General features: G+C 43.7%; 1 protein-coding gene across 1 annotated transcript; it reads right to left on the reverse strand.

Annotated features, from left to right (window-relative positions):
- Positions 1-618: 618 nt before the first annotated feature.
- On the reverse strand, positions 619-111,424 carry SNAPC3 (small nuclear RNA activating complex polypeptide 3). Its single transcript, XM_056521154.1, has 9 exons — positions 111,044-111,424; positions 49,441-49,524; positions 30,984-31,065; positions 26,019-26,123; positions 9,425-9,574; positions 7,787-7,869; positions 5,172-5,336; positions 4,402-4,509; positions 619-1,486 (listed from the first exon to the last, which is right to left on the reverse strand). The coding sequence occupies exons 1-9, from the start codon at positions 111,262-111,264 to the stop codon at positions 1,339-1,341; spliced, it is 1,146 nt and encodes a 381-aa protein (XP_056377129.1). The 5' UTR covers positions 111,265-111,424; the 3' UTR covers positions 619-1,338.
- Positions 111,425-144,179: the final 32,755 nt, after the last annotated feature.

A 144,179-nucleotide genomic window follows, 5' to 3' on the forward strand; every position in this document is an offset into this window, starting at 1 on the left:
AGAAGTATTTCTTGTAGAACGTTAATACCAGATAATTACTGTGGGCAATGTAGCAATACTCGTTACATCAAGAAGCATCATCAATCTAACTTATGTATTAGCTGTTTAGAACCACTGCCTAATTGCAGTCCAGGAGAATTCTCTCAGTTTACGCAAGAGACAAAAATTGTTTCGCCTGGTTTAGTGACAACATGCGCAGTGCAAATATCTTATAGACCCTTTAGGTCCTCAGACTCCGATTTTGTATCAGAAGATTTCTATTTGTTCAAGAGAGGCTACAGACAAATTGGTGAAGAAGTGTGTGAAAGGACAGGGAATTTAAGAAACCAGATAAGCACCTGGACTTTGTAAACTGCTTCAAATATTGTCAAAGAGTATGTATATGTCAAAGTGGATCCTGCTGTGACTGAAGAGTGGGATTAGTCAGCCAAAATCGATCCAGTGTTGCAAAACTATCAAAAGATCTTTTTTTTTCCCAGTGGATGATACAACGCTTCTCAAAAATGTATGGATTGCAAAGAAGCTATTTCCTTAAATTAACACACACCAGCAAAGAATATGAGATAGGTTATTCAACGCGAAGAGCCATTAAGTTAAGACCTTGGTCTGTAGATTTATTTTTAAAATCCAACTTTTGCTCCCTACCATTGGAACCAGGGAAATGAATTGGATTATAATGAATTATTAAAATTCATAAATAAGAGAAAGTTTTGAAACTTTCACAGAACTTCAGAGCAAACAGTTCTAAGTCGTAGGTGCCAGACTAAAGACAGAGGGGATAGAAAAACAGCAAGACTACACTGCATTTCTGATGCCAGCATGACAGCCCGTCGGTGGAATATTGAGCACATTTTTGAGAGCCTGGGAAAACATCACCTCACCGTTATCTCATGCATAGCAATTCAAATAAGATATGGGAGTATAGTAGCAGAGCCCAATTGACCTCACTTATAGCCTCATTAAAGAAAAAAAGACAAAAGAAATGGAAAGGAGCTCTTTGGACCAACTTTAGGGCAGAAAGTGGGAGGGTTCTGAAGGCTTATATCAATCATGAAAGGATTTTCATTTTAACATAAGCTATCCTTTCCAACAAGGGGTACAGTAATAGAAATAACATTACAAGGCCTTATGACAAAATGTAAGGAAATGTTTAATAAAGGGCATATCTATGTGCAATAGTTTAACAGAAACCTCCAGTTCCTTGTTTAACACTAGACTGCAGATTCCATGTCATTAATGAATAAATAACAGATGAATGCCATGTACAGGGAATGAACAATAACTCCGCTGTAGAGTGGCCTCTGATAGCTGGTAAACTTGTCTTGAAAATTATGAATTTTAGTTAAATGTTCCCGGGTCAACATAAGCATATGCAACAAAGTCTCCAAGTTTATTGCCTTCTGTATCATAATGAAGCATCCTGAAGCAAACATCACAGAAAAAGCAAGGGTCATCTGGAGCAAGGTTGTCTTTGTTTGTTACCCACCTAAACAGAGAAAAGAATAAAAAATATTTCCTTACTATCGAAGATACTGCCTTACATTCAGCAGAAATACATTGAAGCACATTAAATACATATAATTTCAGGCATTATAGGTATAAGGCAGCTTTCATTCTTTCCTTAAAATACAGCTTAAGGGGGGGGGGGGGGAGAGAACAGCAGGGGGCACACTAAGGGTCAGGTCACCTGCAGATTGGTGTCGTGTGACCCTACCCTTAGGAGGTACTACGGAGGGAACAAAAAAAAACATTTCAAAGAAAGGTAAACAGATTTGTAAAATTACTTATTCAAAAATCCAGTACTCTGAAGAAAAAAAATGTTTTTAAATCATTTGGTGCCAAAAAGTTAAACAGATTTGTAAATTTATTTTATTAAAAAATATTAAGCCTTCCAGTACTTATCAGCTGCTGTATGTCCCAGAAAGTTGTGTAGTTCTTTACAATGTGACCACAGTGCTCTTTGCTGACACCTCTGTCTGTACCAGGAACTGTTCAGAGCTAGAGCAGATTCACATAGCAAACCGCTTCAGCTCCAGACATGGACCAAGGTGTCAGAAGTGCACTATGATCAGACTGGAAAGAACTACACAACTTCCTCCAAAGCAAACAGCAACTGATAAGTACTGGAAGGCTTAATATTTTTTAATAAAATAAATTTACAAATCGGTTTAACTTTTTGGCACCAAATAATTTAAAAATTTTTTTTTCTTCAGAGTACCATTTAACAGTCACAAACTAGAAAAATAAAACCCTCCCAGCAGCAGCTATCGGCCCACTGAAGCTGCTGCCCGACTTGGGCCAAACTTTATGGTCCTTTCTTAGGAGCCCGAGAACAGGTCGGGATAAACTGATAGAGAGTGTACTGTACACACCAGCTTGTAAGTCAATGCCTCACAGATATTAGCAACCCAAATATGTATCTAAAGCAGGATTTAGCAATGTCCAAGTCCCCTGGTTTTCAGTATACATATTGTATAGGCAGGAGTATTCCTGGGACAGCACATGTCCCCCAAGCACGAGGGCTGGGGAAGGTGCTGGTCTGGCCAACAGGGAAGCTACATTCAAACAGTTGATTGCTGCTCCAGCCTCCTTGTACATAGAGCACCTCTGTCAGGTAAACGGCCATGAGGCTGCTGCAGAAATTATCTGAAGCAACTGAGGAGGATCACTCACCATCATCTGCTTCCATTGGTCTGATGCACAGTAAGGAGCAAAGCTTTTGAGGAAGGGGCAGGGCTTCCTGGATTACAGTAGTGGCACCAGAACTACAAACAAGATGCTGAAGTACAAGCAGTCGGATTGTAAGGGAGACTAAAGGGAGAGACGTTATATACGTGGGAATGTATCTTGGATGGCCTAAGTGCAGGGGAGTGATGTTATCTACACAGGACTGTATGTTGGAGAAGGCTAAAAGGAAGCAAAGCGATTTGTGGGCTATTACTCTGAGCCTTGAAGTCCTCCAGACTAAATAGAGTACACATGTTACAGCCATGGGCTAGTAGAGTGCTGTGCGGGCAAGAACTGCGATTTGTCTTATTCTCACTACCACCTAGCTACCTATTTGTAGCTTTAACAACATTTCTTCTGTGTTATTAGTTTGGATGTCATTTATTTTCAGCACAGCCTCTTTGACACTAACTGATTTTCTTCAAACTGGTTATCGGGGGTTCTGTTTTTGGGCTTTGTGTTTAAAATAGCTGCCACTAGGTGTCACCCTACTTGTCCAGAGCACATTGCCCCCTCTCTCTTTCACAGACTTTGGACTCCTGCTGGCCTGGCAGAAGTACAAAATCTGGAAATGCAGTGTGGAGTGCTAAGGGGAGGGGGGTGCAAACTTAGCCCATCATAGCTCATCTCACACACTGAACTGCTCTGGGTTGTGTATAGAAGAGTGAGGGAAGTTCTCCCCTGTATGGCTTCAGATGATGTCACGCCTGCTGGGTAACGCCCCTTCCCAGCCTGTGAATCTGACTGAGACTGAGCAGATAATAGAGATCAATATCAAGGTTGAAAACTAACAAAATTATAAAAATAAGGGCAGGGGGTGGTTTATCATGATGGGGGCAGTGAACTGGGCTGATTATAAAATTTAAGAAGATTATGAGAGGTACTATTTAAAGTTTAAGTCCAGAGTTAGTCTCCCATCTATTCTGCTAAAATTGGTGCAGAGAGACTCGACAACTGTACCACCCCGCCTTTGCTAAGGCAACTGTACAACGCCCAGTGAGTTCCATGCATGAGACGCTTTCTGATGAATGGGACTCCTGCACAGAACTTCCAGGTTATCATACAGTTGTCTCAGCAACTGTATTGCCCAGTGTGAGCTGCATCCCTCTCTCCATACTGATCTTTGCATAACAGGCAGGAGACAGGAAATGGCCTTACATTTTAAGAACAAAAGATTTAAAAGATTTAAAGGTCCTGTGTAAACAGGCAGTGTGCGTATGACAAAAACAAAATTAAACAGCCACATAAACAATCCAAGACTCCTTGCCCTGGAAATAAGAGCTTGAAGTCTCACTACCCTGCAAAGTGTCCACTGAATATTTGCTCTTGGTACAGGAAAACCTACCTACACTTTTATGTGTAGCTTCATCAAAGGTTTTTTTCTTTTATGTTGATAATTTAGTATTGTCATTTATTTTCACTCCCAGTTTTCCTGTTTCTTTGTTTACTGGTTTCATATAAATTTGGGTTGAAGGCTAAGTGCCTGGAACTGTATTTTAGCATGCCCACTTTTTGTGTCTTGTATTAGTTTCTGGCTTAGTAACACATTGAAAATTATGACATTGTGACACTCTGAAATTAGGAGTTGATTTAATTTAACGTATACACATATTGATACTTCTATCCAATATAAAGTACATTTTGGAGAAATCCACATTCCTAGAAAACACTTACTTTGCAACATACAGGTTACACACACTGCACTTTCTTGTACAAAACCAATGTTTTCGGATGTGCAGCGGATAAAGTCTTCTATCTAAACAGTCTTCATGATGTATCAACCTTTTGAAAGAAAAATAGAATGGTCATATTTGCAAGTTAAGGGACATGCTGCAAGTATACAGCATTTACTCTGCAGCACTGTTCTCACTCACATTGGTTCTTATGCCCTGTGGGCCTCACAAATCTAAATTTCATATTAAAGGAGTTCATATTAAAGGAGTGGAAAACTTTTTTTTTTTAAATCAACTGGTGCCAGAAAGTTAAACAGATTTGTAAATTACTTCTATTAAATAATCTTAATCCTTCCAGTACTTAGCTGCTGAATACTACAGAGGAAATTATTTTCTTTTTGGAACACAGTGCCCTCTGCTGACATCACAAGCACAGTGCTCTCTGCTGACATCTCTGTCCATTTTAGGAACTGTCCTGAGCAGCATATGTTTGCTATGGGGATTTTCTCCTCCTCTGGACAGTTCTTAAAATGGACAGAGGTGTCAGCAGAGAGCACTGTGCTTGTGATGTCAGCAGAGAGCTCTGTGTTCCAAAAAGAAAATAATTTCTTCTGTTGTATTCAGCAGCTAATAAGTACTGGAAGGATTAAGATATTTTTTTAATAGAAATCATTTACAAATCTGTTTAACTTTCTGAAACCAGTTGATTAAAAAAAAAAAAATCCCCTATTTTGACTTCTAAACTAGCCTTGTAAAAATGTATTGACATACCTTATATCTGTGAATGTAACAATGTGCTCACAATCTCCTTGATGGCAGTACAAGTAAGGAAAGCCAATTTTTATATGAAGGTCATTAAAGGTAAAGTCTTCCATCTTGGCCGACTGGAATTTCCCATAGCCTCTATCACGGGATTCAGACCATTCGATTGTGGTTCTGGAAAACAAGCAAATACAAAGAGGAGTGCATTTATATCAAAACCAGAACCTTTAGTACCATCATATAACTGACAGATCACTTCAAGATACAGCAATTAAAAGTGATGGCTCAGCATAAAATAGGGAACTGTACACTTTAAAGAAATACCTAGACAATTTGGGAATATTCAGCATAGTTAATGCCTCTAGGAAAATATGGAAAAATATTTGTACTTTTTCTTTCATATTCAAAACATTCTGTAAAATCGTGTTAATGTTTGATTTTTCGGTGTAGTTGAGTGGTTTTCTATATATTTTCCTTTTTTATTCTGATTTTGTATATTTTTGAAAACTAAAATCTTTACAAATAAAAAACTAATATACATTGATCAGCCAGAACAATAAACCACCTGCCTAATATTGTGTGGGCCACCCCTCATGCCTCAAAAGCATCTCAGACTCCACAAGAAGTATGTGATATCTGGCACCATTACCTTAGTTCTGATTCCCTGATTCTCCGTTCTAGGACCCTTTTGGCAGGTGTGAATAACAGTATAACACAAAGACCTGCTGTTTTGGAGATGCTCTGACCCAGGTATCTAACCATCACAATTTAACTGGTTTTAAAGTCACTCAGATCTTTATCGTTGCCTATTTTTACTACTTTTACTATATCAACTTCAAGAATTCACTGATAATTTGCTGGCTAATATATTCTATCCCCTTATCCGTGCCACTGTAATGAGTTTCCCAGTGTTACTGGTATTAATCTAAAATACAGTGTACTCTTGGTTTATACAACGTTTGTGACAATGGAGCAGAGATAAAAGGTATAAAAATAACAGTCATGAAGAACCATTTCTCATATTTTCACTGATTTTATAACCTCTTTTCTATAATAATCTAAACCCATCTCCTTAAATGGGTATTCCAGGAATATTTTTTTTTTTTTGACTATGCTACAGGGGCTGTAAAGTTAGTGTAGTTCATACATAATACAGTGTCTGTACCTGTGTGTGACAGTTTTCTCACAATTCTTTTGTAATTTTCACCCCAATATTTATATTTAACAGCATAAAAAATGACTGTTGTCTCAGATTTTTCCCAGGTTGCAATGAGGCCGAGACCTGGCATATCTTGTATTTATTTGATCGGTTTTTATAGCTGTTGAGGCAGCTAAAAATCTATTAAATATTAAACCCCTTGCCGCAGAACGGCGCTGCGGCACAGGAGGGTTATGAAGCGAGCTCATGAGTTGAGCTCGCATCATACCCGCACGATCCGGGCTGCTATCAGCAGCCAGGACCCGTGGCTAATGCCGGACATCGCCGTTCTGGCAGATGTCCGGCATTAACTCTTTAGACGCAGCGATCAAAGTTGATCGCCGCGTCTAAAAGTGAAAGTAAAAGCATCTCGGCAGCACAGTCGCGATGTCCCGATCAGCTAGGAGGGTGCCTTACCTGCCTCCTGCGCGTCCGAATGGTGATTGATTGCTGCAAGCCTGAAATTAAGGCTTGAGCAATCAACCGCCGATAACACTGATCAATGCAAAGCTATGGCTTTGCAGTGATCCGTGTAAAAGATCAGTGTGTGCAGTGTTATAGCCCCCTATGGGAGCTATAACACTGCAAAAAAAAAAAAAAGTGAACAAAAAAAGTGAATATAATAAAGATCATTTAACCTCACCCCTAATAAAAGTTTGAATCACCCTCCAATAAAAACAAAAAAACAAAACTCTGTAAATAAAAATAAATATATTTGGCATCGCCGCGTGCGTAAATGTCCGAACTTTAAAAATATATCGTTAATTAAACTGCACGGTCAATGGCGTACACGTAAATAAATTCCAAGTCCAAAATAGCGTATTTTTGGTCACTTTATATAACATAACATTTTTTATAAAAAGCGATCAAAAAGTCAGATCAAAACAAAAATGGCCCCAATAAAAACTTCAGATCACGGTGCAAAGAAATTAGCCCTTATACTACCCTGTACATGGAGCAATAAAAAAGTTATAGGGGTCAGAAGATGACAATTTTAAACGTATACATTTTCCTGCATGTGGTTATGATTTTTTCCCGAAGTAATAAAAATCAAACTTATATACGGTAAGTAGGGTATCATTTTAATAGTATGGACCTACAGAATAAAGAAAAGGTGTCATTTTTTATGAAAAATTTACTGCATAGAAACAGAAGCCCCCAAAATTTACAAAATGGCGTTTTTTCTTCCATTTTGTCGTACAGGGATTTTTTTTTTCCATTTCGCTGTAGATTTTCGGCTAAAATGACTAATGTCATTACTAAGTAGTTTCTTATGGTGCAAAAAATAAGCCATAATATGATATGATTTTTAAAAGGTAAGGAGGAAAAAATGAAAGTGGAAAAACGCTATGTCCTTAAGGGGTTAAATGAACAGATGACCAAATAAAAAACAACTGTTTCTGAATGGGTATAAGAAGTAATTTACCTGCTTATATCTCTACATTCTGGATATCTCATATCATTGTAAAAAGTTCCTTCAAAATAGAAGAAAGCTGATTTGAAGAGATCCTGAAATATAAAAGAAACTAGTTAAAAACATAGAAATAGAATGGTGATCTGGAATAAACTTTAAAAAGATAAAGGGCAGGTACTTGGGTGATGAGTGTTTAAAATGTCTATAATAATAAAGAATCATTCTCATTATTTAAAGGGAACTAAGCATCAGATTTTACCTCATAACGCGTGGCAATGCGTTATATGTGGTAAAATCTTCCTCCTCACCATCTCCTGGAGACATTCCTGCCACCAGGGATGGTGAGGATAGGAAGTTTGTAAGTCTCCCCTGCAAGTAGTCCCCTGGGCGGAGAGCTGTACTTACCTAGTCCCGTCAACTGCGCTGTAATCATGCCCTCTCCGTGTGATTGACAGCCAGTGTCACTGCTCTGTCTGCCTAGGGGGCAAAGCTGTCAATCGTGCTGAGGGGGCGTGATTACAGCAAAGCAGGCGGGACTAGGTAACCAAAAGGTTTTGCAATTGCTTTCATAACAGAATTTTCAGTATTTCATACTGAAAAAGCCAGTCAAACAACTGCCCTCCCCCCCCCCCCCCTGCCTGCTTGGACACATACTAGTCCTGTTGTGTCCATGCATCATCACCTATGTCATGGACACATTTCCTTGATTGACAGCTGTGAGCGCAGGGCTTTTTCGTTTCATCTGACCACATGATATTCTCCCAATACTCTTCTGGATCATCCAAATGTTCTCTAGCAAACTTCAGACGGGCCCGGATATATACTGGCAGGGGGACACATCTGGCACTGCATGATTTCAGTCGGAGGTGTAGTGCGTTACTGATGGTAGCCTTTGTTACTTTGGTCCCAGCTCTCTGCATGTCATTCACTAGATCCCCCCTTGTGGTTCTGGGATATTTGCTCACCACTCTTGTGATCATTTTGACACCATGGGGTGAGATCTTGCGTGGAGCCCCAGATCGAGGGAGATTATCAGTGGTCTTATATGTCTTCCATTTTCTAATAATTTCTCCCACAGTTGATTTCTTCACACTAAGTTGCTTGCCTATTGCAAATTCAGTCTTCCCAGCTTGGTGCAAGTCTACAATTTTGTTTCTGGTGTCCTTCGACAGCTCTTTGGTCTTGGCCATAGTGGAGTTTGGAGTGTGACTGTTTGAAGTTGTGGACAGGTGTCTTTTATACTGATAAGTTCAAACAGGTGCCATTATTACAGGTAACAGGTGCAGGACAGAGGAGACAAAGAAGAAGTTACAGGTCTGTGAGAGCGAGAAATCTTGCTTGTTTGTAGGTGACAAAATACTTATTTTCCACCATAGTTTGCAAATAAATTCTTTAAAAATCAGACAATGTGATTTTATGATTTTTTTTTCTCATTAGGTCTCTCATAGTTGAGGTATACCTATGATAAAAATTAAAGGCCTCATCTTTTTAAGTGGGAGAACTTGCACAATTGGTGGCTGACTAAATACTTTTTTGTCCCACTGTATATAGGATAATGGTTGATATCTTGAAAAAGAGCAAATCATCTTACACATATAAAATGACAAAGAAAGTTTATTAATGCAAAAAAAAATATGCCAGTTCTTTTACCTTACAAACATTTTCAGGCGCCAGGTCTGGATTGTTGCTGAATTCTCCTCCAATCTGTAAGTCACTGACACACTTAATGGCATCTCGAAGCTCTGTCAGCCTCTGGCTACCTAGCACCAGAACTGTCTCATAGGGCTTGTACATTTTGTGCTAAAAAGTAAAATATTAAACATATAGGTTTACAGTTTTTGATATCCGTTATACAGCTGTTATAAAAAAAATGTACAATTTACGTACAATGTAACAGCTTCACATCCCTGCAGTTATTAGAGACTATAGCACTATGAATTATCTCTTTAAATGTATCCCTTTTATTAAAAGACCCCAAAGTAAACTAGCACCTTACCAAGCATAAGCTAGTGGAATATACAACAAGCTAGAAATTTGCCGCTTTTATAGAAACAGTGAGGGAGATTTATCATTGTGTGGCTGTGAAAAGGCCTTTTTTATTTTTTTTTCCCTTTTGCTGCGATTTTGAATGTCTTGAACAAAATTTATAATGAAGGTGAAATTTCTTTGATAAATCTGGCAAAAAAATAAAAATCACCTTAACTGAGAGTAACCATATCTCAAATCATTCACAGACAACTCAGACTAAATTACTAGGTGAAAAGCCAATTGTGGTGTTCTTTAAAAAAGAAAAAAAAAAAGTGGGTGAAGGACAGGGCTATTTTTGTCAGGCACTTCAAAATGCCATATCTACTTGGCAACTTTCTGTTTGGATTTTTTCTTTGCGCTTGTGTTTTTCTTCATTTTTGGGCACATTGGACGATTTTTAAAATCACCAGCATGTTAAGACTATGGAGTTTTTTCCCCCATAGAAGTCTATAAGACAAAAATAAAAAAAATGAATGAATGATGACTGAATGATTGTGTTTGATTTATGTTCTTCATCTTTAAAGGGGTACTCCGCCCCTAGACATCTTATCCCCTATCCAAAGGAGAGGGGATAAGATGTCAGATCGCCACCGTGCCGCTGCTGGGGACCCCCGGGATCGCCGCTGGAGCACCGCGCTATCATTACTGCACAGAGCGAGTTCGCTCTGTGCGTAATGACGGGCGATACATGGGACGGAGCAGCGTGATGTCATGGCTCCGCCCCTCGTGACATCACGCCCCGCCCCCTTAATGCAAGTCTATGGAAGGGGCGTGACGACCCCCACGCCCCCTCCCATAGACTTGCATTGAGGGGGCGGGCCGTGACATAACGATGCTCCGGCCCTTGTATTGCCTGTCATTACGTGCAGAGCGGATCTGACATCTTATCCCCTATTCTTTGGATAGAGGATAAGATGTCTAGGGGCGGAGTACCTCTTTAACCCCTTAACGACCAAGGACGTAAACTTACGTCCTTGGCCAGCTCCCGCGATATAAGGCGGGGTCACGCGGTGACTGATGCCGGGACCCGGGGCAAATAGCGAGCTATTAACCCTTTAGACTCGGCGTTCAAAGTTGAACGCTGCGTCTAAAACGAAAGTGAAAGCTGCCCGGCTGCTGAGCTGGGCTGATCGGGACTACTGCAATGAAAATGCGGTGTCCCTATCAGCTGGGACACCAGCGGAGGTCCTCTTACCTGCCTCCGGCGTGTCCCCTTGGCGATTGATTGCTCCAAGCCTGAGATGCAGGCTTGAGCAATCGACCGCCGATAACGCTGATCATTGCAAAGCTATGGCTTTGCAGTGAACAGTGCTGGTAATCAGTGTGTGCAGTGTTATAGCCCCCTATGGGAGCTATAACGCTGCAAAAAAAAAGTGTAAAAAAAAGTCAATAAATGTGATTTAACCCTTTCCTTAATAAAAGTTCAAATCACCCCCCTTTTCCCATAAAAAAAAAACATCATGTAAATAAAAATAAATATAAACATATGTGGTATCGCCGTGTGCGTAAATGTCCGAACTATAAAAATATATAATTAATTAAACCGCACGGTCAATGGCGTAAGCGCAAAAAAATTCCAAAGTCCAAAATAACATATTTTTGGTCGCTTTTTATATCATGAAAAAATTAATAAAAAGCGATCAAAAAGTCTGATCAATACAAAAATTGTACCTCTAAAAACTTCAGATCACGCTGCAAAAAATGAGCCCTCATACCGCCCCATATGCGGAAAAATAAAAAAGTTATAGGAGTCAGAAGATGACAATTTTAAACGTACAAATTTTTCTGCATGTAGTTATGATTTTTTACAGAAGTACGACAAAATCAAACCTATATAAGTAGGATATCATTTTAATCGTATGGACCTACAGAATAAAGGTAAGGTGTCATTTTTACAGAAAAATGTACTGCCTAGAAACGGAAGCCCCCAAAAGTTACAAAATGGTGTTTTTTTCTTCAATTTCATCACACAATGATTTTTTTTTCCGTTTCGCCGTAGATTTTTGGGTAAAATGACTGATATCACTGCAAAGTAGAATTGGTGGCGCAAAAAAATAAGCCATCATATGGATTTTTAGGTGCAAACTTAAAAGGGTTATGATTTTTAAAAGGTAAGGAGGAAAAAACGAAAGTGCAAAAATGGAAAAACCTGTGGTCCTTAAGGGGTTAAAGGGGTACTCCGGTGGAAATTATTATATATATTTTTTTATAATCAACTGGAGCCAGAAAGATAAACAGATTTGTAAATTAGAGCAGTAGAAGAAAACCGCACTCACCCCTCATTGGTGCACAGATACTTTATGCCAAAAGAACCGTGGACATGAACACAAGACAGCAGGACACCGGCAGGAACGCCAGGGCACACACACGTGTAGTTACAGCTGTTTCACGGGACTCAGCGCGCTTCGTCAGACTCCGCCCTCTGAAGGCGGCTCGCAGGTTAAATACCAACCTACGTTGCCGTCATCAGATGGGCGGTTACACACAGGTAAGAGACATCTAAAATCAAAAGATAAAATTAAAAACAACACTCTATGCAACAAGATATATTCATATGGTAAATAGCGAAACATGTCAGCACTATCTCATGGAAAAACGCTAAAGTCAAGCTTATCATTGAGCCCTAGCTGTTCTTGGGCATCCTTCCGTAGGATTATCTCTGCCCGCAGCAACATTTTCTTTCTGTCAAAACCCTCTCTGGGTAGGATTCTCTTTATCCCAGAAAACCTGAGGGCTGCGGGATCATTGTTGTAGGCAGTTTCTAGATGGTCTAGCACTCTAGGGCAACCTTTTCCGGAACGAACGGAATAAAGGTGTTCTCTAAATCTAATATGTAGTGCCCTAGTGGTGCTGCCTATATAAAAACGCCCACAATCACAAAACATACAGTAGACGATAAAATTAATTTTACAATTGATGAACTCTTTAACTCTAATTTGTTCACCACCTATGCTAAAGGTTTTTCCTGTTTTCATTTGGGGACGCCACTTGCAATTACCGCATCGGAAATTGCCATTAACTGTAGAATTGCTGAGCCAGCCTGTATTTTCTTTTGCAGAATATCTACTGCTGGTCAGAAAGTCTCCCAAATTAGGGACCCTCTTATAAGCAATTAGGGGTTTACTATTAAAGTGTTGGGATAACACAGGGTCATCCTGAATCAAATGCCAGTTTTTGTGGATACTTTGTTTAATCTTTTCCACCATAGGACTATGGGTAAAAGTGAAACAGAATCTCTGACTTTCACCTTTGCCCCTTTGTCTATTTCTTTTTTTAGATGTACCGCTGTTCTGTAACAGGAAACTTCTCTCTTGTCTATTTGCCCTATCGTAAGCTGTCTTCAAGACCGAGGGTGGATACCCCCTCTCCAGAAGGCGCAAGGTAAGTTCATGTGCCTGTTTATCAAAACTGTCCTGTGTGTCGTTAATTCTTCGCAAGCGAAGAAACTGACCATAAGGTATGGCGGTTTTCACATGATGTGGATTATAGCTACTGTAGTGTAACAGAGAGTTACCCGCAGTAGGTTTGCGGTAACCCTCTGTACTCAATCTTCCGTTGTTAATTTTTACCATAACATCCAAGAACTCTATTTTTTCATTACTAATTTTGCTGGTAAAATGTAACCCCATGTTGTCATGTGTATTCAGCCAGGATATGAAATTCGTAAACTCCGCGCTGGATCCTTTCCAGGTTACCAGCACGTCGTCCACGAATCTAACATAGCTAATAAGGGACTTTCTGAAAGGGTTAACCTCTGAAAAGATAAATCTTTTTTCAAGAAAGGACACATAAATATTGGCCAGGGTGCACGCGACCGGCGTGCCCATGGCTACGCCACTCTTTTGTGTACCATACGTTGTTAAACTGGAACACGTTGTTAGTGAGGATTTGATTTAGCGCATCACACACAACGGAAATAAATTGTTCACTTTTTTCCGAGGACACCAACAATTCCCTGACACACTGGACTGCTATATTCTGGTCAATATTAGTATATAGAAATATAATGTGTACCAATTGATAATAATGCCTGGTACTGGCCCACTAGGTGGTACTCCCCGCAATATAAATAAGGGTATAACACTATGTGAGAAGAAAAATAGTGGTAGGGGAGGTGCTAAATAAAACTTAACATTTATTAATGTCCTGATAAAATTTAAAATCACGTGATAGTGATGAGTAGTTTGATCAGCTGGGTACAGTGCCACCAATGCGACACTGTTTGGTAGAAAGACACTGTTAATATCATAGGTTATCTCCTAGATTTACCCAGGAGAGTAGAACCCCTATTGAACCCACACTATTCCCAACGCGTTTCTGGCGCCCCTATTGGTGTAGCGCCTTCCTCAGGGGAATTTTTAAAGGGGGTATCACATGCCCAAACACCTTCTATTTTGCAGCCAAACAGAGTCTTTAGTAATATCTAGTTTGCTACATGTGTGTTGGGCTCCAAATATTTCACAAGATCCAGCCAGCGCCTTCAGAATTACTGCTGTGTACCTGAAATAGAAGCACACCAAGAACCCATGTCACTCACATATTGTTAATATACAACCTGATACATGGGGTGTGCTAAGAATGTAGCTCTCCGTACTCACTCAGCCCTGAAGTGCTGTACCTGTAAAGACATGTATATACATTTGCTAAGAGTGAGTATATAGGAGAGACGGTACCTGCAAAGAAAAAAGTCCCAGTAACACTTACGATTAGGCTGATCTTCTCCTGGTTACATTCCGGGAGCGCAGCGTCCTGCAGTAGCAGAAATGCCAGCTTGTTTCAGCTCGGCGCGCGCTCTGCCGGAACGAGGCGGCGTCTGACCTCATATCCGATCTCTGCCAAGCGTCACCGTGATGCGCTTCACAAAACCCCGCCCAGGATCGGAGCGCAACATCTCGTTACGGTCAGAAGACCGCGCGAGATCACGGAACTTAGTGCACTGGCTCTAAAGACCTATGGATATGGAAAGGACAGTTGCTATATCTCACTAAGCGGTATTTTAGAACTCGTTTTCGGGTAAGTATACAATGTGGTGTAGTATTCTGAAAGGGTAACATACTGCAAAACATAGCAATATACAAAAAATAATAAATTGTTAAAAAAAATGGAGATAAATCAAACGTCATTTGATGTTAACTCATAAAGGTGAAGTCGGGAAGAGGCAACTCAAGACAGAGGGCATATCCAGAACCACAATTAAGGACCAAAGTGGTAAATATATCCGTCCTGAGATATAGAAAAGGGGGGGGGGGGGGGGGCTTCCCCAATGATCTAAGACGAATCCTCTAGACAGTACTATGGGTTGGTCCAATTGTGATTGGTATTTTTACAAATTAGGTTGGATGTACTGGCTAGGGTAGTACTATAACAAGGAGCCTATTATGGTGGAGAGGATGCCCTAGGGGAGGGGGGGGGGGGGAGTGAAGGTTATATAGGAGGGGGCTAAGGACCTAATTAACCCTACACTGCCCTGGCAAAAATTCCCTGCCCTAGGCGGCTTCACCATTTAAGGTGGCCCCGCTCAGGAACCTCCTACTCTAGAACTACCAAACCCTATCATCAGTTGAATTTGTGGAGGACTAACTCAGAGAGTCCTCTAAGACCCTCACTAACTACCTAAACATAGCCTCCATAGGATGAAAGGGCTGACTCCTTGTTATAGAAAACATGAAAAATTTATACATTCATTAAGGCCACCCGGAGTGCAGGAATTCAGTTTATGGATCCAATAACATTCCCTTTGGAGGAGTAACCTATCCAGGTCACCTCCTCTAGGGGACATTGTCACATGTTCAATGTCCCTGAACATCAGGTCATTAGTGTGTCCCCCATGATAACGGTTCATATGCTCAGCCACGGGGGTACTTCTATTGTTGCGTACGTCCCCTAGATGTTCAAGCACTCGCCTACGCATCTCTCTAATCGTCTTGCCCACATATAGCCGAGGGCAGGGACATCTCGCAACATAAATGACCCCCGTGGTCGAGCAATTAATGAATTGATTAATTGACATATCTCTGGACCTGGTGTGATCTATGACCCATGCTGTTTTCTCAACATTATTGCATGCCTTGCAATGACCACATTTGAAACATCCCTTCGGGCGTGGCAGGGCCCACAACCAATTTCTATTGGTCAGACTATTAGGGTTAAGATGACTACGTATAAGTCTATCCCCTATGCTTCTGCCTTTTTTGAACGTGATCTCCGGTCTGGGTCCCACTACCTCCTCCAGGTCTTTATCCAATTTAAGGATCTCCCAGTGTCTCATAAGGATTTCTCTTACCTCGTTTGCTGCCCTGTCATAGGTACCAATAATTCTCGTGGGGCCCTTAGATTCCTCTATCCTAGGTTTAGGATGTAGTAATTGGTCTCTCAGGGTAGCTTTGTCATGATGATACACCTGTATTATTGTATGTTCCGGGTATCCCCTCTGTCTAAATCTCTGCCTCATGTCTTTCGCCTGATGGAAAAACTCTGATTCATCCGAGCAATTCCTCCTGAGGCGGAGATACTGCCCCTTCGGGATCCCCCTTTTGAGGGGTCCCGGGTGGCAGCTCTCCCACCTCAGGAGACTATTAGTTGCTGTTGCCTCTCTAAAAATGGTGGTCTGTAGATTATGTTCACTGTCTCTCTTGACAGTGACATCAAGGAATGCCAACTCACTATGATTCACCTCAAACGTGAACCGGAGGCCAATGGGATTATCATTCAGGGATCTCACAAAACACTTGAAGTCCTCATCCCCTCCTTTCCACAAAACAAAAATATCATCAATATATCGTGCCCATAAAAGGGCACGATCACTAAGTTCTTCTCTTTCATTGATGAAAACTAAGGTGGCCTCCCACCAACCCAGGAGCAAATTGGCATATGTGGGGGCACAAGGGCTCCCCATGGCCGTGCCCCTGAGTTGGTGGTAAATCTTGCCATTAAATAAAAAATAATTCCTATTAAGGACGAACTGCAAAAGGTCAAGGACAAATTTATTGTGTTTATCATACGTAGAGCCCCTAAAGGACAAGTAGTACGCCACTGCCTTTAAGCCCTGATTATGGGGAATCGACGAATACAGGGCCTCTACATCAATACTTCCTAGAGTGGTCTCGCTGTCTAACGTGATCCCCTCAATCTTTTTCAATAGGTCCATCGTGTCTCTGGTATACGACGGTAGTGCCAACACAAATTGCCTTAACACCTGATCCAGGTATATCCCCACATTCTGGCTCAAACTGCCAATACCCGATACTATGGGTCGCCCCTTTAAGGGGTTAATACCTTTATGTATCTTTGGCAGTGAGTTGAATGTGGGGGTAACTGAAATTTTGGGCACAAGAAAATTAAATTCCTCCTGATCAACCAATTTGTCCTCAAAACCTTGCTTCAAAATACATAGCAGTTCTTGTTTGTACTGGGGAGTTGGGTTCTGTGCAAGGACTTCATATGTTAACCTATCGCTGAGCAGTCTATTACACATATTTATGTAGTCCAATTTGTCCATAATAACGACATTACCCCCCTTATCAGAAGTTTTAACAATTATCTCCTGGTTGCGTTCTAGTTGTCTGAGGGCTTCTCTCTCGTTATAGCTAAGATTGCAATAGGAGGGGGATAAATTCTCTTTAAGTGTTCCCATATCCCTCAGAACAGCATCCATGAATACGTCTACACATGACGTGTCTGACACTGGGGGAAATGACCTGCTTTTATTTTTACATTTGGAAAAGGGTGCCATATCAGTCTGTTGTTCACCTTCAGTCAGTAACCCTTCAAGGTCTCTGACTGTGGCTAGATCCTGTGGTGTGATGCCAAGTTCTTGGCACATCTTTTTATCCCTTAGTTTGTAAAATTTATGCCACTTAAGTTTTCTGGCATACAGGTGCAGATCCTTGGTCCACTCAAAAAGATTAAAATTCGTGGTGGGCACAAATGACATCCCTCGCCCAAAAACCCGCACCTGTATTTCCGTAAGTGGAAATCTGGACAGATTGACCACCTGGAGTGAGGTATCTGAGACTAAACCTTGTAATTTTGCGTTTTTTTCAGCCTGAGATGGTATGGAATTTCCTGACCATCTCCCACTAAAAAAGGAGAGGCTGACGAGAAATGAGAAGAGGACTGCGGGACAGTACATCTTTTGGGCGATTGTTGGGGCGGATTGTTGGGTGGGGGGTTATGATGGTTGGGACCGTAGTTATGTGACCTCCCCCTATGTCCCCTACCCCTATTACCTCTGTTACGGCCTCTGCCCTTGCCGCCCTTATATCCTCTCTCTGATCCAGACGCCTCAGCCTCAGAGGATGATATATCCGTTTCAGTATCTTTCTGGTTAGTACCTTTCTCCAATACAGTATAGACTCGGTTTTCTTTGAAATCCTGAATATCCCTTATAAACTGTATATGTTTCCTCTCTTTCAGCTGGTAATTGAAATGTTCTATGGTGTTCTGAAGCTGTGTTTCTTTATTGATGAATTCCCCCTCACTCAAAATACCGCTTAGTGAGATATAGCAACTGTCCTTTCCATATCCATAGGTCTTTAGAGCCAGTGCACTAAGTTCCGTGATCTTGCGCGGTCTTCTGACCGTAACGAGATGTTGCGTTCCGATCCTGGGCGGGGTTTTGTGAAGCGCATCACGGTGACTCTTGGCAGAGATCGGATATGAGGTCAGACGCCGCCTCGTTCCGGCAGAGCGCGCGCCGAGCTGAAACAAGCTGGCATTTCTGCTACTGCAGGACGCTGCGCTCCCGGAATGTAACCAGGAGAAGATCAGCCTAATCGTAAGTGTTACTGGGACTTTTTTCTTTGCAGGTACCGTCTCTCCTATATACTCACTCTTAGCAAATGTATATACATGTCTTTACAGGTACAGCACTTCAGGGCTGAGTGAGTACGGAGAGCTACATTCTTAGCACACCCCATGTATCAGGTTGTATATTAACAATATGTGAGTGACATGGGTTCTTGGTGTGCTTCTATTTCAGGTACACAGCAGTAATTCTGAAGGCGCTGGCTGGATCTTGTGAAATATTTGGAGCCCAACACACATGTAGCAAACTAGATATTACTAAAGACTCTGTTTGGCTGCAAAATAGAAGGTGTTTGGGCATGTGATACCCCCTTTAAAAATTCCCCTGAGGAAGGCGCTACACCAATAGGGGCGCCAGAAACGCGTTGGGAATAGTGTGGGTTCAATAGGGGTTCTACTCTCCTGGGTAAATCTAGGAGATAACCTATGATATTAACAGTGTCTTTCTACCAAACAGTGTCGCATTGGTGGCACTGTACCCAGCTGATCAAACTACTCATCACTATCACGTGATTTTAAATTATATCAGGACATTAATAAATGTTAAGTTTTATTTAGCACCTCCCCTACCACTATTTTTCTTCTCACACAGTGTTATACCCTTATCAATATTAGTATATAGACTTTCGATGTCAATGGCACCCAGTAACAATTCTGGTTGCCATTGAACATCCTTAATAGTTTCCAGGAAATGGTTGGTGTCCTTAACCATGTGTGAGATTTCTTTAAGAATGGGGTGTAGCACCCAATCGATATATTTCCAAAGGGGTTCCATTAGAGACCCCACACCGGAGACAATAGGTCATCCGGGTGGGGTCTCCAATGTTTTGTGGACTTTTGGGAGGAAGTACCAGCATGGAAGGGCTGGTGTGGGCGGAAACAGTTTTGTGGCGGTCGTGTTCAAGATGGTCCCCACCTCCACAGACCTACATAGAAAGGTCTGCAGATGTGCCGACAACCTCGAGATGGGGTTGGTTGGTACAATGTCATAATTTTTAGTGTTCGACAATTGCCTGTGGGCTTCAGACAAATAGTAACTTTCTTTCATTAAAACGATGTTGCCCCCTTTATCAGATTTTTTGATAATTAATCCCTTCTGCGATCTTAACCATTTTATTGCCTCCTTCTTTTTAAAAGGTACCTCTCATCAAATAAACTTTTGATATATTTTAGATTAATGAATGTTGAATAACTTTCCAATAGCATGTTAATGAAAAATATGCTTCTTTCTATTGTATTTTTCCCGATCAGTCCTGTCAGCAAGCATTTCTGACTCATGCTGGAGTCCTAAACACTCAGAGCTGCCAGCCTGACAGGCTGTGAACAAAGCAGGCTGGCAGCTCTGAGTGTTCTCCTTTGTGAACAAAGCAGACTGGCAGTTCGTAGTGTTTAGGACTCCAGCATGAGTCTGAAATGCTTGCTGCCAGGACTGGTAGGGAGACCCCTAGTGGTCATTTCTTCAAAGTGGAAAATTAAATAGAAAGAAGCATTTTTTTTTAAATAACATGCAATTGTAAAGTTATTCTGCATACATTAATCGATAATATATCAAAAGTTTTTTTGATGAGAGGTACCCTTTAACTGTGAGATTTTGGCTCTTGGGGGGTATATTAGGGCTTTTACATCCTCTAATACCTTACGTTGAAATATATCCAGGTTCCCCCCAGGGGCCAACGGGGGATTGAAGGTAGATTTAACACCGCCTGTAAAAAAATCAATTTCACCTACATGATTGTACAAAAGATCACTATCAGAGGGGGTATGACCTGTGGCTTCATTCTCTCCCAGCAATTCAGTCAATGCCAGCTGATCTGAAGTGCTGGGTTCAATCAAAGGACTGAAGCCCAGGGGACCAATACGTACTGGGATTTCTCCCTCTCTTTTAGAAGTACCATTGCCTTTATTAACAAACATTTTTTTAAATTTAACTTGCGAACACTTTTAAAAAGATCTGTCTCAAACATCACTGAATCAAAGTCATGGGTAGGACAATAATTCAAGCCCTTCTGTAAAAGAGAAATGACATCCTCTCTTAGTACCAAATCTGTAAGATTAATGATGGTAGCCGGAGCAACGGAAGGTAAATTCCAATTTCCATTGTCTACGACAGAAGGTCCTGCACCACTAAATGGAGTGGGGTCACTTAAGACCTTCATGAAACTTTTTTATGCTCCACCTTTTCCTATTCTTTTTTCCTCCTCTCCTAGTCCTGCCCCTAAAGGGTGCCCCCTAGAAGCTGAGTCTGCTGTAATACTGGGATTTTGTCCCTCCGGTTCACTAGAATCCGAGACTGTTGTCAGAAAATCAGTTGTGGTGCGTTCATTTTTCTTTTGTTGTTTTTTATTTCCCCTGTTGCGGTAGCCTTGTCCTTTCTTTCCTTTAAAGGTGTTACCCTTTTTCACAAATACCTTTCGAAATCTTGCTTGTCTCTAAAATATTTGTCCCTCTTTTCTTCTTTCAGAGTGCTTTGCAAATTAAGAAGTTTAGTGTCCAGCTTTTTCAAAAAGGCTTGTCTTTGAATTTCTGACAAGCGAGTTCTCAGCTCAACTTAAGATTTGTCCAGAGCTTCCGCCACGTTAAGGTATTCCTTTTCATTGCGTTCAAGTATCATGGTTAGCATGTTCATAGAATATTCAAGATGCACCTGCTCCCATTTGTGCATGAATTCAACGTCATCTGTGTATTGGGAGGGCTCCTTGTAGTTTCTAAGACCTCTAGGAACTCTTTTGCAATCTCTATAGGACTTCAAGGAGTTGATCGTCCAGAAAAGTTTCATTTCCTTTTCTGCTAGTTGACTTATTTTGTATTCTAAGTTCTTAGTGCTGACGGATTGTCCATATCGTTGCATAGAGTGAAGTATGTGCCCGCGTCTTGCCGGCCTGCTTTAATGGCTTGGTCAGTGTTCAGACCAATCTCTGCAGTCTCCGTTGCGGTATCCGTATCCATTTTTCTAAAGCGGATCAGCAGCAAAACGAGTTCACCAAAACCCAAACCGGCGTGCTCAGGACTTAATGAAAAGCAAAGTCAGAGATTTAAAATATGTAGGTACCACAACGGAGACTGCAGAGATTGGTCTGAACACTGACCAAGCCATTAAAGCAGTTGTAATGTACCTTCCGTTGTTCCGGCTAACATCATTAATCTTACAGATTTGGTACTAAGTGAGGATGTAATTTCTCTTTTACAGAAGGGCTTGAATTATTGTCCTACCCATGACTTTGATTCAGTGATGTTCGAGACAGATCTTTTTAAAAGTGTTCGCAAGTTAAATAAAAAAAAAAATGTTTGTTAATAATTATGGCAATGGTACTTCTAAAAGAGAGGGAGAAATCCCAGTACGTATTGGTCCCCTGGGCTTCAGTCCTTTGATTGAATCCAGCACTTCAGAAATGAGAGAATGAAGCCACAGGTCATACCCCCTCTGATAGTGATCTTTTGTACAATTATGTAGGTGAAATTGTTTTTTTTTACAGGCGGTGTTAAATCTACCTTCAATCCCCCGTTGGCCCCTGGGGGGAACCTGGATATATTTCAACATAAGGTATTAGAGGATGTAAAAGCCCTAATATACCCCCAAGATAGCCAAAATCTCACAGTTAAGGAGAAGGAGGCAATAAAATGGTTAAGAACGAAGAAGGGATTAATTATCAAAAATCAGATAAAGGGGGCAACATCGTTTTAAAGAAAGAAAGTTACTATTTGTCTGAGGCCCACAGGCAATTGTCGAACACTAAAAATTATGACATTGTACCAACCAACCCCATCTCGAGGTTGTCGGCACGTCTGCAGACCTTTCTATGTAGGTCTGTGGAGGTGGGGACCATCTCGAACACGACCGCCACCAAACTGTTTCCGCCCACACCAGCCCTTCCATGCTGGTACTTCCTCCCAAAAGTCCACAAAACATTGGAGACCCCACCCGGACTACCTATTATATCCGGTGTGGGGTCTCTAATGGAACCCCTTTGGAAATATATCGATTGGGTGCTACACCCCATTCTTAAAGAAATCTCACACATGGTTAAGGACACCAACCATTTCCTGGAAACTATTAAGGATGTTCAATGGCACCCAGAATTTTTACTGGGCGCCATTCACATCGAAAGTCTATATACTTATATTGACCAGAATATAGCAGTCCTGTGTGTCAGGGAATTGTTGGTGTCCTCGGAAAAGAGTGAACAATTTATTTCCTTTGTGTGTGATGTGCTAAATCTAATCCTCACTAACAACATGTTCCAGTTTAACAACGTATGGTACACACAAAAGAGTGGCGTAGCCATGGGCACGCCGGTCGCGTGCACCCTGGCCAATATTTATGTTGCCTTTGTTGAAAAAAGATTTATCTTTTCAGAGGTTAACCCTTTCAGAAAGTCCCTTATTAGCTACGTTAGATTCGTGGACGACGTGCTGGTAACCTGGAAAGGATCCAGCGCGGAGTTCACGAATTTCATATTCTGGCTGAATACACATAACAACATGGGGTTACAATTTACCAGCAAAATTAGTGATGGTAATTTTGGATGTTATGGTAAAAATTAACAACGGAAGATTGAGTACAGAGGGTTACCGCAAACCTACTGCGGGTAACTCTCTGTTACACTACAGTAGCTATCATCCACATCATGTGAAAACCGCCATACCTTATGGTCAGTTTCTTCGCTTGCGAAGAATTAACGACACACAGGACAGTTTTGATAAACAGGCACATGAACTTACCTTGCGCCTTCTGGAGAGGGGGTATCCACCCTCGGTCTTGAAGACAGCCTCCGATAGGGCAAATAGACAAGAGAGAAGTTTCCTGTTACAGAACAGCGGTACATCTAAAAAAAGAAATAGACAAAGGGGCAAAGGTGAAAGTCAGAGATTCTGTTTCACTTTTACCCATAGTCCTATGGTGGAAAAGATTAAACAAAGTATCCACAAAAACTGGCATTTGATTCAGGATGACCCTGTGTTATCCCAACACTTTAATAGTAAACCCCTAATTGCTTATAAGAGGGTCCCTAATTTGGGAGACTTTCTGACCAGCAGTAGATATTCTGCAAAAGAAAATACAGGCTGGCTCAGCAATTCTACAGTTAATGGCAATTTCCGATGCGGTAATTGCAAGTGGCGTCCCCAAATGAAAACAGGAAAAACCTTTAGCATAGGTGGTGAACAAATTAGAGTTAAAGAGTTCATCAATTGTAAAATTAATTTTATCGTCTACTGTATGTTTTGTGATTGTGGGCGTTTTTATATAGGCAGCACCACTAGGGCACTACATATTAGATTTAGAGAACACCTTTATTCCGTTCGTTCCGGAAAAGGTTGCCCTAGAGTGCTAGACCATCTAGAAACTGCCTACAACAATGATCCCGCAGCCCTCAGGTTTTCTGGGATAAAGAGAATCCTACCCAGAGAGGGTTTTGACAGAAAGAAAATGTTGCTGCGGGCAGAGATAATCCTACGGAAGGATGCCCAAGAACAGCTAGGGCTCAATGATAAGCTTGACTTTAGCGTTTTTCCATGAGATAGTGCTGACATGTTTCGCTATTTACCATATGAATATATCTTGTTGCATAGAGTGTTGTTTTTAATTTTATCTTTTGATTTTAGATGTCTCTTACCTGTGTGTAACCGCCCATCTGATGACGGCAACGTAGGTTGGTATTTAACCTGCGAGCCGCCTTCAGAGGGCGGAGTCTGACGAAGCGCGCTGAGTCCCGTGAAACAGCTGTAACTACACGTGTGTGTGCCCTGGCATTCCTGTCGGTGTCCTGCTGTCTTGTGTTCATGTCCACGGTTCTTTTGGCATAAAGTATCGGTGCACCAATGACGGGTGAGTGCGGTTTTCTTCTACTGCTCTGATGCCATAGCGACTTGTGCCTTTCTTTACCTGCACCCCGGGATCTCATTGCACTCCTGACACAAGGATCCAATCATACCACAATACACCTTTTGCTTGCCAGTGCTGTGCCGGACATTCATTCATGTACCTACATATTTCGAAGATTTGTAAATTACTTCTATTAAAAATCTTCCAGTACTTTTTAGCAGCTCTACGCTACAGAGGAAATTCTTTTGTTTTTGAATTTATTTGTCCACAGTGCTCTCTGTTGACACCTGATGCCCGTATCAGGAACTGTCAAGAGCAGGAGAAAATCCCCATAGCAAAGCTATGCTGCTCTGAACAGTTCCTGACGTGAACAGATGTGTCAGGAGAAAGCACTGTGGACAAGACAAAAGAGAAATTCAAAAAGAAAATAATTTACTCTGCTTAAAAGTACTGGAAGGGTAAAGATTTTTTTAAATAGAAGTAATTTACAAATCTGTTTACATGTGGTAAAAGGAGAGAAATCTTCCTAAAATGTGTAACCCAATTTCTCTCGAGTAAGTAAATACCTCATATATGTATGTCAAGTGCTCTGTGGGTGAGTGAGTTTTTCTGAAATGTTTTTTTGGGGGCATGTCACATTTAAGAAGCCCCTATGGTGCCAGAATAGTAAAACCCTGCCCACACTGCATACTATTTTGGAAACTACACCCCTCAAGGAACGTAACAAGGGGTACAGTGAGCCTTAAAACCCCACAGGTGTTTGAAGATTTTTCGTTAAATTTGGATGTGTAAATTATTTATTTATTTTTCACTAAAATGCTAGTTTTCCCCCAAATTTAATTTTTGTAACCCCATCTCTTCTGAGTATGGAAATACTCCATGTGTGGAGCTCAAGTGCTCTGCTGGTGCACTACAATGCTCAGAAGAGAAGGAGTCACATTCGGCTTTTGGAAAGCAAATTTTGCTGAAGGTTTCTGGGTGTATATCACATTTAGGAAGCCCCTATGGTGCAAGAACAGCAAAAAAAAAACACATGGCATACTATTTTGGAAACTACACCCCTCAAGGAACATAACAATCGGTACAGTGAGCCTTAACACCCCACAGGTGTTTGACAAATTTCCGCTAAAGTTGGACGTGAAAATGAAAAATGCTGGTGTTACCCCAAATTTTTCATTTTCACAAGGGGTAATAGGAGAAAAAAAAACTCCCAAAATTTGTAACCCCATTTCTTCTGAGTATGGAAATACCTCATATGTGGATGTAAAGTGCTCTGCGGGCGAACTACAATGCTCAGAAGAGAAGGAGCGCCATTGAACTTTTGGAGAGAGAATTTGATTGGAATAGAAGTCGGGGGCCATGTGCGTTTACAAAGCCCCCCCCCGTGGTGCCAGAACAGTGGACCCTCCCAACATGTGACCCCATTTTGGAAACTGCGTCATACCCGGTTAACGGCACATGGCCGAGTATACATGTCCATGGTCGTTAACCAGTTAACTTTCTGGAGCCAGTTGATATATAAAAAAAAAAGTTTTTTTCCTGGAGAACCCCTTTAAGTATTGTAGTTTATAACAGGTGGAAAATACATACCTTATGAAAAATTATAGGATATAAAATGTTCAGCGTTAGCACCAGATCCCCCTCATCAACCATGAAGGAAGGATCTTCTGGTCTTGTCCCTATTCCACGAGACTCCTAGAAATAAAGAAACATTTTGAACACCTCAAATTATATTGTTGCTATTGAACTTGCGGTCCCCAGCACACACTCCTCTCAGAGAGCCAGGGACCGTGCAGGAAATCGTTGGGGTCCCAGTGGTCAGACACTTATACTGTGGATAAGTTACTTTTCACTGCTCAACCCCTTTAAAGGGTTTAAAATTATAACATACCGATAATTCAGTTTTCATGAGTCCATCATGACAGCACCCTTTAAAGGGGTACTCCTTATCCAAAGGATAGGAGATAAGATGCCGGACCGCGGGAGTCCCGCCGCTGGGGACCCCCGGGATCTTGCACGCGGCACCCCGTTTGTAATCAGTCCCCGGAGCGTGTTCACTCCGGGTCTGATTACGGGCGACCACAGGGCGGGCGGCGTGTGACGTCACGCCTGCGCCCCCGTGACACGTTACGCTCCGCCCCTCAATGCATGCCTACAGGAGGGGGCGTGACAGCTATCACGCCCCCTCCCATAGGCTTGCATTGAGGGGCGGAGCGTGACGTCACACGCCGCCCGCCCTGTGGTCGCTCGTAATCAGACCTGGAGCGAACACGCTCCAGGGACTGATTACAAACAGGGTGCCACGTGCAAGATCACGGGGGTCCCCAGCGGTGGGACTCCCGCGGTCAGGCATCTTATCCCCTATCCTTTGTATAGGGGATAAGATGTCTAAGCACCGGAGTACCCCTTTAACCCCTTAACGACCACCAGCCTAAATTTACGCTCATAGCCGGCACCCGTTATCTGAAGCACGCTCAGGAGCTTAGGGTGCTTCATACCCGGCAGGTCCCGTTGCCATCAGCAGCCAGGACCCGCAGCTAATACAGGACATCGCCGATCGGGCTGATGTCTGGTATTAACCCTTTTGCCGCCACAATCAATGACTGTGGCATCTAAAACGGGAGAACATCGTTGCCGGTTAGCTCACTGGGCTGTTCGGGACCGCGGTGGTGAAATCGCAGTGTCCCAAACAGCTGAGAGGACAGCGGGAGGGTGCTTACCTTGTCTCCCGCCGTCCAATCATCACTCTGCTGCTCCATGCCTGAGATCCGGGATAAGTCCCCCCTGTGCCCGGGCTGCAAAAACATAAAAAACTAACCTTAACTCGCCTTCCTACGTTCCCCCATTGCGGAGATGTCGGCGTCCCGTTCCTCCGCCGGTAATAGGCTGAGCGCACTGTCATGTAAGAAGCCCAGCAGCAGAGAGAAGGCAGTGCCCGAGCTCCTTACATGACAGTGGGCTAAGCCTATCACTGGCCAAGGCGGGACATTGCTGCGGCTGGCAATACGCTGCCTGCACTTTGACGTTTCAAGCTTAACAAGCCAGAAGCACCGGAGGAACAGGATGTTGACATCTCAGCAATGGGGGAACGTAGGAAGGGGAGTTAAAGTTTGTTTTTTATGTTTTTGCAGCCCGGGCACAGTGACAGGTAAAAACTTTACATCGCCGTTCTCCTTTAATAAATCAGCATAAGCTTAGACCCAGCAAGCTAGTAACACACGATTCAGATGAATGTTCGTTTCACAATTTCTTTTCATTTATTTCAAGACTTGTTTTTCAATATGAAGAAAAGTGGAGCTTGCTCGCAGGAAGGTGTCCAAGGTGTTGAGCAGGAAGGACATCTCAGCTCGCACATGTCTGTATCTGCGATCAAGCTCCATTTTGCTTCATATTGAAAAACAAGTCTTGAAATAAATGAAAAGAAATTGTGAAACGAACATTCATCTGAATCGTGAGTTACTGCCCTGCTGGGTCTAAGCTTATGCTGATTTATTAATACTGTTGCCTTGCCCAATACTATGAACGATTAGTAAAGTAAAATTTTTCCTGCATCTTCAACTTTGTAGCATATTGCAATCCTATTTTTCTAATGTTGGAGGGGACATCTCCATTTCTTTCTTTCCTCTGATAGAAATCTTTTTTTCCAGGGCCCCAGGGGGTTAGTCTCCATCTTGTACCATCTATCACCATCTAGGCACATCCACTGCCAGTTCATGCAAAGTGGTCATCAGTTATCCCTGAGCTGCAGGATGAGGAGTGGAAGGAGATCATGCAGTCACACCTCCATGTTTCACCGGTGACTAAGAATAAGCATCATTCATCAGTCCAATATGACCCCCAGTACAACTGTTTCGTGTGGATTGTTTGTCTTCTTCTGAAGGTCTTCGGTGTGGAACTCCGAAAGCAGATTTTGTCCATCTTATCTGGGCGTATTCTCTTATCCAATCCTTTTGGAGTGATGCGCTATCCTTCCTCTATACATGAAAGAAGAGGAGTGGCTTGGCACTATTAGCTGTATATTGCAAAGACTCGTCGTATATAGTTGGCCTTTTGAACTCAATAAGCTGGGTTACCTCACAAGTGCTCAGTTGATCACAGGTGTAGACCTAATAGCACAGTCTGCTGTGAAAGATATGAAGTCACAACAGTACTTACTTGTAGGATGCAAATAAAATCGAACCTTCTTTGTTGCACACATCAGGATAACAGACCGTCCACAGAGGAGGCAGACAGATAGGACAAGGTCAGTTTTGCAGTGATGTAAGGCTTCAACAGGTCCACATTGAAGAAGTATATTACCGTGAAACAAGCTGTCCTATCTGTCCGCCTCGTCTGTGAACAGTCTGTCATCCTGATGCATGCAATAAAGAAGGTTTGATGTTATTTGCCTCCTACAAGGGAGTGCTGTTGTGACTTCATATCTTTCACTGCAGACTGTGCTATTCTTCCTCTCCTCCTTGCTGGGAATTCCCGTACTATGGACCATAGAGGTCTGTATCTTTGGTTCTTTGGATGAGGAGCTCTGGCAGCATCATACACGCATTTTCCTGTGGGAAACATTCTTTCTTGCATTAAAATCCATTCTATTGAGATTGATGGCAGATAAACTCCCCTCACTATGTGGCAGGGGCTTGTTAATTCAGTCATATCATATGAGAAGATGGTGCACCACAGTCGTTGCTCACAAACATTTTCCAAGATCTTATGTATGCAATGATTCTAAGAATACCGTTGGAGCAGAACCCCCCACCCCGTAGTTCATGTTAGCTGTGAATGTTGACCTTTCCCCTACTGTACCTGCCCAATGGGACTAGTTGTGTAGTGACGTAGATATGACTGTGGTGGGGTGTCATGTGGAAGCACTTGTCTATTGAGGTTAAATTATTGTTTCTATTGACACTGCACTGTCTTATGATTAATGTCTCGTACATGTATCTTTTTCTAATGGTTGGACTTTTCAATATGTGCCTGTCTGGAATGACAAGATGTTTTTTTTCTCTGTACTTGTACTCTCTTCATTTTCCTGATAAACTGTAATTACTCTATGCATTTCAGTGTCAATAAAACGAGTTTAAAAAAAAATGTCAGACATAGCTGCTAGAATTCATAAATCACTTTCTAAAAAGATGGCAGGTGTTTCTTTAGGATCATTCACAGTACGCACAGTGTAACAGAGATACAATATGGAGCCATCTTCTTTTGGTGTCCAAAAGAGAAGCTAGTCTTAGCACAGGTAAAGAGCATTACAGTACCTCACTATAATGTAGGGGGCGCTTCTAGACAGCAAATTACTGCATGAGCTTTAATAATACAGTTTTATCAGTGAAATGTTCAGTCTGATTGGCCAGATCTTCCAGCCATTTACACGAGCCACAGATCTGGACTCTCTGTAGCATTCTATGTTGAGTATCGTTTCAACTTACAATTTCCAGTAAAGACTATGGTATATTAAAAATAAGGCCATTGTAAGTTGAGGAATCACTGTATATAGTTATTTCAAGTTCAAACAACTTCACCTATTTTGTTTGTTTGTAGCTACAAATCAGAAGTTTTCAAGTTTTTAAAGGGTAGCTCCCACCATCCGTTTTTTTTTCCTGTCCCTGCCTATTGCCCATCTATCCCTAACCCTCTCCCTGCCTTTACATTTTTTTTTATACTATATTAAAAGGTCTTTTTGTCTGCCTGGTATTGTGCTCACTACCAGGCAGACTTCCCCAGCAGGCACTACGTCACTGATGCCTGCTGGGGCCGACACTTCTGCCCTTAGTTCACTATATAGGGTGCCTCCAGCTGTTTCACCACTACAACTCCCAGCTTGCCCTGACATCTACTGGCTGCCAGGGCATGCTGGGAGTTGTAGTGGTGAAACAGCTGGAGGCACCCTGTGGTGAAAACATTAACTTTGTGCAGAGCAGCAGCAGCGCGGCGCTCCCCCCCCAATACCTCTAGTGCAGAGCGGCTGCGGGTAGATGCTGGGAGGCGGGGCCGGCATGTCAAGCCAGGGAGCCAATGCTGATTGACAGGCAGGGAGCAAGCACAGGCAGAATGAATTAGGAATGATGCCCGGCCAGCATCAGTCCGAATTCAGGCGTGACGTCACACCAGCCTGCAGCCGGAGGGAGACCCCCTAGTGTCCGGTTTTCAACAGTTAAATAAACTATTTTAATGGAAAAAATTTTTTTATAGGTTTATATTAAAGATATGTTGTAGTACATAAGTACTACAACATATAAAAAAAAAGTTTGGTGACAGTGCCCATTTAAGGTCCAGTTCACATATCCAGTTTCAACACTAGAACAAGATGTGTTAAAGGTATTAACAGGTGCATGCATTTTGGCTTGTTCACACACCATTGGAATGAAATCTATGTCAGCTATGAACTGGCAAATAGTATGTAAAAATATAGTAAAAATGCCAGACAGCGAGAGGCTATGCCAGCTCCTTCTAAGTGCCACCAATTTTAAAGAAAAGTGGCGAACGGGGTGCAGAAAGGTTAAAAGTTACAAATACTGCAACTACTTTATACCAGTTATCTCTGCCGTGCACAATTCTCACCATTTCATATCGAAATGTCTCCTGTCGGAATGCCCGGTCAATTAGCAAGTGCTTACGTCTCTCAATGATTTTCTTCCGAATACTAAAGAGGACAAAAAAGAAAAGTAGTAGTAAGTGGTAGTTTTTGCCAACATTTATAATTTTTTGTTAGCTTAGATAATCTATTTTAGAGTACATTAAACCAAAACAAAGCAATGGTGGAAAGTGTACAAAGCTTATATGGATGGCATGTTTTCAGAAACAGGGCAAAGAAAAGGGGTTTGTCCACAAAGGCAACCCTGGTAAGATCATCTATTGTGCTATATGTACACAGCACCTACAATATTAAATGCATGAAATGTCAACCACTTCACAGTATTGAACCACACAGGTGTTGTAAGCATTGCCGTAGAATAGTTGCTCTTAAGTAGATCAGCTTGTCTGTGGTATGTTTTCTTTTTGAATTTCTTTTCTGTCTGACCACATTGCTCTCTGCTGGCACCTCTGTCCATGTCAGGAACTGTCCAGAGCAAGAGCAAATCCACATAGCAAACCTCTCCTGCTCTGGACAGTTCCTGACATGGACAGAGGTGTCAGCAGAGAGCACTGTGGTCAGACAGAAAGGAAATCCAAAAAGAAATAAACTTCCTGTGGAGCATACAACAATTGATAAGTACTGGAAGGATTAACATTTTTATATAGAAAAAATTTACAAATCTGTTTAAACTTCCTGGCACCAGTTGATTTGGGAAACAAATGTTTTCCACCGGAGTACTCCTTTAATTAGGATTCAGTCAGTTCTAGACTCCTCTAGAGATGCTGGGTTTACTGTCAACCCAGAAAAAGTGTGCCATAGGAATGGAACAAGCTAAATACAGTCATGGCCGTAAATGTTGGCACCCCTGAAATTTTTCCGGAAAATGAAGTATATCTCACAGAAAAGGATTGCAGTAACACATGTTTTGACATGTTTATTCCCTTTGTGTGTATTGGAACTAAACAAAAAAAGGGAGCAAAAAAAGCAAATTGGACATAATGTCACCAAACTACAAAAATGGTCTGGACAAAATTATTGGCACCCTAAACTTAATATTTGGTTGCACACCCTTTGGAAAAAATAACTGAAATCAGTCGCTTCCTATAACCATCAATAAGCTTCTTACACCTCTCGGCCGGAATGTTGGACCACTCTTCCTTTGCAAACTGCTCCAGGTCTCTCTTATTGGAAGAGCGCCTTTTCCGAACAGCAATTTTAAGATCTCTCCACAGGTGTTCAGTGGGATTTAGATCTGGACTCATTGCTGGACACTTCAGAACTGTCCAGCGCTTTGTTGGCATCCATTTCTGGGTGCTTTTTCATGTATGTTTGGGGTCTTTGTCCTGCTGGAAGACCCAAGATCTCAAAAACCCAACTTTCTGACACTGGGCTGTACAGTCCGACAGAAAATCCGTTGGTAATCCTCAGATTTCATGATGCCTTGCACACATTCAAGGCACCCAGTGCCAGAGGCAGAAAAACAACCCCAAAACTTAATCGAACCTCCACCATATTTCACTGTAGGTACTATGCTCTTTTCTTTGTAGGCCTCATTCCATTTTCATAAACAGTAGAATGATGTGCTTTACCAAAAAGCTCTATCTTGGTCTCATCTGTCCACAAGACGTTTTCCCAGAAGGATTTTGGCTTACTCAAGTTCATTTTGGCAAAATGTAGTCTTGCTTTTTCATGTCTCTATGTCAGCAGTGGGGTCCTCCTGGGTCTCCTGCCATAGAGTTTCATTTCATTTAAATGTTGATGAATAGTTCGCTCTGACACTGATGCTCCCTGAGCCTGCAGCTTGAATATCTTTGGAACTTGTTTGGGGTGGCTTATCCGGACTATCCTTCATTGACACCTTTCATAAATTTTTCTCTTCCATCCACGCCCAGGGAGATTAGCTACAGTACCATGGGTTGCAAAACTTCTTGATAATGTTGGGCACTGCAGACAAAGGCAAATCTAGATCTCTGGAGATGGACTTGTAACCTGGAGATTGTTGACATTTTTTCCACAATTTTGGTTCTCAAGTCCTCAGACAGTCCTCTTCTCCTCTTTCTGTTGTCCGTGCTTAGTGTGGCACACACAGACACACAATGCAAAGACTACGTGAACTTCTCTCCTTTTTATCTGCTTTCAGGTGTGATTTTTATATTGCCCACACCTGCTACTTGCCCCAGGTGAGTTTAACCCCTTAACGACAATGAACCTAAATGTACTTCCTGGTGCGGCGGTACTTAGAGCACCAGGACGTACATTTACGTCCTGTGTATGACCGCGAGCATCGGAGCGGAGCTCGCGTCATACACGGCAGGTTCCGGTTGCTAGCAGCAGCCAGGGACGCGCCGTTGATGGCCGACATCCGCGATCGCGTGGATGTCTGCCATTAACCCCTCAGATGCAGTGATCAGTACAGATCAGGCAGTGCGCGTGTTAAAATAGATGATCGGATCGCCCGCAGCGCTGCTGTGGGGATCCGATCATCTGTAATGGCGGACGGAGAAAAAAAAAAAAAACGCTGAAAAATAAAAAGTCCCCTCCCCCAATAAAAATTGTCAGTTTTTCCCATTTTACCCCCAAAAAGCGTAATTTTTTTTTTTAAATAAACATATTTGGTATCGCCACATGCGTAAATGTCCAAACTATAAAAATGTAATGTTAATAAGCCGTCGGGGCAGGGCCACTGCCGCAGCGAACGGAGCTGGTAAGTGTAAGTCCCAGGGGACTACTTGCCGGGCGACCTGTGGGGGACTTTATAATGTAATATCTTCACCATCCCTAGGGGCACAAACATCCCCCGGGGATGGTGAGGATAATGATTTTAGCATATATAACGCATTGCCAAGCGTTCTATATGCTAAAATATGCTGTTTGGTTCCCTTTAAGGCAGCACGCGTTGTGGGAGAAAGCACCAGCCTATAGCTTCTCGACCAAGCAACGCTGTTAAAAAGTTGTGCTCTCGGTTGTGACGTCACTTCGGGAACCTGCGCGGGTCATTATTACTCTGACGCTTTTCAGAAACAAATGGTTTCCTTCATCAGGGAGGTAGCAGTCCAATTCAGGCTGTCCATTTATTCTAGAGACTTAGGCTGGGTTCCCACTACGTTTTCCCCCATACGGGAGCGCATACGGCAGGGGAGAGCTAAAAACTTGCTCTCCCATATGCCTTTCTATGCGCTCCCGTATGGAATTCATTTCAATGAGCCGACGGCAGTGAAACGTTCGGTCCGGTCGGCTCATTTTTGCCCGTATGCGCTTTTACCCAGCACCTAAAACCGTGGTCGACCACGGTTTTAGGTCCGGTTGTAAAAGCGCATACCGGGCAAAAATGAGCCGACCGTAAAGAATTTCCTCTGTAACATACAGCTGCTAAAAAGTACAGGAATGGTAAAGATTTTTTAACAGAAGTCATTTACAAATCTGTTTAACTTTCTGGCACCAGTTGATTTAAAGAAAAAAAAAACAAACATGTTTTCCACTGAAGTACCCCTTTAAGTATGTCCCATAGTTTTTGGACTATATTGGCTTTATATATGTGGCTTTGTTTGGTAAATGTTGATATTAGGATATGGAGGGTTTCCTGATTTTTCCATATTAGACTGGGTTCACATCACGTTTTTACCATTTTTATGGCTGGGGGGAGCTAAAACCTTGCGCTCCCATATCCCTGCCGTATGCCGCCCTTATGTAATTCATTTCAATGAGCCGGCCGGAATGAGATGCTGACTCCGGTCGGCACATTTTTGCCCCGTATGCGGTTTTCCCACCGCACCTAAAATCATAGTCGACCACGGTTTGAGGTTTTGGTGGGAAAACCGCATATGGGGCAAAAATGAGCCAACCGGAGTCAGCGTCTCTCTCCGGCCGGCTCATTGAAATGAATTACATACGGGCGGCATACGGCAGGGATACAGGAGCACAAGATTTTAGCTCCCTCCAGCCGTATGCGGTCCCGTATTGGTAAAAACGTGATGTGAACCCAGTCTTACTTCTTTCTTATCTCCTCCTCAATAATCCCTTCATTTCTTGCCTATAAGTAGAGTTTCCCTTTCTATTTCTCCAATTTCATTCTTTGTCTTCTCTAGTAGTTGGCTGTGGTATCCTTTTGTTTCAAACTTTTCTTGGAACAAAATCGCCTTCCGTATGCATTCTGTTTTGGTTTCCATAACCAGAGAAATTGGCCTTTAGATATGTTTGTAAGCCAGATCCAGAGATAGTAGCTGGTTTGTGAATTAAACTATTGCTATTAATGGAGTTACCCAAAGTTTTGGTTATTGGTTGATTCCTCTCTATATAGTTGGTAAGGTCTAAAAAGTGAACCTGCTACGTGCTGTGAGTCGGGGTAAAAAACTCATTTTTATTAATTTCAATTAAAAAAACTAAAACGATAAAATTGGATTGACTTCCCTCCCACACAAGGTGTGCTGCCTTATCAGCGGACTAAGAACTGCGATATTGGATCCCATTTCTAAATCTGATGACTCATGGATAGCAGGTACTATTTCCTCCATCTGGGAACACTATTTACATTCAAAATAGCTACTTTTTACACCTACCAATGACCTTCCATGTTAACAACTCCTAGACATGATTGTTTTAACCTTTACATACCACACGGTTTATACTCTCATTCGGACTTTTTCAGAATACCTGGCCTTTCCATTTATTACATGGACAACTAAATCATTACAACAGGAACTGTATAAATGTTTTATTTTCCCCGATATGGAGCGGCAGGGAAATTGACCACACTATTCCCAACATATGACAGCTGTGGGGTACCTTTTAATAAAAAGGCATAGTCCACATTGCTTTTACCTATGCAGTTGCATACAATCTCTAGCACTATTACCATGCAAGCATCATTACTGTATTTCCTGGAAAAAATCTGATTATTAGTCACAAGCAAGAACTTCAATTCAGAAGAAAATTATTCTCTGGACATATGCCTTATACGCTTATAACAGCTGAACCCTTATCTCTTAAGAAATTTTATACGCCTTCAATGTTCTCTTCAATGAAGCCATGAAAAATATGTTGGCTACCAAAACAATATGTCTTTCATAAAAATGATCAGAGGAACATGGGACCCTTTGAGTATTTGTGCAAAGACGTTAAAAGTTACTATAAAGCAATTTATGAATAAAAATCTATTTAGTGATACAGTAGAATAATTGTATAAACTGACGTAAATGACTCAACCGGGAGAACACTAAGTAATTCCCCTTCAAGATAACTGCACTTGTCACTATTCGGCTAGCTCGATGTGGATCCTCTGTGTCAGCGAGGGATTGGCGTGGACCGTGTCGGTGGACCGGTTCTAAGATGCTACTGGTATTCACCAGAGCCCGCCGCAAAGCGGGATGGTCTTGCTGCGGCGGTAGCAACCAGGTCGTATCCACCGGCAACGGCTCAACCTCGCTGACTGCTGAGAAGGCGTGGGACAGAAGGACTAGGCAGAGGCAAGGTCAGACGTAGCAGAAGGTCGGGGCAGGCGGCAAGGTTCGTAGTCAATGTGGATAGCAGAAGATCTGGAAACACAGGCTTTGGACAACACTAAACGCTTTCACTGGCACAAGGCAACAAGATCCGGCAAGGAAGTGCAGGGGAAGTGAGGTAATATAGCCAGGGAGCAGGTGGAAGCTAATTAGGCTAATTGGGCCAGGCACCAATCATTGGTGCACTGGCCCTTTAAATCTTAGAGAGCTGGCGCGCGCGCGCCCTAAGGAGCGGAGCCGCGCGCGCCAGGACATGACAGCCGGGGGCCGGGACAGGTAAGTGACTTGGGATGCGATTCGCGAGCGGGCGCGTCCCGCTATGCGAATCGCATCCCCGCCGGCAATGTCAGTGCAGCGTTCCCGGTCAGCGGGTCTGACCGGGGCGCTGCAGAGAGAGGAACGCCACGAGCACTTCGGGGAGGAGCAGGGACCCGGAGCGCTCGGCGTAACAGCACTTTACAAATTTTACAACCAGAAATAGCACTGGTCACCTCCATACGTAAAAAAAAAACATTCTAAGGCCATGTTCAGACGGTCGAATTTCCACAACTCTGCATAATTTCCGTTCTGCAAAGGTTGCACAATAAAATTGCGGAATTCCAGTTGAATTCTGTGTTCTCAAAACACAGAATTCTGCTGAAATTCAAAGCCCCATTGACTTAAATGGGATTCTGCCTCTGAATTTCGCAAAATTAAATACTGTCGTCGTGGAAGTTTTGCTGGGTGAATGGGACAGTAGATTCCCATTAAAAAGTATACAGGCAGTAAATTTTGGCGGCATTCCTAATGGAAGTTCCACCGCCTGGCCTTAATTGTGACAGTTTACTTAGTCCTGAAGTCACTGCTCCCTCAATACAAGCACTTACAGCTACCTTTTCCAACACCCCTTTAAACTCATATACTTTGTTAAGGTCAATGTTCATGTTTGTTTTTTTGTCATAAGAGCACATTTAAAGGGGTACTCCGCCCCTAGACATCTTATCCCCTATCCAAAGGATAGGGGATAAGATGTCAGATCGCCGCGGTCCCGCTGCTGGGGAGCCCTGGGATCCCCGCTGCGGCACCCCGCTCTCATTACAGCACAGAGCGAGTTCGCTCTGTGCGTAATGACGGGCGATATGGGGGACGGAGCAGCGTGAAGTCGTGGCTCCGCCCCTCGTGACATCAAGGCCCGTCCCCTTAATGCAAGTCCCCAGCAGCGGGACCACGGTGATCTGACATCTTTTCCCCTATCCTTTGGATAGGGGATAAGATGTCTAGGGGCGGAGTACCCCTTTAAAGGGGTACTATTTTTTTTTTATTAACTGGTGCCAGAAAGTTAAACAGATTTGTAAATTACTTCAATTAAAAAATCTTAATCCTTCCAGTACTTATTAGCTGCTGAAGACTACAGAAGAAATTATTTTCTTTTTGGAACACAGAGCTCTCTGCTGACATTATGACCACAGGGCTCTCTGATGACACCTCTGTCCATTATAAGAACTGTGCAGAGTAGGAGAAAATCCCCATAGAAAACATATGCTGCTCAGGACAGTTCCTAAAATGGACAGAGATGTCAGCAGAGAGCACTGTGGTCATGATGTCAGCAGAGAGCTCTGTGTTCCAAAAAGAAAATAATTTCCTCTGTAGTATTCAGCAGCTACTAAGTACTGGAAGGATTAAGATTTTTTTATAGAAGTTATTTACAAATCTGTTTAACTTTCTGGCACCAGTTGATTTAACCCCTTAACGACCACGGATGTAAATGTACGTCCTGGTTTGGCGGGACTTCCCGCACCAGGACGTACATTTACATCCTGTGTATGACCGCAAGCATCGGAAGGGTGATCGCGTCATACACGGCAGGTTCCAGCTGCTAGCAGCAGCCAGTGACCCGCCCGTAATTAACCCCTACGATGCCATGATCAATACAGATCACGGCATCTGCGGCATTGCGGCACTTTGATTGGATGATCGGATCGCCCGCAGCGCTGCCGCGGCGATCCGATCATCCAGCATGACAGCCGGAGGTCCTCTCACCTGGCTCCGGCCATCTCCCGGGGTCTTCTGCTCTGGTCTGCGATCAAGCAGACCAGAGCAGAAGATCACCGATAATACTGAGCAGTGCTGTGTCCTATGCATAGCACTGCACAGTATTAGCAATCAAACGATTGCTATAGATAGTCCCCTATGGGGACATAAAAAGTGGGGGAAAAAAGTGGAAAAATGTAAAAAAAAAAAAGTGAAAAATCCCCTCCCCCAATAAAAATGAAAAGACTTCCGCTTCTGGCGCCATGCGGTGAGGACGCTCCGGACCTGAGCTCCGCGCCTGAACCCGCTACACCTTCCTTGTACCGGTCATAGTGCCCGTTATCGGGACCCTGGACTTTCCTGAAGCTGTGGGAACCCCAATGGATAAGTACCTTCTAAGGATGGGGCACAGAAATCGCCATAGAGGCCTCTCCAAGACTTCTAAATGCAGTGAGGGGGAGGATACCATGGCTGACTCCCCGTGCTCTAGCCGTGCTACTTCCCCGGCACGCTCGGAGAATGCACACTCTGACGGAGGTGAGGAGCGGGACCCTTTGGCTATTGATTATGCCCGCCTAGCGGTGGAAGTAGCTAAATACCTGTCCACTAACCTGCAGGGCACGGTGGCCTCTTCGGTGCAAGCGTCCCTCAAATCGCTACAGGAGGAGGTGAGCTCTCAGGCCGGCCGCATAGCTGAGGCTGAGGGGTGATTGGTGCAGGTGGATTACACTACTGAGCATATAGCGGCACGCACTGGTGTCCTGGAGGCTGACCATAAGAAACTATGGGACAAAATAGAGGACCTGGAAAACAGGTCCCGCAGGAACACCCTGAGGATAGTGGGCATTCCGGAGTCGGTCCCTGCTAAGGACCTTTGGCATATTTGTGAGGCTGTGATTCCCCAACTGCTTAACCTGCCGCATCGCTGTAGAATTGAGCGCGCCCACCGCTTGGGGCCTGACCTACGGGCACCGCCGGATCCTGGAGTGCCCCCTGCTTTGCAGCACAGACCTAGACCCAGGCAAGTTATTGTTTGCTACCTGGATTTCACTGATAAATCGGACATTTTGAGTGCATTCCGACGCAGACGAGATGGAGTGTTGTTACATGGACATAAATTGCTGCTGTTTGGGGACTACTCGGCCGATGTGGCCAGAAGGCGGAAGCTTTTTGCACCGGTCTGTTCTGCCTTATTCAGGAGTAATGTGCGGTTCGCGCTCACTTATCCAGCTACCTTGATAGTGTACCGTAGTGATGGGGGGACTGATACATACCTGACAGTGGAGGAGGCCCAAGCGGGCATTTGGGGGAGGGGGGAGGTTAAAGGGGTTTTGGGGGTACTTTTATCCAGTTTATAGTGAGCTGCAAAAAAAAAAAAAATTATTCTATTATACTGCTCATTGTACCTGAACCTTGAGACACCTTGACCCTGTGTTTATTATGTCCAGAGATACTTGGGGTGGGGTTTTTTCATTTGGAGAGGGACGGTCTGGAACTTCTTTTAGCGGGGATGGGGGAGGGGCGCCGCAATGGGTACGACCTTCTAGGATGGGGTAGGATACTTTGATTACATGGGGTTTCCTGTGCTTATGGGGAATATGATCAATGCTGATTTCTTATCTTGGTTGGCTGTGGTGGGGGGAGGTGGCGGAGCCTGGTCATGTGGGATTTTCTGACGGTATGCAAAAAGGTGAAGTCGAGGGAGCGATTGGAATTCCTGGGGTAGTGGAAATTTCCAGCTCGAGGGAGAGGGTTGAGGGAAGTTTGGTTGCTTTAGGGGTTGGGGGGTTGGGCTTCAGGGGAGGGAGGAGTCTTATCCTTTCAATGTTTTGTTCTTCTGTTATGCAGTACATCCATGTCGCAAGCTTACACAGTTTTCTTATTTATACTTTTATGGTCATGTATGCCTGTTTTTATTGGGTATTATTAATATGCTTTTGATATCGTGGAATGTTAAAGGCTTAAGGTCACCCCATAAGCGGAATATGATTCTGCGGCACCTAAAACGCTTCTCTCCGGATGTTGTAATGCTGCAGGAGACACATTTAACCTCTTAAGGACGCCGGGCGTATGGATACGCCCTGCATCCCGAGTCCTTAAGGACGCAGGGCGTATCCATACGCCCGTGGGAATTCCGGTCCCCACCGCTAGCCGGTTGGGGACCGGAGCCGGATGCCTGCTGAAATCGTTCAGCAGGCATCCCGGCATATCGCCCAGGGGGGTCATTATGCCCCCCCATGTCGGCGATCGCCGCAGATCACTGAACAATTCAGTCCAGCGATCTGCGGCGATTCCGGGTCAATCGGGTCTCCAGTGACTTGGTGACCCGGAATTACTGGCTGTTCGGGGCCGTCTCTGACGGCCCCGAACAGCCAGAGCCTGCAGGGGTGAGGTGGCACTGGTGCCACCTCACGATCGCCCTGATTCGTCGGCCGGATTACCGGCCGACCAATCAGGGCGCCTGCTGCGGGTGTCACTCCCGCACCTGCTCCGCCCCTCTTCCGGAGGGCGTGAGCGGGTGCGGGAAGACGACCACGGGTGCTGGGGACCCCGATCCCCGGCGTCAATATTGGGATCGGGGCCCCAGGAGCGACGGCGGCGGCGGCGAGGGACAGTCCTGTGATGAAGCAGCAGCAGGAGGTGAGTTACAGCCTCCTGCTGTTGCTTAGCAACAGCTCCCAGCATGCAAAAAGGGCATGCTGGGAGCTGTAGTTATGCAACAGCAGGAGGCAGACCACCACAACTCCCAGCATTCCCTTATGGGCATGCTGGGACTTATGGTTTTGCAACAGCTGGAGGCACATTTTTTCTATGGAAAAGTGTACCTTCAGCTGTTGTATAACTACAACTCCCAGCTTGCACAAACAGCTAAAGTGCATGCTGGGAGTTGTAGTGGTACATCTGCTTGTTGCATAACTACAACTCCCAGCATGCCCGTTGGCTGTCGGTGACTGCTGAGAGTTGTAGTTTTGCAACAGCTGAAGGCACACTGGTTGTGAAACTTAGAGTTTTTTTTTTACCTAACTCAGTGTTTCACGACCGGTGTGCCTCCAGCTGTTGCAAACTACAACTCCCAGCAGTCACCTTACACCATGCACCGTCCATGCTGGGAGTTGTAGTTTTGCAACAGCTGGAGGCACACTGGTTTTGAAACACTGAGTAAGGTCACAAATTCCGTGATACATAACCAGTGTGCCTACAGCTGTTGCAAAACTAAAACTCTCAGCATGTACAGTCTGTCAGCGCATGCTGGGAGTTGTAGTTTTGCAACAGCTGGATGTCCCCCCCAATGTGAATGTACAGGGTACACTCACATGGGCGGAGGCTTACAGTAAGTATCGGGCTGCAAGTTTGAACTGCAGCAAATTTTCTGCAACAGCTCAAACTGCCAGCGAGAAACTACTGTGAACCCCCGGCCATGTGACTGTACCCTAAAAACACTACACTACACTACCACAAAAAATAAAATAAAAAGTAAAAAAACACTACATATACACATACCCCTACACAGCCCCCCTCCCCTCCCCAATAAAAATGAAAAATGTCTGGTACGCCACGGTTTCCAAAACGGAGCCTCCAGCTGTTGCAAAACAACAACTCCCAGTATTGTCGGACAGCCGTTAACTGTCCAGGCATGCTGGGAGTTTTGCAACAGCTGGAGGCACCCTGTTTGGGAATCACTGGCGTAGAATACCCCTATGTCCACCCCTATGCAATCCCTAATTTAGGCCTCAAATGCGCATGGCGCTCTCACTTTGGAGCCCTGTCGTATTTCAAGGCAACAGTTAAGGGTCACATATGGGGTATCGCCGTACTCGGGAGAAATTGGGCTTCAAATTTTGGGGGGTATTTTCTGCTTTTACCCTTTTTAAAAATGTAAAGTTTTTGGGAAAAGAAGCATTTTAGGTAAATTTTTTTTATTTTTTTTTACATATGCAATAGTCGTGAAACGCCTGTGGGGTATTAAGGTTCACTTAACCCCTTGTTACATTCCCCGAGGGATCTAGTTTCCAAAATGGTATGCCATGTGGGCTTTTTTTGCGGTCCTGGCACCATAGGGGCTTCCTAAATGCGGCATGCCCCCAGAGCAAAATTTCCTTCAAAAAAGCCAAATGTGACTCCTTCTCTTCTGAGACCTGTAGTGCGCCAGCAGAGCACTTTTCACCCCCATATGGGGTGTTTTCTGAATCGGGAGAAATTGGGCTTCAAATTTTGGGGGGTATTTTCTGCTATTACCCTTTTTAAAAATGTAAAACTTTAGGGAAACCAAGCATTTTAGGTAAAAATTTTTTTTTTTTTTTTACATATGCAAAAGTCGTGAATCACCTGTGGGGTATTAAGGTTCACATTACCCCTTGTTACGTTCCCCGAGGGGTCTAGTTTCCAAAATGGTATGCCATGTGGGGTTTTTGCTGTTCTGGCACCATAGGGGCTTCCTAAAGGTGACATGCCCCCCAAAAACCATTTGACGCTCCTTCCCTTCTGAGCCCTCTACTGCGCCCGCTGAACCCTTTACATAGACATATGAGGTATGTCCTTACTCGAGAGAAATTGGGTTTCAAATACAAGTAAAAATTTTCTCCTTTTTACCCCTTGCAAAAATTCAAAAATTGGGTCTACAAGAACATGCGAGTGTAAAAAATGAAGATTGTGAATTTTCTCCTTCACTTTGCTGCTATTCCTGTGAAACCCGTAAAGGGTTAAAACGCTTACTGAATGTCATTTTGAATACTTTCGGGGGTGCAGTATTTATAATGGGGTCATTTATGGGGTATTTCTAATATGAAGACCCTTCAAATCCACTTCAAACCTGAACTGGTCTCTGAAAAAAAGAGAGTTTCAAAATGTTGTGAAAAATTGGAAAATTGCTGCGGAACTTTGAAGCCCTCTGGTGTCTTCCAAAAGTAAAAACTCATCAATTTTATGATGCAAATATAAAGTAGACATATTGTATATGTGAATTAAAAAATTTTTTTTGGGGAATATCCATTTTCCTTACAAGCAGAGAGCTTTAAAGTTAGAAAAATGCAAAATTTTCAAATTTTTCATCAAATTTTGGGATTTTTTCACCAAGAAAGGATGCAAGTTACCAAAAAATTTTACCACTACGTTAAAGTAGAATATGTCATGAAAAAACAATCTCGGAATCAGAATGATAACTAAAAGCATTCCAGAGTTATTAATGTTTAAAGTGACAGTGGTCAGATTTGCAAAAAATGGCCGAGTCCTTAAGGTGAAAAAGGGCTCAGTCCTTAAGGGGTTAAAGGGCGAAGATTTTGTTCGGTTGAGGAGGAGTTGGGTGGGGGAGGTTTACGGTTTTTCAGCTGTGGGGGGCAAGGCAGGCGTTATTATACTGTTTAACAAAAAGTTCACTTACCACATTGTCTCACAGTTCGGGGATGATGAGGGACAGAAACCTCCCGTGGAGCTCCACGGGAGGTTTCTGTCCTCCCTGAGCTCGCCAGATTCATATCCGAACGCCCTCTGGGGAATATGACCTCTTTAATGTTTATGGCCCGAACGAATGATCGGTTTCCTTTTTCCGAGTCGTGAAGGACCATATACAGCAAAGCTCTGTGCCGGATAAGATTGTAGCCGGGGACTTCAATGCGGTGATGCAGCTGCTTGAGGATAGGAAGTGGGCGAGCCCTCTTCCCGTGCCTCAGACATCTAGGGTGCCCTTTACATTAACCCCTTGGACTGATCACTTAGGTCTCCTGGATTCTTGGAGACTGCTTCACCCTGATTCTAGGGAATTTTCACATTATTCTCATGCACAGAACTCGTGGTCACGGATCGATTATGTTTTTACTACCTCGTCCTTGACCTCGAGGATCTCTAAACATACGATAAAGGATCTAGTGATTTCGGACCATGCCCCTTTGCTTATGGTATGTGAGGACAGGGTCCCTAGAGGAACGGACTATATCTGGCGGTTCCCGAGGGGGCTTGCTAGGGATGAGCGATTTCTTGACAGGTTGCGTGGGTGGTGGCAAGATTATGTGACTGACCATGACTCTACTGACGTGAGTCCACAAACTTACTGGGAGGCGGCCAAGGCAGTTATACGTGGCAAAGTGATAGCATATGTGGCGTCACATAAGAAGAAATGGGCGGCACAGATGGGGGAGGTGGGTGACAGACTACGACAAGCGTACTCCCGATTCTTACTTGACCCCACGGACTCTCACAGAATACAATGGGGGGTGGCTAGGACAGAATATGAGGACCTTGTAGATCAGCGGGAAAGGGTTAATAGGTCTTACTTAGATGCCACCCTATTTAGATATGGCAATAAACCGGGTAAATTGTTGGCGCGGTTTGCAAAAGGCCCCTATAAACAATCCAATATTGTGTCTCTTAAGGATAGCGGGGGACATTCTCATTCTGATCCCCGACAGGTGGTCAAGATTTTGGCTGCCTATTACCAGGATCTCTATAGCTCTTCTTCTCCACCTACGTCACCAACAAGGGATTGGATAGGGGGAAGCTCGCCTTCCCTCACTCACTGCAGATGAGCTAGAAAAGCTCAACTCCCCGATTACTGGAGAGGAATTGTCACTATGCATTAAGAATCTTCCGGTAGGTAAAGCCCCTGGCCCGGATGGCTATTCTGGCGATTTTTATAAAGCTCTTTAAGCGGAGATTTCTCCCTCTCTGTTGGATCTTTTTAATGCATACCTGGCAGGACTGCCTATCTCACAGGCCATGAACACGGCTCATATTAAGGTTTTACCGAAACCTGGCAAAGATGCTCACTCCCCAGAGGGCTACCGTCCCATATCACTGATAAATACTGACTTGAAAATACTTTAGAAGATTATGGCAGACCGGTTAGCGCTCATCCTGCCGAGGTTGATTGGGCCTGCTCAGGTGGGGCTTGTGAGGGGTAGAGCGGCGGCATCTAATATTAGGAAAATGATAGCAGTACTCGATGACGCTCATATTCACCCGGAATTGCACCCATCGTCGGCCATATTATCTCTTGATGCCTCCAAGGCTTTTGATAGTGTCCGATGGGAGTGGTTGTTTTCGGGAACTTTTCTTAATTATCTTTTGTCCCTTTACAACAGCCCATATGCAAGGGTATCGATTCCTGGCTTTTTGTCACCGACCTTTTTATTGCAAAGGGGTACCAGGCAGGGTTGCCCATTGTCGCCCCTGTTATTCAATATCGCGCTGGAACCTTTGGCGCGGGTACTGGACTCTGTGTCGGTGGCGGCAGGAATTAAGGTTGGTACTACTATTCTTCACACGGCACTATTTGCTGATGACATCCTGTTGTTCCTGTCGAGGCCGATGCGGGATCTGGACGGGCTCCTCACAGCGATAGCAGATTTTGGGACAGGGTCTGGGTTTGCAATTAATAGATCTAAGAGTCACTTGCTGGATATTAGGAGGGTGACAAAGCATCACCAGGGCTTTAGACAGAGAGCCACGGTGAACATCACTTATCGACAGATTACTTACTTAGGCATACATATAGGTTGTACTCCCAGTACTCTTTATACACTTAATTATCCCCCGCTGATTCTTAAGATTTTGACAGAATTGAATAGGTGGCAGACGCTCCCTCTTCCCTTTCTGGCAAGGTGTCACCAACTGAAAATGATGAGCTTCTCAAAATTACTGTACCCGATGCAGACAATTCCGGGACTGCTTAAGCATGCGGACGTTACTAAATTGAATTCCGCATTCACTAAATTTCTATGGTCCGGGAAAAGGACAAGGATCCCTCTTAGGAAATTGATGTTGCCCAGGGAACAGGGAGGTCTGAATTTTCCGGACATCAGACACTACAATGTAGCCTGTTTGCTCCAGCATGGCATAGATTGGATGAAGGGCACCTCCCTGTATTCGGTACTACCCCTGGAGGAGGGTATGGTGGCTCCGTGGTCGCTGGCCTCGCTTCTCCACACCCGATTCTCTGCTCTCCCTCGAACTGTAAAGCTGAGCCTGCTATTGCGAGATACTATTGCTGCATGGAGGGCGGGTAGGAGTGTAATGAACCTACCCTTTTTGATGAGCAAGGATATGCCCTTGTGGTCGCATCCAGAATTTCCGATGGGGCGACAAAATGTTCTATTTCAGGGGTGGAGGGTGGCGGGTGTGGAGAGGGTGAGGCATTTGCTACACTCTTCTGAACCCAGATATTTGAGACTGTCGGAACTGGAGGCTGCTTATCCAATAGGTAATCTACAATTTTTGCAGTATAGTCAGTTGATGGCCTTTCTGACGGCTATATTGCGTGACGTAAGAGTGATCCAGGGCCCTAACACTTTTGACGCTCTCATTACCTCTTCGGACAACGTTCACTCGATATCTTATTTATACTGGAGGCTCAGGAGAAAGGGAAGTGAAGCTATCGCCACATCTCTATTCAGGTACTGGGAAACCAAGTTAGGGGTCCCAGATTTATGTAAACATATCTTGGAGGGATGGGGTAAGATTAGGGCGGCGGTGATTGGAGAGACCTGGAGAGAGACCCAGTTTAAAGTGCTGAATCATGTCTTGTATGGGTTTATGCTGCCTAAAACTCCAGAGAGACCGGATAGGATTGAGGCTTGTCCGAATTGTGCCAGTCCTCGGACGGATCTTCTGCATGGCCTGGTGACATGCGGTCGATCTAAGATCTTTTGGGAGCGACTTTTTAGTGAGATAGACAGGGTTTTGAAGTTCAAACTGGTGTTCGATCCCTTATTGATTCTATTCCATATTCCTAAAGATGGTGCCAGTCTTCCATCTTTATTGCATATTTTTTTATTGGTTGGGAAGAGATGTCTTCTGGCCAGATGGCTGGTGCCTGCTATGCCCACCTTTTCTGATGTCCTAGCTCAAATATCTAAGTACTTACATTGGGATCTGTTGGAGTATGGGAAGGTGGCTAATAAATCGGCTAAGCGCTTTTTTAGAAAATGGACAATGTATATTGTTCACTTCCTTTCTGAGGAAGAGATAGTAAGGGTGATGACCCCCTTTAAGGATACGGAGTGGTACTTGAGGAAGGCGGTGGCAGGCACTTTGGGGAGGCTTAGACTGCCAAACTAACGGTGTTGTGGCCTCGGATTGTCTTCGGCTGTGGGGTGACCTTGTGACCTATCTTTGTTTACTTACTGTTTTGCCTGATGTCGATGCCTATAAGCTCGTAAGTGACATGATGTAAACTCTCTTTGGGTGGGTGGGGAGGGTGGGGTTTCAATGGCTAATTTTCTACGTTCATCGTTGCACCATTGTTTATTATTATTATTATGGTTTCCATGACTGTTTCATTTATGCATCAGGAGCTTGTATCCTGTCGAAATTTGTAAAATGGTTGAAAAAGCAAATAAAGATATACTTAAAAAAAAAAAAAAATGAAAATTGTCCGTTTTATCCCCAAAAAGCGTGCATTTAAAAAAAAAAATAAACATATTTGGTATCGCCACGTGCGTAAATGTCCGAACTATCAAAATATAATGTTAATGATCCTGTACGGTGAATGGCGTAAACGTAAAAAATGATCTAAAAGTTTTATATATGCAAATGTGGTATCTAAAAAAAGTACAGATGACGGCGCAAAAAATGAGCCCTCATACCGCCCTATACATGGAAAAATGAAAAAGTTATAGGTGGTCAAAATAGGGCGATTTTAGATTCCTGATTTTGTACAAAAAGTTTTAGATTTTTTTTAAGCAGTACAAAAATATAAAAGTATCTAGCCATGGGTATCATTTTAAATGTATTGACCCACAGAATAAAGAACACATGTCACTTTTACCGTAAAGTGTACAGTGTGAAAACAAAACCCTCCAAAATGTGTAAAATTTTGGTTTTCATTTAAATTTCCTCCCTAAAAAATTTTTTGGGGGGGTTTGACGTACATTTTATGGTAAAATGAGAAGTTTCATTACAAAGTACAATTGGTCATGCAAAAAACAAGCCCTTATATGGGTCTGTACATGGAAATATAAAGGAGTTATGGATTTTAGAAGGCGAGGAGGAAAGAACGAAAACGCAAAAATAAAATTGGCCTGGCCCTTGAGGTGAAAATGGGCTTGGTCATTAAGGGGTTAAAAAAAAAAACCATATTCCACCGGAGTACACCTTTAATGTAAGGGCTCATTCACACCAGGTTATGGGGATACACCAACCAGAGAAGTTAAAAACCAGCTACTGCCATATCCCCGCCGCACCCAGTTCCTTTAAATGAGCTGAACAGAGTCAGACTGGCCAGCTCATTTTTGGGCTGTATTCAGTTTTGTTTTGACAAGCGGTCTGCCACTTTTTAGTCCGGCAATAAAACTGATAAGGCTCAAAAATGAGCCAACCAGAGTAACTTTCTGACTCTGTCCGGCTCATTCAAATGAATAGGTTGTGGCACAGTATACCGGTGGGTATACGGCAGCGGCAGATTATTACATTTTCCTGACAGATCCTGCTGTCTTATCCCCAAAACATGGTGTGAATGCACCCTAACTCTTATCTTGAAACCTGTGGCTAGATCCTCATTTCCTGATCCTTAATATACATTTTTAAATAAAACTCTCAGGAGTTTTATGCTGCACAAACTAAGGCAGCATGATACAGGGACAGGCTCTTTTATTACAAGTATATTTTACACTGAAACACCGCAGTATTTCAGAGTATAGTTTTAAAATCAGCTGGGAACGGGGCTTCAATTTACCGATGCAACCCTAGCACGCTTCAACTCACTCTACCAGGTTTGATTCATTGTTCTATTGCTAACTGTGTATAGGGAGAGACCTGTCAATCAATCACAACAGCAGGTAAGCTATCTGGGACTCAAAGCCATGTTCCCCGCTGTCCAATGTGATAAGAAAGTATGTTGTTTTTTCATACTTGCCATGGTTTGAGCAGCATGAAACTCCTGACAGCATCCCTTTAGGAACAGTAAAAGAGTCATATTCAGTATTTTTCATTGATCAAAGCATACCTTAACGTCACTAGGCAGCTATCTTCAGGAATTATCTCTGGATCAGCTTCCTCTCCATCCTCATTACTTTTTAGTGAATCCACGCTAAAAGACAAAGATGAAAAAGAAACCAATCAATTAGCACGTTTGTTACCTAAGCAAAGAAATGGTTTCAACATGCAAGTAAAATAGTATATGATCAGTGCAGAAAATTATACAACTTTGATAAAAAGCACACTTATGTCACTGAACTTCTGGTACTTATCTAAAAGAAAAAGTCATGTGCTTGGATGCATCAAACATTTTCATTGCATAAAAAAATAGATGCAACATGTTCACACAGTGAATACATGTGCTGCCTGTGTATGCATGCTGTACTACTTTCAAATGGAGGATGATTTTTTTTCTGTTCTCAGTATCAGTGGGGGTCCCAGCAGTCAGACCCCCACTGTCCAGCTTATCTCCTATCCTGTGAATAGGGAATAACTTTTGGAGTCAGGAATACCCCTGTAACTAGTCCAGTGGCATGATTATGTATGGTCTTTCAACAATCTTTGGACTGTATTTTGCATAAAAAGGACTGAAAATGCAAGTAATATATACATTAACCCCTTACATGGGCACTCATTAAAACAAATTTTTGCTATTGCACTCCTTATTGTAAATAAAAAATCTTTCTAATGTACTTTGTTAAAAAAAAAAAAAGAGGTTTTCTATGTTTTGTGTTTAAAAAGCTGCCACTAGGTGTCTCTCTACTTGTCCAGAGCACATTTCTCCTCATCTCTTACACACTTTGGACTCCTGTTAGCATGGCAGAAGTCCAAAATCAGGAAATGCAGTCTGGAGGGCTGAGGGGTGTGTGCAGCCTTAGCCAATCATAGCTCATCTCACACAATGAACTGCTCTGGGTTGTGTGTAGCAGAGTGAGGTAGGAAGTTCTTCCCTGTATGGCTTCAGATGAGGTCACACCTGCTGGTGAATCTGACTGAGCAAAAAATACAGAGAAATATAAAGATAGAAAACAAACAAATAATAAAAATAAAGGCAGGGGGTGGCTTATCATGATGGGGCAGTGAACTGGGAGAATTATAAAATTTAACAAGATCATGACAGGTACTCTTTAACCCCTTAAGGACTCAGGGTTTTTCCGTTTTTGCACTTTCGTTTTTTCCTCCTAACCTTTTAAAAATCATAACCCTTTCAATTTTCAACCTAAAAATCCATATTATGGCTTATTTTTTGCGTCGCCAATTCTACTTTGCAGTGACATTAGTCATTTTACCCAAAAATGCACGGCGAAACGGAAAAAAAAATCATTGTGCGACAAAATCGAAAAAAAACCGCCATTTTGTAATTTTGGGGGGCTTTCGTTTCTACGCAGTGCATATTTCGGTAAAAATTACACCTTATCATTATTCTGTAGGTCCATACGGTTAAAATGATACCCTACTTATATAGGTTTGATTTTGTCGCACTTCTGGAAAAAATCATAACTACATGCAGGAAAATTTATACGTTTAAAAATGTCATCTTCTGACCCCTATAACTTTTTTATTTTTGCACGTATGGGGTGGTATGAGGACTCCTTTTTTGCGCCGTGATCTGAAGTTTTTATCGGTATGATTTTTGTTTTGATCGGACTTTTTGATCACTTTTTATTCATTTTTTAATGGTATAAAAAGTGACCAAAATACGCTTTTTTGGACTTTGGAATTTTTTTCCGCGTACGCCATTGACCGTACGGCTTCATTAATGATATATTTTTATAGTTCGGACATTTACGCACGCGGCGATACCACATATGTTTATTTTTTATTTTTTTTACACTGTTTTATTTTTTTTATGGGAAAAGGGGGGTGATTCAAACTTTTATTAGGGAAGGGGTTAAATGACCTTTATTAACACTTTTTTTTAACATTTTTTTTGCAGTGTTATAGGTCCCATAGGGACCTATAACACTGCACACACTGATCTCCTATGCTGATCACTGGCGTGCATTAACACGCCTGTGATCAGCATTATCGGCGCTTGACTGCTCCTGCCTGGATCTCAGGCACGGAGCAGTCATTCGTCGATCGGACACCGCAGAGGCAGGTAAGAGCCCTCCCGGTGTCCGATCAGCTGTTCGGGACGCCGCGATTTCACCGCGGCGGTCCCGAACAGCCCGACTGAGCAGCCGGGTCACTTTCACTTTCACTTTAGGAGCAGCGGTCAGCTTTGACCGCTGCTTCTAAAGGGTTAATACCGCACATCGCCGCGATCGGCGATGTGTGGTATTAGCCGCGGGTCCCGGCCGTTGATTAGCGCGGGGACCGACGCGATATGATGCGGGATCGCGGCGCGATCCCGCTTCATATCGCGGGAGCCGGCGCAGGACGTAAATATACGTCCTGCGTCGTTAAGGAGTTAAGGACAAAGACAATTTTATTTTTGCATTTTTGTTTTTTTTACTCCTCGTCTTCTAAAAATCACAACTCTTTTATATTTCCATCCACAGACCCATATGAGGGCTTGTTTTTAGTGTGACCAATTGTACTTTGTAATGACATCACCTATTTTACCATAAAATGTATGGCAAAACCAAAAAAATATCATTTGTGTGATGAGATTGAAAAGAAAATGTGCAAATTTGGAAGGTTTCGTTTTTACGCTGTACACTTTACAGTAAAAATTACATAATTTCTTTATTCTGTGGGTCAAAAAGGAATAAAATGATACCCAGGGTTACATACTTTTCTATTATTGTACTGCTTTTATAAAAATTCGAATTGTTATTTTTACATAATAAGTATGTTTACAATTGCCCTATTTTAACCACCTATAACTTTCGAATTTTTCCGTATATTAGGGCTAATTTTTGGTACCGTGGTCTGTTTTTTTTTTTGTTTTTTTGATCGCATTTGAATGCCGTTTATCATACGGAATCATTATATTGCTAATGTCCACCATTAGCAGCGGGTCCCTGACTGCTGATAGCAGCCAGGAACTGCTCCGGTGCTCGTGTCATGTACAGGACTTAAATCTACGTCCTGAAGCGCTAAGTCCAAGCCCATCAGGACATACATTGTCCTATGTCATTAATTGGAATTGGAAATGTCAAACTAAAACGTGCACGTGTAAAATTCACACAAATTTTCCCAAGTGAATGGACCTGCTGCTATGCTATGTATATATCTCTGTATACCTCTTCAACCAGTTATTCAGACCAGTATATGGAGGGTCAACCCATAAGCTTTATTGAAAATACACTCCCCGCTTGAGTCCCCCCATATAACATAACTGATAAACAACTGTATCAGACCACGACAGAGCAATATGTCTCACTTCAATGCGTGTGCCTGCAGGAACACATGCTACATGATAGAGGACACAGCACTGTATTAAAATTGTTTAACTCAGCACCCCTCCCCCCCAACATGTTTCGCCATGAACCAGTGGCTTTGTCAAGAGGCAGCAGGCACCCTGTTCTTACAGGCACACACATCCAAGTGAGACATATTGATCTGGCGTGCTCGGATGACCACCGAAACAGTTTTTATCAGTTATATTATTGAGGGGGACTCGATCACCCAATTTTTAAATATGAGTATATTTTTAATAACACTTACAGGTTTTTAGTATATGGGAAACCAAGGGTTCTTTTAGATGCCTCCTAGGAGTGATCTATAGGTGTTTTCTCATATATACGTTGCATCAGTTTTTTTTAAGGTGATGCCAATGTATATCAGCTGAGTTACACTGGTATCTAGATGGTGGACAAGGAGACTGTCGAAGGTGCTTGTGCATGTCAGTGAAACAGATGATCTTCTGGGCGATCCACAGCCTGCTGTGTATGTGTGCATGCCCTCACATAACCACTGTTCACAACATTTCCTAACAGCTTTGTCAGAACGGACTAGATGGTGGGCACTTTGTCAAAAAGACCATCCTGCTTCTCTCACTCCAATAATGCACACTCTCTGAAACTCTTCAATAGGACAAAACATCCACGATCTCTTATCAAAAGGTACACTGACCAAAAAAAGCCTCTGAGCACCTTTTCACAGGACATCGAAGGAAGCACTTTTACCCCCCCCCCCCCCTCTTGTGGCAAGACCCAGTTTCTAATCAGACCTCACCTGTAGTCATTTACATAGCTGCCTGAGGTTTATTGGATTTTGTCATTGAGTGTACATCATATTACCTTATTATGGACTGCAACACATTTTCCCTTGGCAGTCCCAGTGAAACTACAAATAAGGCTTGTTTCTTTCCCACCATCGTGCAGTTATTTAGGTGGCAAAATACAAAGATTAATACTGTACTTTATAACAGATTTGGGAACAACAATTATGTTTCTGTTACAACATTAAGAACAAGCACGAGTTCGGATTTAGAAAGAAAATAAAACAGAATTAAAGCTTAAAAAAAAAATAGAGAAAAAAAGAACCTGTTGTAGATGACACAGGGAAGGCATATGTATATACTAAAGTCAATATATAATTTCTGTAGCCACTAAAACCCTCTTAGCTATGATACATAGTGATTCAACAGGAGATCAAAGGCAGTGGAGGACTCCAAAAAAGGGGTTTCCAGGATTTTATTTTCCTTCGGCCTTTGAGTCCATGATGCCAAGTTATTTTACTGTGTAATATGCTTCTATTACCTCTGTGAGCCACTTAGTCACATTTTCATGCATAGGAACCATAACTGAAAGTGCTATCGGGTAAGTCTCTTTAACCCCTTAAGGACCAGGCCATTTTACACCTTAGGACCAGAGCGTTTTTTGCACATCTGACCACTGTCACTTTAAACATTAATAACTCTGGAATGCTTTTAGTTATCAATCTGATTCCGAGACAGTTTTTTCGTGACATATTCTACTTTAACATAGTGGTAACATTTTGAGGTAACTTGCATCCTTTCTTGGTGAAAAATCCCAAAATTGATGAAAAATTTGAAAATTTTGCATTTTTCTAACTTTGAAGCTTTCTGCTTGTAAGGAAAATGGATATTCAAAATATATTTTTTTTTAATTCACATATACAATATGTCTACTTTATGTTTGCATCATAAAATTGACGTGTTTTTACTTTTGGAAGACATCAGAGGGCTTCAAAGTTCAGCAGCACTTTTCCAATTTTTCACAAAATTTTGAACCTCGCTTTTTTTCAGAGACCAGTTCAGGTTTGAAGTGGATTTGAAGGGTCTTTCCATTAGAAATACCCCACAAATGACCCCATTATAAAAACTACACCCCCCAAAGTATTCAAAATGACAATCAGTAAGTGTTTTAACCCTTTAGGTGTTTCACAGGAATAGCAGCAAAGTGAAGGAGAAAATTCACAATCTTTATTTTTTACACTCGCATGTTCTTGTAAACCCAATTTTTGAATTTTTACAAGGGGTAAAAGGAGAAAATGTATACTTATGTTTGTAGCCCAATTTCTCTCGAGTAAGCACATACCTCATATGTCTATGTAAAGACGGCGGGCGCAGTAGAGGGCTCAGAAGCGAAGGAGCGACAAGGGGATTTTGGAGAGTACGTTTTTCAGAAATGGTTTTTGGGGGGGCATGTTGCATTTAGGAAGCCCCTATGGTGCCAGAACAGCAAAAATAACCCACATGGCATACCATTTTGGAAACTAGACCTCTTGGGGAACGTAACAAGGAATAAAGTGAGCCTTAATACCCCACAGGTGTTTCACGACTTTTGCATATGTAAAAAAAATGTATATTTTTGTAACCCCATCTCTTCTGAGTATGGAGGTACCCCATAAGTTGGCATGAAGTGCATTACGGGCGAACTACAATGCTCCGAAGAGAAGGAGTGATATTTGACTTTTTGAGAGCAAATTTTGCTCGGGGGGCATGTCGCATTTAGGAAGCCCCTATGGTGCCAGAACAGCAAAAAAAAAACACATGGCATACCATTTTGGAAACTAGACCCCTTGAGGAATGTAACAAGGAATAAAGTGAGCCTTAATACCCCACACGGGTTTCACGACTTTTGCATATGTAAAAAAAATGTATATTTTTTTCACTAAAATGTGTGTTTCCCCCCAAATTTCACATTTTTGCAAGGGTTAATAGCAGAAAATACCCCCCCAAATTTGTAACCCCATCTCTTCTGAGTATGGAGGTACCCCATAAGTGGACCTGAAGTGCACTACGGGCGAACTACAATGCTCAGAAGAGGAGGAGCACCATTGAGCTTTTGGAAAGAGAATTCGTTTGGAATGGTAGTCAGGGGCCATGTGCATTTACAAAGCCCCCCGTGGTGCCAGAACAGTGGACCCCCCCCCCCCACATGTGACCCCCCCTTTTGGAAACTACACCCCTCACAGAATTTAATAAGTGGTGCAGTGAGCATTTACACCCCACTGGCGTTTGACAGATCTTTGGAACAGTGGGCTGTGCAAATGGAAAATTACATTTTTAATTTTCACGGATCACTGTTCCAAAAATCTGTCAGACACCTGTGGGGCGTAAATGCTCACTGTACCCCTTATTACATTACATGAGGGGTGTAGTTTCCTAAATGGGGTCACATATGGGGGGGGTCCATTGTTCTGGTACCATGGGGGCTTTGTAAACACAAGTGGCCTTCAATTCCGGACAAATTTTCTCTTCAAAATCCCAATGGCGCTCCTTCTCTTCTGAGCATTGTAGTGCACCCATAGAGCACTTTACATCCACATATGGGGTATGCTCTTACTCAGAAGAAATTGGGTTACAAATTTTGGGGGGCTTTTTTTTATTTTACCTTGTGAAAATGAAAAATTTAGGGTGACACCAGCATTTTAGTGAAATTTTTTTTTTTTTCATTTTCCCATCCAACTTTAATGAAAATGTGTCAAACACCTGTGGGGTGTTCAGGCTCACTATACCCCTTGTTATGTTCAGTGAGGGGTGTCGTTTCCAAAATGGGGTCACATGTGGGTATTTATTGTTTTGTGTTTATGTCAGAACCGCTGTAAAATCAGCCACCCCTGTGCAAATCACCAATTTAGGCCTCAAATGTACATGGTGCGCTCTCACTCCTGAGCCTTGTTGTGCGTCCGCAGAGCATTTTACGCCCACATATGGGGTATTTCCGTACTCAGGAGAAATTGCGTTACAAATTTTGGGAAACTTTTTTTCCTTTTACCTCCCGTGAAAATAAAAAGTAAAGGACAACACCAGCATGTTAGTGTAAAAAAAAATTTTTTTTTACACTAACAGGCTGGTGTAGACCCCAATTTTTCTTTTTCATAAGGGGTAAAAGGAAAAAAAGCCCCCAAAATTAGTAGTGCAATTTCTCCTGAGTACGGTGATACCCCATATGTGGCCCTAAACTGTTTCCTTGAAATACGACAGGGCTCTGAAGTGAGAGAGCGCCATGCGCATTTGAGGACTAAATTAGGGATTGCACAGGGGTGGACATAGGGGTATTCTACGCCAGTGATTCCCAAACAGGGTGCCTCCAGCTGTTGCTAAACTCCCAGCATGCCTGGACAGTTAGTGGCTGTCCGGAAATGCTGGGAGTTGTTGTTTTGCAACAGCTGAAGGCTCTGTTTAGGAAACACTGACGTACAATACGTTTTTTATTTTATATTAGGGGGACAGTGTAAGGGGGTGTATATGTAGTGTTTTACTCTTTATTATGTGTAAGTGTAGTGTAGTGTTTTTAGGGTACATTCACACTGGCAGGTTTACAGTGAATTTACCGCTAGGAGTTTGCGCTGCGGTGAAAAATTTGCCACAGCCCAAACTTGAAGCAGAAAACTTACTGTAAACCCGCCCGTGTGAATGTACCCTGTACGTTCACATGGGGGGGCAAACCTCCAGCTGTTTCAAAACTACAACTCCCAGCATGTACTGACAGACCGTGCATGCTGGGAGTTGTACTTTTGCAACAGCTGGAGGCACACTGGTTGGAAAACCTTCAGTTAGGTTCTGTTACCTAACTCAGTATTTTCCAACCAGTGTGCCTCCAGCTGTTGCAAAACTTCAACTCCCAGCATGTACTGATCACCGAAAGGCATGCTGGGAGATGTAGTTATGCAACAGCTGGAGGGATGAAAATACAACTCCCAGCATGCAGAGACAGCTGTTTGCTGTTTAGGCTTGCTGGGAGTTGCAGTTTTGCAACATCTGGAGAGCTATAGTTTAGAGACCACTGCACAGTGGTCTCCAAACTGTGGACCTCCAGATGTTGCAAAACTACAACTCCCAGCATGCCCAGACAGCAAACTGCTGTCTGGGCATGCTGGGAGTTGTAGTTTTGCAAGATCTGGAGGTGCACAGTATAGAGATCACTTTGCAGTGGTCTCAAACTGTAGACCTCCAGCTGTTGCAAAACTGCAACTCCCAGCAAGCCTAAACAGCTCTCTGGGCATGCTGGGAGTTGTAGTTTTGCAACATCTGGAGGGTTACAGTTTAGAGACCACTATAGTGGTCTCAGACTGTAGCCCTCCAGATGTTGCTAAGTAACTCACCGGCTTCCGTCGGATCCAGGGAGCTGCGTCGCGGTCCTCTTCTTACGCCGATCATCGCCCGCTGCCGCCGCCCGCTGCCGTCGCTGATGGGTAAGTGGATCTTCGGCGCCGGTCCCTGTCGGTTTCCCCGTCCTGCCCCGCCTATTGTGGGTGGGCAGGACGGGGAAACCGAAAGTAAACCCCTCCGCCCCCGATCTGCTATTGGTGGTCGCGTCTAGACCACCAATAGCAGAGATAGGAGGGGTGGCAACCCTGCCACCTCACTCCTATCGCTACAGGGGGATCGTGGGTGTCTAGGACACCCGCGATCCCCCTTCTATTCCGGGTCACCGGGTCACCTTAGACCCGTATGACCCGGAATTGGCGCAAATCGCAAGTGTGAATTCACTATTTGCGCCGATCGCCGACATGGGGGGGGTCTAATGACCCCCCTGGGCATTTGCGCGGGGTGCCTGCTGATAGATATCAGCAGTCACCCCGGCGCGATCCCCGCCCGGCGCGCGGCGGGGACCGAAATTCCCATGGGCGTACAGGTACGCCCTTGGTCCTTAAGTACCAGGGAGCAAAGGCGTACCTGTACGCCCTTGGTCCTTAAGGGGTTAATTGTGTTGTTGTCCCTGACCTCTCCCAGCAGTCCATGCGACCAGAGACAATGGCCCCTCAAATCCACTTCAAACTTAACTGGTCCCTGAAAAATTCAGATTTTGAATTTTTCGTGAAAATTTTGAAAATTGCTGCTATATTTTGAAGCCTCCTAATGTCTTCAAAAAGGAAAAACATGTCAACTTTATGATGCCAACATAAAGTAGAATATTGTATTTGTGAATCAATATATCATTTATTTGGAATGTCCATTTTCCTTACAAGCAGAAAGTTTCTAAGTTAGAAAATGCTAAATTTTCTTAATTTTCATAAAATTTTGTGATTTTTCACAAAGAAAGGATGCAAGTAATGACAAAAATTTACCAGTAAATGTTAAAGTTGAATACGTCAAAAAAACATAAATAAAAAAAATCTCGGAATCAGAATAAAAGGTCCTTAAAGTGTACCCGTCAGATCCCCAAAAAAAAAAAATATATATATATATATATTTTTTAATTTATCACTCAGTACCTAATCCTGGTCAAGTACATATGTGTCTAGTACCTTTGTTTATTTTTTATTAAACCTTTAATTTAGCTCACTGGTCTGAATTCCTCTCAAAGGGAGGGAGTGTGGCTTCACTGTGCAGGTCTCCGCCCCCTCCTTCAGTATGCTGTCTGCTCACATCTCCCCTAACATTAGCAAAACTACAACTCCCAGCTTGTCCTCACTGATAGTAGCGGGACACAAGCTGACAGTAGCGGGACACAAGCTGACAGTGGGAGGATTTTTCCTCCAGCTGTGATGCATAGACACAGCAGGATTAGTATGTGTCTAAACAGGCAAAGGGACAGTTCTTCGACTGGCTTTTTCAGTATGAAATACTGAAAATTTTCTAATAAAAGCTATTGGTTTTGCATGATTTACAACATATCAAAAGTTTTTGTATCTGACAGTGCCCATTTAAGGTGAAAATGGGCTGAGTCCCTAAGGGTTTAACCCCTTAAGGACTCAGCATTTTTCCGTTTTTGCATTTTCATTTTTTCCTCATGACCTTCTAAAAATCATAACGCTTTCAATTTTGCGCCAAAAAATCCATATCATGGCTTATTTTTTGCGCCATCTATTCCACTTTGCAGTGACAGTCATTTTACCAAAAAATCCACAGCGAAACGGGAAAAAAAAAATCATTGTGCAACAAAATTGAACAAAAAATTTCATTTTCTAAGTTTTGGGGGCTTCCGTTTCTACGCAGTGCATTTTTTGGTCAAAATGACACCTTATCTTTATTCTGTAGGTCCATACGGTTAAAATAATACCATACTTATATAGGTTGGATTTTGTTGCACTTCTGAAAAAAATCATAACTACATGCAGGAAAATTTATACGTTTAAAATTGTCATCTTCTGACCCCTGTAACTTTTTTATTTTCCGCGTATGGGCTGGTATCAGGGCTCATTTTTTGCGCTGTTCTGAAGTTTTTATCGTTACCAATTTTGTGTTTATCGGACTTTTTGATCGCTTTTTATGATATAAAAAGTGACCAAAAATACAATACGCTATTTTGGACTTTGGAATTTTTTTGCGCGTACGCCATTGACCGTGCGGTTTAATTAATGATATATAACAAATATAAGATATATATATACAAAACATATATGTGGCGATACCACATGTTAATTTTTATTTTTATTTACACAATTTTTTTTTAAATGGGAAAAGGGGGTGATTCAAACTTTTATTAGGGAAGGGGTTAAATTACCTTTGTTAACTTTTTTTTCCCACTTTTTTTTTGCAGTGCTATAGCTTCCATAGGGAGCTATAGCACTGCACACACTGATCTTCTATGCTGATCCCTGCAAAGCCATAGCTTTGCATGGATCAGTCAGATAGGGGCTTGATTGCTCAAGCCTGTAGCTCAGGCTTGGAGCAATCAATCGACGATCGGACGCCGCGGAGTTAGGTAAGGAGACCTCCGCCTGCGTCCCAGCTAATCGGAACATCGCAATGTCCCGATCAGCCCGACTGAGCTGCCGGGAAGCGTTTACTTTTGTTTTCAGACGTGGCGGTCAACTTTGATCGCCGCGTCTGAAGGGTTAACAGCGCGCGGCACAACGATCGGTGCTGCACGCTGTTAGCCCAGGGTCCCAGCTATCGTTAGCAGCCGGGACCGACCCGGTGTGAGGCGGGGTCACGGCGTGACCCCATTTTTCACACCGGGACCTGGCTTAGGGTTTACAGGTACGCCCTAAGTCCTTAACCCCTTAAGGACCAAGGACGTACAGGTACATCCTTGGTCCTGCTCCCGTGATATAACGCGGGTAACCCCGCATCATATCACGGCGGGCCCGGCGTCATAGTGAAGCCGGGACCCGCCGCTAATAGCGCGCTGCGCCGATCGCGGTGCCGCCCGCTATTAACCCTTTAGCCGCGCGCTCAGCGGCTAAAAGCGAAAGTGAAACCATGCCGGTTAACTCAGTGGGCTGTTCGGGATAGCCGCGGACTACCTGCCTCCTCGCTGTCCGATCGCCGAATGACTGCTCAGTGCCTGAGATCCAGGCATGAGCAGTCATGCGGCAGAATCATCGATCACTGGTTTCCTATGAGAAACCAGTGATCAATGATGAAGATCAGTGTGTGCAGTGTTATAGGTCCCTATAAAAAAAAAAGTGAAAAAAAAAAGTGAATGAATATCATTTAACCCCTCCCCTATTAAAAGTTTGAATTACCCCCCTTTTCCCATAAAAAAAAAAAACAGTGTAAATAAAAATAAACATATATGGTATCACCGCGTGCGGAAATGTCCGAATTATAAAAATATATCATTAATTAGACCGCTCGGTCAATGGCGTGCGCGCAAAAAAATTCCAAAGTCCAAAATAGTGCATTTTTGGTCACTTTTTATATAATTTAAAAATGAATAAAAAGCGATCAATAAGTCCTATCAATGCAAAAATGGTACCGTTAAAAACTTCAGATCACGGCGCAAAAAATGAGCCCTCATACACGGAAAAATAAAAAAGTTATAGGGGTCAGAAGATGACAATTTTAAAAGTATTAATTTTCCTGCATGTAGTTATGATTTTTTCCAGAAGTACGACAAAATCAAACCTATATAAGTAGGGTATCATTTTAATCGTATGGACCTACAGAATAAAGATAAGGTGTCATTTTTAACGAAAAATGTACTACGTAGAAACGGAGCCCCCAAAAGTTACAAAACGGCGGGGTTTTTTTCAATTTTGTCGCACAATGATTTTTTTTTCCGTTTCACCATAGATTTTTGGGCAAAATGACTGATGTCATTACAAAGTAGAATTGGTGGCGCAAAAAATAAGCAATCGTATGGATTTTTAGGTGCAAAATTGAAAGAGTTATGATTTTTTAAAGGCAAGGAGCAAAAAACGAAAATGCAAAAACGGAAAACCCCCCGGTCCTTAAGGGGTTAAGAGGTTAAACTCACCTGGGGCAAGTAACAGGTGTGGGCAATATAAAAATCACACCTGAAAGCAGATAAAAAGGAGATAAGTTCACGTAGTCTTTGCATTGTGTGTCTGTGTGTGCCACACTAAGCATGGCCAACAGAAAGAGGAGAAGAGAACTGTCTGAGGACTTGAGAACCAACATTGTGGAAAAATATCAACAATCTCAAGGTTACAAGTTCATCTCCAGAGATCTAGATTTGCTTTTGTCCACAGTGGGCAACATTATCAAGAAGTTTGCAACCCATGGCACTGTAGCTGATCTCCCTGGGCATGGATGGAAGAGGAAAAATTAATGAAAGGTATCAACGCAGGATAGTCCGGATGGTGGATAACCAGCCCCAAACAAATTCCAAAGATATTCAAGCTGACCTGCAGGTCAACATTTAAATTAAATGAAACACTATGGCAGGAGACCCCACTGCTGACACAAAGAATTAAAAAAGCAAGACTACATTTTGCCAAAATGAACTTGAATAAGCCAAAATCCTTCTGGGATAACATCTTGTGGACAGATGAGACCAAGATCATTCTACTGTTTACCGAAAACAGAATGAGGCCTACAAAGAAAAGAACACAGTACCTACAGTGAAATATGGTGGAGGTTCAATTATGTTTTGGGGTTGTTTTGCTGCCTCTGGCACTGGGTGCCTTCAATGTGTGCAAGGCATCATGAAATCTGAGGATAACCAACAGATTTTGGGTCACACTGTACAGCCAGGTGTCAGAAAGATGGGTTTGCATCCGAGATCTTAGGCCTTCCAGCAGGACAATGACCCCAAACATACGCAAAAAGCACCCAGAAATGGGATGGCAACAAAGCTCTGGAGAGTTCTGAAGTGGCCAGCAATGAGTCCAGAGGGCTTCCGTTTCTACGTAGTAAATTTTCGGTAAAAATGACACCTTATCATTATTCTGTAAGTCCATACGATTAAAATGATACCCTACTTATATAGGTTTGATTTTGTCATACTTCTGAAAAAATCATAACTACATGCAGGAAAATTTATACGTTTAAAACGGTCATCTTCTGACCCCTATAATTTTTTTATTTTTCCGCATACGGGGCGGTATGCAGGGTAATTTTTGCGCCGTCATCTGAAGTTTTTAGCGGTACCATTTTTGTATTGATCGGACTTATTCATTGCTTTTTATTCATTTTCTCATAATATAAAAAGTGACAAAATACACTATTTTGGAATTTGGAATTTTTTTGCGCGCACGCCATTGACCGTGCGGTTTAATTAATGATCTATTTTTATAACTCCGACATTTCCGCACGCAGCGATACCACATATGTTTATTTTTATTTACACAGTTTTTTTTTTATTGGGAAAGGTGATTTTTATTAGGGGAGGGCTTAAATGATCTTTATTTACTTTTTTTTCCACTTTTTTTTTGCAATGTTATAGCTCCCATAGGGGGCTATAACACCGCACACACTGATCTCTTACATTGTTCAATGGTTTCTTATAGGAAACCATTGATCAATGATTCTGCCGCTTGACTGCAAATGCCTGGATCTAAGGCACTGAGCAGTCATTCGGCGATCGGACACCATGAGGCAAGGTAGAAGACCCTCCTCGTGTCCCAGAGCTATTCAGGATGCCGTGATTTCGCCGAACATCACGAACAGCCCCCTGAGCTAACCGGCAGTGATTTACTTTCACTTTAGACGCAGCGTTCAAAGTTGAATGCTAAAGGGTTAATGGCGCACTGCACCGCGATCAGTGCTGCGCGCTATTAGCCCCGAGACCCGGCCGTTGTTATAGAAAGGGAAAGGACTCAGGACGTACCGGTACGTCCTTGGTCCTTAAGAGGTTAAAATTGCTGTTGGAAAAAGGCGCCCTTCATAAGAGAGACCTGGAGCAGTTTGCAAAGGAAGAATGGTCCAACATTCCGGCTGAGAGGTGTAAGAAGCTTATTGATGGTTATAGGAAACGACCGATTCAGTGTTTTTTCCAAAGGGTGTGCAACCAAATATTAAGTTAAGGTACCAATAACTTTCTCCAGACCATTTTTGGAGTTTGGGATGATATTATGTTCAATTTGCATTTTTTTCTCCCTTTTTTGGTTTAGTTCCAATAAACAAAAAGGTAAATAAACATGTTAATAGCAAAACATGTGTTACTGCAATCCTTTTATGTGAGAAATACCGTATTTATCGGCGTATAACACGCACTTTTTAGGCTAAAATTTTTAGCCTAAAGTCTGTGTGCGTGTTATACGCCGATACACCCCAGGAAAGGCAGGGGGAGAGAGCCCGTCGCTGCCCGCTTCTCTCCCCCTGCCTTTCCTGGGGTCTAGAGTGCTGCTGTCGGCCCTTCTCACCCCCTGGTTATCGGCGCCGCTGCCTGTTCTGTCCCCCTGACTATCGGTGCCGGCGCCGATAGCCAGGGAGAGAGAAGCGGCGCCGACAGCCAGGGGGAGAGAAGGGGCAGCGGCACCCATTGCCGGCGCCACTGCCCCGTTGCCTCCCCCCATCCCCGGTGGCATAATTACCTGAGTCCGGTCCGCGCTGCTCCGCTGCTCCAGGCCTCCGTTGTGCGTCCCCGGCGTCATTGCTATGCACGGCGCGGCGCATGACGTCAGAGCGCCGCGCCGTTCAGCGCATAGCAATGATGCCGGGGACGCACGACGGAGGCCTGGAGCAGCGGAGCAGCGCGGACCGGACTCAGGTAATTATGCCACCGGGGATGGGGGGAGGCAACGGGGCAGTGGCGCCGGCAATGGGTGCCGTTGCCCCTTCTCTCCCCCTGGCTGTCGGCGCCGCTTCTCTCTCCCTGGCTATCGGCGCCGGCACCGATAGTCAGGGGGACAGAACGGGCAGCGGCGCCGATAACCAGGGGGTGAGAAGGGCCGACAGCAGGGCTCTAGACCCCAGGAAAGGCAGGGGGAGAGAAGCGGGCAGCGACGGCCTCTCTCCCCCTGCCTTTCCAGGGGGTATATCGGGGTATACACGCGCACACACACACCCTAATTTTTTCATGGATATTTGGGTAAAAAACTTTTTTTACCCAAATATCCGTGGTAAAATGAGGGTGCGTGTTATAGGCCGGTGCGTGGTATACCCCGATAAATACGGTACTTCATTTTCTAGAAAAACTTCAGGGGTGCCAACATTTATGGCCATGACTGCATATGTATATACATACTCTAAGACATACTTCACAGCATAGGCAACCAAGTATGTTTGAAAGAAAAAGACACCTATTAAATTAAGAAATCTGCATGCTGCCCTATAAGACTGGGGTTACATGCAGCATTAGTGTATTACCAGCATTACCACAAATGGTCATGGTTTTGCAGTGTGGTTATTTGAACAATAGTTAAAAAGTAAAATCACAGGAAGCCCCTGGATAGTGCGAGAAAGGGTGAAAATTTCACATATTCCTATGCCAGCTGGTCACTGGAGGAAATTTGCGCAAGTAATAAATTCAGCGCATCTGCTAACCATGGCTGCTGGAAGCGCAGAAGAAAATTGATAAAGCCAGTGCAGACAATATAAAAATAGTTAATTTCGGCACAAGTGAATGTGCAAAATTTAAACACACTGGCCCTGATTTACTGAGAGTGGAGTGGAGTTTTCTTTGTGGGTTTTGATTCCCCACAGGTATTTGTCCACAGTATTTACTAATGTTTCGCTTACGTGTTTTTTTGTTTTTGTTTAACAACTGCTTTGATCTGTGGGGTTTTCTAGAGCTCAAATCCACCACATTTTCTGTGGATACCTTAGGTAATATGTTAGGAATTTTCGAAAATGTCTGGGCCATTTTTAGGGGTTGGAGAGTTGGGTCGGGTTTTTGAATTTTTGGCGCAGACACAATTTGTGGCTCAGTACGCCAAATTCTGGTGCACAACCCCACAAAACAGGTCTGGTGTACAATGCATTAACTCATGCATGTTAATAAATTTCCTACAATGGCCCCGATTTACTAAGAGTGTAGTTTTCTTTGTGGGTTTTAATTCCCTACAAGTATTTTTACACGGTATTTACTAATGTTTCCCTACATTTTGCAGTTTTTCCTACATGCCCCCTTTTCTACGGCCACACCCCTTTCCCCTTACTAAGTAAAATGGAGAGTTGGTTGGGTTTTTTGAAATTTTTGTTGCAAATTCTGGCACACAACCCGACAATAGTAAATCAGGGTCAATGTGTTTCATATGTAAAAATCACATGGCAACAACTGCACTGCAAAGCTGCAGCCATTGGAGTGCGGCACACTAGGTTTAGCCTTAAAGTTTCCATACACATTTCCATAAGATTTTGATTAGTCAGAATGTACCTGATCAATCCCCTGTGGGATCTTTCATATGAAGGATCATATCTCTTCTGGATCGCTGAAGACAGGTTAATATGCAGTCTATAAGCCAGTCCTCAGCAAAAAATGAGAGATAGCTTTTGGTGGGGATCCCCCCCGATCAGCCAACTGACCTGCCTAAACTGTAGCCAATGATTCTGTGCAGAGAATGAGGTGGTTGGTTTACTTCATTGAATTCTATAGGACTTCAGACAAGCAATCCCTGTTCACAAGACAAGGACCCCTGCACTTCTTAAGATCAGCGTTATGATAGAAATGGAGGATGAACGAATATCAGGTACAGGGAAACATTAACATCTGCTGTTCCTCTCATAAACATATGTAAATAGGTTTACAAGTAGGCAGCAGTATGCCCATAGGAAAAGCTCATCTTATTTAGGTCATAATGTTTCCTCCAATGAACCATCATTTATACTACAGGCAGAAAGCAGTGAAGTAAAAGCATTGCAAACAAAAACTGACAAGATGTCATAAAAATATAGAGTGAAAGACAGCCAAATCCTGAAAATAGTTAAAGGGGCTATTCAGTACAAGGAAAACCACATTTGACAGTAGACGGCATACAGTGCCCTATTGCCCAATAAAATCTGGGCTAGTATGTTAGTTCATGAAGCATATAAACCACTGACTTTAACCACTTAGGGACCAAGGGCATACAGGTACGCCTTCGCTCCCTGGTACTTAAGGACCAAGGGCATACCTGTACGCCCATGGGAATTTCAGTCGCCACCGCGCGCCGGGCAGGGACCGGGGTGACTGCTGATATTGATCAGCAGGCACCCCCCCCCCAAATGCCCCCCCATGTCGGTGATCGCCGCAAATCGACGGTGAATTCAATCACCAGTGATTTGCGGCGATTCCGGTGATGCAGGTCAAGTGTGACCCGCTGACCCGGAGATACATGGTGATCAGGGGTGTAGGATACACGCCCAATCACCTACTGTATCTATGGGGAGGTGGCGATTTCGTCTCCTCCCAGGATCGCTGCTATTGGCCGTCCGGCCAATAGCAGCCGGTAGGGGAGGGGTTAGCGTCCCCTTCTCGCCGCTCTGCCAGCTTACTGAGTTCAGTCAGCAGGCAGAGCTGCAAGAAGGAGCCAGGGACCCCCCTTCTGCGTTATCGGTGCCCCCTCACAGAAGAAGCCGCCTCCATTATTCAGGGAAAGAATACAGCAAAGGGAGAGGTAGGAGTTAAAAGTAAAAAAAAGTATAGGTCCTAAAAGGTCCTCAAAGGTCCACCGCAGTTTGCTCAGCATGACCCGGGCCCTATTCCTCCCCCCCCCCCCATATAACGGTGTGTGAGTCACACAGAGGAGATCAAAAGTTTGGGCACCCCAGGTAAAAATTTGTATTAATGTGCATAAAGAAGCCAAGGGAAGATGGAAAAATCTCCAAAAGGCATCAAATTACAGATTAGACATTCTTCTGTCAACAAAAGTTAGATTTTATTTCCATCATTTACACTTTCAAAATAACAGATAAAAGTTTGGGCACCCTGCAGAGTTAATATCTTGTACTGCCCCCTTTGGCAAGTATCACAGCTTGTAAACGCTTTTTGTAGCCAGCCAAGAGTCTTTCAATTCTTGTTTGAGGTATCTTTGCCCATTCTTCCTTTACAAAAGTCTTCCAGTTCTTTGAGATTTCTGGGCTGTCTGTCACGCACTGCTCTTTTAAGGTCTTTCCATAGAATTTCAATTTTGTTGAGGTCAGGAGATTGTGAAGGCCATGGCAAAACCTTCAGTTTACACCTCTTGATGTAATCCCCCGTGGATTTCGAGGTGTGTTTGGGATCATTGGGGGAGATTTATCAAAACCTGTCCAGAGGAAAAGCTGCCCAGTTACCCATAGCAACCAATCAGCTTACTTCTTTCATTTTTAACAAGGCCTCTGCAAAATGAAAGAAGCGATCTGATTGGTTGCTATGGGCAACTGGTCAACTTTTCCTTTGCACAGGTTTTGATAAATCTCCCCCATTATCCATTTGTAGAAGCCATCCTCTCTTTAACTTCAGCTTTTTCACAGATGGCATCAAGTTAGCATCCAAAAATTGCTGAAATGTTATTGAATCAATTTTTCCTTCTACTCGTGAAATGTTCCCTGTGCCACAGGCTGCAATACAACCCCAAAGCATGATTGATCCATGCCCATGCTTAACAGTTGGACAGAGGTTCTTTTCATTAAATTCTGTTCCCCCTTCCTCTCCAAACGTACCTTTGCTCATTCCGGCCAAAAAGTTAAATTTTAACCTCACCGGTCCACAGAACTTGTTTCCAAAATGCATCAGGCTTGTCTATATGTTCATTTGCAAAGTTCAAACGCTGATTTTTGTGGTGAGGATGTAGAAGAGGTTTTCTTCTGATGACTCTTCCATGAAGACCATATTTGTACAAGTATCTCTTTATAGTGGAATAGTGTACCTCAACTCCAGTGTCTGCCAGATCTTTCTGGAGGGATTGTGCAGTCAAACGTGGGTTATGAATTGTTTTTCTCACAATCCTGCGAGCTGTTCTGTCTGATATTTTCTTGGTCTTCCAGATCTTGCTTTAACTTAAACTGTTCCTGATGACTGCCATTTCTTAATTACATTCCGAACAGAGGATATTGACACCTGAAAACATTTTGCTATCTTCTTATAGCCTTCTCCAGCTTTGTGAGCGTCAACTATTATCAGTTTCAGATTTCTAGACAACTGCTTAGAAGAACATATGGTGCTGATTGTTGGGGCAAGGTCAGATGAGTCTGGGCATTTAAAACATTTGAGATTGACATCACCTGGTCTTCCCGGATGATGATTGAGAACAATCCATGACACTGGCAGGTCTCAGCTTTGCAAAGGGGGCAGTGCATGCTATAAATTTTGTAGGGTGCCCAAACTTTTGCAGATGCCATTTTTTTGTTTTCTGTTATTTTGAAAGTGTAAATGATGGAAATAAAATCTAACTTTTGTTGACATATTATAAGAATGTCTAATCTGTAATTTGATGCTTTTTTAAGATTTTTCCACCTTGCCTTGGCTTCTTTATGCACATTAATACAAATTTTTACCTGGGGTGCCCAAACTCTTGATCTCCACTGTAATCACACACTGTTATAGATAAAGTCACACCAAGCACACACACACTACATACTCTCCCCCACCACCACCACCACCACACACTGATAATGCGGCATGTCCACCCCGAAGTGATCCCGCCTATGACCGGCTTACAAAGTGAGGCCGGTCATCGATAATTTTGGGGCCAAATTTTTGGAGGCCTACGTACCCCTCAGGGAGCTCTCAGTGCTGACCACTATTCATGGTAACGGCAGCTCACCTGTCCCTGTGCGAGGTACTACAACACCGATCCTCAAGCCCGATTGTATTCTGGACTACAATCGGTATATGGGGGGAGTTGATCTTCCTGATCAAGTCCTCAAGCTATATAACGCCAAGCGGAAAACAATGGTATGGTACAAAAAAGTTGTGGTCTACTTGGTACAGGTTGCCATGTACAACTCTTTTCTACTGTCACAGTATGCTGGCAACACAGGGACATACCTCCAGTTCCAAGAATAAGTCCTAAAGGTCCTGATCTTTGGCGACTGGGAAAGAGCAGGCCGGACTTCCCAAGAAACTGGAAATATAGGTGCCAGGATCATGCCAGGCCAACACTTTCCAGGAGAGGTTTCCCACACTGGAAAGAAAGGACGATCCCAGAAAAAATGCAGAGTGTGTCACAAGAGGGGGATACCACCACTCAGTGTGACACTTGCCCCGATCATCCGGCCTCTGCATTAAAAACTGCTTCAGGGAGTATCACACTTCTAAGGAGTACCAGTTTTCCGTTTTCATTTTAATTTCTCATAATTTGCCCCAATGTACCAAGTCCAGAGTACATTCCAAATTTTAACCCCATAAAACCACAAAATTACCCCCAAAAAACTCTTTTATAAAAAATAAAAAAAAAAATTTAAAATTTTTTGCCTCAAATGCGCAGTGCTCTTTCTCCACCTGAGTGGGGTGCGCATTTGAGGCAACAGGTTAGGGACACTCATCATATTCCCAGAATGAGGATTCAGAGGACAGGGTTTGGGGTGGGCATATTCTTTAATTTTGGCTATGCTCTGGGTCATCATTCTGGGAACATAACCTTTTTTATGATTTTACATCTCACTGTACCCCATTTTAGTAACTTAGTGTACCCCATTTTAGTAAGTATCCCATGTAATGTTTAGTAATTACCCCATGTAACGCTCCTTGAGGGGGGGGGGGTCCCGCTGTTCTGGCTCCATAGGCAGCTATGTAAAAGCTCAAGGCCCCTGACTGCGCTCCTACTCCAAGACCTGGTGTGCACCAGCAGAACTGCTAACGTCCAGTATGAGGCATGTCCTTACTCCAAAGAAATTTATCTACAAATTTTCGGTGACATTTTCTCCTGTTACCACTTGTGAAAATGAAAAATTTGGGGTAACCCCAGCATTTCAGTGTAAAAAAAAATCAAATTTTTCCTTTTCACATACCACTTTAATGAACATCTATCAAACACCTGTGGGGTGTTAAGGCTCACTGTACTGCTTGTTACATTTCTTGAGGGGTGTACTTTCCAAAATAGTATGCCATGTGTTTTTTTCCCCCCGCTGTTCTGGCACCATAGGGGCCTCCTAAATGCGACGTGCCCCCCCCCCCCTTTTAAGCAAAATTAGCAAATGTGATTCCTTCTCTTCTGAGCATTGTAGTGCGCCAGCAGTGCACCTGACGTCCACACATGGGGTATTACCATACTCAGAAGCGATGGGGTTACAAATTTTGAGGGCATTTTCTCCTATTACACCTTGTAAAAATGTAAAATTTTGCGGAAAACCAGCATTTTAGTGAAAAAATAATAATTCATTTACACATCCATCTTTAACCCCTTAACCCCTTAAGGACAATGGACGTACTCCTACGCCCCCGTTTCCGAGTCCTTAAGGACCGAGGACGTAGGAGTACGTCCTGTCCATTCCCAGCCCCCCACCGCTAGCCGGAGGGGAGCCGGTGCCCGATGCCTGCTGAAATCGTTCAGCAGGCATCGCGGCATAACGCGAGGGGGGTCATTATGCCCCCCCATGTCGGCGATCGCAGCGCATCGCTCGTCAATTCAGACGAGCGATGCGCTGCGATTCCGTTCCCCGCCGCTCGCCGGGCGGGGATCGGAGCCGGATGTCTGCTGATTTCCCGGCAGTGTGCGATCGCTGCAGGACGCCGGTAACTACTTACCGGCGTTCTGCAGCGGTTCCGGGTCATCAGGGTCACGTGTGACCCTGTGACCCGGATATAGATGGTGACTGGTGGTGTAGTATACACCACCAATCACCATCCATGCTGTACTGGGGGCTGGCATTGTGGCCACCCCCTCAGTACAGTTGTGATTGGGTGGCCAAAGTGGCCACACCAATCACATAGTAATGGGAGGGGATGGTGGGGGCTCCGTTCTGCCCACCATTCCACATAGATCTGGTGTGCAGGACGGAGCCCCGTGCTGCCCACCATCCCCTGAGTCCAAAAAAAGTGCCCCTTGCCCCCTTTCTGTGGCCCCTTGGCACAGAAATCGCCAGGGATAGCTTTAGATTAGGTAGGGACAGGTTAGGGTAAAAAAAAAAAAGTTTTTTTTTGTCTTTTTTTCAGCGTACCTCAGTGGGTGTCCGTGGGTCCGTAGCACCTTTAGCTGCGTGACCCCGGCCCTGCTGGGTCGCTGCGGTCTGCCGCCAGCCTTTTTTTTTTGGTGCAGATCTTTTTTTTTTTTTTTTTTCACTAAGCGTGTGTGCGGACCCTCTTAGTTATGAAAGAGTGGTCCGCCACCGTTTGTTAAAGCCCACCCGCCGCTGATCAGTCCCGTAGTACTGATGAGCGTTTTTTTTTGTGGTGCCGGCGCTTTTTTTCGGGTTTTCTAGCGTGTTTTTGCACCCATAGGCGGTCCGTGCCACCAGTAGCAGGCGTGTACTGTGTGGCCGGACCTTACCTGTGTGTGTGCGGCGTGCCTCACCGCTGTAGGTGATTTATCACTGATCAGCGTTTTTTTTTGTGGTACAGGCACTTTTTTCGGTTAATGCGGTTTATTTTTTGCACCCATAGGCGGTCCGTGCCACCAGTAGCAGGCGTGTACTGTGTGGACAGACCGTACCTGTGTGTGCAGCCAGTCCCGCCGCTGTCTGTGATTTATCACTGATCAGCGTTTTTTTGGGGGTTCAGGTGGGTGCATTTTTTTTGGGGTAAAGCGTTTTTTTTTTTTTCCAGTTTTTTTTTGTGTGGGGGTCAGTGGCCAAACCCCCCACTGACTTCTGCACCCCCGGCCGCCACAAGCGCTAATCAGTGCGCACACCACTGATTAGATAAACGCTTTTTTTTTGGCGCAGGGCTTTTTTGCGCTAGAAGTCCCCCCTTTTTTTTAAAAAAAGGCTCCTTTTTATTTTATATTTTTTTCTGTTAGGGCGGGTTAGTTTAGTTAGGTTAGGTTAGGGAGGGTTAGGGCGGGTTAGGGAGGTAATATCGCACCACACCACACGCAGCACACACACCAATAAAGTTTTCCCCCCACACACACACACACACCCCCCGTATCCACATTAGAGTAGGGAAATGGCCCGCAGAGTGTTTTCGGCGGAGGAGGCATATGACCTAATTGCCTCCGACACCGAGAGCATCTCAGAGGACGATGAAGACCCCACCTTCCTTATTTCATCGTCCTCCTCATCATCTAGTTCTGATGATGAGCCACCAAGGCGGCGGAGACGCCGCCGTGCGGTGCCGCAAACCTCCTCTGCCCTTGACCCTGTGCCCCATGCTAGTATGAGTCCCCCTGGCGCTCATACTAGTGAAGCCCCCCTGCCAAGATCACTGGTACATCGTACCGGAGAACTTGACTGGGCTGAGCCAGCGGACCACGAGCCCGTGATTCCTGAGTTTGTTGGCGACTCAGGAATCAAAATTAACATCGCCGGGTTCACTGAAAAGGACTTTTTCGGTCATTTTTTCAGTGACGACTTTGTTAATTTGATGGTTACACAGACGAATCTGTACGCCCAACAGTTCGTCGCCGCTAACCCGGGCTCACTTTTAGCTAGACCCGGCGGCTGGACTCCAGTCGATGCAGCCGAAATGAGGACCTTTTGGGGCCTCGCGCTGCATATGGGTATAGTTAAAAAACCCAGTGTCAGGCAATATTGGAGTGGGGACGTCTTTTACCAGACACCCCTCTACAGTATGGCCATGGCACGCTCCCGGTTCGAGGCCATTCGGAGATGTTTGCATTATGCTGATAATGCGGCATGTCCCCCCCGAACTGATCCCGCGTATGACCGCCTGTATAAAATCAGGCCGGTCATCAATCACTTCGGGGCCAGATTTTGGGAGGCCTATGTCCCGGGGCGGGAGGTCTCTATTGATGAGTCTCTCATCAGCTTCAAAGGGAGACTCAGCTTCCGGCAATACATCCCGACCAAGCGGGCGCGGTATGGCGTGAAGATGTATAAACTTTGCGAGAGTACCTCCGGGTACACTTGCAAGTTTATTGTGTATGAGGGACGAGATTCCCGTTTTGAACCCCCAGAATGTCCCCCCACTCTGGGTGTTAGCGGGAAAATCGTTTGGGGCCTTTTGCACCCATTGCTAGATAAAGGTTACCACCTTTACGTGGATAACTTTTATACTAGTATCCCTCTCTTCACGTCCCTCGCCGCCAGATCCACGGTCGCTTGTGGGAAAGTCCGGAAGAATCAAAGAGGCCTTCCGCCCCATCCCCTACATGCTCCTATCCCCCGGGGTGAGTCCCGTGCCTTTTCCCATGAGAACCTGTTGTTGGTCCGGTATAAGGACAAGAGGGATGTCCTTATGCTCACCACAATTCATGGGAATGGCAGCACCCCTGTCCCTGTGCGAGGTACCGTGGGACCGGTCCTCAAGCCCGATTGTATTCTGGACTACAATCGGTATATGGGGGGAGTTGATCTTTCTGATCAAGTCCTCAAGCCATATAACGCCATGCGGAAAACACGCGTATGGTATAAAAAGGTTGCGGTCTACATGGTACAGGTTGCCATGTACAACTCTTTTATACTGTACCAGAACACTGGCAACACAGGGACATACCTGGAGTTCCAAGAGGTAGTTCTAAAGGCCCTCATCTATGGTGACCGCCAAAGAGCGGGTCAGAGCACCTCTGGAACTTTAGGTCCCCGGATCGTCCCCGGCCAACACTTTCCAGGTGTGATCCCCAACACTGGAAGGACGGGACGAACCCAGAAGAAATGCAGAGTGTGTCACAAGAAGGGGAGACGGAGGGACACCACCACTCAATGTGACACTTGCCCCGATCATCCGGGCCTCTGCATAGGCTGCTTCAGGGAGTATCACACTTCCATGGAGTACTAAATTTTCCATCCTTTGCCCTAATTTTCATTCCCCAGAATTCGGCTCCAATGTACCAGTCCAGGGTACATTGACTTCCAAATTTTAAACCAAAACACACCCCCAAAAAACAAAACCTTTTTCCCAATAGCCCAATATTTTTTTTTTCTTCCCCCTAAAAAATGGGTCATGGGACACAGAGTCAACAGCATTGGAGGTTTGCAGTTGCCTCAAATGCGCAACGCTCTCTCTCCCCACCTGAGCGGGTTGCGCATTTGAGGTAACAGAATAGGGACGGCCCCACACATCCCCTTCCCAGAATGATGATTCAGAGTATAGGGTTTGGGGCGGGCATCATTTTTACTTTTGGCTGTACTCTGGGTCATCATTCTGGGAAAATAATTGGCATATCAGTACTAAAATTGCAATTTTCTTCCCCCCATAGTACACTTCATCCATTCCTGGAAAATAAATGAAGGGAACACCCGTCTGTTCCAAATCTCCACTTCACCCTATACACCTTCCCTAGGGGGTGTACTGTTTGTAATAGGTTCACATGTGGGTGTTCCTTTCTTGTATTTTCCTCTGAATGTATGTAACTGTTAGGTCCGTAACAAACATCCGCCTCAAATGCGAAGAGTTCTCACTGAGCTCTGTCGTATTTTCAGGCGACAATTCGGAGTCACATGTTAGTTGTTCCCAGAAAGATGAAGCAGAACATAGGTTGAAAATTGCAATTTTCAAAAGCTACCCTTCATCCATTCCTGGAAAATGAATTTAGGAAACACCTGTGCATTAAAAATTACCCCTATACCCATTCCTCAGGGTGGGTACTATCTGTAATGGTGTCACATGTGGGTGTTTCATTTTTGTATTTTCCTCGGAATGTATGTAACCGTCAGCTACTGATATGCCAAAGGCCACAAATACAAAGTGACCTCTATGACTTCTGAGCCTTGTTGTGCGCCCGCCCAGCATGTTACCCCATATGTGGATGTATTTTTATAGTCAGGGGGAAAAGCCCTCCAAAATTTGTAACCCAATTTCTCATATTATGTTAATAATTGGGTAACCCCAGCATTTTACTGTAAAAAAATAAAATTTTTCAATTTATCGCCCACTTTTCAAAAAAAACCTGTGAGGTGTTATTTCCCGCTGTACCCCTTTCCCGCTGTACCCCGTTCATTGAGGGGTGAAGTTTCTAAAATGGTGTCACATGTGTTTTTTTTTTTTCCTGTTGGGGGCTTTATAAATGCACATGACCCCCGACTTCAATTACAACAAAATTTTCACTCCTTCTATTCTGAGCATTGTAGTGCGTCCACAGAGCAATTTACATCCACATATGGGGTATTTTTTTTCTCAGACAAAATTGTTCTACAAATTTTGGGGGCCTTTTGCCCTATTACCCAATGTGAAATTGAAACATTTGGGGTAACACTGTCAATATAGTGCAAAAAAATCAAATTTTTCACTTTTACGGCCCACTGTTCAAAAAACCTGTGAGGTGTAACACTGTTACGTTCCCCAAGGGGTCTAGTTTCCAAAATGGTATGCCATGTGTTTTTTTTTTTTACTGTCCTGGCCCCATAGGGGCTTCCTAAATGTGGCATGCCCCCAGAGCAAAATTTGTAACTCCTTCTCTTCTGAGACCAGTAGTGCGCCAGCAGAGCACTTTTCACCCCCATATGGGGTGTTTTCTGAATCGGGAGAAATTGGGCTTCAAATTTTGGGGGGTATTTTCTGCTTTAACCCTTTGTAAAAATGTAAAATTTTTGGGAAACCAAGCATTTTAGGTAAAATGTATTATTTTTTTTTTTACATATGCCAAAGTCGTGAAACCCCTGTGGGGTATTAAGGTTCACTTTACCCCTTGTTACATTCCCCGAGGGGTCTAGTTTACAAAATGGTATGCCATGTGGGGTTTTTTAGCTGTCCTGGCACCATAGGGGCTTCCTAAATGCGGCATGCCCCCAGAGAAAAATTTGCTTCAAAAAAGCCAAATGTGACTCCTTCTCTTATGAGACCTGTAGTGCGCCAGCAGAGCACTTTTCACCCCCATATGGGGTGTTTTCTGAATCGGGAGAAATTGGGCTTCAAATTTTGGGGGGTATTTTCTGCTTTAACCCTTTGTAAAATTGTAAAATTTTTGGGAAACCAAGCATTTTAGGTAAAATTTAATATTTTTTTTTTACATATGCCAAAGTCGTGAAACCCCTGTGGGGTATTAAGGTTCACTTTACCCCTTGTTACGTTCCCCGAGGGGTCTAGTTTCCAAAATGGTATGCCATGTGTTTTTTTTTAGCTGTCCTGGCACCATAGGGGCTTCCTAAATGCAGCATGCCCCCAGAGCAAAATTTGCTTCAAAAAAGCCAAATGTGACTCCTTCTCTTCTGAGACCTGTAGTGCGCCAGCAGAGCACTTTTCACCCCCATATGGGGTGTTTTCTGAATCGGGAGAAATTGGGCTTCAAATTTTGGGGGGTATTTTCTGCTTTAACCCTTTGTAAAAATGTAAAATTTTTGGGAAACCAAGCATTTTAGGTAAAATTTATTATTTTTTTTTTACATATGCCAAAGTCGTGAAACTCCTGTGGGGTATTAAGGTTCACTTTACCCCTTGTTACATTCCCCGAGGGGTCTAGTTTCCAAAATGGTATGCCATGTGGGGTTTTTTAGCTGTCCTGGCACCATAGGGGCTTCCTAAATGCAGCATGCCCCCAGAGCAAAATTTGCTTCAAAAAAGCCAAATGTGACTCCTTCTCTTCTGAGACCTGTAGTGCGCCAGCAGAGCACTTTTCACCCCCATATGGGGTGTTTTCTGAATCGGGAGAAATTGGGCTTCAAATTTTGGGGGGTATTTTCTGCTTTAACCCTTTGTAAAAATGTAAAATATTTGGGAAACCAAGCATTTTAGGTAAAAATTTTTTATTTTTTTTTACATATGCCAAAGTCGTGAAACCCCTGTGGGGTATTAAGGTTCACTTTACCCCTTGTTACGTTCCCCGAGGGGTCTAGTTTCCAAAATGGTATGCCATGTGGGGTTTTTTAGCTGTCCTGGCACCATAGGGGCTTCCTAAATGCAGCATGCCCCCAGAGCAAAATTTGCTTCAAAAAAGCCAAATGTGATTCCTTCTCTTCTGAGACCCGTAGTGCGCCAGCAGAGCACTTTTCACCCCCATATGGGGAGTTTTCAGAATCGGGAGAAATTGGGCTTCAAATTTTGGGGGGTATTTTCTGCTTTAACCCTTTGTAAAAATTTTAAATTTTGGGGAAACCAAGCACTTTAGATAATTATTTTTTTTTTTTTTACATTTGCAAAAGTCGTGAAACCCCTGTGAGGTATTGAGGCTCACTTAATTCCTTGTTACGTTCCTCAAGGGGTCTAGTTTCCAAAATGGTATGGCATGTGGGGGGTTTTAGCTGTTCTGGCACCATAGGGGCTTCCTAAATGCAACATGCCCCCCAAAAACCATTTCAGAAAAACGTACTCTCTAAAATCCCCTTGTCGCTCCTTCGCTTCTGAGCCCTCTACTGCGCCCGCCGAACACTTTACATAGACATATGAGGTATGTGCTTACTCGAGAGGAATTGGGCTACAAACACAAGTAAAATTTTTCTCCTTTTACCCCTTGCAAACATTCAAAAATTGGGTCTACAAGAACATGCAAGTGAAAAAAATGAAGATTTTGATTTTTCTCCTTCACTTTGCTGCTATTCCTGTGAAACATCTAAAGGGTTAAAACGCTTACTGAATGTAATTTTGAATACTTTGGGGGGTGTAGTTTTTATAATGGGGTCATTTATGGGGTATTTCTAATATGAAGACTCTTCAAATCCACTCCAAACCTGAACTGGTCCCTGAAAAATATTGAGTTTGAAAATTTTGTGAAAATTTGGAAAATTGCTGCTGAACTTTGAAGCCCTCTGGTGTCTTCCAAAAGTAAAAACACGTAAATTTTATGATGCAATCATAAAGTAGACTTATTGTATATGTGAATCAATTTTTTTTTTATTTTGAATATCCATTTTCCTTACAAGCAGAGAGCTTCAAAGTTAGAAAAATGCAAAATTTTCAATTTTTTCGTCAAATTTTGGGATTTTTCACCAAGAAAGGATGCAAGTTACCATAAAATTTTACCACTATGTTAAAGTAGAATATGTCACGAAAAAACAATCTCGGAATCAGAATAATAACTAAAAGCATTCCAGAGTTATTAATGTTTAAAGTGACAGTGGTCAGAATTGCAAAAAACGCTCCGGTCCTTAAGGTATAAAATGGCCTGGTCCTTAAGGGGTTAAAGGCCATTTTACACCTTAGGTTTTTTGCACATCTGACCACTGTCATTTTAAACATTAATAACTCTGGAATGCTTTTAGTTATCATTCTGATTCCGAGATTGTTTTTTCGTGAAATATTCTACTTTAACATACTGGTAAAATTTTGTGGTAACTTGCATCCTTTCTTGGTGAAAAATCCCCAAATTTGATTAAAAATTAGAAAATTTTGCATTTTTCTAACTTTGAAGCTCTCAGCTTGTAAGGAAAATGGATATTCCAAAAATGTTTTTTTTTATTCACATATACAATATGTCTACTTTATGTTTGCATCATAAAATTGATGCGTTTTTACTTTTGGAAGATACCAGAGGGCTTCAAAATTCAGCAGCAATTTTCCAATTTTTCCTTCAGGTGCTCCGGTGGGCTGGAAAAGGTGGATACAGTCCTAGGAGACTCTTTCCTAGTCATTTATCCACCTTTTCCAGCCCACCGGAGCACCTGAAGGCTGAATAAGGATAAGTAGGATAAGTAATCAACTGCCGAGCCGAGAAGTTTGTGACGAATCAAATTTACTGTAAGTTCGCTCATCTCTAGTCTTCATCTTAGAAATACCCCACAAATGACCCCATTATAAAAACTGCACCCCCCAAAGTATTCAAAATGACATTCAGTCAGCATTTTAACCCTTTAGGTGTTTCACAATAATAGTAGCAAAGTGAAGGAGAAAATTCACAATCTTCATTTTTTACACTCGCATGTTCTTGTAGGCCCATTTTTTGAATTTTTACAAGGGGTAAAAGGAGAAAATGTATACTTATATTTGTAGCCCAATTTCTCTCGAGTAAGCACATACCTCATATGTCTATGTAAAGTGTTCGGCGGGCGCAGTAGAGGGCTCAGAAGCGAAGGAGCGACAAGGGGATTTTGGAGAGTACATTTTTCTGAAATGGTTTTTGGGGGACATGTCGCATTTAGGAAGCCCCTATGGTGCCAAAACAGCAAAAAAAAAAAAAAAAAACACATGCCATACTATTTTGGAAACTAGACCCCTCGGGGAATGTAACAAGGAATTAAGTGAGCCTTAATACCCCACAGGGGTTTCACGACTTTTGCATATGTAAAAATAAAAAATTGCAGAAAAGTAGTTAATAGCAGAAAAGACCCCCCAAAATTTGTAACCCCATCTCTTCTGAGGATGGAGGTACCCCATAAGTGGACATCAAGTGCACTACGGGCGAACTACAATGCTCAGAAGAGAAGGAGTCACATTTGCAAACTTTGCTGAAATGGGGGTGGGGACATGTCGCATTTAGGAAGCCCCTATGGTGCCAGGACAGAAAAAAAAAAAAACACATGGCATACCATTTTGGAAACTAGACCCCTTGAGGAACGTAACAAGGGGTAAAGTAAGCCTTAATACCCCACAGGAGTTTCACGACTTTTGCATATGTAAAAAAAAAAAAAATTTTTTCACTAAAATGTGGGTTTTCCCCAAAATTTTACATTTTTACAAGGGTTAATAGCAGAAAAGACCCCCCAAAATTTGTAAATACATTTCTTTGGAATAAGGACATACCTTAATTTTTGATGAATTTCGCTCCGCGGGTGCACACCAGGTCTTGGAGTGGGAGGTCAGTCAGGGGCCTTGAGCTTATTATAGCAGCCAGGATGTGGGACCCACCCTCAAGGAGCGTTAATGGGGGGAGCACTGAGCCCTAAGCCCTGAAATAGGGGAACACTATGGGGGACAAAACTATAAATCATAAAATAATAAAACAGGATATGTTCCCAGAATGATGACCCAGAGCATAGCCAAAACTAAAAAAAAAATATGCCCGCCCCAAACCCTATGCTCTGAATCATCATTCTGGGATTGTGATGTGTGTGGCCGTCCCTAACCTGTTGCCTCAAATGTGCACCCGCTCAGGTGGAGAGAGAGCGCTGCGCATTTGAGGCAACATAAAAAAGTCCCTGTTGATAGTGACTCAGTGACCTAGGACCCATTTTTGAAAAAACAACCCCAGAGGTCTTATCAGGTATTTTTTTTTTCCAGATTTTTTTGGGCAATTTTGTGATTTATGGGGGTTATATTTTGGAATGTACTCTGGACTTGGTACATTGGTCAAATTATGGAAAATTCTAATGAAAAAGGGAAAATTTAGTGCTCCATGGAAGTGTGATACTCCCTGAAGCAGCCTATGCAGAGGCCCGGATTATCTGGGCAAGTGTCCTTCCGCATCCCCTTCCTGTAACACCCTCTGCATTTTTTCTGGGATCGCCCCTTCCTTCCAGTGGGGGGGGAATGTCACCTGAAAAGTGTTGGCCTGGGACGATCCTGGCGCCTATAACTCCAGACCCTTGGGAAGTCTGGCCTGATCTTTCTCGGTCAGCAAAGATCAGGAACCTTAGGACTTCTTCTTGGTACTGGAGGAATGTCCCTGTGTTGCCAGCGTACTGGGATAGTACCAAAGCGTTGTACATGGCAACCTGTACCAAGTTGACAGCAACTTTTTTGTACCATGCCAGTGTTTTCCGCATGGCGTTATATGGCTTGAGGACTTGATCTAAGAGATCAAGTCCCTCCATATACCGATTGTAGTCCAGAATACAATAGGGCTTGAGGACCGATCCCACGGTACCTCGCAAAGGGACAGGGGTGGTGCCGTTCCCATGAATAGTGGTGAGCATAAGGACATCCCTCTTATCCTTATACTTCACCAACAACAGGTTATCATGGGTCAGGGCACGGGACTCACCCTTGGGGATAGGCGTCTTGACCAAATTTAGAGGGAGGTCTCTCTGGTTCTTCTGCACGGTCCCACAAGCGGACGTGGATTTGGCGGAAAGGGATCTGAACAGAGGGATGCTGGTATAAAAGTTATCCACGTACACGTGGAAACCCTTATCCAGCAAAGGGTGCACAAGGTCCCAAACGAGTTTCCCGCTAAAACCCAGAGTGGGGGGACATTCTGGGGGTTCAATACGGGAATCTCGTCCCTCATATACTATAAGCCTGCAAGTGTACCCGGAGGTACAGAGTTTGTAGAGTTTCACACCATACCACGCCCGCTTCGAGGGAATATACTGGCGGAGGATGAGTCTACCCTTAAAACTGATGAGAGACTCATCTACCGAGAGGTCCCTGAGCGGTACGTAGGCCTCCAAAAATTTGGCCCCAAAGTGATCGATGACCGGCCTCACTTTGTAAAGCCGGTCATGGGCGGGATCACCTCGGGGCGGACATGCCGCATTATCTGCATAATGCAGGCATTTCCGAATCGCCTCGAACCGGTTCTGTGTCATCGCCATACTGTAAAGCGGGGTCTGGTAGAGGACGTCCCCGCTCCAGTAATGACGAGCACTTGGTTTTTTGACCAGGCCCATATGCAGCATGAGGCCCCAAAATGTCCTCATTTCCGCTGCATCAATGGCGCGCCATTCATTGGGCCTGGCCAAAAAGGAATCGGGGTGGTGGGCAATGAACTGCTGGGCATACAAGTTCGTTTGCTCCACCATGTGATTGACCAGGCTGTCACTGAAAAAAAACTTTAAAAAGTCCAGATCAGTGAAGCCAGCATGGTCAATCCGGATTCCTGAGTCACCAACAAACTCAGGAATCCGTGGCTAATAACCCTCTGGGGGGCTCCAGACAGGGTCACCGGAAGGGGGCTCCGGTGCACTTGTCTGGGGGGCCGGACTCCTATTATGAGCGGCATTGCCACTCGTACTAGTGTCGGCCACTCTCATGGGGGGTGCGTGGCCTCGCCTGGTGGCGTCCCCGCCGCCGTACAGGGGACTCATCATCACTGCTAGATGATGAGGAGGGCGAGGAAGAATACAAAAAAGTTGGATCTTCCTCGTCCTCACTGGCAGATTCTGAGTCGGAGGCTAAAAAAGCGTAATCCTCCACTGCCGAAAATGCCCAGTGGGCCATCGCCTTTTTTCTACGGTGGCCGGGGGGGGAGACTGGTGAAGAATGTACCGTGTGGTGCTTGGTGTAAAAAGTGTAAAAAAAAAAAAAGAGGGGGATGGCGCACGCAGCTCCTTAATAGGACCCGGGGTCAGGGATCAGACCCTAATAGGACCCTGTGGACCTATTAGGGGGTGGGGGGTAATTTTTTTAAGACTTTTTTTTCACTTTTATTTTACTTTTTTAACCTATTAAACTCCTACCTGTCCCTGCAATCCGCTGTCCCTATTCTAAGGCTCCTGAGGGGGCTTCGGAGCTCCGAGGGGGGATCCACGGCTTCTTCTCACTGCTGCACCCGCTGACTGAACGAAGAGAGCGGGTGCAGCAGCGGGAAGGGACCGTTAACCCCTCCTCTGCCGGGCTACTATTGGCTGGAGGATCGCCGGCCAATAGCAGCGTTGCTGAGGCGGTGACAGTATTGTCACCGCTCCCCGGCAGCGGCAGGTGATTAGCGGTGTACTGTACACCGCCGATCACCATTTATTTCCAGGTCATCGGGTCACAAGTGACCTGAATTGCCGAAGATCGCTTGCGTGATTTCGCAAGCGATCTCCGGCGATCGTCGACATGCGGGGGACCCGGGACCCCCCTCGGCATTTGCACGGCATGCCTGCTGAAGGATTTCAGCAGGAATGCAGTTCTGATCTCTGCCAGGCGCGCGGCAGAGACCGGAGAAACACCAGGACGTCCGGGGACGTCCTTGGTCCTTAAAGCCCAGGGTGCGGGGACATCCCCGGACGTCCTGTGTCCTTAAGGGGTTAACGAAAAGTCGTCAAACACCTGTGGGGGGTTAAGGCTCACTGTCCCCTTGTTACGTTCCTTTAGGGGTGTAGTTACCAAAACAGAATGCCATGTGGGGGGTTATTTGCTGTCCTGGCACAATGGGGGCTTCCTATATGCAATATGCCCCCCAAAAACTATTTCAGCAAAATTTGCTTTCCAAAAGCCAAATGTGACTCCTTCTCTTCTGACCATTGTAGTTCACCCGCAGAGCACTTGATGTCCACACATGGGGTGTTTCCATACTCAGTTAAAGTTTGATGTGTAAATTAATTTTTTTCTCACTTAAATGCTGTTTTTTCCCCAAATTTTACATTTTTACAAGGGGTAATAGGAGAAAATGCCCCCCAAAATGTGTAACCCCATTTTGGGGGGCATTTTCTCCTATTACCCCTTGTAAAAATGTAAAATCTGGGGAAAAACCAGCATTTAAGTGAAAAAAAAATTAATTTACACATCAAACTTTAACGAAAAGTCGTCAAACACCTGTGGGGTGTTAAGGCTCACTGTCCCCTTGTTACGTTCCTTGAGGGGTGTAGTTTCTTTTTCTTTTTGCTGTTCTGGCACCATAGTGGCTTCCTAAATGTGACATGCCCCCCAAAAACCATTTCAGAAGAACTAACTCTCCAAAATCCCATTATCGCTCCTTCCCTTCTGAGCCCTCTACTGCGCCTGCCAAACACTTTACATACACATATGAGGTATTTCCTTACTCGAGAGAAATTGAGTTACAAATTTTAGGAAGATTTCTCTCCTCTTATCCCTTGCAAAAATTCAAAAGCTGGGTCTACAAGAACATGCCAGTGTAAAAAATGAAGTTTTGAATTTACTCCTTCACTTTGCTGCTATTCCTGTGAAACACCTAAAGGGTTAACAAACTTACTGAATGTCATTTTGAATACTTTGAGGGGTGCAGTTTTTATAATGGGGTCATTTATGGAGTATTTATAATATGAAGGCCCTTCAAATCTACTTAAAAAATTAACTGGTCCCTGAAAAAAGCTGATTTTGAAAATGTTGTGAAAAATTGCTGCTAAATTTTGAAGCCCTCTGATGTCTTCCAAAAGTAAAAACATGTTAACTTTATGATGCAATCATAAAGTAAACATGTTGTATATGTGAATCAATATATAATTTATTTGGAATATCCATTTTCCTTATAAGCAGAGAGCTTCAAAGTAAAAAAAATAAAAAATGCTACATTTTCAATTTTTTCATCAAATTTTGGAATTTTTCACCAAGAAATGATGCAAGTATCGATGACATTTTACCACTACCATAAAGTAGAATATGTCACGAAAAAATCTCAGAATCAGAATGAAAGGTAAAAGCATCCCAGAGTTATTAAAGGGGTACTACCGTGCTGACAACTTATCCCCTATCTAAAGAATAGGAGATAAGTTGCGTGATCGCGCGGGGTCCCGCCGCTGGGGACCCCCGCGATCTCGCAAGCAGCACCCCACTCTCATCAGGCCCCGGAGCGGAGTCTGATGACTGGGCCGGTGATCGTGACGACACGCTCCGCGAACGGCAGTCATCAGACCTGGAGCGATGTTCGCTCCGGGGCCTGATGAGAGTGGGGTGCTGCGTGCGAGATTGTGGGGGACCCCAGCCACGGGACCCCACGCGATCAAGCAACTTATCCCCTATCCTTTAGATAGGGGATAAGTTGTCAGCACGGTATAACCATTATATATGGTTTTATATAAAGTTTGTTTAAAAAAAAAAAAAAAACATAATAGAGAAGTGGTTGTGGATTCAATAGTCGTGTTATGTTGGTAGGGGGGTTCATAGGTTCATGGCTGCAGATACAAGCACATTTTCGCGGTTAAGGTTGGTGTTAAAAAAAAACAAAAAAACAATATAGTTAAGAGTATAATAAATTGAAAAATTCATAAGGGTTATGAGGTCATAGGGAAATATGTTAATGCGTATACATATAAAAAAAAAGTGTCTTATACAGTTCATATACTCGTAATATCATATATAGTGCATATAGTTATGGTGTTTTCACAGTACATTCTTTTCCGTGTTAAGTGCGGTACGTACAGTCATGGCTTGTGTACGGAACATATAATCGTAACTATTTGTACAGTGGGTACGGTGGCAGCAGGGTATACAGTTCATACTATCACTGTGTTTGCAGGTATAATGTTGTATACAGTACAGAAAGGTTGCCCAGGTGCCCATAGCAACCAATCAGCTTGCTTCTTTCATTTTGCAATCTGATTGGTTGCTATGGGCAACTTTTCCTGTGGACAGGTTTTGATAAATCTCCCCCAATGTCCTTACGGTTATAGCATTACATGTGGAAATACGGTATTGTATTTGTTAATTGCAGCACATCTGGTTGTTTATAGGTGTTTATATGTGGCACAACTATTATAGCAGTCATAAGATGCGTTTTTTGCATGGTAGCATTTACAGTGTGTAGGTTTCATTCATGTAGTTTCACACGTTATAGCGTTTTTACATTTGTAGATACATTATAGTATTGCAGTGCACATACGTTTGTAACATTGGGACACACACGTTCTTTACATTAGTGATATATGTCTGTTGCATAGCTTTGGTAGCGTGTAATCTTGTCAGCATATTCTGTGTATATACGTGTTGAGTCTACAATAGAGATTTCAAATGTATAGGTGATAACGTTTTTGTTTAGCAGCTTTACGGTATTGCCATAGCCGTTCTATTAATGCCTTATGGTATTCTATACTCGGCATGCGCGTTTGTGACAGTTAAGCTGATTGATACGCCCATGGCATTTATGTCATGCATACGCCTATGGCACTATACTGTTCATGGACGCTTGATATTATACGGTTGGTACTATCATGGCATCTATATCTGATACGCTAGGGGCTTCATCGTGTATACACTCATGACATTCATACTGTTCACACGCTCATAGAGTTATACAGTTTATACGCTCATAGTATTACGGTTGTTTCCCATCATACCTGCCACTTCTGCAGGGAGTCGTTCGACATGGTTGTTCATTTCTGACACATATTCAGAGCAACTGCATCACAACACATAGGTGGTACGACTGCAGAGGGATACATTGCATAGTCGTTGCTACTGACACGTTTCCAGAGTGACATCACGTTTGTGGATCCTTCGTACCTGCCATATCTGCAGGGGGATACATTGCATAGTCGTTGGTACTGATTCATCTTCAGGGCAACAACATCATGACACATAGGTGGTGGTTTATCCTTTGTACTTGACACCTCTGCAGGGGGATGCACTGCGCAGTTGTTGTTACTGACAAGTCTTCAGAGCGACAACATCACCGCACATAGGCGTTTGTATACCGATCATACGTGACTCGGGTGCCGGGGAATTCACGGAGCACTTGTTGTTATGGTCACGTCTCAGAACAATAACATCACAACACATGGTGGTATTCCCATCATACCTGCCAGGTCTGCAGGGGATACAATGCATAGTTGTTGGTACCCATACATTTTCAGAGCGACAATATCACGACTCATAGATGGTAGACATAGATGGTATACACATCATACCTGCCTCTTGTGCAGAGGAATACACTGCGCAGTTGTTGTCACTGACACGTCTTCAGGGCAACATCACGACATACAGGTGGCTGTATACTCTTTATACCTAATACGGCTGGAGGAGGATGCACTGCAGAGTTGTTGTTAATGACACGCTTTCAGAGCAACAACGGCATGACGCATAAGGGTTGTAGTTCCTTCATACCTGCCACACCTGAAGTGGGATACACTGCGTAGGTATTGTCACTACCACGCTTTCTGGTGGTATAGTTTCATGACACAAAAAAAAATGAAACAATGGTTATGCCAGACCTGTCACATGTACAGGCACGAGGGTGACACAAAGAACTGTCACACCTATAGGTACAAGGATTATGAAAGACCTGTCAAGTCTACAGGCACGACGGTTACAAAAAGACCTGGTATAGGTTCAGGCATGGTGGTTCTCGAATAGAACTACAGGTTCGAGGGTTATGCAAACGCACTGTCCCGGTTACAGGCACGATGGATATGAAATTATCTGTCAATCGCGGCAGGACATCACCCCCGGAATTCAGTTTTGAGGCAGAAGTTCGGCGGTTTAAGGTTGGGTCAGTGTCCAGGTTGGGGTTATATTGAGTGTAGTCGATGGCACTTAAGACCTCTCAGGTGGCGATGCAAGGTTCGATTACCCACAACAGGAAAATGCTTCGGAGTACAGTCGGTGGTCAGTTCATGGTATGGCTGTCGGTACACTTCGGGTAGTCTTCAGATAAGGTTCTCAAGCTAAGATCTGGTTACAGGTAAGTATGCACATCATGGTCAAGGTCTGTCATGGGGTCAGGTTACTTGTGTGTCAATTGGCTAACACTTTGTATTTTTGACCTCTAAAATAGGGATCGGATAGTGTAGTTAGGCCTGACAGGCAGCTATCAGTTTCTCTTGGTTTAAAGGAGTATTCCGGGCAAAAACATCTTATCCCCTATCGAAAGGATAGGGGATAAGATGTCTGATCGCGGGGGCCCACCGATGGGACCCCCCACGATCTCTCTGCAGCAACCCGCATTCTATGCGTAACTGCGTCTGAAGTATCGGAAACCTCCGGGCTTCCGAGACGGGGATATGATGTCCCGCCCCCTCCATTCATTTCTATGGGAGGGGTGTAACGGCCGCAACGCCCCCTCCCAGACACAGCTATGCATAGAATGCGGGCTGCTGCAGGGAGATCGCGGGGGGTCCCAGCGGCGGGCCCCCCCGCGATCAGACATCTTATCCCCTATCCTTTCGATAGGGGATAAGAGGTTTTTGCCCGGAATACCCCTTTAATGACACACGTCAGAATATTTAGCTTGTATGCTAGCATGGTCTAGAGTCAGTGCTGGCTTATTCTTCAGAGTAGGTATAGTGGTTATAACTATCCATCACTATGTAGAGCCTTCGTTCATAATTAGTTGGTTGATACTACTGTCGCAGGTTCTGTATTAGGTTTTCAGGGCCAGGCGTTTTGCCCTCTAAAGGTCTGCCCTCGGTCGCGGTGATGGGCACAGTTCAGCCATTGTTGTTAGGTTTAACCTTCCATGAATGTACGTTGAACGTTTGTGACGTGAACATGATGGGAAGTTTGCTTTGACCACGTCACAGTTCGTTTCTCACATAAGGTCATTGATCACCGCTTTGGGAGGTAATCATCGGGAATTCTCCGGTCACTCTTTTCGTATTAGGGCAGCATCCACAGCATCACGACACAACGTTCCTCCGCATATTATACAGAAGTTAGGCAGGTGGAAGTCAGGCTGCTATGCTACTTATGTCCTAAATCCCCACAACGAAATGGCTGATATCTTCAGATACTTGGTATTTTAATTCCAATAAATGATTTTATTCCTGCACGGTTTTGTGTTTTTGCCCTCTAAAGGCTAACCCCCGGTCATGGTTTTTGGGCACAGTTCAACTGCTTTACTATACAGTGTTATGCTTGTGTGTTATTAGTTTCCTTACAAGAACCACTGAAAAAGTATTATCTACTGGTGTAGTCAAGTCTTGCCGGCCACGTGTGGAGCCCCGACTACAAGTGATAAGCCTATCAGCCTGTATTTGTCGTAGGGGCACTGAATATTTAAGGCACAACCCCCCCACCCTCCCCCGTCACACAGGTGCAAGCGTATTTGTGGGAGGGGCATTGTGTATTTAACGCACACACCCCTTCACACAGGTGCCACCCTCCCCCTTTCTTTTCTTAATCAATTAATAGGGTATGCCCTCTAAAGACTAACCCTTGGTCGCGGTTTTTGGGCAGAGTTCAACCGCTTTACTATACAGTGTTATGCTTATGTGTTATTAGTTTCCTTATAGGAACCACTGAAGAAGTATTATCTACTGGTGTAGGTAAGTCTTGCCAGTAATGTGTGGAGCCCGAAAGAGCTGGATTAGAAAAGCAGAGCTGATTTCATAATTAAACTGCACCACATTTGTCTTCAGGTTGTGTGTGGTATTGCAGATCAGTATCTTCACATACATCTTCTCTGTCTTCTTTCAGTGCAGACCTGCCTCCTCAGAAGACAAAGGAGGGGGAGGGGAGATGAGGAGCTGTGTAGGAGCTTCTTGCTCTCATGCACACCTATGACCACCTGGAGGGGGAGATGAGGGGGCGTGGCCTATCTCTGTTAGACAGTTTTGAAAAAACAGAGAAAAAAAAAAAACATGACATCTTGTCCACAGCCTAATCCTAACCTGTGGCCAACAGTCAGAGATCCAACACAGAACTACACAACTTCCTGGCCCACAAACAGGTAAGAAAAAAAGACACATGCTACACAAACATATAATACATGTCAATTGCAAAAAACATGAACATTAAAAGATGCAATATAGCCAAAAATCTTAACCACCGGAGTACCCCTTTAAGGCCTATTCCCCCTAGGTATTTTCAAGCGGAACTCAGCTTAGGAATGTGGTGCAGAAGCATCCCATTTACATAACAAAAAATTTGCGGCAGATGTCCTGCCATGGGAATTCAAAACCATGGACTGTCAAAAGAATGCACTTGGAAATGCATGGCCATCTAGGAAGACGGCACTTTTCAGATCTGTACAAGCCTGTTGACTATTGAAACTGCCTTTATGTCTATACTTCTCTTCTGGGGTCTTTCCCTCCTCCTTCAAACACTCTATCATAACCCCACTATTGAAAAAACCATCTCTGGACCCGTCCTGTGCAGCCAACTATCGACCCGTCTCAAATCTCCCCTTTATCTCCAAACTCCTGGAACGCTTGGTCTACTCCCACCTTATCCGCTATCTCTCCGAGAACTCTCTCCTTGACCCCTTGCAGTCTGGTTTCCGCTCCCTTCTTTCCACAGAAACGGCCCTAACCAAAGTCACTAACGATCTTCTGACGGCCAAATCAAATGACAATTTCTCTTTACTGATTCTCTTGGACCTGTCTGCGGCTTTTGACACTGTTGATCACCAACTCCTACTCAGTAGTCTCCGCTCCATCGGTCTCAAGGACTCTGCTCTCGCCTGGTTTTCCTCCTATCTCTCTGGCCGCTCCTTTAGCGTCTCGTTTTCTGGCTCTACTTCTTCTCCTCTTCCCCTTGCTGTCGGGGTTCCCCAGAGATCGGTCCTGGGTCCTCTACTCTTTTCACTCTACACATCCCCCATTGGAAAAACAATCAGTAGATTTGGTTTCCAGTACTACCTCTATGCTGATGACACCCTACTCTATACCTCCTCCGCCAACATCACCCCTGCACTCCTACAGAATACCAGTGACTGTCTCTCTGCTGTCTCAGACATCATGTCTTTATATCTGAAACTAAATCTTTCTAAAACAGAACTTCGTTTTTTCTCCATCAACTGATACTGTACCTAACCCTGACATTCCCATCTCGATATGTGGTAATACCATAACTCCCGGGCAGAAAGCTCGCTGTCTTGGAGTTATACTTGACTCTGATCTGTCTTTCACTCCCCATATTCAGTCCCTTTCACGTTCTTGTCACCTGCATCTCAAGAACATTTCCAGAATCCGCCCATTTCTCACTACTGAAACTACTAAAACTCTCATTATTGCTTTGATTCACTTCCGCCTCGACTACTGTAACTCTTTACTAATAGGCCTTCCTTTCTCCAAACTCTCTCCTCTCCATTCCATCCTTTCCATTCAATCCTCAGTCTCACACACAAAGCTCTCCACAATGCTGCACCTCCCTACATCTCCTCTCTCATCTGTCTACCATCCTACACATTATCTCCAATCTGCTAATTATCTCACACTAACATTTTCTATAATCTGAACTTCTCACTCCCGTCTCCAAGAGTTCACTCGTGGTGCACCGGTTCTCTGGAATGCTATACCTCAATCCCTCAGACTCAACAACAACATCCATAGTTTCAAACGTGGCCTAAAAATACATCTCTTCAGACAGGCCTATAACAGTCTTTAATTGGCCTCAACATATCCTCAACATATCCCCACACCTCGTTTGAATAGTTATTGTGTAATATTATGTCTGATACTTGTCTTTGTTTGTACCCCATAATTGTAAGCGCTGCGGAATCTGTAGGCACTATATATATATATATATATAAATAAAATAATAATAATACTTCGAACAGATGAATAGCTAAAGGAACTCATATGTGCAAGGATCCTGCTAACAACTAAGCTTTGTGCAACCCTCATAGGATATGGGCAAACTCTGTCTGACATAGACCCATAGGGAGACTGTCTCTGTACTAGATATGCACACACAGCTTTGATGCATGAGTAATAATATCAGAATGCTTAGGACTTGAGTGGAACATTTGTCATTAGCTTTGTACTGGAGCAAATTCTGAAGCCATCTTATGACCGATAGACGTCAACAGACGTAAAAAATAAATAAATAAGTCAATGTCTGGTGGTGTGAAACCAAACCAATTAACCATACATGGTTTTCAGCTAGTGCCAGCCATCAATGCCAATTTCCTCATCTATTAGTCCAGATGGAGTAAGCATGCTAAAGGAAACCTGCCTCTTAGATTTACGCTATATAACAAACAGCAAAATACACTGCTCAAAAAAAACTAAAGGGAACACTTAAACAACACAATGTAACTCCAAGTCAATCACACTTCTGTGAAATCACACTGTCCAATCAGGAAGCAACACTGACAATCAATTTCACATGCTGTTGTGCAAATGGAACAGACAACAGGTGGAAATTATAGGCAATTAGCAAGACACCCCCAATAAAGGAGTGGTTCTGCAGGTGGTGGCCACAGACCACTTCTAAGTTTCAATGCTTCCTGGCTGATGTTTTGGTCACTTTTGAATGCTGGCTGTGCTTTCACTCTGGTGATGGCACATCAATGCAAGCTGTGGCAAGAAAGTTTGCTGTGTCTGTCAGCATAGTGTCCAGAGCATGGAGGCACTACCTGGAGACAGGCCAGTACATCAGGAGACGTGGAGGAGGACATAGGAGGGCAACAACCCAGCAGCAAGACCACTACCCCCGCCTTTGTCCAAGGAGGAGCACTGCCAGAGCCCTGCTAAATGACCTCCAGCAGGCCACAAATGTGCATGTGTCCACTCAAACGGCCAGATGTTTGGCATTTGCCAGAGAACACCAAGATTGGCAAATTCACCACTGGCGCCCTGTGCTCTTCACATATGAAAGCAGATTCACGCTGAGCACATGTGACAGGCGTGGAGTCGGGAGACGCTGTGGAGAACGTTCTGCTGCCTGCAACATCCTCCAGCATGACCGGTTTGGAGCTGGGTCAATAATGGTGTGGGGTGGCATTTCTTTGGGGCCGTATAGCCCTCCATGTGCTTGCCAGAGGTAGTCTGACTGCCATTAGGTACCAAGATGAGATCCTCAGACCCCTTGTGAGACCATATGCTGGTGCGGTTGGCCCTGGGTTCCTCCTAATGCAAGACAATGCTGGACTTCATGTGGCTGGAGTATGTCAGCAGTTCCTGCAAGAGGAAGGCATTGATGCTATGGAGTGGCCCGCCCATTCCCCAGACCTGAATCCGATTGAGCACATCTGGGACATCATGTCACACTCCATCCACCAACACCACGCTGCACCACCTCATCAGGAGCATGCCCAGGCGTTGTAGTGAGGTCATACGGGCACGAGGAGGCTACACACATTCTACTGAGCCTCATTTTGACTTGTTTTAAGGACATTACATCAAATTTGGATCAGCCTGTAGTGTGGTTTTCCACTTTGATTTTGAGTGTGACTCCATATCCAGACCTCCATGGACTGATAAATTTGATTTCCATAGATTTTTGTGTGATTTTGTTGTCAGTACATTCAACTATATAAAAGATGTATTTCATACAATTAGTTCATTCATTCAGATCTAGGATGTGTTATCTTAGTGTTCCCTTTATTTTTTTGAGCACAGTGTATTATATACCTAAAGGGTAGGGTTAGACATTTGCTACTGCATATTTTCCTGCCCACTGAAGTCAATGGGTAGCAAAATCAGCTGCATTATGGCAAGTGTGACCAGACCCTTATATAACAACATTTCCTACCATAGGTGCATGTTAGCAGTCCCATGAATAAATGTGGAATTTTTTTAGGGATGTCCAGACACCATTTTTTTAAGACCAAGTACAATTACTGATACTTTAATTCTAGTACTCGCCTATACCAAGTAAGAGTACTTTTATTTTAAAGAGGATCTGACCCCAGGGTGACCCGGTCTCTGGCGGTGCTTACTGTGCGGATATGTGGGTTCTTGTTGTGTGCAATGGAGGCGGCTTCTGTAGTATGAGCCAAGATCTCTCTCTTCTCCATTGGACAGAACAGGGAATTTGCATTGGCGCTGACGTTCACATGGTGAGCAGCGACAGAAACCGGGTCACCTGCACTACCTATCTGTAAATTCAAGTTACATGTAAGATTGCCTTTAATAGTAGGTAGTATCCCCTTGTAGGTAGTATAGATAGTTGCAGACATTAGTAGCAGCCCTCCTGTAGACCGCAGCCCCCCCTTGTAGACAGCGCCCCCACCCTCTTGTAGACAGCACCTCCTCTTGTCCCCCTTGTAGACAGCTCCCCAGCAGTGGGACCGTGGCGATCTGACATCTTATCCCCTATCCTTTGGATAGGGGATAAGATGTCTAGGGGCGGAGTACCCCTTTAGCCCCTTCCTTATTAAAAGTTTAAATCACCCCCCTTTTCCCAAATTCCATATAAAAAATATATAAACATAATAAAAATAAACATATGTGGTATCGCCGTGTGCGTAAATGTCCGAACTATAAAAAATATATCGTAAATTAAACCGCACGGTCAAAGGTGTACGCGCGAAAAAATTCCAAAATAGCTTATTTTTGGTCCCTTTTCATACCATAAAAAAAGGAATAAAATGCGATCAAAAAGTCCGATCAAAACAAAAATGGTACAGTTTAAAACTTCAGATCACGGCGCAAAAATTAGCCCTCAAACCACCCTGTACACGGAAAAATTAAAAAGTTATAGGCGTACCAAGAGGACAATTTTAAATGTATTAATTTTCCTGCACGTAGTTATGATTTTTTCAAAAAGTATGACAAAATCCAACCTATATAAGTAGGGTATCATTTTAATTGTATGGACCTAAAGAATAAAGATAAGGTGTCATTTTTACCGAAAAATGTACGGCGTAGAAACAGAAGCCCCCAAAATTTACAAAATGGTGTTTTTTCTTCAATTTTGTCGCACAATGAATTTTTTTCCGTTTCGCCGTAGATTTTTGGGTAAAATGACTGATGCCATTATAAAGTAGAATTGGTGGCGCAAAAAATAAGCCATCATATGGATTTTTAGGTGCAAAATTGAAAGGGTTATGATTTTTTAAATGTAAGGAGGAAAAAACGAAAACCGCTTGGTGCTTAAGGGGTTAAATACTAAAAGTCAGTGTTTCCCAACCAGGGTGCCTGCAGTTATTGCAAAACTACAACTCCCTGCATGCCCAGACAGCCAATGGCTGTCCGGGCATGCTGGATGTTGTAGTTTCACAAGAGCTGTAGGCACCCTGGTAGAAAAACACTGAGCTAAGTAAAAGGGCGCAGGGAGAAAAATAAAAAAACCTTCTGCTCATCTACTCCCAATCCCTGGAGATCCAGTTTCCCTCGGTGCGGTCCAGTGTCTCCTCTCTTCACCATTCAACTAGTAGGACCTTTCCCTTTTCAGCCAATCATTGGCCGCAGCAGTGTCACGTGTCAAGCCAGTGATTGGCCGATGGGGAAAGGTCTTTTTCAGCAGCAAACACATTAGGTTTCCCGGATCCGGTGGGAGATTGTGACAGGGGGGAGTGAAAGAGGAGGATATGTGACAGGGGGGGGAGAATGTGACATAGAAGGGGAAAATGTGATAAGGGGGAATGTGACAGGGGGAGATAGAAATTAAATGGGGAGATGTGAAATGAAGACAAAAGGACTCCCCAGAGAGAGCAGGGATCAATTGACTAAATTACACAAACCCAGGGTCTAAGCCCGGGACACAAGAACCCTTTATATACCCCCCTAATAAAATATAACTTTTATTCCAATATTATGATAAGATGTGACTCAAGATTAAAATCATAGACACACAGTTCCAGAAGTACCAATAATTAGGGGTAAACCACTTGTGTGTAGTTCATAGGGTCTGCAGTCCCCTAAGTTTACTGGACTATTGTGTGTACTATTGTTTAAAATCAGCACATTTGCTGCCCTCAACTAGTTTCGGTGCACCAGCACCGTCCTCAGGAGGATATGTGGCAAACACCCCTCCACGTGTGCACTGAAGCCTTTTATATCCTCTGTATGACACCTCATCATTGAGCGTCCATGGTAACCACTAATGAGCACCAACATAACATGTTGTCCAATGTATGAGCTGCTACCATTTACTCATCCACCTATCAGGGACCTGTAATAAGGTGATGTCATGATCCCCTGTCATATCGGTGCGCTGTTACGCTATCATCGCGAGACCTCCGCACTGTCCCATGCGCGGACTTAAACCGTGTGTCTCTGGCATCTCCGTCTCGCGCAAGCGCAGACTTAGTATACAAGCCCTAAGCGTATCGCTCTCCTATTCACCTCGCACTTGCACGAGAACTTAGAACAGTCTTCCACTCACTAGTTCAGTCTCGCGCATGCGTGTAAACTTAGTATACTTAGGGAGCCTATCGCTCTCCTATTACTTTTGTGGAAGCGCAAAACCATAAGGCTGACTTACTGACTATACATATGTATATGTATGTAAATGCCTGTTTATCCCAGTTTTGTTAAATGTGTCCATATTAATGCCAATGCAAATGTTCACCAATATACCAACACAAAGTTGATTATTAATATGTGGTAAGTTACTGTTCTACTGTCTCATACACCAATTGCTTTATCTTATAGGTTCATTAATTTACATCCTACAATTGAATGGTAAGTAGTGAGCTCCTATTGCACTTGCTCATGTATGGGTAGCATCTTATTCCTAATCCCAGGTCAATCTTCAACTCCATAAACCATAACAATGATGAATAATCATCATAATTAATGCGAGGTCACTAAAGGGGAAGTTCCAAACATGTGTGATATACCTTATTCCCTACTGGGATTATCTCTACAACAAGTGGTTGAGGAGCCAACGCGGAAGGAGGCCATTTTGGATTTGGTATTCACAAATGGGGATTTGGTATACGATGTTATTGTTGGCGAAAGCTTGGGATCTAGTGATCACCAATCAGTGTGGTTTAATATAAGAACAGTGAAGGAGTCACACCACACAAAAACAAAAGTTTTAGATTTTAGAAAAACAGACTTTTCAAAAATGAGATTAGTCATAAATGAGTCCCTATCAGACTGGAACAAATTACATGGAGTTCTGGAGAAATGGGACTACTTAAAAGACGCTTTATTGAAGGCAACAGAAAATTGCACTAGACTTGTCAGTAAAAGCAAAAAAAGGAAGAGACCACTGTGGTACTCAGCAGAAGTGGCCAAAATCATAAAAAACTAAAAACTAGCATTTAGTAATTATAAAACAACCCAAAGCAATGAAGACCGGGAAATCTACAAGACTAGGCAGAAAGAGGCCAAGCAAGTTATAAGAACTTGTAAAGCACAGGCTCAGTCTGAGTAAAAAAGGGGATAAGACATTCTTCAGATATATAAATGAAAAAGGAAATCAAAACAAGGAATAACTAAATTAAAAACAAAGGAAGGAAGGTATGTAGAAGAGAATAAGGGGCTAGCCGACTGCCTTAATGAATACTTCTGTTCAGTTTTTAGGGAAGAAAAAGAAGGAAAAGGACCTCCATTAGAGAGAAAAACTAAGGAATCGTTTGATGCATGTGTCTTTACAGAGGAAGAGGTTCTACGTTTGCTTTCTAAAGTGTAGACAAATAAATCACAGGGGCCTGATGGGATACACACAAAATTATTAAAAGAGTTTAGTGGTGAGCTAGCAAAACCGTTAGCAGATTTATTTAACCAATCAATGGTAACAGGAGCCGTCCCGGAAGATTGGAAATTCGCAAATGTTGTGCCCATTCACAAGAAAGTTAGTAAGGAGGAATCAAGCAACTATAGGCCAGTAAGTCTGACATCAATAGTGGGGAAATTAATGGAAACCCTACTAAAGTATAGGATTGTGGAACATCTAAAATCCCATGGATTGCAAGATGAAAAACAACATGGGTTTACTTCAGGGAGATCATGTCAAACAAATCTTATTGATTTTTTTTGACTGGGGGACTAAAATAATAGATGGCGGAGGGGCAGTAGACATCGCATATCTAGATTTTAGTAAGGCTTTTGACACTGTCGCACATAGAAGACTAAACTACCGTCATTGAGCTTGGACTCCAATATTGTTGAGTGGATTAGGCAGTGGCTGAGTAAGGCTGGGTTCACACTACGTTTTCTCCCATACGGGAGCGCATACGGCAGGGGGGAGCTAAAACCTCGCGCTCCCGTATGCCTTCGTATGCGCTCCCGTATGTCATTCATTTCAATGAGCCGGCCGGAGTGAAACGTTCGGTCCGGTCGGCTCATTTTTGCGCCGTATGCGCTTTTACAACCGGACCTAAAACCGTGGATGACCACAGTTTTAGGTCCGGTTGTAATAGCGCATACGGCGCAAAAATGAGCCGACCGAACGTTTCACTCCGGGCGGCTCATTGAAATGAATGACATACGGGAGCGCATACGCATGTTGTAACAGACAACAGAGGGTTGTAGTCAATGGAGAATATTCAGAGCAAGGTCTTGTCACCAGTGGGATACCTCAGGGATCTGTACTGGGACCAATATTGTTTAATATCTTCATTAGCGATATTACAAAAGGTCTCAATGGTAAGGTATGTCTTTTTGCTGATGACACAAAGATATGTAACAGGGTTGATGTTCCTTTAGGGATCCGCCAAATGGGAAAGGATTTAGGCAAACTAGAAGAATGGTCAGAACTCTGGCAACTGAAATTTTATGTGGATAAGTTCAAGATAATGCACCTGGGGCGTAAAAATCCTCAGGCAGAATATAGATTATTTGACACAGCCTCTGAGGAGAGGGATTTAGGAGTAATTATTTCAGAAGACTTAAAGGTAGGAAGACAATGTAATAGAGCAGCAGGAAACGCTAGCAGAATGCTTGGATGTACAGGGAGAGGTATAAGCAGTAGAAAGAGAGAAGTGCTCATGCCGCTGTACAGAACACTGGTGAGACCTCAATTGGAGTATTGTGCGCAGTACTGGAGGCCGTATCTCCAGAAGGATATAGATATTCTAGAGAGAGTTCAAAGAAGAGCTACTAAACTAGTACATGGATTGCAGGATAAAACGTACCAGGAAAGGTTAAAGGACCTTAACCTGTATAGCTTGGAAGAAAGAAGAGACAGAGGGGATATGATAGAGACTTTTAAATACATAAAAGGGTATCAACATGGTAAAGGAGGAGAGCATATTTAAAAGAAGAAAAACTACCACAAGAGGACATAGTTTTAAATTAGAGGGGCAAAGGTTTAAAAGTAATATCAGGAAGTATTACCTTACTGAGAGAGTAGTGGATGCATGGAATAGCCTTCCTGCAGAAGTGGTCGCTGCAAATACAGTGAAGGAGTTTAAACATGCATGGGATAAGCATAAGGCTATCCTTCATATAAGATAGGGCCAGGGACTATTCATAGTATTCAGATTATTGGGCAGACTAGATGGGCCAAATGGTTCTTCTCTGCCGACACATTCTATGTTTCTATGTTACCTTGATTTCCATCACCAAACCAAATCTAAAACAAATAAAAATCTCAGAAATATCTGTAAATAATGCCAGCAAATTCCGGTCAGCACAATTAATAGTGAATCCTATATTATATTCAAATTTTTGCCATATATAAACCAAGAAATACAAAATAAAATTGGTTACAATTGATCAAAAAGTCAGAAAAATAATAAAATATAACAATACATTATATAATAATATAATGAAAATAAATAAGTGACATAGTACTCTCAAATAAATACCCCATATATAATTAATCAAAAATTATAATTATCCCACAAGATATAACACACACTTTTCTAACCTGATACTAGTAAGGCATAACCCAAGATATAACACATAAAACATAAAAGGGTATGACACAATGCATATCACACACTTTTCTTACCTGATGCTGATAAGGCATCTTATCGATATAACATCATCCCTATCCAAGATAGGATCAGAGTCAGGATTAGCTCCACCCTCTAGGTTACTCTCGTGGAAACTCAAATTATTGAACAAATTCATAAATATTAGTCACAGGATATAATAATTGGCTATGAATTAAAAATAGGGGTTAAAAAAATCGTCACATTATAACTATGTACGAGGGATTACTCCCTATCATTAGGACTACTCCAAGAATGCGGCAAAAGAGAAACCCTCATTCAATCCTTGTGGGGACATACTCTTAAGTCTATAAATCCAGCGGGCCTCCTCTTTTAATAGTAGCCTGTCAATATCGCCTTGTCTTGCTCCCAATTTAAGCTGGCATAATCCTAGAAATTGTAAATCTTTGATGTTACTGTTATGTACCAATTGCATATGGCGAGATAGGAGGTGTTTCTTTTCTAGTTCTGATAGAGCTCAGATGTTGGGAAATGCGCCGTTTAAATTCTTGTGTGGTCTTACCCACATAGACTCTCGGACACGAGCAAATAGAAATGTAGACGATATTTTTACTGTTGATAAATTGTCTAATCTCGTATGTCCGAGAGTCAATGGGTTTAGTAAAATGTTTCGTTTTAATATGTGCGCAAAAGGTACAGTGGCTGCATGGGAAACAGCCTACTGCCTTGTTACTCAGCCAAGTCTCGCTGGGGCCCGTAATATCCAAATGGCTATGGACCAGTAGGTCCTTTAGATTTGGCCCTCTTCTGTAAGTAATACTCGGTTTTGCTCCTATCAAGGGCAAAAGATCTCTGTCAGAGGTCAGGAGATGCCCATTCTTTCAAAGGATCCCCATTATCTTGTGAGTATATCCATCAAATGAACCGATACAACGTATTCCGTTAGATTGTTCTTGTTGATTTGAAGAGGTAAGTATCGTTCTTTGGTCTGTCATTTTCGCTTGTCTATATGCCCTCTTTACGTATTTTTGGGGGTAATTCCTCTGCCGAAATCTATAAAAAAGTTTTTTACTCTTTTCCTCAAATCTATGGTCTTCGGAGCAATTGTGGCGTGCCCACAGATATTGACCAATTGGGATGCTGGCTTTCAATCGTGGTGGATGCCAGCTTTCCCAATGCAACAAAGCATTCGCTGACGTGGGTTTACGATATACCTGTGTTTGAATGTTTAGATGTTCATCAATGTAAATGTGGAGGTCCAAGAAATTAATCGAGGAACCACCCACTTCGCTGGTGAATACCATCCCTAAATCATTAGTGTTTAAAATGTGAACAAAATCAGTGAAAAGTGAAATATCTCCGTCCCAAAGAATAAGGACATCATCGATATTTCTCCCCCAGAAAGTGATATGATCAGTGAAAGAACTCAAAGCCTCAACAAAAACAACAGTGTCTTCCCACCACCCTAAAAATAAGTTAGCATAAGTAGGTGCACAAGAAGACCCCATAGCGGTACCCTGTGTTTCGTGAAAGAAGGTGCCATTGAAAAGAAAATAATTGTGTGCGAGAATAAATCTTAATAAATCAATAAGAAAATTATTGTGTCTTGAGAAAATGTGCTTTTAGTGTTTAAGAAATGTGTCACAGCGGTGATGCCCAAGTCGTGCTGTATATTAGTATAAAGACTCTCGACGTCAAGGCTGGCAAGTATAGTTGTCTTTGTCACCACTATATCCTGTAACTTCAAGACAGTGTCTTTAGTATCTTTAAGATACGAAGGTAATGTTGCCACAAAAGGGGCCAGCACCCTATCCACATAGATACTCGCCCCCTGTGTGAGACAACTATTGCCTGAGACTATAGGCCTCCCGCGAATTGGTGTAGTGTTCTTATGCGTTTTTGGTAACGCATAGAACATTGAGATGGTCGGATGTGCATTGTACAAAAATTTATGTTCTTCATTTGATATAAGTGACTGTTCTTTTGCTTGTGTCAATATTTTAAATTGGGCCAGGTATTCACTGGTTGGATCAGATGTTAAAATCTCATATTTATCGTGATATGAAAGTAATACCATTACCATGGAGACATAATCGGACCGGTCCATAACCACCACATTACCCCCCTTATCGGAGGGTTTTATGATTATGGACTGGTCCGATATCAATGTCTCCAGGGCCTGTCGTTCACCCGTCTACATTGCTATTTGCTCGTGTCCGAGAGTCTATGTGGGTAAGACCACACAAGAATTTAAACGGCGCATTTCCCAACATCTGAGCTCAATCAAAACTAGAAAAGAAACACCTCTATCTCGCCATATGAAATTGGTACATAACAGTAACATCAAAGATTTACAATTTCTAGGATTATGCCAGCTTAAATTGGGAGCGAGACAAGGCGATATTGACAGGCTACTATTGAAGGAGGAGGCCCGCTGGATTTATAGACTTAAGAGTATGTCTCCACAAGGATTGAATGAGGGTTTCTCTTTTGCCGCATTCTTGGAGTAGTCCTAATGATAGGGAGAAATCCCTCGTACATAGTTATAATTTGACAATTTTTTAACACCTATTTTTAATTCATAGCCAATTATTATATCCTGTAACTAATATTTATGAATTTGTTCAATAATTTGGGTTTCCACGAGAGTAACCTAGAGGGTGGAGCTAATCCTGACTCTGATCCTATCTTGGATAGGGATGATGATATATTGATAAGATGCCTTATCAGCATCAGGTAAGAAAAGTGTGTGATATGCATTGTGTCATACCCTTTTATGTTTTATGTGTTATATCTTGGGTTATGTCTGACTAGTATCAGGTTAGAAAAGTGTGTGTTATATCTTGTGGGATAATTTTATTTTTACCTAACTATATATAGGGCATTCATATGAGTGCACTATGTCACCTAGTAATCAAGTAAGAAAAGTGTGTGTTATACTTTGTGGGACAATTACAATTTTTGATTAATTATATATGGGGTATTTATTTGAGTGTACTATGTCACTTATTTATTTTCATTACATTATATAATGTATTGCTTATATTTTATTATTTTCTGACATTTTGATCAATTGTAACCAATTTTATTTTGTATTTCTTGGTTTATATATGGCAAAAATTTTAATATAATATAGGATTCACTGTTAATTGTGCTGACCGGAATTTGCTGGCATTATTTACAGATATTTCTGAGGTCTTCATTTGTTTTATATTGGGTTTGGTGATGGAAATAGAGGTATATCACACATGTTTGGAACTTCCCCTATAGTGACCTCGCATTAATTATGATGATTATTCATCATTGTTATGGTTTATGGAGTTGAAGATTGACCTGGGATTAGGAATAAGATGCTACCCATACATGAGCAAGTGCAATAGGAGCTCACTACTTACCATTCAATTGTAGGATGTAGGAGAGCGATACGCTTCGGGCTTGTATACTGAGTCTGCGTGCTTGCGCGAGACGGAGATGCCAGAGACACACGGTTTAAGTCCGCGCATGGGACAGTGCGGAGGTCTTGCGATGATAGCGTAACGGCGCACCGATATGACAGGGTATCATGACATCACCTTATTACAGGTCCCTGATAGGTGGATGAGTAAATGGTAGCAGCTCATACATTGGACAACATGTTATGTTGGTGCTCATTAGTGGTTACCATGGACGCTCAATGATGAGGTGTCACACAGAGGATATAAAAGGCTTCAGTGCACACGTGGAGGGGTGTTTGCCACATATCCTACTGAGGACGGTGCTGGTGCACCGAAACTAGTTGAGCAAATGTGCTGATTTTAAACAATAGTACACACAATAGTCCAGTAAACTTAGGGGACTGCAGACCCTATGAACTACACACAAGTGGTTTACCCCTAATTATTGGTACTTCTGGAACTGTGTGTCTATGATTTTAATCTTGAGTCACGTCTTATCATAATATTGGAATAAAAGTTATATTTTATTAGGGGGTGTATATAAAGGGTTCTTGTGCCCCGGGCTTAGGCCCTAGGTTTGTTTAATTGAGATGTGAAATGGGCAGTGGGCATAAAACGGGTGGATAGTTGTAAAATGGAAGAGATTGGACATGAAATGGCGGGATTTCACCTTTTATTTATTATATCGCATCGCATATAGAAATCGCAATATTTAGGCCCATAATCGCAAATTTTCCCCATATCGTGCAGCCCTACTTGCACTTACATATTTTGGGGGAGTTTGGGCTAAAAAGCTTTGAGCAGATGTAATGCTACTTTTACATGTCCATTAGAGTAATTTTTTCTCCATAGATTTTGCAATATAACTTGCATTTTAACATGCAATAAAATAACAGTGTGAAAAGAATACCTTGTCTTCATGTAAACCTCTGCTCATTCTGGGCCAAGTAGTCATATGGGCAAAATGAGCAAAGATTTTCAAGAGTAAATAATGTTATCCTAGAATTTTTCCCATACAACTATATATGTCGTCTGCTCAGCACCTTTTGCTCTATAACATAATGCCTAAAGATTGGCCTAGACGTGACAGGTTTCCTTTAAATACAGTGATTTTTTTAAGTGCAGAAACCCTGCACATTTTATGCAACTGAACTGCAGCAGATCTGCGGTGTGTGTATACATACCGTTAACCCTTTCCTGACCCAAGACGTATGTGTATGTCATGCCCCCTCCCATAGACTTGCATTGAGTGGACAGGGCGTGACATCACGAGGGGGCGGAGCCAGGACTTCACGATACTCCGTCCCCTGCACCGTCCGTCCTCGCTCTGCGCAGCTGAGAAACGGGGTTGCTGCAGGAGAGATCACGGAGGTTTAATGTGCAGGACTTTGTGCTGCAGATTTCAATGTAAACTGAATGACTGAGCACAGCTTGAAATCGTGTGCATCAAATCTGCGCAGAATACTGTGCGTGTGAATTAAAGGGAAACCATGTTCACCCACACTTAACCCAATGCACTGAGTTATAGTATGGGTTAAGAGCATTAAATATAAATTGAAACTATTTTTTATTTTTTATCATAAAATGAAAAAAATTATCAAAGATTGGTATCATTAGAAATGTACTGACCCATAGAATAAAGTTAGCCTGTCAGTTTTACCACAGGACAGACTTCAAAAAAATTATTGGCCTGCAAATTTACACAATTGCATTTTGTGTTCAATTTTTCCCTACAAATAATTTTTTTCTGGCTTCATAATACATAATGTGATCAAATAATGGGTGCCAGTGGCAATTACAAATATTTAGCGAACGGAATGAGTGAACGGAGCACCCCCTTACGTAGCTCCGAAAGCTGATGTGTCACAGGGTGAGGAGGAAGAAAACTTAAGCCACACATCAAAATTTTTGGGGGGGGGGGGGGGGGGGAAGGGGGACAAGAAAGGAGTTAAAAGTAGACAGTCTGTCAGAAGTTTTGGGCCCTCAACACTGCCGACAGCTCCATATGGAGGACAGGAAGAGGAACTGAAACATACCTTAAAGGGGTATTCCAGAAAAATACTTTTTTATATTTATCAACTGGCTCCAGAAAGTTAAACAGATTTGTAAATTACTTCTATTAAAAAAATCTTAATCCTTTCAGTACTTATGAGCTTCTGAACTTAAGGTTGTTCTTTTCTGTCTAAGTGCTCTCTGATGACACAGATAGAAAAGAACAACCTTAACTTCAGAAGCTCATAAGTACTGAAAGGATTAAGATTTTTAATAGAAGTAATTTACAAATCTGTTTAACTTTCTGGAGCCAGTTGATTTATATAAAAAAGTTTTTTCCTGGAATACCCATTTAAGTTCTGTTCAAGCAGGTTGCGTGATTGAATATAAATAAGTCTTGCAATAGCAGTACCCATAACTTCTACAAGTGCCCAGTAGTTGAGCCCCTTCAACACAAACATCCAGAGTGATACGCTGGCCCCTTCTTTCAGGCTCTGAGTGACGATTTTAGAAGTTTCCTTTAAAGGGGAACCTGCTGCCCAGCTCTCCCTATGCACCCCATCCATTCATCTCTATGGGAGTCTCGGAGATAAAGCGTTTGCGTATAAACAACTCCCCCATAGAGATGCTCCCCCACACTGCTTTGTGCGATGGCTAACACCGCTCCGTGCATGGATCGGTGGGCGCGGGAGTCCTACCCGTCAGACAAAGAGCCCCTAAGCCCCCCTCCCCAGGAAGATATTGATCCGCTATCCTATGAATAGAGGATAAGTAGATAAGTACTTGAGTTCCCCTTTAAGTTCACATCTTGACATTCCAGTGACAAAAAAAAAAAATCACTGCCCAGTTCACATTCAGCTACAGGGGCACTGTTTTCTTCATTACAGGTATATGCATGCTTGTACAGGCACAGGCCCCATTCATCTTAATGTCCTGTGTGTAGTCGAGTACGATTGGGTCATTTCCCGTGCGTATGCAAGTTGTGGCTGGGACTGAGAAGTGTCACTTGCAGCACTTTTAAGTCAGACACAATGGTGGAGATTTATCAAAACCTGTGCAAAGGAAAAGTTGTCCAGTTGCCCATAGCAACCAGATTTCTTATTTCATTTTGCATAGGCCTTGTTAAAAAATGAAAGAAGCAAGCTGATTGGTTGCTATGGGCAACTTTTTGTCTGCACAGGTTTGATAAATCTCCCCCAATTTGTATACGCTTAGAAATTGATACAAATACAAACATACAAACATTGATACAAACATTTATCATTGTTGCTTTGGTAAGGCTGCATTCACAGCTCTTTTCAGCCTATGGTTACCCGGATCCAGCTGGGGGAGGGGAAAACCCGGGGAGATGAGACAGGGGGAAATAATGAGGGGGGGGGATGAGACAGGGGGAAATGATGAGGGGGAAATGAGGGGGGAATGATGAGGGGGGGAATGATGGGGGGACATGATGAGAGGGTGGGGGGGATGATGAGACAGGGTGGGGGGGGGATGATGAGGGACATGATGAGACAGGATGGGGGGATGATGAGACAGGGTGGGGGGGAGAATTAGGGGGAATGATGAGGGACATTATGAGACAGGGTGCGGGGATGATGAGGGACATGATGAGACTGGGGGAAATGATGGGGGACATGACGAGACTGATGGTGGGGGAGGCACTAAAGGCTTAATGTCTGTATGGCTAGTGGTGGTCTATGACAGGGGGAAATGATGAGACATGGGGGGGATGATGAGACATGGGGGGTGGCGATGAGAAGGGTAAATGTGGCACAGGGACTGATAAAAGAGAAGGAATGATGTGGCAGTGGAGGCGACGGGACCAAACTGAGGTGCAGAAGAAAACAAAGATGGGGGGGGGGGAGGGGATGATGTGGCATTTAGTCCAAGTCATTTATTTTACATTTTATGTTTTTTACTTAAATTTCCCTGTTAAAATGGGGGTGCATGTTATACGCCAGTGCGTGTTACACGCCGATAAATACGGGTACATTTTTTTTTTCATCACTTTTTTCACCCTAAATGTACTAAACCATCTTTTGTTTTTCTTCTCATTTCAGATCCGTGTATCATGTGGACTACGATAACCAGCGTTTTTTTTAACCCCTTAACGACATGTGCCGTAAATGTACAGCGCTGCATAGTGTCACTTAGCGCACAGCGCCGCACATTTACGGCGCTGCTGTGATGCGAGTGCAGGAGATGCGTTCGCTTCATTCCCGGCGGGTTCCGGCGGCTGTCCGCTGATGTCTGCCATTAACCCCTCAGATGCCGGGATCAATACAGATTACGGCATCTGCGGTAGTGCAGCATTTATAATGGCTGAACTGCTCGCCCGCGGCACTGCCACAGTGATCAGATCGGCCAAGATGGCGGACAGAGGTCCCCTCACCTGCCTCCGTTTGTCTCCCTGGGTCTTCTGTACTGATCTGCCTTTCAGCAGACCAGAGCAGAAGATCGCCGATAATACTGATCAGTGCTATGCCCTATACATAGCACTGAACAGTATTAGCAATCTAATGTTTGCTATAAGTAGTCCCCTATGGGGACATAAAAAGTGTAAAATAAATATTAAAAATAGTTGTTGTTTTTTTTTTAAATAATGAAAAAAAAATTTGAAAAATCCCCTCCCCCAAAAAAGTTTAAAATCACCCCTTTTCCCCATATAAATACAAAAAAGTGTAAAAATACGATAAATAACAAACATATTTGATATCACCGCGTGCGTAAATGTCCGGACTATAAATATATAAATGTTAATGATGCCGTACGACGTTAACGTGAAAAAAAAAATTATAATTAAAAAATGTCAGCTTTTTTGTTACATCAAACTGCAAATTTTTTTCATGAAAAACGATCAAAAAAATCAAAATAGGTGGTCAAAATAGGGCAATTTTAAACATACTGATTTTGTAAAAAAAAGTTGAGATTTTTTAACAGCAGTACAATAATAGAAAACTATGTAATCATAGATATCATTTTAATCATATTGACCCACAGAATAAACAAAACATGTAATTTTTACCACAACGTGTACAGTGCAAAAAAAAAAAAAAAATTAGCAAAATTTTTTGGGTTTAAATTTCCTTACACAAAAAATATTTTTTGGGATTTACCATACATTTTAGGGTAAAATGAGTGATGTCATTACAAAGTACAACTGGTCACGCAAAAAACAAGCCCTTATATGCGTCTGGGAATTGAAATATTAAAGAGTTAGGAAAAAATGAAAATGCAAAAACAAAATTGTCTTTGTCCTCAGGGGTTATCATTAATAAAATGGTTAACAAGGGCTTGTGGGGAATTATTTTTTTTAAATAAAAGTTTTAAAAATGTGTTTTTTTTTTACTTTACAGCCTTAGTAATAGAAGCTGTCTTATAGACTGAATCCATTACTAAGCCAGGGCTTAGCATTCGCCCCAAAAACACCTAGTGCTAACCCCCAATTATTACCCTGGTACCCACCGCCACAGGGGTTCCAGGAAGAGCCGGTACCAACAGGCCCGGAGGATAAAAAATAGCGCTCCTGGGCCTAGGCGGTAACAGGCTGGCATTACAATAATTAATTAGGTAACAATGGTCCTTGCCCACCCTGGTAACGTCAGGCTGTTGCTGTTTAGTTGGTTTCTGGCTGAGAAACGTGGGGAACGCGACACGTTTTAGATTTTTTCCATAAATAATTAAATATAAAAAAAACAAAAACGCATAGGGTAATCGATTTTCATTCTCAGCCAGGCCTGTTGGTACTGGCTCTTCCCGGCACCCCTGTGGTAGTGGGTATCGGGGTAATTCGGCGTTAGCAAAAGCTGTTTTGGGGGCTAACGCTAAGCCTCAGCTTAGTAATGGGTTCAGTCTACAAGACGGCTTCCACTACTAAAGTAAATAAAAAGACAACACATTTAAAAAAAACTTTTATTAAAAAAATAAATAAAAACACTCCCCTACAAGCCCACGTTAACCATTTTATTAACATTTAAGAAAAAACGCTGGTCATCGTAGTAGTCCACCGAATCGGAAGTAGTCCACAGGATACAGGGATCTGAAATGATAAGAAAACAAAAAAAAAACACGGAAAATAAGTTAGTACATTTAATGTTACCCGCCTGCACATCTCCCGCCTGCCACTGCAAGACTATAACTCCCAGCATGTCCTCACTGTAAGGGAAAGCTGGGAGTTGTAGTCATGCGACGGCGGGCTGATGGGAGATGTGCAGGCAGGTGACAAGCAAGTCAGGGAAGCTTGTCACCCACTCGCACATCTTCTGCTGCCCGCGCAGCACAACTTCAACTCCCAGCATGCCCTTGCAGTAAGGACATGCTGGGAGTTATAGTTGTGCAGAGTGGGCGGGAGATGTGCAGACGGGTGACAAGCTTGTCACCTGCCCCACCGCATGACAAACTCCCAGAATGCCTTTACAGTAAGGACATGCTGGGAGCTGTAGTCTTGTTACACAGGCAGGCGAGAGATGTACTTGTCACCCGCCCCTGCCACACGACTACAACTCCCAGCATGTCCTTACTGTATGGGCATGCTGGGAGTTGGAGTTGTGTTGTGCGGACGGAAGATGTGCGGGCAGGTTGCAAGCTTGTCACCTGCCCGCACATCTTCCGCCCACGCTGCACCACTCCAACTCCCAGCATGGCCTTACTGTAAGGGCATGCTGGGAGTTGTAGTAGCATGAAGCGAGCGGGTGACCTGGCTTCCCAGCGGGGAAAATGAAGTTACGGCACTGTAACTTCATATTTCCCTCTGGCAGCTGTGACTGGCCATGAGGTCTGGACCAATCACACGACTGCCCGGGAAATATGAGATTACAGTGCTGTAATTTCATATTCCTGTTGGCCAGCTCGGCTCCCCAGCCACCTGTCCCTATCTACCACCCGCACACTAAATCCCAGCATGTCCTCGCTGTAAGAGCATGCTAGGAGTTGTAGTTCTGCAACAGCTTTTGGGTGGGTGATAGCTGCGGGCGGGTGGCCGGGAAGCTGAGCTGCGCAAAAAGTCGAACAAAAGTCAAGTTTGTAAGCCAGGTCTGACCTGGCTTACACCTGCGACTTTTTGAAGGGAACTTGCGCTTTTAAAAAAAAAAAAAAATTTTTTGCTTAACCCCTTAAGGACCGAGGGTTTTTCCGTTTTTGCATTTTCGTTTCTTCCTCCTTGCCTTTAAAAAAATCAGAACACCTTATCTTTATTCTGTAGGTTCATACGATTAAAATGATACCCTACTTATATAGGTTTGATTTTGTCGTACTTCTGTAAAAAATCATAACTACATGCAGGAAAATGTATACGTTTAAAAATGTCATCTTCTGACCCCTATAACTTTTTTATTTTTCCGTGTATGGTGCGGTATGAGGGCTCATTTTTTGCGCCGTGATCTGAAGTTTTTAGCGGCATTGATAGGACTTATAGGACTATTTTGGACTTTGGAATTTTTTGGCGCGTACGCCATTGACCGTGCGGTTTAATTAACAATATATTTTTATAATTTGGACATTTACGCACACAGCGATACCATATGTGTTTATTTTTATTTACACAGTTTTTTTTTTTATGGGAAAAGGGGGGTGATTCAAACTTTTAAAAGGGAAGGGGTTAAATGATCTTTATTCACTTTTTTTTGCAGTGTTATAGCTCCCATAGGGACCTATAACAATGCACACACTAATCTCTCACATTGATCACTGGTTTCTCATAGGAAACCAGTGATCGATGATTCTGCTCTTTCAAAACTACAACTCCCAGCATGCCTCCTGTTGTCCGAGCATGCTGTGAGTTGTAGTTTTGAAACAGCTGGAGCCCCCCTGGTTGGAAAACACTGGGATAAGTAGAAAGTAGTGACCTCCCCTACAGAGTAATATAACATATGTACTTACCTGCACAGGCTCTTCAGCTCCGCGGCAATGCCCGCCGTACAGCCCAGCTCCGCCGCCAGCTCGTCTTCCCCCACGTCCACACAGGGCTCCTCCGCCAGACTCAGGTCGCAGTTACTCAGGGTCTGTCTCCATAGGTGACCAAAGGAGCCCACGTGTATCTTCTTGGTGTTCACATTTGTCACCTCGTACACTGGAATGTTTTCATCCATTTCCCCCGCCATTGTACCGGGAACCCCCCGCTACTCGCAAGGCATTCCGGGGATTGTAGTCCATGATGTATTTCAACGTCAGTCCCAGATGGCTTTTGAAACTACAGAACCCAGAAGTCTTTGCGTCTAATCAACAACAAAGTGTGCTGTCATTTTAGCAGTGAATGTGCAGATAAGAATGTACATATAGGAATACGAGAAATATCACCCTGCTTCAATACAAGGAGAATTACACATCTATATACTGTAGTAGTTGTAGTACTGTTAAAGAATCAATTATATTAAAATGTTATTAAAGAATCTATTCTATTAAAATATTAAAAATGTTAACCTTCTTAAAGGAAATGTGTAATTTCTTGATATTCCTGGCTGTAATAGCTGAAAAGGTCAAAAGATGCTAATTCCAAAGTTATATAAACATAGCAAACATAATATTACCCACGAGCTATACAGCTTCCGTGTTTTTTTTATCACATTTATTTTTTTTTTTTATTTAATTTTCACTTTATTGTTGTTAAGGTTTTTTATATATATATATTTCATGTTCCTTTTATTTTTTAAATTTTTTAATTTTTTCACATTTTATTTAAAAAATTTTTTTTTTTTTTTCACAATATTTAAATTTTTTACAGTGCAGTACACATCTGTACTGCACTGTATTATGCCTATGCCCATGAGGGCAGCTGATCAGATTTAGAGTGTGATCTGCTTTTGTAGCCATGACAACAGAGGCCATTGTCAGACCTCTGGTTGCCACGGCTACCATTGGTGCCCCGCAAAGGGAGCCCCTTCCCTCTGTCACCCTTTAGATGCTGCGGTCACCGACCAACCAATCACGGCTCCTGGTGGGGAATATGAAATTACAGTGTCAGGAGGAGGAGGACACAGCCGGGTGGGCGCAGTCAATGCTTATAACAGCTGATGTCACCTTTAGCTCCAGGAGGTTCCAGCTCCTCCTTGTTACGCCGAGCGCTCCGGGTCCCCGCTCCTCCCCGGAGCGCTCGCTACACTTCCCTCACTGCAGCGCCCCGGTCGGTTCCACGGACCCGGGGCGCTGCGTTACCACCTCCGGCCGGGATGCGATTCGCGATGCGGGTAGCGCCCGCTCGCGATGCGCACCCCGGCTCCCGTACCTGACTCGCTCCCCGTCAGTTCTGTCCCGGCGCGCGCGGCCCCGCTCCCTAGGGCGCGCGCGCGCCGGGTCTTTGCGATTTAAAGGGCCACTGCACCGCTGATTGGTGCAGTGGTTCCAATTAGTGTTTACACCTGTGCACTTCCCTATATCACCTCACTTCCCCTTCACTCCCTCGCCGGATCTTGTTGCCCTAGTGCCAGTGAAAGCGTTCCTTGTGTGTTCCTTGCCTGTGATTCCAGACCTTCTGCCGTTGCCCCTGACTACGATCCTTGCTGCCTGCCCCGACCTTCTGCTACGTCCGACCTTGCTTCTGTCTACTCCCTTGTACCGCGCCTATCTTCAGCAGCCAGAGAGGTTGAGCCGTTGCTAGGGGATACGACCTGGTCACTACCGCCGCAGCAAGACCATCCCGCTTTGCGGCGGGCTCTGGTGAAAACCAGTAGTGACTTAGAACCGATCCTCTAGCACGGTCCACGCCAATCCCTCTCTGGCACAGAGGATCCACCACCTGCCAGCCGGCATCGTGACAGTAGATCCGGCCATGGATCCCGCTGAAGTTCCTCTGCCAGTTGTCGCTGACCTCACCACGGTGGTCGCCCAGCAGTCACAACAGATTGCGCAACAAGGCCAACAGCTGTCTCAACTGACTGTTATGCTACAACAGTTACTACCACAGCTCCAGCAATCATCTCCTCCGCCAGCTCCTGTACCTCCTCCGCAGCGAGTGGCCGCTTCTGGAATACGACTATCCTTGCCGGATAAATTTGATGGGGACTCTAAGTTTTGCCGTGGCTTTCTTTCCCAATGTTCATTACACTTGGAGATGATGTCGGACCAGTTCCCCACCGAAAGGTCTAAAGTGGCTTTCGTAGTCAGCCTGCTGTCTGGAAAAGCCCTGGCTTGGGCCACACCGCTCTGGGACCGCAATGACCCCGTCACTGCCTCTGTACACTCCTTCTTCTCGGAAATTCGAAGTGTCTTTGAGGAACCTGCCCGAGCCTCTTCTGCTGAGACTGCCCTGTTGAACCTGGTCCAGGGTAATTCTTCCGTTGGCGAGTATGCCGTACAGTTCCGTACCCTTGCTTCAGAATTATCCTGGAATAATGAGGCACTCTGCGCGACCTTTAAAAAAGGCCTATCCAGCAACATTAAAGATGTTCTGGCCGCACGAGAAATCCCTGCTAACCTACATGAACTCATCCATCTTGCCACTCGCATTGACATGCGTTTTTCCGAACGGCGTCAGGAGCTCCGCCAGGATATGGACTCTGTTCGCACGAGGCGTTTCTTCTCCCCGGCTCCTCTCTCCTCTGGTCCCCTGCAACCTGTTCCTGTGCCTCCCGCCGTGGAGGCTATGCAGGTCGACCGGTCTCGCCTGACACCCCAAGAGAGGACACGACGCCGCATGGAGAATCTCTGCCTGTACTGTGCTAGTACCGAACACTTCCTGAGGGATTGTCCTATCCGTCCTCCCCGCCTGGAAAGACGTCCGCTGACTCCGCACAAAGGTGAGACAGTCCTTGATGTCTACTCTGCTTCTCCACGTCTTACTGTGCCTGTGCGGATGTCTGCCTCTGCCTTCTCCTTCTCTGCTGTGGCCTTCTTGGACTCTGGATCTGCAGGAAATTTTATCTTGGCCTCTCTCGTCAACAGGTTCAACATCCCGGTGACCAGTCTCGCCAGACCCCTCTACATCAATTGTGTAAACAATGAAAGATTGGACTGTACTATACGTTTCCGCACGGAGCCCCTTCTAATGTGCATCGGATCTCATCATGAGAGGATTGAACTGTTGGTCCTCCCCAATTGCACTTCTGAAATCCTTCTTGGACTTCCCTGGCTTCAACTCCATTCCCCAATCCTGGATTGGTCCACTGGGGAGATCAAGAGTTGGGGGCCCTCTTGTTCCAAGGACTGCTTAAAACCGGTTCCCAGTAAACCTTGCCGTGTCCCTGTGCTTCCTCATGTAACCGGTCTCCCTAAGGCCTATATGGACTTTGCGGACGTTTTTTGCAAAAAACAAGCTGAGACTCTACCTCCTCACAGGCCTTATGATTGTCCCATTGACCTCCTCCCGGGCACTACTCCACCCCGGGGCAGAATCTATCCTCTGTCCGTCCCAGAGACTCTTGCCATGTCTGAATACGTCCAAGAAAATTTAAAAAAGGGCTTTATCCGTAAATCCTCCTCTCCTGCCGGAGCCGGATTTTTCTTTGTGTCCAAAAAAGATGGCTCTCTACGTCCTTGCATTGACTACCGCGGTCTTAATAAAATCACGGTTAAGAACCGCTACCCCCTACCCCTCATCTCTGAACTCTTTGATCGTCTCCAAGGTGCCCATATTTTTACCAAACTGGACTTAAGAGGTGCTTATAATCTCATCCGCATCAGAGAGGGGGATGAATGGAAAACGGCATTTAACACCAGAGATGGACACTTTGAGTATCTGGTCATGCCCTTTGGTCTATGCAACGCCCCTGCCGTCTTCCAAGACTTTGTTAATGAAATTTTTCGTGATCTCCTATACTCCTGTGTTGTTGTATATCTGGACGATATCCTGATTTTTTCTGCCAATCTTGAAGAACACCGCCAGCATGTCCGTATGGTTCTTCAGAGACTTCGTGATAATCAACTCTATGCCAAAATAGAGAAATGTCTGTTTGAATGCCAATCTCTTCCTTTTCTAGGATACTTGGTCTCTGGCCAGGGACTACAAATGGACCCAGATAAACTCTCTGCCGTCTTAGATTGGCCACGCCCCTCCGGACTCCGTGCCATCCAACGTTTTTTGGGGTTCGCCAATTATTACAGGCAATTTATTCCACATTTTTCTACCATTGTGGCTCCTATTGTGGCTTTAACAAAAAAAAATGCCGATCCCAAGTCTTGGCCTCCTCAAGCGGAAGACGCCTTTAAACGACTCAAGTCTGCCTTTTCTTCGGCTCCCGTGCTCTCCAGACCTGACCCATCTAAACCCTTCCTATTGGAGGTTGATGCCTCCTCAGTGGGAGCTGGAGCTGTCCTTCTACAAAAAAACTCTTCCGGGCATGCTGTTACTTGTGGTTTTTTTTCCAGGACCTTCTCTCCGGCGGAGAAGAACTACTCCATCGGGGATCGAGAGCTTCTAGCCATTAAATTAGCACTTGAGGAATGGAGGCATCTGCTGGAGGGATCAAGATTTCCAGTTATTATTTACACCGATCACAAGAACCTCTCCTACCTCCAGTCTGCCCAACGGCTGAATCCTCGTCAGGCCAGGTGGTCTCTGTTCTTTGCCCGATTTAATTTTGAAATTCACTTTCGGCCTGCTGATAAGAACATTAGGGCCGATGCTCTCTCTCGTTCCTCAGATGCCTCTGAAATTGAACTCTCTCCTCAACACATCATTCCTCCTGACTGCCTGATTTCCACTTCTCCAGCCTCCATCAGGCAAACTCCTCCAGGAAAGACCTTTGTTTCTCCACGCCAACGCCTTGGGATCCTCAAATGGGGTCACTCCTCCCATCTCGCAGGTCATGCGGGCATTAAGAAATCTGTGCAACTCATCTCTCGCTTCTATTGGTGGCCGACTCTAGAGACTGATGTGGTGGACTTTGTGCGAGCCTGCACTATCTGTGCCCGGGATAAGACTCCTCGCCAGAAGCCCGCTGGTTTTCTTCATCCTCTACCTGTCCCCGAACAACCTTGGTCTCTGATTGGTATGGATTTTATTACTGACTTACCCCCATCCCATGGCAACACTGTTATTTGGGTGGTCGTTGATCGATTCTCCAAAATGGCACATTTCATCCCTCTTCCTGGTCTTCCTTCAGCGCCTCAGTTGGCTAAACAATTTTTTGTACACATTTTTCGTCTTCACGGGTTGCCTACACAGATCGTCTCGGATAGAGGCGTCCAATTTGTGTCTAAATTCTGGAGGGCTCTCTGTAAACAACTCAAGATTAAATTAAATTTTTCTTCTGCATACCATCCTCAATCCAATGGACAAGTAGAGAGAATTAACCAGATCTTGGGTGACTATTTACGACATTTTGTTTCCTCCCGCCAGGATGACTGGGCAGATCTTCTACCTTGGGCCGAATTCTCGTATAATTTCAGAATCTCTGAATCTTCCTCCAAATCTCCGTTTTTCGTGGTGTACGGCCGTCACCCTCTTCCCCCCCTCCCTACCCCCTTGCCCTCTGGTCTGCCCGCTGTGGATGAAATTTCTCGTGATCTTTCCACCATATGGAAAGAGACCCAAAATTCTCTCTTACAGGCTTCTTCTCGCATGAAGAGATTCGCAGATAAGAAAAGAAGAGCTCCTCCCATTTTTTCCCCTGGAGACAAGGTATGGCTCTCCGCTAAATATGTCCGTTTCCGTGTCCCGAGCTATAAGTTGGGACCACGCTATCTTGGTCCTTTTAAAGTTTTGTGTCAAATTAATCCTGTCTCTTACAAACTTCTTCTTCCTCCTTCTCTTCGTATCCCTAATGCCTTTCACGTCTCTCTTCTTAAACCTCTCATCCTCAACCGTTTTTCTCCTAAATCTGTTCCTCCCACTCCTGTCTCCGGCTCCTCGGACATCTTCTCTGTCAAAGAGATCTTAGCCTCAAAAAAGGTCAGAGGAAAAACTTTTTTTTTAGTGGATTGGGAGGGTTGTGGTCCAGAAGAGAGGTCCTGGGAACCTGAGGACAATATCCTGGACAAAAGTCTGATCCTCAGGTTCTCAGGCCCCAAGAAGAGGGGGAGACCCAAGGGGGGGGGTACTGTTACGCCGAGCGCTCCGGGTCCCCGCTCCTCCCCGGAGCGCTCGCTACACTTCCCTCACTGCAGCGCCCCGGTCGGTTCCACGGACCCGGGGCGCTGCGTTACCACCTCCGGCCGGGATGCGATTCGCGATGCGGGTAGCGCCCGCTCGCGATGCGCACCCCGGCTCCCGTACCTGACTCGCTCCCCGTCAGTTCTGTCCCGGCGCGCGCGGCCCCGCTCCCTAGGGCGCGCGCGCGCCGGGTCTTTGCGATTTAAAGGGCCACTGCACCGCTGATTGGTGCAGTGGTTCCAATTAGTGTTTACACCTGTGCACTTCCCTATATCACCTCACTTCCCCTTCACTCCCTCGCCGGATCTTGTTGCCCTAGTGCCAGTGAAAGCGTTCCTTGTGTGTTCCTTGCCTGTGATTCCAGACCTTCTGCCGTTGCCCCTGACTACGATCCTTGCTGCCTGCCCCGACCTTCTGCTACGTCCGACCTTGCTTCTGTCTACTCCCTTGTACCGCGCCTATCTTCAGCAGCCAGAGAGGTTGAGCCGTTGCTAGGGGATACGACCTGGTCACTACCGCCGCAGCAAGACCATCCCGCTTTGCGGCGGGCTCTGGTGAAAACCAGTAGTGACTTAGAACCGATCCTCTAGCACGGTCCACGCCAATCCCTCTCTGGCACAGAGGATCCACCACCTGCCAGCCGGCATCGTGACACTCCTAATGTGGAAAGTACCCGTTAATTAGGATGAGCCGGCTTGTCCTAAAATGGCAGCATGTTAAAGGGGTATTCCAGGCCAAAACTTTTTTTATATATCAACTGGCTCTGGAAAGTTAAACAGATTTGTAAATGACTTCTATTAAAAAATCTTAATCCTTCCAATAGTTATTAGCTTCTGAAGTTGAGTTGTTGTTTTCTGTCTAACTGCTCTCTGATGACTCACGTCCCAGGAGCTGTCCAGCTCCTATGGGGATATTTTCCCATCATGCACAGCTCCCGGGACGTGACATCATCATTGAGCAGTTAGACAGAAAACTTCAGAAGCTAATAACTATTGGAAGGATTAAGATTTTTTAATAGAAGTCATTTACAAATCTGGTTGCCAATGATAGAGAACGTGGCTGTGCACCTTCCTATATAGCACCTGTTGAACCATGTGCATGGGGGCGTGTCCTTTGTGCAGTCCTGGGTAATGATATAGCTACTAGATATCGTGCTCAACGCTATAAACAGTCCAATGTATAGTGTTCTATGGATAGCAAGAAAAGAGCGGAGCACTGACCTTGTTTGTAGCAGATTCCTTTATTCCGTCATGTAGAAACTTGACTTGCAGGGGAGCGGGGAGACTGGGAGCACTTCAGGTGACAGGCCGTATCGCGCATGCGCGCGATACGGCCTGTCACCTGAAGTGCTCCCAGTCTCCCCGCTCCCCTGCATGTCAAGTTTCTACATGACGGAATAAAGGAATCTGCTACAAACACGGTCAGTGCTCCGCTCTTTTCTTGCTATCCATAGAACACTAATTTACAAATCTGTTTAACTTTCCGGAGCCAGTTGATATATATAAAAAAAAGGTTTTGCCTGGAATTCCCCTTTAAACATGCTGTCCAAAGGCAGTTTTGTAATCCTTATATAAGTTGGCACAGATTTGTGGTGTTTAGGAGTGGCTTGCGACTATTTCCGCAATATTCTCACTGAAATTGACTTTAGAAAGGCTGTTTTGTTTTAGTTTTAGCGTGCAAAAAAGTTGGAAAAAAAAGTGCTTGGGCACACGTGCAGCATTACAAATCTAAGCAAAAAAAAGACAAAAAAAACTGATAAAATCTCCCCCATAGCTTTTAGACCTATGCCATAAAACCAGGCATGTACCTAAATTACATTCGTGGAGCAAATGCAAAACTGGGATTTCCAGGTGTGTTAGTGCGTATGACAGAGAAACCAAAACCCTCCTCCAAGCCCCATCTACACCCACAACATTCCACATGGACTACAGCAATGAGGGGAATTTATCAAGAGTTTTATAGGTGAACATATTTTTACTTCTTAAGGGTCTATTCACATGTACAGTATTCTGCGCAGATTTGACGCGCAGGATTTCAAGCTGTGTTCAGTCATTCAGTTTCCATTGAAATCTGCAGCAGAAAATCCTGTGCACCAAATCTGCACAGAATACTGTACATGTGAATAGACCATGAAGGGGTATTCTGGCCATAGACATTTTATCTTCAAAGGATAGGGAATAAGATGTCTGATCGCGGGGATGGGGGGGGGGGGGGGGGGTGTGTTTTCCGGGACAGGAGATGTGACGTCACATTACACCCCCTCCATTCATGTCTATGGGAGAGGGCGTGATGGCAGCCACGCCCCCTCCTATAGACATGAATGAAGGAGGCGTAACGTGACATCATGAGGGGGCGTGGCGTGATGTCACATCTCCAGTCTTGGAAACACAATGGTTTCCGAGACTCGAGCAGCATAGAGTGTGGGTGCTGCAGGGAGATTGTGGCGGTCCCCAGTGGCGGCCCCTCCTCCATCAGACATCTTATCCCCTATACTATACTTTGGATAGGGGATAAGATGTCTATGGCTGGAATATCCCTTTAATTTGTGTATTGGAAACAGTGTACGTGCGCCACATTTATTGAATGGTGCAGTGTATGTGGTAAATATGGTACTGGTACACTTTTTTTTTTTTACTTCAGTGCCTCCTCTACAACTTTTTATAAAATGCTATTCACAGTCAGTCAGGGCTGGTACAGATTTGCGACAAATTGAAGGCTTTTGTGACAAACTGTGCGACAAATCGCTATGATAAATTCATGACCACTGCAATAAGTTAAGCAGACTATGGCATAGCTACACAGCTTTGGGAAAAGCTTCTGACGCAAAACTCTAAACAGCAACTGTGACAAATTGTGCGACAAATTAACACCACAAAAAACAGGATAACACCAATGATAAATTCCTCCCATTGTGAGGTTAAAACGGTGCTCATGTACCTGATGGATTAAACTTCACTCAATTTGTCATCATTTTAGTCAATGATAGTTTTTCGGAGATTCTAGAGTCACGGAGTGGTTAAAGGGGTACTCCAGTGAAAACCTTTTTTCTTTAAAATCAACTGGTGGCAGAAAGTTAAACATATTTGTAAATTACTTCTATTAAAAAATCTTAATCCTTCCAGTACTTATTAGCTGCTGAATGCTACAGAAGAAATTCCTTTCTTTTTGGAACGCTGATGGCATCACGACCACAGTGCTCTCTGCTGACATCTCTGTCCATGTTAGCAACTGTGCATAGCAGATGTATGCTAACAATAGCATGGTGGCTTAGTGGTTAGCACTGCTGCCTTGCAGTGCTGGGGACTTAGGTTCAAATCCCACTAAGGGCAAAAAAAAAAAAAAATTGTTCTTATTATTATAATAACGTCAGCAGAGAGAATTGTGCTCGTGATGTCATCAGAGAGCATTCCAAAAAGAAAATAATTTCCTCTGTAGTATTCAGCAGCTAATAAGTACAGGAAGGATTAAGATTTTTTTAATAGAAGTCATTTACAAATATGTTTAACTTTCTGCCACCAGTTGATTTAAAAGAAAAAAGGTTTTCACCGGAGTACCCCTTTAACTTTCTGCCACCAGTTGATTTAAAAGAAAAAAGGTTTTCACCGGAGTACCCCTTTAAGAGGTCTTGAGCTGTTGCCTCCAAACTGTGGACCTCCAGATGTTACAAAACTACAACTCCCAACATACCTGGAAAGCCTATGGCTGTCCGGACATGCTGGGAGTTTTAGTCTTGCAATTTCTGGAGGTTCCCAGTTTGAAGGCCAAGGGGGGCATTTATGAATTTTGTTGTGAGGTAGTATAGATTTTACTCTTGTTTGCTTGGTGTATTTTTTACACAGTTTCTCAAAATTTTCCAAAATGGTGCAGAGGACAGGATGAATTCTGCGCAATTATAGAAACCAGTGAGCTGCAGAGCCAGGTTTAAGCTTTGTGCTCTGGCATCTGACACATTTGTAGGTGTCCTGTTAGCTGTCATACACTTGCACAAAAAAAAACATTTGCGCAAAAAAACACCTTTTTTTCTACATTTATTTTGTGTAAATAATAAAGTTCCCCTGCAAACAGTACACCAGACAACCTTAAAAGATGTTCTACCAAAAATTGCGGCGCTCACTCCGCTAATGGGGATCCAGGACGCTTGTCCCAGATCTCCAGGTGAGCGAGCGCCACTTTCAGCTGTGTGCACACACTCACACACACACAGCTTAAGCCTCCTCTCAGCGTGAACCACAGTACCTGCGGCATCACTAAGAGGAGAGCTGTGAACTCTGCCCCCCACGGAGTGCAGGCACAAATGATGTCACTCATCTACTCCTGCAATGTAACGGGAGAAGAACGCAGCCAGCCTGTTCTGCCCAGGAGATCGCTGCGTGGGAAATAGGTGAGTAAAAGTTTTTTTTTTTTATCATCCTGGCATTAGCAGAACAGGGGAGGCAAGGTGACGGGAGGGGGGATGGGAGGTTTGCAAAGTGATGATGATAAGGGAAAGGGGGGGGGGGGTGCAAAGTGATGATGATGATGAGGGGGGGGGGGGAGCCGCAAAGTGATGATGATGAGGAAGGAGGGGGTGCAAAGTGACCATGATGAGGTGGGGTGCAAAGTGATGATGATGAGGGGGGGGGGTGCAAAGTGATGAAGATGAGGGGGGTTGCAAAGTGATGATGATGAGGAAGGAGGGGGTGCAAAGTGACCATGATAAGGTGGGGTGCAAAGTGATGATGATGAGGGGGGGTGCAAAGTGATTGTGGTAGCTTGGGGGGTGTAGGGTATGGGGAGTGTAGCTGTGCAGGTAATAAAGGGTGCTTGTTAACCCTTGCTATTCGTGACACCAGGGTGAGAGCTCCTCAATAAAGCTTTTCCTACCGCCGCCCTTCCCAGGAACGATAGGGAGGTAGATGATACTGAGTTTAAGGAGATAGTAATAATGGATTGTCCACAACCGGAAAGCTTCTGTAAACAGCGTTAACTTTACTGAAGATTTTCTGTATACTTCAACAACATAACAGTCTCTGATCAATACAGCTTCCTTTTGGATATTGACAATGGTTGGGACTTTAGCTTTAAGAGTCTCTAGACTATTGCGCTGCTCCACTGGATTTGGAGAATTAGTTGCGGTCCAGTAGTCAGGCTAGTATTAGCAGGAATTAGTATAAGACTCAAGATTTCTGGTTCTGTTGAGGCCGTAGGTTTTGAGGCCTAGTGTGTCGTTGAAAGTTGCGTAGCACACCATCCTGTTAGTCCGGCATCCACGAGAGCAGAAACCCAAGAGAGCGATAATTGGACGCAGCTCCCTTATATGGGCAGGACCTGGACTAAAGCTAATTGGTCCATACGGATGTCAATCACCATTAAAGAGAATGCTGGGTAACACGTGACCCAAGGACCTCCTAAGGTCCTGCAACATACCATAGAGGTTACTAACTTGGTCACATGACCGAAGGTCTTGCGACGCTAAACAAGGTAAGTACTATACATTCCTATACATTACTATACAATTATAGATACAATTACTAATATATACATTTATGAACATGACAGTTAGAATTAAGGAGAGGCGACTAGAGGTTGTCCCACCTGAGGAACCCTGCCTGAACGTGGTTACTCTGACTTTGGGGACCTCTACACTAGGTACTGGATGCAATACGGTACCGGGACACCACATGATGATGATGAGGGGGGTGCAAAGTGATGAAGATGAGGGGGGTTGCAAAGTGATGATGATGAGGGGGGGGGGTGAAAAGTGATGATGGAGGATGCAAGCAATCATGGGGTGCAAGTGATGATGGGGGTGCAAGTGAAGGTGGTGGTGGTGCAAGTAATGGGGAGGGGGTGCAAGTGATGGGGAGAAGGGGGGTGCAGGTGACTGGGAAGGGTCAGGTGCAGGTGACGGGGATGGAGGTGACGGGGGAAGGTGGGTGCAGGTGACAGGGAGGCGAATGATGATTTGGATGTGAAGGAGCACGGGCTACTTCCCTACCTGGCTACCTACACAATTACCTGCCTGGCTACCTAACTTATTAATTTCCTGGTTACATACCCACCTACTTAGCCACCTGGCTACCTACCTACATAGCAACCTAAGTACCTACATACATACATACATAGCTACCCATTTACCTACCTTGCTACCTACCTATGAACTTACCTCCATATCTACTTACCTACCTGCATAGTTACCTCCATATCTACTTACCTACCTGCATAGCTACCTACCTACATATCCAAGGAAAATCGTAGCTCACCAAAGTATAAAGTGCAGAATTTGGTGCAGTTTATTCCATTCCAAACAGTGTTACAGAGCAGGATATATTTAGTTGCCTCTCATACTTGACAAAGGTGAAAACTGCTCTGTAACACTGTTTGAAATGGAATAAACTGCACGGAATTCTGCACTTCTGGGGACTGCACTGGAAAAATGCAGAAACTAAGGTGTTTGTCCTGCAGATGCTGCAGTGATGGGTTTAGGCTAGAAGAAGTCAACATGGTGGTCTGAGCCAGAAGGAAAGGGGGGTCGACCGTAAAAGATGTAAATTGTGAGTCAGTTAATGTAACTGTATGTATATTGTTGCGCAACTTGACTGAGGTCTGTATTATGTAAAGGGGGGGGGGTCTGTATTGTGATGGGGGTCTGATTCTGGGGTCTGTATTATGGTGGGGACTAATCATGGGGTCTGTATTATGGTGGGGACTGATTCTGGGGTCTGTATTATGGTGGATGGTGATTTGGGGGTCTGTATTATAGTGGGTGTTGATTGTGAGGTCTGTATTATGGTGGGGTCTGATTCTGGGGTCTGTATTATGGTGGGGACTAATCACGGGGTCTGTATTATGGTGGGGACTGATTCTGGGGTCTGTATTATGGTGGATGGTGATTCTGGGGTCTGTATTATAGTGGGTGGTGATTGTGAGGTCTGTATTATGGTGGGGTCTGATTCTGGGGTCTGTATTATGGTGGATGGTGATTCTGGGGTCTGTATTATAGTGGGTGGTGATTGTGAGGTCTGTATTATGGTGGGGTCTGATTCGGGGGTCTGTATTATGGTGGGGTCTAATTCTGGGGTCAGTATTATGGTGGGGTTTGATTCTGGGGTCTGTATTATGGTGGAGTCTGATTTTGGGGTCTGTATTATGGTGGGCATCTGATTCTGGGGTCTGAATTATGGTGGACTCTGATTCCAGGGTCTGTATTATGGTGGGGTCTGATCCAAGGGTCTGTATTATTGTGGGTGGTGATTCTGGGGTCTGTATTATGGTGGGTGGTGATTCTGGGGTCTGTATTATGTTGGGTGGTGATTCTGGGGTCTGTATTATGGTGGGTGGAGATTCTGGGGTCTGTATTATGGTGGGTGGTGATTCTGGGGTCTGTATTATGGTGGGTGGGGATTCTGGGGTCTGAATTATGGTAGGTGGGGATTCTGGGGTCTGTATTATGGTGGAGTCTAATTCTGGGGTCTGTATTGTGGTGGGGACTTATTCTGGGGTCTGTATTTTGGTGGGGACTGATTCTGGGGTCTGGATTATGGTGGATGGTGATTCTTGGGTCTGTATTGTGGTGGGTGGTGATTCTGTGGTCTGCATTATGGTGGAGTCTGATTCCAGGGTCTGTATTATGGTGGGTGGTGATTCTGTGGTCTTTATTATGGTGGGTGGTGATTCTGGGGTTTGTATTTTGGTGGGGACTGATTCTGGGGTCTGGATTATAGTGGATGGTGATTCTGAGGTCTGTATTATGGTGGGTGGTGATTCTTGGGTCTCTATTATGGTGGGTGGTGATTCTGGGGTCTGTATTATGGTGGGTGATGATTCTGGGGTCTGTATTATGGTGGGTGAGGATTCTGGGGTCTGTATCATAGTGATGATTCTGGGGTCTGTATTATGGTGGGTGGTGATTATTTGGTCTGTATTATGGTGAGTGGTGAATAGGTCTATATTATGGAGGGGTCTGATTCTGGGGTCTGTATTATGGTGGGGACTGATTCTGGGGTCTGTATTATGGTGGAGTCTAATTCTGGGGTCTGCATTGTGGTGGGGACTGATTCTGGGGTCTGTATTGTGGTGGGGACTGATTCTGGGGTCTGTATTGTGGTGGGGACTGATTCTGGGGTCTCTATTATGGTGGGATCTGATTCTGGGGTCTGCATTTAAGTGGGGACTGATTCTGTGGGTCTGTATTGTGGTGGGGACTGATTCTGGGGTCTGTATTTTGGTGGATGGTGATTCTGGGGTCTGTATTATGGTGGGTCTGAATCTGGGGTCTGTATTATTGTGGGTGGTGATTTTGGGGTCTGTATTATGGTGGGTGGTGATTCTGGGGTCTGTATTATGGTGGGTGGTGATTCTGGGGTCTGTATTATGGTGGGTGGAGATTCTGGGGTCTGTATTATGGTGGGTGGGGATTCTGGGGTCTGTATTATGGTAGGTGGGGATTCTGGGGTCTGTATTATGGTGATTATTCTGGGGTCTGTATTATGGTGGGGACTGATTCTGGGGTCTGTATTATTGTGGGTGGTGGTTATGGGGTCTGTATTATGGTGTGTGGTGATTCTGGGGTCTGTATTATGGTGTGTGGTGATTCTGGGGTCTGTATTATGGTGGGTGGTGATTCTTTGGTCTGTATTATGGTGGGTGGTGATTCTGGGGTATGTATTATGGTGGGTGGGGATTCTGGGGTCTGTATTATGGTAGGTGGGGATTCTGGGGTCTGTATTATGGGGATTATTCTGGGGTCTGTATTATGGTGGGGACTGATTATGGGGTCTGTATTATGGTGTGTGGTGATTCTGGGGTCTGTATTATGGTGGGTGGTGATTCTTTGGTCTGTATTATGGTGGGTGGTGAATGGGGTCTGTATTATGGAGGGGTCTGATTCTGGGGTCTGTATTGTGGTAGGGGCTGATTATGGGGTCTGTATTATGGTGGGTGGTGATTCTGGGGTCTGTGTTATGGTGGGGTCTGATTATGGGGTCTGTATTATGGTGGGGACTGATTCTGGGGTCTGTTTTGTGGTAGGGGCTGATTATGGGGTCTGTATTATGGTGGGTGGTGATTCTGGGGTCTGTGTTATGGTGGAGTCTAATTCTGGGGTCTGTATTATGGTGGAGTCTGATTTTGGGGTCTATATTATGGTGGGTCTGATTCCAGGGTCTGTATTATGGTGGGTGGTGATTCTATGGTGGGTGGTGATTCTGTATGGTGGTGGGGACTGATTCTGGGGTCTGTATTATGGTGGAGTCTAATTCTGGGGTCTGTATGGTGGTGGGGACTGATTCTGGGGTCTGTATTGTGGTGGGATCTGATTCTGGGGTATGTATTATGGTGGAGTCTGATTTTGAGGTCTGTATTATGGTGGAGTCTGATTTTGGGGTCTATATTATGGTGGGTCTGATTCCAGGGTCTGTATTATGGTGGGTGGTGATTCTGTGGTCTTTATTATGGTGGGTGGTGATTCTGGGGTTTGTATTTTGGTGGGGACTGATTCTGGGGTCTGGATTATGGTGGATGGTGATTCTGAGGTCTGTATTATGGTGGGTGGTGATTCTGGGGTCTGTATTATGGTGGGTGGGGATTCTGGGGTCTGTATTATGGTGGGTGGGGATTCTGGGGTCTGTATCATAGTGATGATTCTGGGGTCTGTATTATGGTGGAGTCTGATTCTGGGGTCTGTATTATGGTGGGTGGTGATTCTGGGGTCTGTATTATGGCGTGTGGTGATTATTTGGTCTGTATTATGGTGAGTGGTGAATAGGTCTGTATTATGGAGGGGTCTGATTCTGGGGTCTGTATTATGGCAGGGGCTGATTCTGGGGTCTGTATTATGGTGGGGACTGATTCTGGGGTCTGTATTATGGTGGAGTCTAATTATTGGGTCTGCATTGTGGTGGGGACTGATTCTGGGGTCTGTATTGTGATGGGGACTGATTCTGGGGTCTGTATTGTGGTGGGGACTGATTCTGGGGTCTGTATTATGGTGGGGTCTGATTCTGGGGTCTGCATTTTGGTAGGGACTGATTCTGGGGTCTGTATTGTGGTGGGGACTGATTCTGGGGTCTGTATTTTGGTGGATGGTGATTCTGGGGTCTGTATTATGGTGAGTCTGAATCTGGGGTCTGTATTATTGTGGGTGGTGATTTTGGGGTCTGTATTATGGTGGGTGGTGATTCTGGGGTCTGTATTATGGTGGGTGGTGATTCTGGGATCTGTATTATGGTGGGTGGAGATTCTGGGGTCTGTATTATGGTGGGTGGTGATTCTGGGGTCTGTATTGTGGTGGGTGGAGATTCTGGGGTCTGTATTATGGTGGGTGGTGTTTCTGAGGTCTGTGTTATGGAGGGGTCTGATTCTTGGGTCTGTATTATGGTGTATGGTGATTCTGGGGTTTGTATTGTGGTGTGTGGGGATTCTGGGGTTTGTATTGTGGTGGGGTCTAATTCTGGGGTCTGTATTATGGTGGGGTCTGATTCTGGGGTCTGTATTATGGTGGGTGGTGATTCTGGGATCTGTATTATGGTGGGGGTCTGATTTTGGGGTCTGTATTATGGTGGGTTGTGATTCTGGAGTCTGTATTATGGTGGGTGGGGATTCTGGGGTCTGTATTATGTTGGGAACCTATTCTGAGGTCTGTATTATGGTGGGGTCTGATTCTGGGGTCTGTTTTATGGTGGGTGGTGATTCTGGGGTCTGTATTAGGGTGGGGGTCTGATCCTGGGGTCTGCATTTTGGTGGGGACTGATTCTGGGGTCTGTATTGTGGTGGGGACTGATTCTGGGGTCTGTATTTTGGTGGGTGGTGATTCTGGGGTCTGTATTATGGTGGGTCTGAATCTGGGGTCTGTGTTATTGTGGGTGGTGATTTTGGGGTCTGTATTATGGTGGGTGGTGATTCTGGGGTCTGTATTATGGTGGGTGATGATTCTGGGGTCTGTATTATGGTGGGTGGAGATTCTGGGGTCTCTATTATGGTGGGTGGTGATTCTGGGGTCTGTATTATGGTGGGTGGAGATTCTGGGGTCTGTATTATGGTGGGTGGTGTTTCTGAGGTCTGTGTTATGGAGGGGTCTGATTCTGGGGTCTGTATTATGGTGTATGGTGATTCTGGGGTTTGTATTGTGGTGTGTGGTGATTCTGGGGTTTGTATTGTGGTGAGGTATGATTCTGGGGTCTTTATTATGGTGGGGTCTGATTCTGGGGTCTGTTTTATGGTGGGTGGTGATTCTGGGGTCTGTATTATGGTGGGTGGTGATTCTGGGATCTGTATTATGGTGGGGGTCTGATTTTGGGGTCTGTATTATGGTGGGTGGGGATTCTGGGGTCTGTATTATGTTGGGCACCTATTCTGAGGTCTGTATTATGGTGGGGTCTGATTCTGGGGTCTGTTTTATGGTGGGTGGTGATTCTGGGGTCTGTATTAGGGTGGGGGTCTGATTCTGGGGTCTGTATTATGGTGGGTGGTGGTTCTGGAGTCTGTATTATGGTGGGTGTTGATTCTGGAGTCTGTTTTATGGTGGGTGGTGATTCTGGGGTCTGTATTATGTTGGGAACCTATTCTGAGGTCTGTATCATGATGGTGCATTATGGTGAAGTCTGTTTCTGGGGTCTGTATTATAGTGGGGACTGATTCTGGGGTCTGGATTATGGTGGTTGGTTATTCTTTGTTCTGTATTATGGTGAGTGGTGATTCTGGGGTCTGCATTATGGTGGGTGGTGATTCTGGGGTCTGTATTATGGTGGGTGGTGACTGGGGTCTGATTCTGAGGTCTGTTTTATGGAGGGGTCTGATTTTGGCGTCTGTATTATGGTAGGGGTTGATTCTGGGGTCTGTATTATGGTGGGTGGCGATTCTAGGGTCTGTATTATGGTGGGTGGTGATTCTGGGGTTTGTATTGTGGTGGGGTCTGATTCTGAGGTATGTATTATGGTGGGTGGTGATTCTGGGGGTCTGTATTATGGTGGGTGGTGATTCTGGGGTCCGTATTGTGGTGGGGTCTGATTCTGAGGTATGGAACATCTTAGCTATGAGGAGCGATTAAATGAGTTACAATTGTTTAGTCTTGAGAAGAGACGTTTAAGGGGTGATATGATAAATGTATATAATTATATTAATGGCCCATACAAAAAATATGGAGAAAAACTGTTCCAGGTCAAACCCCCCCAAAGGACGAGGGGGCACTCCCTCCGTCTGGAGAAGAAAAGGTTTAGTCTCAAGGGGTGACACGCCTTCTTTACCATAAGAACTGTAAACTTATGGAACAGTCTACCTCAGGAACTGGTCACAGCAGGAAAAATTAACAGCTTTAAAACAGGATTAGATACATTCCTGGAACAAAATAACATTAATGCTTATGAAGAAATATAAAATCCCTTCCCCAATATCGCGCCACACCCCTACCCTTCAATTCCCTGGTTGAACTTGATGGACGTATGTCTTTTTTCAACCGTACTAACTATGTAACTATTATGGTGGGTGGTGATTCTGGGGTCTGTATTATGGTGGGTGGTGATTCTGGGGTCTGTATTATGGTGGTTATTCTGGGGTCTGTATTATGGTTGGTGGTGACTGAGGTCTGTATTATGTTGGGTGGTGATTCTGGGGTCTGTATTATAGTGGTTGGTGACTGGGGTCTTTATTATGGTGGGTGATGATTCTGGGGTCTGTATTATGGTGCAAATCGATTCTGGGGATTGAAATGCGGTGGGGACTGATCCTGGAGTCTGTATTATACAGGTCTGAGTTAAAATGGTTGTTCTCACAGGGACAATTCTGAAAAAACACCACCCACAGCAAGCCACACCCATAATAAGCCACACCCACAATAAGCCACACCATATTGCCAGCACACCAAGCGACTTATAAAAAAATTTGGCCACAGCACTACCAAAAGGTTGCCTACCCCTTGGTCTATAGTAAATAAGTGATTAATACTGAAGTGTACCATGATGGTGCGCTAGCATTATTATGGGTTAAAGGGGAACTACAGAGAAATTGGTGAAGTTCTTTTCAATCTGACCACAGTGCTCTCTGCTGACACCTCTGTCCGTGTCAGGAACTGTCCAGAGCAGGATAGGTTTGCTATGGGGATTTGCTTCTAATCTGGACAGTTCCTGACATGGGCAGAGGTGTCAGCAGAGAGCACTGTTGTCAGACTGGAAATAACTGCATAATTTTCTCTGGAGCTTACAGCAGCTCATAATTACTGGAAGGGTTAAGATTTTGAAATAGAAATACAAATCTGTTTATCTTTCTGGCACCAGTTGATTTGAAAAAAAATTTCACTTGTTTTCACAGGAGTTCCCCTTTAATATATAATATCCCTGAAAGTCTAGGGTGGGATTATGGTAAATCCTTAATATTAAAGTGCTCATGCTCACGCTGTACAGAACACTGGTGAGGCCTCACTTGGAGTATTGTGCGCAGTACTGGAGGCCGTATCTCCAGAAGGATATACTCTAGAGCAGTGGTTCTTAACCTGGGTTCGATCGAACCCCAGGGGTTCGGTGAGTCAGTCCCAGGGGTTCGGTGGGGGAGGTCGCAACAGGACAGGCAAACCAAGCAATTGCTTGGGGCCCCGAGCTGGCCCGGGGCCCCGAGCAGACCCGGTGTTTGCCCGTCCTGTAGCGACGGGGCAATTCCCCCCATCACTATTCACTCCCTTCGTCCCCGCGAGAAGTTTAAAAACGCAGGGCCGCCGGGACATAGCGCACGCCGGGACGTCACTGACGTCCCGTGCGTGCGCCCATGGAAACGAAGGCGCAGAGGACCGGAGGATAGAGAAGGAGGAAGACGCGCGCTGGCCAGCTTGGTAAGTGACCAGCGGCACGTCATCTTCGGTGCTCCGACCACCGGTCCCGAGACCTACTGCTATAGCCGAAGCGGTGGTCGGAGCACTGAAGTGGGCAGTACACAGGCATACAGCCTCCAGCCATACACTGTATATGGCTGGAGGCTGTATGTCTGTGGGGGAAGATCCTACATCATTGGTCTTCAACCTGTGGGCCTCCAGATGTTGCAAAACTACAACTCTGCCGTTGGCTGTCCGGGCATGCTGGGAGTTGTAGTTTTGCAACATCTGGAGGTCCGCAGGTTGAAGACCACTGGCCTGCCTAATGTGGGGGAACTCTGCCTGCCTAATGTGGGGGAACTCTGCCTGCCTAATGTGGGGGAACACTGCCTGCCTGATGTGGGGGAACACTGCCTGCCTTATGTGGGGAATACTGCCATTGTTGCGAAAATTACTTGAAAGTGGCACTTGCCAAGGTAAAGCCACGCATTTCTGAACTGGTCTCTGAAAGACAACAGCAGAAGTCACACTGATTTGCAGTAAATATTCATTATGTTTTTGTTTTTGTATGAAAATCATGTTTTCATGGTTTTGTTCTTTGTTCATAATGGTTTTGTTCATTTTGTGCACCTATGTATAAATATACACCTCCTATGTTTTGAATTAGAAAAAATCATTTTATTTTTCCAATTAAGAAGGGTTCGGTGAATGCGCATATGAAACAGTTTTGTAAGCAAAGTCAGGGCTGGTGTAGATTTGCTTCCAATTTAGCGCAGTTGTAACAAAAGATACGACAAACCGAAAAGTCGCATATGATGAATTTCTTACCACTGCATGATATCAACTGCAATCACCACTTGGTATGTTCTTTTAGAAAAACCTTCTAAGGCTAAGTTTCCACTTGTTTTTTTTCTGGCAGTTTTTGGATATCTGCCACTCCAGTTTTTAAGTCAAAGTCAGAAGTGGATCCATAAGGGAGGAGAAGTATAAATCCTTCCTTTATATGTCCTATTCCTTTTGAATACACTTCTGGCTTTGGCTCAAAAACTGCAGTGGCAGTATTCCAAAAACTGCCAGAAAAAAAAGCAAGTGGAAACTTAGCCTAAAGCAAAAGTCGCAATGAAAAGTCTCAAAACAGCAACTGAGACAAACTGTGAGACAAATGTACACCACAAAACCAGGGTAAAACCAATGATAAATTCCCCCCATTGCCCCTAGATAGACACAGGATTGGTGATAAGTGATGCTGGGACCCCCACCAATCTCAATAATTGATCCAAATTCCTTCAGAAGAATTGACATGTCAGTGAGGAAATTTTCTTGACGTACATTTATGCTTTGCCATGGCTGCGAGCACCAGTCGTACATTTATGCTCCGCCATGAGCGGCAGGTCCCGGCTGCTATCAGCAGCCAGGGACCCGCCAGTAATGGCGGACATCTGCGATTGGGCGGATGTCCACCATTAACCCCTCAGATGCCGTGATCAATACAGATCATAGCATCTGCGACAGTGCAGTACTTAAAATGGATGATCGGATCGCCCACAGCGCTGCCGCGGGGATCCAATCATCCAGCATGGTGGCCGGAGGTCCCCTCACCTGTCTCCGGCCATCTCCAGGGGTCTTCTGCTCTGGTCTGAGATTGAGCAGACCAGAGCAGAAGATCGCCGATAACATTGATCAATGCTATGCCCAATGCATAGTACTGAACAGTATTAGCAATCATGTGATTGCTATAAATAGTCCCCTATTAAACTTTGTGTAAAAAAAAGTGTAAAAAAAAAAAAAAAAAAAGTACGGTAAAATAATTAGAAAAATCCCCTCCCCCAATAAAAATGTAAATAATCAGTTTTGCCCATTTTCCCCTCAAAAAGCGTAAAAAAAAGAATTAATAAACATATTTGGTATCGCCGCGTACGTAAAAGTCTGAACTGTCAAAACATATTGAATGGCATGAATGTAAAAAAAAATTGCTTCTTTTTTGTCACATTTTATTCCCCAAAAATTTTTTATAAAAAATTGATAAAAAAGTTAAATATAAGCAACAGTGTTACCGATAAAAACTACAGATCATGGCGCAAAAGGTCAGATCACGGATTGACACAGGTCCCAGCGCATGCGCCCTTCAGCGAATCTAAGGTGCGTTCCGCTTAGTGTCATACAGCAAGCGCTCGCTCCCCCAGCGAGTGCTCGCTCCCGCCGCCGTCTTCCCCCGCAGTGCTAGCTGGATGACACGCAGCGGCACGCATGTTAGATCAGCTGAAGGGGCATGCGCTGGGACCGTGTGTCAATCACACAGCAGTCCCAGCACTGACATTCAGGGGGTGGGGGTGGTGGCAGCGGGGCATTGCGTACCTCGCACCACGCCTATCCGACCGTCAGTGGCTTTGATCAAAAGCATTTTTTGGGGTCATGAAAGCCTGCAAAAACATAAGCCCTGACACAATGCGGTTGGATGAAAAAGAAAAAGAAAAAAGAGTTATGGCTCTGTCTGAACATGACAACACAAAAAAGGAGAAAAGAGAATTTTGTTGAGAATAGGAAAAAGAACATAAAATAGCTATATAACTGGTTATCGCCATGATTGTACCGACCCACAGAATAAAAATAACATCAGACAGTCAATGTAGTAGAAGCAAAGAAGCCTGGCACTAGTAGTATAGGCTGGAGAAGTATGTATATGTTCCTGTATATTGTGGAAAAGGCGTAGGAAGCAATGTGCCTGCTGCGGGTGGTGCTCACACTGTGCGGTATAGTCCAAATGGCAATGACAAAAGAAGATAGATGAATAGGAGCAACTCACCCAAGACCCGAGAGGCGGTAGCAAAATCTTTACTTTATTGCATATCGTGCAGACATAGATGCAAGCCACGGGGGGCAGATGTCACGGTGGGGGAGTAGCAGACAATGGCGGGCCACGGTCCGTATCGTGCTATCAAAGCACTTCGTCAGGCCCCTACTGCGTCTGACGTCAGATCCTGTCTTATCTGTTTTTTTGTTGCCATAGTGATACAAACAAACTGTTACAAAAAACGTGTAACCCAGTGAATTAAGAGCACAGTAGATTTGGACTATATTGTATATGTGCGCTCCTTATCAGAATGGAAATGGAAGTAGCCGGACCCAGTATAGAGGAAGCCCTAGCCACGGGGAGAGCTAATGTGGGGGAGTTTTTCTCTTCTTGCGAGCAGCAAGACGAAATCCAAGTTCTCAGCACCAAAACCTTGGAGTTTAAAATCTCGTCCTTAGCAGAAAAAGAAACTCGTCTGTTTTGGACAGTGAGTTCACTCCAAGCATACCAGGACAATAATAGAAGTCCTAGAGGATTACGTCCCTATAAAGCACCCTCTCAATTCACCGACAAACCTGAATTTGTGAATAAATGGAATGCATTACATTTGCAACATTCTCTGAATCTCCAGGCCCTGGTCCTTGAACAAAATCGGTTGGAACATGCCGAGGTCAAGTCTGAATTGGATCGTGTTCCAACAGAACTTCGCAATCGACTACCAGCTGAGAAATACACAGCTTTAGAAATCAACATTACTAAAAAACTCACCAATCTGCAAACTTCTATCAAGGAGACAAAACGAGACAAACTACTCAGAGATAAACGTGATTTCGAATCTGGACTAATCTTTAATTGGAACAAAAATAAAGCACATCAAAAACCGCATGTCCAGTATAAAACCAATGCTAGACGCAATCCTAAAAGAAAACAACGATCCACGGACTATCTAACTACCGAGTCCGAGTCTAGTCCAGATGAAACAGACCCCAGAACCAACCCCGAAATACAATCTCTCCCTTTAGGAAACGGACGAGGAGAGGTGGGCGCCGAGGTCGATACAAGAACAAAAAAAACGGTCAAAAAACGGACTGTGACCTGGAGAGATCTCCCCCACCGAACCTGATTGTTAACCTGACAGACATTACATTAACTGCCGCATGTGAATCAGCCCTGAATAAGGGTCCGAACTATGGTCTAACAGAGAACTTTAGTTTCGCCAAGTTCGAGGAGGAATTTTTTGTAGCAATTAGAAAAATTTATTTAAAAAAACACTTTGCAACAATGGAAAAGCTTTATCCAAATAAATTTAAGAGCATAGAATCTAGACCGCAGTTGGAGGGTGAACAGCCATGCAGAATTGGACCACTTGGTTTTACAGTAATCCCAGGGTTTAATGCTTCAGATTATGCAGCTGTGCATGATTTATTGGAATTACCTGGAGATGGAAGGGAGTGGGAGGAGAGCATAATTTTTTCTACTCCACATGCTACCCCTTTTTTCCCAGGAGGTAATCCCTCCACTTTTAACCCTCCCATCTCTCCAGGTACTCCTCTAGATATTTTTCATAGTACAGTACTTAAAGAAGTTAAATCGCTGCTATATCCAGAAGCAGTCCCCAACCTTAATAAAGAGGAATGGGAGGCTCTAAATTGGCTAGGATCCAGAGATGATATTCAGATTTCACGGGCTGATAAGGGAGGAGGGATTGTAGTGTGGCATACAGTTGATTACGAAAAGGAAATCAATAGGCAACTAGTAGATGTCCAAGTATATGAAAAAATAGCCTTTGATCCCACAAGTAAAATTATGGATGCAGTTAGAAATTTTCTGCGCAAATCCGTTCAGAACGGCGTTCTATCGGAATCTGCTGCAGAAAAACTACTGCCCAACAATCCAAGTAAACCACACATATACATCCTGCCAAAAACACATAAAAATGTTTTAACCCCCCCCAGGTCGCCCAATTGTCGCTGGAATAGGCGCCCCTACAGCCTACCTTTCCAGCTACATTGACTGGCTCCTGTCCCCACTCCTTTCCTCTATCCCTACCTACCTCAAGGACTCAGGGGATTTGATTAGATCCCTGGACAATTTTGAGTGGCAAGATAATTTCCAACTAGCTAGCATTGATGTAGAAAGTCTGTATACCCGCATTCCACATAATGCGGGTATACAGACTCTAAAAAACTTTCTCCAACTTACAGAAAAGTCTGATTAATTTATTTCATTCGTTACTGAAGCCGTGTCAGTGATTCTCAATAACAACTTTTTTCAACATAAAGGTCAATGGTTCAAGCAACGATTTGGAACCGCGATGGGGACACCCGTCTCTTGTCTATATGCCAACATATTCTTGGCCATATTTGAGCAATGTTATATTTTTTCCCCACTGAATCCATTTATCGGACATATTAAATTATTATTCCGATATGTGGATGATATACTTATAATTTGGGATGCCTCCGAACATCTATTTAAGGAATTTATATTGTATCTAAATGAGATTAATGACATGAACATGCTGTTTACTTATGTGTTCGGAGGTAATCATCTTGATTTTTTGGATATATCCATCACCATTAATAATAATATAATTGCAACATCCGGCTTCAGAAAACCCTCCTCTAAAAATGCATTGTTACATTATGGGTCATCTCATCCAAGGAAAATGAAAGACAGCATCCCATTTAGTCAAATGGCTCGTTTAAAACGTATAAATAGTGACCATAATATGTATGAAGAGCAATTAAAAGACCTTAGTCAGAGATTTATTGAACGAGGGTATCCAACACATGTGGTACACCAGGCACAGAATAAAGTTAACAAATTATCCCGCAACTCCCTTCTTAGTCCAAAATCTAAACAAGAGAAAAAATCTACTGATAGGTTCTGTCTCCCATTTACGAATACTCCTATGAATACAACTATCAGTAAAGCTATACATAACAATTGGTTTATCTTACAAAAAGACACAGAGTTGAAAGACTTTGTTGCAGATAGACCAATTGTAACATTTAAACGTAACAGAACAATTGATGACTTCCTGAAAAAGAAACAGCAACATAATAATAACAAAGTATCGTGGCTTACCGACACTAGACCTATAGGTATGTTTCGCTGTGGTAGCTGCTCTTTTTGTAATACATGCATCAAAGGAAAAGTTCTGCAATTAGGTGCACACACAATACACATAAAACAGCCTATTACCTGCAGGTCCAAATATGTAGTATATTGCCTAGTATGTGCATGCGGCCTATATTATATAGGCAAAACGATACGGCCATTATTCCATAGGATCCGAGAGCACACCAGATCCCTACGAACAGGCAAAGGAGTTCCTAGATTCATTTCACACATGGCCGAATGTCACAATTCTGATCCGAACATGTTCAGATTTTCCGGTATTGAGAGGGTAGAAACCAATTTTAGAGGTAAAAATAGAGACCAAACCTTATTGGCTAAAGAGGCACGGTGGATTCTCCGGCTGGAGGCCACCGGTGCAATAGGTCTGAACGACAAGAATGAACTCAGTGTTCTACTATAATCATAATTCCTCTTTTACATAATTATTTGTTGCTCGCAATCAAGTTTAAGATTTTCTGTACTCTATTTGTTTTTAATTCACTGGGTTACACGTTTTTTGTAACAGTTTGTTTGTATCACTATGGCAACAAAAAAACAGATAAGACAGGATCTGACGTCAGACGCGGTAGGGGCCTGACGAAGTGCTTTGATAGCACGATACGGACCGTGGCCCGCTGTTGTCTGCTACTCCCCCACCGTGACATCTGCCCCCCGTGGCTTGCATCTATGTCTGCACGATATGCAATAAAGTAAAGATTTTGCTACCGCCTCTCGGGTCTTGGGTGAGTTGCTCCTATTCATCTATCTTCTTTTGTCATTGCCATAAAAATAACATCATTTTCACCATACAGTGAATGCCATGAAAAAAAATAATTAAAACAAAAAGCCATGGACAGAGGTGTCAGCAGAGAACACTGTGGTCAGACAGAAAAGAAATTCAAAATGAAAAGAACTTCCTGTGGAGCATACAGCAGATGATAAGTACTGGAGGGATTGAGATTTTTTAAGAGAAGTCATTTATAAATCTGTTTTAACTGTCTAGAACCAGTTGATTTAAAAAAATGTTTTCCACCGGAGTACCCCTTTAAGGACACCTAAAGTGTCTAAAATGGAGATGCGTTTTACTGGGTTAGTATATTAACTAATGGTGATGAGAGTCCAGTTAATACAAAACTTATTGCACAGTCAATTAACACTCCGATTAAGAGTCAGACATCAGGATATCTATTTTTCCTAGAACTTAATATACTATTGCATCAGTTATGTTTACTTACCTCATTAAGTGCCAGTAACCAGCTATAAAAGCTTCTCTGGAAACTACCCAATGTGATACAGGTATTAGCAGATTGCAACTGTGACAATATTTCTAACATTGTTTAACCCCTTAAAGGGGTAATCCAGGCCAAAACTTTTTTTTATATATATCAACTGGCTCCGGAAAGTTAAACAGATTTATAAATTACTTCTATAAAAAAATCTTAATCCTTCCAATAGTTATTAGCTTCTGAAGTTGAGTTGTTGTTTTCTGTCTAACTGCTCTCTGATGACTCACGTCCCAGGAGCTGTGCAGCTCCTATGGGGATATTTTCCCATCATGCACAGCTCCCGGGACGTGACATCATCATAGAGCAGTTAGACAGAAAACTTCAGAAGCTAATAACTATTGGAAGGATTAATATTTTTTAATAGAAGTAAATTACAAATCTGTTTCACTTTCCGGAGCCAGTTGATATATATATAAAAAAAGGTTTTGCCTGGAATACCCTTTAAGGATGCAGGGTTTTTCCGTTTTTGCATTTTCATTTTTTCCTCATCACCTTCCAAAAATCATAACGCTTTCAATTTTGCACATAAAATTCCACATGATGGCTTATTTTTTGCGCCACTAATTCTACTTTACAGTGACATTAGTCATTTTACCCAAAAATCCACGGCAAAACGGAAAAAAATGTCATTGTGAGACAAAATTTTTCGATAAAAATAACACCTTATCTTTATTCTGTAGGTCCATACTGATAAAATGATACCCTACTTATATCGGTTGGATATTGTTGTACTTCGGAAAAAAATCATAACTACATGCAGGGAAATTTATATGTAAAAAATTCTCATCTTCTAACCCCTATAACTTTTTTATTTTTCTGCGTATGGGCCGGTATGAGGACTAATTTTTTGCGCCATGTTCTGACGTTTTTATCTGTATCATTTTTGTTTTGATTGGACTTTTTGATCGCTTTTTCTTTTTTTCATGATATAAAAAGTCACCAAAAATACGCTATTTTGGACTTTGGAATTTTTTTGCACGTACGCTATTGACCATGCAATTTAATTAATGTTATATTTTTATAGTTTGGACATTTCTGCACGCGGCGATACCACATATGTTTATTTTTATTTAGAGAGGTTTTTTTTATGGGAAAAGGGGGGTGATTCAAACTTTTATTAGGGAAGGGGTTAAAATGACCTTTATTAACTTTTTTTTTTTTCACTTTTCTTTTTCCAGCATTATAGCTCCCATAGGCTACACACTAATGAGACCAGTGTGTGGAGGGTTAACTTTCAATTTGATTCTCTCATAGACCAACTAGTTAGGTGGTCCAAAAAAAAAAGCCTTTTAATTCCCACACCCCTTAAAATCCATATGCTTTATTAGTAAACTCACACACCAAGTGATTTTAAAAACCCAGGACTAGCCTTGAAATGTCATATACATAAAGTGCTCGTTTCACTAGCTGCCAATCTATGCAGTTTGTGTATGTATTGAAAGTATAATCCTAGCGTCTGCAGTACGCTAGGACATTACAGGCTATCCTGATATTTAAAATAATTAAGCTCAGATCCCCCTTGACAGTTTCGCCACGTCCGTGGCTTTATCAAGAGGTCTGGGACTAAACGCTGAAGTCGCTAAACGGGGTTTATGTAACCTCGCCTGATGACGTCACTTTGGGGATTCCTGACCAAGACAGCCAATTGGATCTCAATGTTACCGATTCGGCCAATCAGAGTATCATCCTGATTGATGGACACATCCCTCTCCCTATCCACCACCAGGGTTAATGGCCAATCACAGTGTGCCAAAAGGAAGGCTCTTATTCTATTGGTCCGCACGATGTCATACTGAATGCGCATCTGTTGAAGCGCGAGAACTTAGTAAATTTCCTGACATCCCGTGCCGCAGTCAAAGCGCATGTATGCGCATCTTGAGATGCGTAGGAACTTAGTTTCATTATGCTGGGCGCGCATCACCAGATGCGCAAAGACTTAGTGCATTTGTTATCAAGTCGGGTGTCAAAAGTGTGCATGTCTGCCCGTATCTGGATGCGTAAGAACTTAGTCCTACACTGTTAAGCCTCATCTTAGGCGTATATATTATATGCAATGAAACCTGTCCCTTTCCACTGCACATAGAATAGTCACAGGAAGGGGAGTTCCCTATAGATACCATATCCCTGGATTGTTATACTATTACTGCTATCCAGGCAGATAGAAGTGAACGTTATAGTTATATAGAAGCTTGCATAGTGGTTTATTAGTATACATTATAATTATACAAGCAAAGTTCACAGCAGCTCACCCTCGTAACCTGCGCACGGACAAGGCGTGGACTCCGCCCCAGGAAATATGTAATTGAAGAAAGTGCTGTCCAGCGCTTGACTCAGAGGATCAATATTTTATTCAGATGCCATGGAGAACAAACAGGTACGTAAAAAGTGACGCGTTTCGGCACAAATCACTGAGCCTTAGTCATACAATGTGTTGGTTACACGAGTGGCCTTTTATGTGTGGGGTCATCAGGTAAGGAACGCCCACCGTGCGGCCGCACCTGATCCACACCACACACAATTACAAAGTAAGTCCACAGGAGAGCAGATTAATGGTCCCAGTACAAAAATAAACAGTATGTTCAGACCTAAGCTCTTTACAGAAAAAAACGCAATCATTAAACTGTGGATACCTTAGCTATGCATTAAAAAACCACAAACACTACGAATAGTTTACAGAGTGATTCACCCCATACATCTCTATTGTTTCAAATTTGTACAAAATATTCATGCTGAGATGTATGCCTGATCATGGCAGGGGAAGATAACTGTGCAAAATGTTAAAATCTATAGAGCCAATGAGCCTAAAGTAAATGAACAAAGCTAAAAGAAAAGAAGGAGGAGGAAACAATGTTATAATTTCAAAACATAGCCATAAAATATAAATAGGTATATATCTGTTCCGGAAAATGTTTTTCAGCAAAGAAAATCCAACCTAACAAATGGCAGTTGTATATAGGAAATGAGGGGATTTTTTAATGATCACATAAATCCATAGTTGTCTAATAGTGCAGGATGGTGTCAAGTCTTCTATTAAGACCGTGAGGGACTCTGGTGTTCAATTTGAGAATCCAGAAAACCTCACGGTCCAAAATCTTCTGTTTGAGATTGCCCCCTCTCGAGGACAATCTCACTCTTTCAATACCCTGCAATGACAACGAGGATGGATTCCCCCCATGTACCTCTGCGATATGCTTTGACACCATGGACACATGCCGTGACTGGAAATGACCTATGTCGGATAGATGTTTCCGTATCCTGACTTTCAATGGGTTTGTGGTACACCCAACATATTGTAGGTTACAGTCACGGCATGTGAACATGTAAATGACTCCAGGTGTGCTGCAGTTGATGTACTGTTTAATACTAAATTCATTTTTTCGAATTCCGCATGTAACTGCACCACACGCACCTAGTAGCCCCACACTTGTATGATCCTGTATGGACCAACCAAGTAGGTTTTTTCTCCAGGCTCTCAGAGAACAAGCTGGGTGACAGTATCTGGCCCAGGGTAGGAGCCCTGCGGGAAGCACATTTATATCCCATAGCCAAAACCTCTCTAACTCCTGGGTCAGTGTGCAAGATAGGCATGTATTTGTCTATTATCTTTTCACCCCATTAAATTCAGTGCTGTACTGGGTGGAAAAAATTACTTGTTTGCTTATTTCGCCGTCACTGGGTGTGGGACTGATGTTTCCAACTAGATCGTTACGATTTTTCTCGCTGGCAATTTTTACAGCTCTCGCAACGGTCCAGCCGGGATATCCGCGACCTGACAGCAATAATGTGGTGGTGCACCATCTTGCTATGGGTGTCAGGTCTGAGCATTCCTTGATGAACAGTTTCCTGGAAAGTGGATTGGTCCTCGTGGGCCAGTTGAATGGCCCCTAAGGTCTCCCGATCGGACCCCCTAAGACTTTTATCTTTGGGGTCATCTGAAGGCAATTGTCTATGCTGTCAAGATACGAGATGTGCAGCACCTGAAACTACGGATACTGGAAGCATGTGCTAGCATTTCTCCTGTGGTATTGCTATCAGTGTGTGAAGAGTGGAAGAAGAGGGTTGTATTGACAATCCAACACAATGGGCAGCACACTGAACACATTTTATAAGTGGTCAGAAACTTGTAAATAACTCATGAAAGAATAAAGGTACGTTAAAACCAAGCACATCATTGTTTTTCTTGTGAAATTCCCAAAAAGTTTGATGTGTCACATGACACTCTTCCTATTGAAAAAAACAAAAGTTGGATTCAAAATGGCCGACTTCAAAATGGCCGCCATGGTAGCCACCCATCTTGAAAAGTTTCCCCCCTCACATATACTAATGTGCCACAAACAGGAAGTTAAAGGGGTAGTCCAGTGGGGAAAAACATATCCCCTATCCTAAGGATAGGGGATAAGTTTGAGATCGCGGGGGGTCCGACCGCTGGGGCCCCCTGCGATCTCTCTGTACGGGGGCCAGGCTCTCCGGCCAGATAGCGGGTGTCGACCCCCGCACAAAGCGGAGGCCGACACGCTCCCTCAATACATCTCAATGGCAGAGCCGGAGATTGCCGAAGCCAGCGCTCTGCCTTCGTGCGGAGGTCGACACGCCCCCTTCCCGCAGGCTGTCGGGGCTCCGTACAGGAGATCGCGGGGGGCCCCAGCGGTCGGACCCCCCGCGATCTGCAACTTATCCCCTATCCTTAGGATAGGGGATAAGTTGTTCACCACTGAGTCACCACTGGACTACTCCTTTAATATCACCAACCATTCCCATTTTATTAAGGTGTATCCATATAAATGGCCCACCCTTTACATTACTCCAATTGGACATTTCAACCTCTAGAAAAATGGCTTTCAGGATCAAGATGATAGAAGACTAGGACCAGATGGAGAAGTAGTACTTGGGATGATAAAAATGCCCTAAATGGGAGGAGTTGGTCAATCTTGGGTATTCCCTCATTTTTGGCTTAGCACTGTGAGGATGGGGGTTGGAACTGTATGGTGACTCACATGACCTTAAAGGAATAGGTGATCTGTTAATGAGACGTGGAATTCTTTCAGTGGCAGCAGAGGAATCCAGAGTTCCTTGACAATTGAGTATTTAGTGAAAGTCTCCACAATTTATAATCCTGACTATGGCTTTGCCTCACTGGATTCTGATAGATTGCTAGTGCAGCCAGGGACCTTATAACATTCCCCCTATCTGCTGCAACTAACAGTTAGTGGATGACAGATGTGCACCCATTGTGCCAGCTAACTAGTTTGACTTCGGGCCACTGCGGTTTAATTAACATTATATTTTTATAGTTTGGACATTTGGGCACACTGCGATATCACATATGATTATGGTTATCATGTTTACGTATTTTTATATGGAATTTGGGAAAAGGGGGGTGATTTAAACTTTTAATATGGAAGGGATGTGTTTTTTTTTTTTTTTTAAACTTTCATTAAACTTTTTTTTTTTTACACGTTATTAGTCATTAGATTCCTCATACAGATCAATGGAGTCGTATAAAACTCCATTGATCTTTGATCATTTGGTTGAGCCTGGCCCAGCCAGACTCAATCAAATGAAGACCCACGGACACCAGGGAATGGGAGTTAAGCCCTCCGGCTACCTCCACAGTGGTTTCTGTCCTCCCTGAGCTCGCCTTAGGACACCTGCGTTACGGTTTGACAGGTGTACCGCCCCAGTCAAACTCCCCACCTGCTACAGGAATCAGCTGGGGGCTGGCCGGAATGGCACAGGCTCGAGTCAGGAGCCTGTGCTATCACTAGTTGCCATTTCCTGACACAGTCAGCACTGCTGGATAGCCGTTTTTGCATTGGCCGTGACACACAGAAGCATACTGTTGATGCTACCTACCTACATGTTGATGCTACCTTCAACATACGATGGGCTCTGAGTGGCCATCGTATGTTGAAAGGATCGTATGTCGGGGCCATCATATATTGGGGGACCACTGTGTGTGTGTGTGTGTGTATATATATATATATATATATATATATATATATAAATAAATAAATAAA

This window comes from Hyla sarda, chromosome 1, assembly GCF_029499605.1.
Source record: "Hyla sarda isolate aHylSar1 chromosome 1, aHylSar1.hap1, whole genome shotgun sequence".
Classification (NCBI taxonomy): domain Eukaryota; kingdom Metazoa; phylum Chordata; class Amphibia; order Anura; family Hylidae; genus Hyla; species Hyla sarda.

Coding starts and splice junctions, on each gene's coding strand:
- SNAPC3 (XM_056521154.1), bottom strand. CDS start 111,264: ATGGCGGGGGAAATGGATGAAAACATTCCAGTGTACGAGGTGACAAAT. Junction 49,525..111,043: donor GAGCTGAAGAGCCTGTGCAG/GTAAGTACATAT, acceptor TTTGTCTTTTAG/CGTGGATTCACTAAAAAGTA. Junction 9,575..26,018: donor ATCCTATAATTTTTCATAAG/GTATGTATTTTC, acceptor TTTACTTTTTAG/CACAAAATGTACAAGCCCTA.